Source organism: Sarcophilus harrisii, chromosome 2, assembly GCF_902635505.1.
Source record: "Sarcophilus harrisii chromosome 2, mSarHar1.11, whole genome shotgun sequence".
NCBI classification, from domain to species: Eukaryota; Metazoa; Chordata; class Mammalia; order Dasyuromorphia; family Dasyuridae; genus Sarcophilus; species Sarcophilus harrisii.
The window spans coordinates 221250935-221371039 of NC_045427.1; the positions used below are offsets into that span (position 1 = coordinate 221250935).

Sequence of the window (120105 nt, forward strand, 5' to 3'; positions counted from 1 at the left end):
TCTGAAGGAATTGCAAATCAGCCTTCACTGACTCAGATGTTGCTTGTGGATGGGGAATGAAATAAATTGAAGGCAAGGGGGAAGAGGAGAGAGAGGTCAGAGAATGCAACTGCCTCTCAGTCTCCTTGTATCGTTATCATCTTCTCACACAAAGGGATCTATTCTGCTGGTCAGAATTAGATCTCCAGCAGCCACTAGCAGGTGGCTCCCGTAACATGCCAAGAAAGAAATAAGGTTTATTGGACAGTGACTTAATCAAAGTAAGAAACTAAGTCAGGATTTGAATCCAAGCTCTCTGACTCTAGGGACACCATATTGATTCATTTCAAAACATGTTTCACAGAAAAATCTAGGAGAAAGAGAAAAGGAAACTAGCCTTTGTATCCTATGGTCTATAGCTTATAAGCAGAAGTCTACTGAAACTCCCACAGCAGCATTGTTCACTCGGTGGAATTCAAATCTCCACTCTGATCTCTTCCAGACTCCAGATAGTGGAGAGGTGGGGCTGAAGTGGAGGGAAGGGAAGAATGAAATCTCAAACAGGAAAATTTCATTTTTCTGGGTTTTAAAGCATAGAAATGTGCTGGACACTCTCTCCATTACTTTATTTTTCACTGTTTGACCATCTAGTCAGGCTCTTAGCTGATCAGCAATTCCACCTTTGTAAATACCAGCCCATTTTCCAGAATCAATTCAAGAGCCAACAGCATGAGAAGACTTGTATGAGATGATACAGAGTAAATTAAGCAGAACCAGGAAAAACAGTATCCATCATGACTGCCACAATGTAAAAAGATAACACAAAAGAGATGAAATCCTGAGTAATCATAGTCACCAAATTTGGCCCTGGAGAAAATAAGGAAAATGTATCTTTCTCTCTTTTTTGAAGAAATGGAATGATCTACAATTAGAATTTTGTATGCTATCAGATCCATGTGGTTGATGTATTGGTTGATGTAACTAAGCTTATTTCCCCACCTCTTTCTTTTTCTTTTCTTATTTTTTGGGACAAGAAATGGATTATTGGTTAGAAGAGCATATAAATTGGGGACATATATAACCAAGGGACACAAGTGGCTAGAGTAATACTCATGTATAATGCTGAAGGAATGTTAAGGTCCCCTTATGCTGTTATTATTTTGATTCTTGATGGGTTTTAACATCTCAGAGCATGTAGAGCCATGGGCATCCCTAAACTACTCCATGCTATCATGTATTAGGTTTCATCTCTTAAGTATCATCTACTAGCAATCTGTTCTCGTATCCTAACTGTAGAAACCAGAAATCCTCTCCATTATAAGGGCAAGCTAAACGCTCTAAGAATATAAACATCACACCTATGAACCAACATACGTAGTCAGGAAGCTAAGAAAAATAGTTTGAGTATCCCATGCTAATATTTTTAAAAGGCTAGCATTTAGAAAGTAAAGTTAACTGGCATTTTACAATCATTATCACATTTGATCTTCACAATAACCCTGGTAGGTATGAGCTATTATTACACCCATTTTATAGTTGAAGAAACTGAGGCCCATATAGGATAAGAAGTTAATTAATGGCAAGCAGAGCCTCAAACTGAATTCTTGGGTTCTGTGACCAGACCACTATTACTACTACCATGTTATTTGCTACAAACTCCCTAACTTGATATGTATATATAATTCCAACTCGCCTGATTTCCTATAGTTCCTTGATGTGTATTTAATGGTACAGCAAAACTAAAATTGTTTTTTACTCATTTCAGTTGTGTCCAATTTTTCATGACCCTTTTTGGGGTTTTCTTGGCAAAAGATACTGAAGTAGCTTGCCATTTTATTCTCCAGTTCATTTTGTAGATGAGTAAACTGAGGCAAAAGGGGTTAAATGACTTGTCTAAGGTTACAAGCTGCTAAGTGTCTGAAGATGGATTTGAACTTAGGAAGATGTCTTCCTGACTCTATACCTGGTAGTCATTCACTGTCTCAACCAAAATACTTGCCTGAGGAATGTAGCAGTTCTTTTTGTAGTGGCAAGGAATTGAAAATTGAATGGATGCCCATCAACTGGGGAATAGCTGAATAAGTTGTGGCATGGAAATGTAATGGAATTTGGTTGTTCTATAGGAAATGATAAGCAGATTTCAGATTTCAGAAAAGTCTGGAAAGACTTCATGAACTGATATTGAGTGAAGGGAGTAGAACCAGGAGAACATTGTACTCAATGACAGCAAGATTATGTGATGATCAACTATGATGCACTTACCTTTTCTCATTAATGCAATGATCCAAGCTCTTCTCAGCAATTCCAATAGACTTGGGATGGAAAAATGCTATCCACAGTCAGAGAGAGGACTATGGAGACTGAATATGGATTGAAGCATACTATTACCTTTTGAGGAAATGTTGTTTTTTCTTTCTCATGGGTTTTTCCCTTTGGCCTGATTTTTCTTGAATAACATGACAAAGATGGAAATATGTTTCAAAGTATTGTGCATGTATAACTTAGATTACTTTCTGTCTTGGGGAGGGGGGAAGTAAGGGAGGGAGAAATAATTTGAAACTCAAAATTTTATAAAAATTAATGTTGAAAACTATCTTCACATTTATCTGGAAAAATAAATTACTATTGAGAAAAAAATAAAATACTTATTTGGAAGCCATACCCTTCTGCTTGAACTGCTTTATATGACTTTTCTCTTTCTATTTCCTCCCCAATATCTCAAGATTTAGCTCAAAACTCACCTTTTCCATAAAGTCTTTGCTCATTTCCCCAGCAAGAAGTGCTCTTTCTTGCCTCTGAAAAGTGCTTTGAATCTCTTTGATATAGTTATCATCCTTTCTATCTTCTACACTGGTACCTGTGGGCTAATCTTATCCTTTCTGCCTTTCAAATCTATGAGCTAACTGATTGATATCAGCTATTATTGACTCCTTTTATTCCTTTTCCTTCTACCTCTGAGCATTCTTTTCTTCCCCCTCAGCCTCAATGGAATAGACTCCCCTGGATTGTAGGAAGGGAGAAAAATGCCTTATAGTTTGTGGATGATTTTCAAAATGTCTATTTGTTATGGCTCAGATAGTGATGGCCCAAATATAAATTCTACACAAGTGCCAATGGTTGTATATGCTTGTATGTTCTAAAGAGCAAGGATCATAGATGCAAATATATTCTGTGTTAAAGTCAGTGACTGAATGATATGTTCCATGTAAATGACAATGCTTATGTAACTGATATCTTTCATGTAAATGGAAGAGATTTCTTGTGCTCTTAATGAATAGCAGTAATTGTATATATTTTTTCATGTAACTGTGACTGGCTATACTGGGTTCTCATATGTCAGTGCTAGCACATGCCCAAGTGTTTCATGTAAGTGGCAACAACTGTATTACTATGTTCCATGTTATAATAGTGATAATGTACCAACATTCAGTGTGTATACATGTATCAGAGATTTGTATGATTTTTTTCTGTGTAAATGACATTCTTGTTCATATATTTCCTATGAAAAAAATGTTTAAAATAATTTGTATTCTAGATAAACAGAAATGTTTGTATGTAAGGAAGTGTCTACTATGTAAATGGAAGTGTTGGTATATGCTAATATGTTACATATCTTTGGAATTATAAATGCTTATGTCTGCTAATGATTGCTTTATGTAAATCAAAGTATTTGTATAAGGTAATGCTTAGCCTATACAAATGGAGGAGAATCTTGGATTGTCTCCTTTTTCTTAGTGTTATTTTCCTTCAACAGTATCATCTGAGGATCTGACCCTATTCTGGAAAGATATAAACCCACCAGCATCCCTAAGCCCTCTAAGTTGCCCCTAAGAACAGGCCGTGAGACAGATTCTAGTTCAGCATAAACATGCAATATTTGTATCTGTCTCTAGGAATTTAAGATAGCAATAGTAATATATACAGAATAGCCTTTATTTCACCAGAGAATGTATGAAACCCAAAGGGATCATAGGAGCTCATAAACAAATGCAAAAAATACATAAAGGGATACATAATAGCTTGTAAACAATCAACATATTTTTCTTCCCTTTTCTGTGATTCTTGCCTCCCAATCATGATCCCAGAGTCTTTCGACTCAATGCCAAACAGTATGTTAGGTTCCTCTTGAAAGGGAAATGACTTTTAGTTTTCAGTAGAGGAAATATCTGACATTCTTGTGAATCCCTTTTTCCTCACAAGAAAAACTCAATCCATTTCCACCTCCAATAGAGGCCTCACCTTGGAATGGAAGCATACTCAGGAATGGAAGTGGAATAGAAGCCACTGAACAGGCAACTACCTTCCTATCAACCTGAATTGTGTGAATAACTCATGTGAATGAACTTAGCAAAGTACAAATCTTCTGCTTCCTCACACTCTAGCTTAGTCTCTTATAGTTTTTAGGTGGTTACAAAGCTCTGAGTTTGTAATAAGGAAGATCTGAGTTCAAATTTGGACTCAGATGCTAGCTGTGTGACCCTGGGCAAGTCACTTAATCTCTGATTGCATCAGTTTTCTCAATAGTAAATTGGGGGTAATAATAGTACCTACCTCTCAGGTTGTTGTGAGGTGAAATATTCAAATTTCTCTCTCTCTCTAAAAAGCCATATCTCCGAATTGGATTTGTGGTGCTGTTACAGAAACTGCCAAGTTTGGTGCTACTCAGAAATCACCTGTGTCTAACTAGAAGGCTATATGCTGTGATGGTACTGCCAAGAAAACCCCAAATGGAGTTACAGAGTTGGACACAACTCAAAAGAACTTAAAAACAACAAGAAGAGCTTGGAAGGGTAAGGATAGAATGATACTAAGGTAGCTTATCCCCTTCTTCCTCCCTTCCCCCGCAGTGGAGCAACAGAAAATAATACCTTTAAAATGGAAGTGGAAAGGGTGGAGTTGGAGAAATAGCTGTGTATGTATGGTGGTCTTCTAGCCTTGGCAAGAGGAGGAAGCCCATGAAGATGGTTTGAGAGACCAATTCCAGGATTTAGCCTATCATTACACTAAGCTCATTGTCATCTAGTGCATCAGAGCAGCCCAGGCTTCCACTGGGGAAGATATCTCACTTGATTTATCCCTTCTGATATTATAGGCAAGGAGACACCAGGGACATACCATAGAACATGGATTCTTCTAGCAGGAAAATTTCTAGTCTTAATAATTTAGTCCTAGCATCATAAGATCTTAGCTTTGGAGCTGTAAGGGACCTTAAAAGCCATCTTGCTTAATCTGTTCAGTTTAAATATGAGGAAACTGAGGCTAAGAGTTTTAGGTGACTCCACATTCAGAGAGAGAATAACTGCAAATGTTTACTATGTTTACTTTTTTCTTTTTCTTCTGTTTTCTTTTACTCTTGTGGTTTTCCCCTTTTGTTCTGATTTTTCTCTCCTCACATAATTCATAAGGAAATATGCCAAAAATGTATATGTATAACCAGAGAGTGAGAAAAAGAAAGAGAAAATCTGAATGAAAAAAGAAAGATAGGGAGAGAGAGAGAGACAGAGAGAGAGAAAGAGAGAGAGAGAGAAGAGAGAGGAAGAGAGAGAGAGAAAACCTGAATGAAAACCAAAAAAAAAATTTTTAAGAGTTTAAATGACTTCCCTAGAGTTGTATAGCTAATGTTTATGGCAAGATTTGAACCCAGATTTTCTCAAGTATAAGTCCAGTGCCCTATCAAAGTCAGGCAAGGAAAAAAAAATCAGTCACATCTGAGATAGCTGGATGCTAGAATAATTAGATACTCAAACCTTCTGGGGGTCACTATACCAACTCAACCTTCTCCAATGATAATGTTCTACTCCATTTACATGAAATTCTTATGCATCTATTTGGAGTTCACAGAAAAAGCAAACTATGTCCTCAGATCAAATGAGAATGATATTTGTAAACCATTTATCACACTTTCTGACAGATTCTTAATAAATATTTTTTTGCTTTTCCTTTTCCCTTCTCCCTTTTCCTCTTAGTTACTCAAGCTCTGACTTAACTACTATTAACAGAGGGGAAATAAGGTTGGGTGAGAGGAAAGAGTGCTTGTTTCCAGTCAAAAGAACTGAGTTCAAATCTCCTATCTGCCACATAAACATTTCATCAATCTGACAAGTCATTTCACTTATCTGAGTCTCTGTTTCCTCATCTATAAAATGAGAAGACTGGACTAGGTAATCTTTAAAATCTCTCCACCTATACATCTATGATACCATTAACAAAGAACTGAGGATTTTATACATGCTATAAACTCATGTTCACTATATGCTACTTCCCCAGACTTTTTAGAATGTGGTTTTGCAATAGTTCTCTCTTCCAACATGATTTTGAGGGATCATAAGATTGAAAACTGGAAGGGACCTTAGAGATCTTTAGTCCTATGTCCTTATTTTTAGGGTGAGGAAAACAAGGTCCAGAAAGTTTTAGTGATTTGCTTAAGGAAGTAAATAGCAGAACCACTGTTCCAAAACAGGTTGCATGATTCTGGCTGCAAAAGCCTGCCCAGGGATTCTATCTTAGTCATAGAATTTCAGAATCGGAAAACTTGGAATTGTGCCTAAGTCACCATCATCCTTAAAAACCCTTACTTGACTTTTCCATTCTTTCAGGTTATCATTTGGACTGAACCTAACCTGTGGATAGTTGGAGCCGAATAGAATGGGTTAGAAACAGAAGAGTCAGGAATCAAACAGAAGTTTAATTTCAAGGTGAGGGAAATGGCTTGCAAGCAGGGAAGCATATTAGAGACATGTGCCCAGGCCCTACCCCTAGTGTGAGAGATAGTGTGAGGAGATATCAATACTTGTACCAATGGTTGCACCATGAGCTGTAGTCCTTATAATGAGAGGTAACAAAAATAATGTAACTAGTTTGATTCATAGCACAGCTTCATGATCAAAATTTGTCTAAGCTTGTCTGGTGCTTATCCAAGATCATAGAACACCCAGCACTGGTCAAAGCAATGCAATAATTATATGATTTAGCCAGAGAGATCATCCCAGAGGGATGCTGTTATGGAAGGGAGTGCAAAGGACTGCTGTTATGTCAAGTTCAGAGCATAGCTTTCTTGCTGGACCTTAACTCTGGAAAACAGGCAAATATATATCTCTCTTCCAGGCAAACTCCTAGCAAAAAAGCTATCTACACTCATGGCCTTTGTTTCCTATTCTCAAATTCATTTCTCAATCCTTTGCAATCTGTCTTCCAGCATCATTATTCAACCAAAATGCCTATCACCAAGGTTACCAGTTATTTAACTGCCAAGTTCAATAATTTTTCTTAATCCTCAGTTTTCTTGACTTCTCTGAAACATTTTACACTATTGACTACCCTCTCTTCTCTGAAGCATTTTACATGAATTGACTACCCTCTCTTCTATGATAATCTCTCTTCTCTGACATTGCTCTCATGATTCTTCTTTTGTTTTTCTGGCCACTTCTCATATTCCTAGTTCAAAATGAACTTATTACCTTCTCCACCAAATCTACCCTTCTCTTGGTTTTTCCTAATTCTATTAAAGACCCCTCAATTCTTTTTACAATCACTCAGGTTGAAATCTAGAAGTCTCTCTCAACTCATACAATCAATTGCCAAATCCTACTGATTTTCCCTCCCTAGAATCCCTTACTACTATGCCCTGATGTTCACTCACACATCTATCACTTAGTTTAGGCACTCATCATTTTTGGCATGGATTATTACAATATCCTCATAGTTGGTCTCCCTGACCCCAGTCTCTCCTATCTCTATTTCTTCCTCCACACAGCTGTCAAAGTGATATGCTAAAAAGAGAGTTCTGACCATGTTCTTCCCCTGCTCAAGAAGTTCCATTGGCTCCCAATTGCCTCTGGGTTAAAAAGACAAACTCCTATTTGGCATTTGAAGACAGTCACCATCTGGCTTCAGTTCAGCTTTCTAGACATTATACATTACTCCCTTTCATGCATCTGTAGTTCAGCCAAGCTGAGCTACTTGCTGAACTTCCTATGCAACATTCTATTCCTCATATCTGAGCTTTGACATGAGTTGTGCTCTGGTTTCTGGAAGGCACTTCTCCCCACCTATGCATCTTTGAACTCTTATATTCCTTAAATTAAAATATTTGCTCAAGGACTATCCCCATCATAAAGTTTTTTTTTCTGACACTATTAGCTGTTATTGCCTCTTCCTTGCCCCTGACTTAAATTTTTCTTTATATATTTTTATTTACTTATACAGCCATGTCTCATTTTTTATACTTTGCTTTATTGCACTTTAAATATTTTGAATTATTTTAACAAATTAATGGTTTGTGGCAACCTTGTGTTGAACAAACCTATTGGTGACTTTTTTTCAACAACACTTGTGTCACTTGCTGTGTCACTTGCAATATTTAAAAATTTTAAATTGCTGTTAGATTTTTTTATGGTAACTTGTGATCAATAATTATTGTTTTGGGAACTACAAACCACAGCTATGTAAGATCTCAAATTTAATTGATTAATGTTGTATGTTCTGACTACTACAGCAATTAGTTATCCCCCCACATCTCTGTCTCTCCTCATGCCTCCCTATGCACTGAGATACAATAGCATTAAAATTAGACCAATTAATAATTCCATAATGGATCCTAAACATGCATGTGAAAAGAAGTCAACTGATGAGACATACTTCATTGTTATTTTATGAAATTGTTATTGTTACCACAACCTAAAACAACGACCACCATCCTGATCAGTCAACAGCTATCACCATCTAGGCAAGACTTCCTACAGACAAAAAGATTATGACTTGCTGAAGACTTAGATGATAGTATTTATTTTAGCAATAAAGTATTTTTGAGTAAGGCTTGTACATTTTTAGACATACTACTATTGCATACTTAATAAACTTAAAATAAGTGTAATATAAACATATATATGTATATATCTATATCTAGCTACATAGATATTGAGAAACCAAAAACTTCATGTGACTTGGGTTTTTTTTGCCATATTCACTAAATTGCAAGTGATCTGAAATTGAACATTGAATATGTGAGGTATTCTTGTATGTGTTTGTATTATTTTCTCTGATAGAATGTAAAAACCCAGAGGACAAGAACTGTTTTGCATCTTTGAATTCTTAGCATCTAGCATATGAGTTCAAGAATGGCATTGTCCATGTAATCCCCTCTTGGGACATTCAGGCAAATCACTACAGATAATTTTTATGTGCCTGTCTAGTAATCATATCATGAGTGTTTAGTAGTAGTGAGTGAGTGAGTGAGTGAGTGTTTAATAATGCTTATCTATTTGATTGACTGATCTAGTCCAATCAATCTAGAACAGGAATTCTCTATACAACATCCAAATAAGTGGCAGTCTACTTCTCTTAAAAACTTTTAGTGTTGGAGAATTTACCTTTTAAGGCAGCCCATTTGATCAGGACAATTCTGATTATGAATAATTTCTTCTTCATAACAATATAAAACTTGTTTTTCTATAATTCACTCCCATTGCTAGTTTTGCCTTGGGAAAGGGAAAGCAATTTGAATCTTTCAATATTATTACCAATATTACCAATATTATTGGTATTACCAATAGCTTCAAACTATGGATCTGATTTTGTGGATTCCAGGGACACCCAAGAGAATGACTTATAAATGCTCTATATACCTTGGACAGTTCTGAGACACTCCTCCCCCCAGAGCCCTAAGAAAGAGTTGAATATTTGAAGGCTACCTCCACCCTAAGAAAACCCGTTGAATAGTTTGGGTAATTCCTTCCAATCATTGTATATTTGAGAAATTCCCTTATTTCACTAAGAATGAAAAGTCAGAGCCATAGAGAGTCAGGGGCTAAGAAATGAACCACCTCAATTCTCAAACCTCCATTTTGATTAATGGGATTCTGCCCTACTCTTAACTGGAGGGTTCCATGCTCATAATAATCAAATCCACGGTTCCCTTTCTCCCCACCTCCCATTCCTACAGGACTTGGAAATTTTCAAAGGCTATTCTATTGACAAACATATTTTATCTTTATGACAGTCATGGGAGGAAGACAAACTTTCAATACCACAGCATAGAAATGGAAAGAACCTTAGGACCTAGAATGTCAGTTATGGAAGAGACATAGGAGATAGCATTTTTCAGAGGGAAAAATTTGAGATCAAGAGTGTAATACATACATACATAACTTGTAATAATAATAATACTGGAATTTATATAGCACATTAAGGTTTGCAACATGCTTTATAAAGATACTTCATGTGAATCTTACAATTTTGTGAGGTGAGCATTAATATTAGTCCCATCGTATAGATAAAGAAATTGAGACTCAGAGGGCTTAAGTGATTTGCCTACAATCACATGATTAGTAAGAGTCTGAGGCAAGATTTGGATCCCAGGTGTTGATTCCAAGCCTAGCATTTTGACCATTGCACCACTTTAAATCTTAAATGAGGTCACACAGAGAATTAGAGGATGTGTTGAACTGTAACCCAGGCATCCTGATTGATTCTTCCAGGGCAAACACTAATCAACCTAATTCTTCCTAGGGAAGCCATGCTTGTGTGATGCTCTTTGGCAATCTCCAACCTACCTGCTCTGGCCACAGGCAAACCTTATTTATTTCCTTGGAATGTTGTAAAAAGATAATTGTGTAAAACTTCATACACAGTGAACTAGACTCCCAATATTTGAGGCTGAATCCAGCCTTCCCTGTCTCTGCTCCAAGGGAGTCAGAGTGATCTCTTTCATTCACACTCCCTGATTCTCTCTCTGCATAAGGTTGCTCTTGTGGGAAGAATGTGAAATCTATCCAGGATTCTCCTCCACCAAAAGGAATAACTTTTAAAAAGTGGATTTAAAATGCAAAAGAGAAGATTAAGGAAAACAGGGATCATGTGATTCAATTTGGATTTCCTTCCCTATATATAACCAGGGAATGAGGAAGGGTAGGCACATTGGGACATTGGGAGATATTGGGAATAGGAGAAAGGAAAGGGATATCATAGAACTTTGGGAAGTATGGTGTATGGGAGAAAGACAGCTGCATTTGGAATCAGAAATCCTGAGCTCAAACCCAGCTTTGCTGTTTAATTACCTGTATGACCTTGAGCAGATTCCAATACCTACCTGGGCCTCAATTCCCATCCCCACCCCACCCCCAGTAAAATGCGAAGGTTGAATTTAAATGGCAAGATCCTCTGATTCTAAATATTCTGTTCCTATTATTAGACCATGTTGAAGGCCCTTCCAGCTCTAAGACCTTTGCTTTTCTAACCAGTACCGCCCCACTTGTCGCTCTCCATTCTCACCGCTGTCAGTGACACCTGCTCCTTGGTTTTGCGCTTCTGTTTGACTCTAAAGCTGGTCGAGCGCTGTCCAGCGTCCCTGGAGAATGATGCGCCCAGTTTAGGGCCCCGCCCGCCTTAAGACCACTTCTCCTTTAACGTCTAGCCCCCCAATTCCCCGACTCCCTGGGAGCCCCCTCCCTCCTCGGGCCACGCCGATTGGCTGAGCCGATGACTTCACTCTAGAGCCCGCCCTGGGCTGGGGGAATGAAGCGCCAGTCAGGTCTGCGCTGCAGACTGGAAAGCAAGCTCTCTCTCGGTTCCGTGCGTCTCACCTTGGAGCGGCCCGGCTCGGCCCGGCCCTGCCCCACTCCATCCCAGCCTATCTCATCCGCTCCCAGCGCTGCAGGCGCAGCAGCCCAAGCCCAGAGCGCAGCGCAGCGCCCTGGGTGTGGGCCCCCGCAGCCTAGAAGCCGGAGCCCGAGCCCCAGCGGCTCCCTCTCTTCTTCCTTCGGAGCCCCAGCCTAGCCGCCAAGACGCCGCGCGCAGTGCTTCGGGTCAAAAATGGGGCGGCTAAACTGGCCAAGCCGCCGGCGGCCGAGGCGCCCGGGGCCGGTCCTCCTGGGCTCTATATGGAGCGCTCTCAGAGCCGCCTTAGTCTGTCCGCCTCCTTCGAGGCGCTCGCCATCTACTTCCCCTGCATGAACTCCTTTGACGAAGAGGACGCTGGTGAGAGCCGGGAAGCCGAGGGGGGATGGTGGAGAAGGGAGGCCAGCGGGCTGGCAGAAAAGGGATGGGGGGCTCGGGAGGCAGAAATGGAAGGGAGGGCACGAAGGGAGGCGAGAGCTGGAATTTTGGAGAGGCCTCGGTGGAGGTGAGCGGACAAAGTGATAAAAGGATGATCGTCCCAGGATTGGGGTTCGGAGGGCTGGGCAGATATGGACTGGAGAAGAGATTAGGGGCAACAGAAACAGTCGTGCCACCCGAAGTGGCCCTTGACTGAAGGCTCTGGGATAGGATACATGCCCTTCCCCACGAGATGGCTCCTGGGGCGTAGTCTGGTTTTTTAGGCAGTCTCTGGGGACTGGGGAGCTCTAGGAGCAGAATGCTGGTTTGAGACCTCCAGCTTGTACTCAACACGTATCTTCGGCTCCCTGCGCCATCCCCCCGCCCCCAACACACACACACACACACACACACACACACACTCCAATTTCCAGAGAAGGAGCTTGCTCAAAGCCCTATGGCACCCCCCTCCCCTCAGCCCCGGCCCAGGTTCCTCATCAGAGCTCTGGCCCACTTGAGCAGAATGGGAAAGGGAAGGTAGATAAGCTCCTTCCTTCCATCTCTTTATTCGTTCCAACTGGAGAAGATGTGTGACTTAAGAGTCCTGACTTTGGGTTTTTGATTAAGAGTAGTTTTCCCTGGGGGAGTGTCCCTAGAGACAATTCTCTTTAGGGCTGCTTGGGGAATGGGTTGGACTTGGCATCATCTAGCAGACCAAAAGGACACGGGGTGCTGAAGTCACATATTTGTTAACTCTTACCCAGAGAATGAGTGAGAATGGAGAGTAAAGAAGAGAAGAAACTCTGAGGCTTCCAATTTGGGACTAATTCTGATGGGGTTTTGTGTGAGAAAGGGACTTTCTTTTGGGACTTTGTTTTGTTTGAGTAAAAGATGGCTTCTAGGGAACTATCCTGGGTTGAGTGATTTGTGTGTCTCTCTTTCTGTATGTGTATGTGTGTGAAATCTATCTAGAAATAATGGTTTTGGCTTCATTGCAACTATAGTGGCTGACTGAGTCAGAAAGAGGACCAAATGCAAGGATCGAAGGATCATAGATTTGGAGCTGGAAGGGACTTAAACACCGCTGAGTTCTCTTCCCCCTCTTCCATTTTCAGATGAGGCACCTAAAGCACAGAGAGGTTAAGTAACTCACTCAGAGTTACACAGCTAATGTCTGTGAGTGGACAAATCCAACGATCTATTTGTTACACCACAATGCCTTTCAAGTCTAGGATGGGAGACTAGAACCACTTAGCTGTCTGTGCTAAGACCAAAACCTGGTTAGCAGTAGGTGCTTGTGGAGAGGATAACGGAATAATAGGTTGATCCTTTTATGCTTTGGAATAGGAAAGGGCTTATTTTCTCTGATCTCCTGTCCTAACAGAATAACCAGGGAGTAGTCAGAGCAGTAGAGGCACATGGATTTTAATCTTTAATTAAAGTAAATTTAAATCTTTAATTTAAATTAAAGTGTGCTACATACTATCTTTGTGATATTGGATAAACCATCTATTTTTCCTGGACCCTTAAGTTTCTTTATCTGTGAAATGAGGAGTTAGACTAGATGGCCTCTGAAGTCCCTTCCTGCTCTGATTCTAGGATCCTATTTAAGTCTGGAAGAATTTCAAGGATTCTGTGTGGAACTAGACTGCCCAGGCTCAGTGAGAAGAAAAGCTGATTTTTGAGGCAGAGAGGGGGGAACAGTTCCCTGATGCCAGGCTTAGGGGCAGTCACCCCAGTTTTTTCTCACTCTTCTCCATGTACTTGCCTGCTCAGGTATCAACAATTGCCATTTTGAATGATGTCTCTCCCTTCCTCCTCCCATCTCACATACACCAGACAGGGAAGAAGGAAAGAATACCTCCTAAGAAGATATAACAAAAGTTCAGGACTAGAAGGAAACATTTACATCCATTGATCTAAGAAGGAAAATAACTGAATGTAAGAATTGGGCTTCATCCTAGGGATTGATTGTTGAGGACAAGAGAGATGAAACAAATCCTTTTTTTCTCTCCACTCTTTACATCCACTCCAATCCTTTCTCAATCTATAAATTTGTCTCTACATTCACCCTCTTAAAACAAAGAGATCAACTCTTAGAGGACAATACAAGACAGTCTGGGGAAAGGACTTTGTGCCTCTTCTCAGAGTAAGAATAGGAAACCCCATAATTTGGTATCATCAGGTGGAGGCAGGAACAACCACATGTTTTTCTAACTTGTTCCTTTTCAGGTCAGGAATATGACAGCAAGAAATCTGACTGTGAAAAATGACCTGGAATCTAGAAAAGTTTGAGATTAAAGCAGCAGGTCACAAAAGCCTTTGCTTAGGATCTCCTTGCTTAGTTCCTAGTACACCAGAAAATCAGAAAAAGAATGCTGTCTATATAATTCATTTCTATTCTGGGGAAAAAATTTTTTAAAACCATTTTTTATTTTTCCCTCTCAACAATTTCCCTGCCAACAATATAACCAGTTGCATTTTGCTCTGCTAGTTTCTAAAGGACAATGTCTTATCTCGGGATAAGGGCAAGATTCTACTCTCAGAATATACCATTGGATCCATGGTTTTATGAGTCTTCGACCCCTCCACCTCTGCAGATCACAACCCTTCTCCAACTATTCAGCCTTCTTATCTTGTCATTTTCGTCCATGTCTTCCTACTTGTCCATAAAATCAGTGAGCTGGAAGCCTTTCTCTCGTTCTTTTAAATATTTCCAGGGCACAAATGTAACACCCGGGCCGTCCATCTGTTTTCAGTTTAAGACCTCACCCATGAATAGTCCTTGTTTTTAATCTCTCTACCTCACATTCTCACTAGTGGCGGAAGCAAAGCAGGGGTGATTATTCCCATTCAATTCTAGGAAACTGAGGTCCAGAGAAGGGATTGCCATAGTGAATGGAGAAACCAGGGTCAAGCCCAAGCCTCCTGGCTCTCTTTCTCATGCTGCTTCGAAAGCTTTCAGAAATGGCTTAACGCTTTATCGCCTCTCCCTCCTCCCCTCTGAAATCCGCTACATCTTCTTCCTTTCCCCCAGCCGCGTTCCCCCTTCCTGAGAAAAAAAAGACTGTGTCCCTGACCGCGCTTCCGGTGAGACGAGCCCCCTCCTCTGTCCTATGAGCGCCGCTTCTGAGTCATGGCGCAAGAAGCGGTTCCACGAAATGGATCAAACTGCAAATCGTCTCCAGGGTGAAAAAAGCTTTCCTTCAGCCTGGCGGGCCTGGGCAGAGAGACGGGCTGGCGACAGCGCTCTCTCTGTCTCTCTCTCTCTCTCTCTGTCTCTCTCTCTCTGTCTCTCTCTCTCTGTCTCTCTCTCTCTGTCTCTCTCTCTCTGTCTCTCTCTCTCTCTCTCTCTCTCTCTCTCTCTCTCTCTCCCTCTCTCTCTCTCTCTCTCTCTCTCTCTCTCTCTCTCTCTCTCTCTCTCTCTCTCTCTCTCTCTCTCTGTAATCGGTTGCAGGAGTGCATATGTGACTGTGGCCGTGGCTGCGCAGTGGATCTCTTTCAATAGCTACTAGCCTTAGTTACAACAAATGCCTGGAGTACTTTATTATCACTGTCATTGCCGAGTACAAACTTCATCTACTAGAACCCTAAATAGGTGAAGGGAACTCGGAAATGTCCTTGAGTTCTAGATCTTGCTCCAATTTCTCTTCGGCCTGGCTTCCCATTTTGGTCATTCATGGAGGTCTTTTAAAAGCTCTTCAGTAACCTTTCATAAGGACAGTAGGCCCCTTCTTGAGAAGCTAAGATCCCGCCGAAAATACTGGGAGTCCAATCTAATGAAAATGTTTCCCAGGAGACATTTCAGATATCCAAGGCTCAAAATCGATGAAATTATATATTGTTTTTATCTTGTTTTAAAAACTTGCAGAACTGTAACTTGAATATATTTTTGTTAGAAGGTGGGTACTGGAGAGGTTATTGAAACATGTGTAAGGTGTAAAAAAATGCATATATATATATATGGACCTAGCAAAGAGGGCTCTAGGAGAAAGAAGATCCATCCAGTTTAATGACTTGGCCAAAGTCACAAATGACAACCAGGACTCGAACTCAAGATTCCCGACTCTCAATTCCATGACTTTTCTATTGTGCCCAGACTCCTGTTAACAGTTTATAATCTGGACTGAGGGATAGTGGTAGACCTAACCTTTGAACCACGACTTTCCCTCTGTTAAAAGCTGTAGGCTGCTTCCTGTGTTGAATTCAGATATTCAGGCTTATTTCACTTGGTTATTCATTTTCCATATCGGAAGACAGTAGCGTAAGGTTCCAAATCCTACTTCTGATCATTACAACTTTGTTGTGACCTCTGGACAAATGGTTTCACTTTGCCGGGTCTCATTCCCCTCACCCATAAAATGAGAAGGGGAATCTAGATTGTTTCTGAAGTCCCTTCCATCTATTAATCTGATCGTTTGCTAGGGTTCCATCCGGGCAGCCCAGGGCACCCCTAAAGCTTCCAGAGGAGCAGTGGATTTGGGGGCGGGGCGGGGCGGGGCTGGAATGTTCTCCTGGTGATTGTCCCAGCTTAAACCCTCTCCTCCTATTTCCTCCTCAGTTTTCTCCGCATTTAGGGAGGTGGATCTAGGAACCCAGTTCTAGGTTGTACAGCCTTTAAAGCTTGGGTAGCAGATTGTCACCCATGGGAATTCTGGAATAGGATTGGAGGAAGAGAAGGATGGGAGGGGGACTCGAGGAGGTAGCTTTCAGCAGGTAATTTTTCAACTTAGTTCTCTAGAGGCTACAGCTTTACCCTAGGTGGTGACTGAGGAGGTAGCGGGGAAATAGAGCCTAGCCTAGCCGCCGTCTCTCTCGTTTCGGCTCTGGCCCCCGCAGCTGCAGGAGCGGCGCCAGGATACTGTGAGCGCTGAGAGGGAAGGCAAGAGGTTTCCATGGCAACAGCCCGTCTGCAGCGGTCCTCTCCCGGCGGAGCCCGGGCAGTGTCTTCAGGATAGAAGTTTCCTCAGGCGCCCACAGACCAGACCAAATCCCTTCTCCTCCTTCCCACCCCTCCTCTTTCTTTCCCACTAAAGCATGAGTTTGCTCTGGATCCATGACTTAGGTTACAGTTTCTGTAAAACACCTGAGACACTTCCTTCAGGCCTCATCCGGGTCCCAGAGCCTAGAAAAACACTATCCAGGTCAAGAACTTCCTCAGACCTGGGGAATTAGCTTTTCAAAAACCTGTGGGCAGATTTATTCTTAACACAATACTTCACATTTCTGTAACACTTCAAGGCCACACACAATTTGCAGTATGTGTAAAATGTACATGGTGCTCTAGTTCCTCTTCCATCTGTATCTATGTATCCTTGTACTATTTTTCTCACAGCGTTGTATATATAATTCTTATGCTAAAAACATATATGGGGAGAAAAGAGAGAGATAGAAATAAAGACAGAGAGATAAACACAGAGACAAAGAGAGATAGAGACAAAGACAGTGAAAGACACAGAGAAAAAAGACAATTTGAGACAGAGACCAATAAGCTGCATGACTTCTGAGCCAAAAAAAAAAACAAAAAACAAAACCCAGATTCGAATATAGGTCTGATACTTACTAATTATCTGACTCCAGGCCAACCATTTCACTTTTCAGTGTCTTAGAGACAACTCTCTAAGACTATAAATTGCAGAAAAGGTGTTGATCTATGTTGATAAAGTTCCTAGATGCCAAATAAGCACCTTTGTACCAATGACATCATAGATTCAGTCTCTTTAAAAACCTCATTCCTGAAGTGATAGTACAGGAATTATTATCTCTATTTTTACAGAGAATAGAACACTGCCTCAGAAAGGTTAAAGCTCTTTCCTGATATCTCACTGAGCAGGTATCATAGTCAAGGATCCATTGCAGATCTTCTGAATAGAAGGCTAGTGTTGCAGTTCTAGTCTGCTATTTTGTGTGTAGGTTTGTGTGTGATGAAGAGAAACCTAGTTATTACTAATAATCACATTTATATTTTAAAAAGTATTTTAGATGTATTGTCTCCTTGGATCCTTACAACAATGAAGAGAGCTAGGCAGGGATTTTCTCCATTTTACCAAAAAAAAAGAGAATCCAAAAGCCAGAGAAATTGTCGTTTACACAAGGTCATATAACTGGGAAGTAACAGAGAAAGGATTCAAATTCAGATCTTCTACCTCCTCATTCAGTGATCTTTCCACTGTACCACATTCCCAGTGGAATTTCCGAAGACCCATAGGTCCATTTCCTATGGGTCCTCGGAAGTTCCATTGGGAATAAGGATAGGGATCAGAGTCAGGAATCCACACTCTGGATCCTCTTCTTTTTCACTATCATGGTTCCAGAAGCCCCTGGGAATGTCTTCTGTATCTCTCTGTTCCCCACCCTTGCTCCTTCTTCTTTGACCTTTTCATCCTGTCTTGGCAGAGTTTCTTTCCCAGGACTAATGTTCCCTTCTGTCCTTGAAATATGACCTGAAACTTTTGATGGGAAACAAACTATCTACAGTCTCCCTGGAGGTGAAAAAGTGCATTCCCTCTCCTTGAAAAAACAATGGTCTTAAGTGTATAAATAGTCCTGATCCCTTTTAATCTGGAGGAGGGGATCTCTCCCTAAGGTTGATGGAGCTATTCTTGACTCTACTAAAGCTCTGTTTTCATGATAGTATAATATATTGAAGACATTGGATTTAGTGTCAGGAAGTCTTTTTCTCAGTCCTAAGTCGAATAAGTCCATTTATTAACTGTGTGACTCCAAGTGACACTTTCCCTTTGTATCCTAATTTCCTCATCTGTAAAATGGGGATAACAATGGTGTAATGGAAAAAGGATCTTGAGTCAGAAGATTTGGCTTCCATTTTTTGCTTTTCTACTTACCAAACCTGAGAAAGTCACAATTTGTCTAGTCCTTTCTTTCCTTATCTGTAAAATGGGATACATCACATTAATACTTCACAAGGCTGGTGTAAGAGAAATTTATGAAGGATTACTGAAGGATTCTACAGTATAACTCCCCCTTTGGCTATTGCCTGGGAAAAACTGAGAACCCCTTCGGGACTTCTACAGCCAAAGTGAACCAAGGAATTGGACCAATTACCCAGTTAATTCAATAAAGAATAAAAATGTTTCACTAAAGTTATCCTGAAGGAATTCCAAGACTGATTATGTTACTGGGATAATATAGACTAAAGTGCCCTTCCTCCACTCCTCTCCACCTCAATCAAAAAAAAAAATCCAGAAATATTATCTAGCTCAACTACCTTGATGCTGAAAAGACTCACTGAATGTTACTTCTTTTTCAACTTTTTGATCTGAGACCTCTGGCATTGCCTTGATCTCTGGTCCCTTTGGTAGCAATTATTAACATCCCTGCTCCTCACCCTAGACTTAGAGGCAGGTAGAGTCATGCCCCACAAATTTTAAGTTCCTGAGGGCAGGACCCACACTTCCAAGGGCTAGCATGGAGCTCTGTGAACACCTGGTAATTAATGAAAGTTAGTCAAATAAATGTGGTTGAATAGCATGTGTAGTGGTAAATTTTGGGGGGAAGGGGAAAGATTCAAGTCCTTGTCTAATTCAGGAAAGGCACCAAAAAAGGGTATTACAAGATTTTCTTACTAGGGTACCTAGCTAGAACCTTGTAATAAAATCTGAAAGGAATCTTAGAGACCATCTAGTCTAACCTGTCTCATTTTATTGAGGCCAAGAAAGGGGAGATGAATTACCTAAAATCATACAATAAATTAGTGGCAGAGCCAGGGCCTGAAATTTTGGCTTCCACAGAGCTCTTTCTAGGACTCCATGGCTTTTCCAACATGTCACTGTATTTGACCTCCCTCTTACAGGCAGCTGCACTCCACTGGCTATCTGTCTAGGCAACTTTCTTTCCCCTTCCTCTCCTTTGGGTGTCTTAGACCCATCTAGCCACTGATTAAGCTTCTACTGTCCCCTCTCTAGTTTCCTCTCTTTTGGCTCTCCAGGGAATGTACCTCTATCTATCCACTTCCCTGAATGCATGCAAACCCGGTTTGGATTATATTTAAGACTTTGCTTTTGATTTGACAGCTAGGGAACATTTTTTTTCTCCAGTCCCCCCTCCCTACCACCTCCCTCTTCCCCCCAAGCTGGGCTCTGATTCATTCGGAAACTGACAAGGCTGATGTCAGCTATATTCTTAGCCCCCAGGATTGTAACTGCATTTAGCAGCGCACTTCATTAACAGTTTTGGAAACAGCACAGGAGTGAGATGTCCCTAAAGAGTCCTTGTGCTGGGTCCCTCATAGGGAAGGAAAGAGGTGAAGAAAGGGATGGAGGGGGTAGGGTAAGGACAGGTCTAAATCTCTTATTTTGCCAATAAGGAAACAAACTGAAAGATGGAAGTGTCCAAAGTCAAACACTGATTAATGGAAGGGTTAGAACCTAGATCCTTAAGTTCTGCTGCCTTCCTGGAAGGGGCTGTTCGGGAGGAAGAGATTTTTGTGTCTGGGATGTGTTAGCGGCATTAAGTTATCCATACTCTGAAAACCATCCTGGCTATCAGAAGCCTGAGTTTGAAAAGTCATTGAGCCTTGCCTAAATGATCCTGGAATCTCTAAATAATAATGATCATTACCACTTTTTTTTAAAGAAATAATCATGTTTTCCATTTCTGTAACACTTTTAAGTAAGTGCTTTTTTTGGTCCATAATCCAGAAAAGTGAGTAGTGGAATTATTACCTCACTTTACAGCCAAGGAAACTGAAGTGCAGTGATGTCTGTGGTCACACTGCTAACAAGTGTCAAAGCTGGTTCTTGGACTCCCACTCTTAGTCTAATCAAATGATAGAATCACCTACCAGAGCTGAAAAAGACTTCAGAGGCCATGTAGTCCAACGTCATCATTTTATGCACAAGAACTGTGAGGGTCATGTCCAGGGTCATACAGGCAGTAAGCATCAAAGGTGGGATTTGAATCCAGGTCTTGGGACTCCAGATTCATTGTTCTTCCCACTAAACTTTGGAATGGAATATCTAGAGAATATCTAATCAAATGCTCTTGTAATACCGATCAGAGAACTGAGGTCCGAAATGGTAAAGGAACTTGTGTGATGTCATTATAGCTAATGAAGAGCTGAAGCTGAATCTTTCTATTCCAGAATCCTCTCAAGGAAAAAGAACTCAATAACATCTCTCAGTGTGGAAAGAACCCTAAATTAATAATCTGAAGACCAACATTCTGGTTCCAGTTCTGCCACAAATTCCTTATGTGATTTTCAATTTGTCCCTTCCTTTCTTGGTGCCTCAGAGTCATCATTTGTAACATGAGAAGATTTGATAACCTTACTCTAACAACAGAGGAACCCATGATTCACATCCTAGCATTTCACACCTTAGCATAAACAACTCCCACAATTCTTTGCTTATCATTTGAGACCTGCCCTCAAACATAATTCTTTGTAACTATCCCCATAGAGACCATACTTTTCTTTCTCTGAGAGAAATTCAAATACTACAGAATTACATGAGTCAGCTCCAAGATAAATCCCCAATAAAGTGTTTTAAAGGTAACAAAATGGCTCCCATTTATATAGGACTCTGAGGTAAAACGACAACATTTTTATATCCGTTATCTCATTTATTCCTCACAACAATTCTATCAGTGCTAATATTATTGTCCCCATTTTGTAGGTGGGGAAACTGGGGCATCTAAAGAAATGATCTGTAAAAGAGAGACTTGAACCCACTTTTTTTTGCACCAAGTGCAGTGCTCTTTGCACTGGGCCACATTACCTCAATAGGACATTCCCAAATTACTTGTTCATTGCTGACTTAATAAATGAAGCACCAAGAGAATGCACAATTATGTAGGTCCCTTCTCACTTTAGCATTCTGGGAGTCATAGCCTCTTTTTCACGTATATTCCAGTGTCTTCTGTCTGAGAAGCACATTTTGGAGCCCTCCTTTCTCCATTATGTCTAGAGTATTATGAGGAGATTCCATTTCTACTTTTTCCCTTTCCCAGTTATTAGCAATTAGAGAGTTTGGTTTGGAGTTGATGTCTTAGCAAATCATAGGACATCACTATATCTCTTCTACCTTCAATTCAGTTCATCCAGCAAAAATGTAATCCTCATAATATCCTCTGTGACTAGAGGGGGAAAAGAGAGGATTTATAAATAAAATTCCTAAGGAAAGGATGCTATCCATGATAGAAGTGAGATGTTTGGACCAAACTTGCTAAAGGACATTTAAGTTGTCAGAGCTGAGAAAGCCCATAGAAAACAGAATGACAGGACTGGATGGGACACAGAATCAATCAACATTTATTAAGCACTTACTCTTTGCCAAGCACTGGGGATACAAAGACAAAAAAGGAACAGATCCTGCCTATGAGGAACTTGTGTTTTATTAAGGGAGCTAGCATAAACATTTATAGAGATATACAAAAATGGCAGAACTGAAAGTACCTTTAGGAAAATGTCATAATTAGCAGGAAATCTAAATCCTTAAAAATCACCAATTCCCTCATTTTACTATGGGGAAACTGAGGCCCAGTAATTAAGACTCTTTCCATACTATCAGAGACTCCAAACAATTACCAATCATTTGAGGAATACCTACTGTGTGCTTCAGCCCCACGAGAAACAAAAAACAAATACAAGACCCCGTCCTCAGCTGAATCTTTGAACATTGTCTTCAGTCTCCACCCCTGGAGCTCTTGCTCTCTATGGTGTCTCCCAGAGATTTCTAGTTTTCGCCTGGCATTACCCTGGGAGCATGTGGGAGGATGTGTCACTAATTGGGGACCGTAATGGGAAATTAATTAGTTTGAAAAGCAAATGTCTCTGATGAAGCCTAAAGCACAGCTTGGGCTGGTTGCCTCCCAGTTCACCCTCCCCCAAACCATCTGGTCCTGGGAAGGGGAGTCACTATTTGGGGCAAGGGCCCCTTCTAGACAGTCCCTAGAAAAAGTCAGAAGGCTCTTGAAAGTGTAGAACTTCAAGGTATGTGTGTGGGGGGGATTAGAAATTGTGGAGAATTTATGATTTTTCCCCTCTTAACCTGTTGAATCCTGCTAATCCGATGCCACCTTCTTTGGGAAGCCTTCCCTAATGCCCTGATTCCATGCCCCTGCCCCAAATGGTAATAATCTGTTCCTTATATAGTACATTTTTTTATACCCTGCGGATGCACTGTTCTGAAGAACCTGTACAATTTTCGGGGGCTGGGTCTTGTCCTCCTACATGATAAGGGTAAGGATATCTTAGTTAAACTTTTTAATCCCCCAGTGCCTAATGTAGTGATTTGCATACAGTAGACACTTAACAAATGCTTATGAGATGAGCAGATGAGTGTTAAAATAATTGATCAATTGCTAGGAATTTCTTTTTTTTCATAATTATAACTTTTTATTGACAGAACCCATGCTTGGGTAATTTTTTACATTATCCCTTGCACTCACTTCTGTTCCGACTTTTCCCCTCCCTCCCTTTACCCCTTCCCCCAGATGGCAAGAAGTCCTATACATGTTAAATATGTCACAATATATCCTTGATACAATATATGTGTGCAGAACCGAACAGGTCTGTTGTTGCATGGGAAGAATTGGATTCTGAAGGTAGAAATAACCCGGAAGAAAAACAAAAATAATTGCTAGGAATTTCTAAAAACACAAAATATTCTCTAAGCTGTTCAAAGTCCTTGGAATGAAATGACCCAAGACTTGGCAAAAAATTATCAATCAGCAAATATTTATCAACTACCTACTATGTGCCAAGCACGAGGTGAAGGGATGCAAGTACCAATAATGAAGTAATCTTTCCCCTCGCGGAACATATGTTCTTTTTTTTTTTTTGCTGAGGCAATTGGGGTTAATTGACTTGTCCAGGGTCACACAGCCAGGAAGTATTAAGTGTCTGAGACCTCCTGACTTCAGGGCTGGTGCTCTCTCCACTGCACCACCCAGCTGCCCCGAACATATGTTTTAATGAGGGAGATAAGTACATTCCAGAAATACTACATTCCGCTATATTGTTTCTCCATCATTATCATTCTTCATGACCCCATTTGGGGTTTTCTTGGCAGAGACACTAGAGTGTTCGCTATTTCTTTCTCCAGTTCATTTTACAGATGAGGAAACTGAGGCAAATAGGTTCATAACCAGTAAGTGTCTGAGACCAGATTTGAACTCAGATCTTCTAGTTAGCATTAGGTAGTTTAGGAGAGAAGGCAAGAGCAGCTGAGTGTGTGTGTGTGTGTGGGGGGGGGAATTTCCTCTTCTTTGGCTGGGTACCTGAGACTAATAGTGGCAGGCTCATGAGCCGACTACTCCTAGTCCCAGGTACCCAGAATTTTAACAGAGCTCCTGGCTGTTCAGGTTCTTATGGAAGCCTCCTCCTCTAAACCTTGTATCTTCTGTCCCCTCCTAAAGTCACCTGCCCCGTGGCCCATCATTTTAACAACTTGCGGTCTGTTCTCCAAAGCGGTGACAATGATTCATGTGTCTGATTGTTTGCTAAATTGTTTATCTCTGATGATAGATTGAACTTGTCTTAAAGATGAAAGGGATCTTGGAAATCAAAGGCTCTCATAATCCTTTGATCATGGGTTAATGGTTAATTGAAAAAGCAATGGATTTGGAATCAGAGGACATGAGTTCCATTCTCAGCTCTGCTATTTTCTGCCTGAGAGATGGGGGTGGGGGCAATTATAAATCTTTCAATTTCAGTTTCCTCCTACATTAGATAAAGGGTTCAGAGGCAGCATCATGCAACTGAAAGGACTCTGAATTTTGAGTCACAAGTCTTGAGTTCAAATTCAGTCTCTTTAATTTACTTGTATTACTTTGGACAAGACATTTAATCCCGGCAGACCTCTCTCCTCACCTATAAAAAGAAGGAATTGAACTAGATGATCTCTAGAGAACCTTCTAGCACAAATCTTATATCTAGATGATCTCTAAGGTCCCTGCCTATGATTTTATAATCTCTCTGAGTTTCAGTGCCTTCTTTTGCAAAATGGGCATACCATATTCTAGTGATTGCACAGAATTTGTGTAAGATCAAGAGGCATAAATGTAAGGTTTATGAAACCAATAATAGTAAACTGTGGAAAAACAAAGGGTCAGAGGAGGTAAGGAAATGTCCTAATGTAGTAAAGAAAAGGGAGATTTGTCTGGTTAGGCTGTAGGGGGCAAAAGCAGCTTAATTCATATCTAGGGGACAAAAATAGGCTAGGGTCTGGATGGCTGTGACTGGAGGGGGTAGTGGGATGTTAGTGTCAAGAAAGGAAAGGATTGGCCATGCAACGATATTCATTGACAGGCCAGATGTTATATCCTTTATCCTTACTGTGAGGAACATTTTCCCCATTCTAGGAGCAAAACATTTTTCTCATTAGCACTCAACTCTCTCCTTTTGCCTAGTCCTTTAGTTCAAGAGAGCCCTAAATAAAGGATCTGTGGACTCCCAAGGGGTTTATAGATAAATTTTAGTCTGTGAACTTAGACAGAAAAAGATTACACCTTTATTTCAATATCATTCCTTTGTTACCTTGTGCATTTTATTTTATGCATTTAAAAAAACCTTTTGTATTTTACTTTATACATTAAAATAATCTTCTAAGGAGGGGTATCCACAGGTCTCACTAGATTGTCAACAGTTATGTTGCAGAAGAGGTGAAGAACTCTTGTCCTAGACTTTCTTTGCTATTAGAATAAAAAATGACTTGAGGAAATAGAACAAAGAAGGTCAGGCTAACTGAGGCTTTAGAACAGAGACTGCAAAAGCTGAAAAGGATTTTTGAACAGTGACTATCAGAGGTGAAAAGAATTTTAGAGCACAGACCTTAAAAGGTCTGAGAGGAAAGGCCTTAAAGATCATCTAGTCCCAACCCCTTATTTTAAAAAGAGGGAATCTGAGTCTCAAGTAACTTCCCTATTATGCTGCAGTGATAAGTTAGTTATTAGAACCCAGGCTCCTGATTCCTAGAATGGTGCATTTGAATAAATGAATGGATAAATGAATAAAGCACCTATTAAGGGCTTCCTTCCTGCAATACATTCTGTAGGATACATGCCCTGCTGCCACTTTGTCCTGAGTGTTTCCATTCAGGTCCATTTTAGCATCAAGAATGTATGTTTGGGTCTGAGCTGCTCCAGGCAGAGAAAGCAAAGAATTTGTCACTAGAATTGACCGGTAGCTATGGGACTGGAGAAAACTGGTTTGGAGGCAGAAACAAATTACTCTCCTAGAGTCAGAGCTGGGCCAATTCCAGCTGTGTTACATTATTAAATTTGTAATCTTCTTTCTAATGCTTTCCAGCACTGAATAAGAAGCAAATTTAAAATGGGAACTTTACATTTACGGAATGAAGCTCTTTGTCAAGTTCCCTTGAAACCCTTAATTTCTCTCTAGAGGTGAATTTCTAAATCTCTCTTTTAAAAATAAAATAAAAAAGAGAAAACTTTCTTGGGTTAAAGTTGACTTTGAAAGGATAGAATCTATACCTGAATAAATTGGGTTTTCTCTCCTGATCTTGACCTCATCTGGAATTAAGATGTTCTATTGCTTCCCTAACCCCAGAGCAGATCCTAAAGGGGAGTTGAGGAATAGGAGGACGTCCCTGTAAATTGCCACAGAAACCAAAAACCCCAAATCTGGGATCTTTTGGGAAAGAGATCATGTTGACATCCTCTTCTCTATGACAATGAGCCATAAGCCATCTACCCTTCAGCAATTTATAAGTGGACATGTGCCTTGGTCTCAGAACAACTAGCTACTGAGTAGCCCAGAAAGAAGGCTTCAGGCTTAATTGAAAGCTATTCAAGTCAGCCTCTGTCCATTTGGGGAAAATACATTCATAAATTATTATATTTTGCTTTGGACACATAATGGTGATAAGAATGATGCTAATAACACTAATAGCAATAATGACTACTCATATTTTGTAGATGCTACAAACATTTAGCATTTAAAAAATGCTTTCACAACCATTATCTCATTTAATCCTCACAGAAACCCTGGGAAGAAAGTAGAGCAAATGTTGTTACTCCTATTTTACAGATGAGAAAAATGAGGTTCAGGGAGGGAAACTGACATGAAGAGCAATTCAGTTCTCTGCAGCATCTGGATGAGATAATATTAGGAGAATGCAAGGATTATGTGGATGCTAAGAGGATAGTGATAGTGATAATAAGTTGACATATTCTTCCACACACATTGATTTGAAAAGATGCCTCTTATTGTTATTTTAGAGAAGAGAAAACTGAGTCACATAGATGGGATAATCTTGCCTCACTCATGGCTTGTAGCTAAGTTAGGACTAGAACATGGCTCTTGGGATAGATATGCTTCCAGATCCTTCCCCTACCAGACCAATCCGGGTTCCCAGTGGGGTTATCTACCTACCAAGGGGGTTAAGGCTTGCCTTTGAACCACCCTAAGGGGCTGCAAGGATATGTCTCTTCCTTTGGCCTTGGTGGGTCCTGAACCTCGAGATTGTCTCATGAAGAACTTGTGGCCCCAGATCCTAAACTGGAATCTCCCATTATTTCGTATGATTCTGAATGGGAGGGACCTTTGAGATGAGCTAGTCCATGGACCTTCCAGAGGAGGAGATTGTGGTATAGAAAGGGCAGGCAAGACTATCCAGCCAGCAGTCACCAAAAATCTGGATTTGGACCCAGGTCCAAATCCAGTGCTCTTTTTCCTTGCAGCAGTCCTCTCTGCCTCAAATGGCTCTGCTGGATGCAGGTGTAAATCCAGAGACCATTATCTTATTCCAAGTTTGCCCAGCAACCTGACACTGGGAGAATTAGTGCTATTAGAGTGCAATTCACGTTTTTTCCTGCTAGCCACAGCCTTCAAAGATTCAAAGCTCCCCAGGATTCATTCCCAGCCTGGCCCTTAATTTAAATACGAGAAGCAGAAGGCCTCCCATCACAAGGAGGGTGTCTATGAGAGCTATTTATATCCCAAGCAGCTTCTAAGGCAGCATCAGTGTGAATTTGCAAGTTGTCTCTCTTCCCAACCTGGTGACCTGGATTAATCCCTGCATCTGATGCCTTCTTTTCTGTGGAACTCAACCCTCCCCACCTTAAAGGCACAGCCTAGGTCCTTCCTTCTCCGAGAAGGCTTCCTTAACCATCCCCCATCCCAGAGGGATCCGTCCTCCAACCCCCACTTTCCTGAGCTCCTACAACCTGCTTGCACCAATCATAGGACACTGAATGTAATAAGCTGCTTGGTGGAGGTATATGACCTTCAAATAAAATCCATCATGTCTCCCCGACTATAATGAGAGGAACAGTCATGTCCCAAGTCCTAATAATAAGGCTGGACACATCTCAATACAGACAGACTGACTGAAAGAATGAATGAAGTGTGATAGAGGAAGTATGTGAAATTATATGCCTCTGCAAACACCTCTGGAGTCCATGGAGGAGATGGGTCTAATTTCCTCTGTGCTCACCTCTTTGAGAACAGAAACTAGGTCTTCATTTCTGAAGCCATCATCATCTAGGTCAGGTCTTGTACATAGAATTTATTTACTAGAGATTTACCTCCAAATACTTAATAAAGATTAACATCCAAGGTTCTCAGGACTTGGGGACTACACAAAGAGCTTTCTCTAAGGGATGAGGTGGGGAAGGGATGGAGCAAATCATACTCTCAATCCCCTCTTTCCCATCTTCACTCCCCAAATCTACAGGTTCTTCAATTCAGTAAATATTTTCTACACATAATCTATTTAGGAATTTGGAGTCAGAAAACCTGAATTCGAATTCTGACTCATATTTAGAATCTTATACTTAACCTTTTCTAGCAGTGTTAGGCCAATTACAAAATGAGTATTGGGCTGAATGACGTGTAAGATTTCTTCTAGCTCTAAATCTTACGATCCAATGTTCAGGGTAGTGGAAAAAGAAACTAAGATAAGATTCCTGACCTCAGGAAACTAATAGTCTAATAGAGGTATATGATACATAGTAAGTGCCAGTAATATTAAATTGCAGAGAAGCACAAACTAAGTGTTACATGAAGAATCATAGAGTCACAGATTTTGAGTTGGAAGGAATCTCAGAAGTCATGTAGTGCAACTCCTTCATTTGGCACATGGAGGTGATCACACAAGATCACACAAGTAGCAAATGTCTGAGGTAAGATTTGAATACAGGTCCACTGATTCTGGAAGCAGTTCTTTCTTGACTATCACTAACTAGTAGAGTCAAGAGAAGGATTCCTGGAGGAAGGGACATGTGAAATAAGTCTCAGAGAATATAAATGACTTCAGGTGATTGGGGTGGATGGGAAGGCATTCCAGTCACAGGGGATGTCAGAAGCACACTGCAAAAAGAGAAAGAGGGATCCATTGGATTTAGAACTGAAAGAGACCTTGGAGATGATTCAGTGCCTTTTCCTCATTTAAGATTCCTTCAGGGATACTGAATCATTCCTCTTGGATAGATCTTAGGGTGGGTGTTGCTGAGCAGTGCTGTAGAATTTTTTAGATTTTCAAGATTATTTAGTTCAAACTTTGTATTTTATTTTGTTTAGAAGGGAACTGAGTTAGAGAACATTTTTGTTTAGGTAATTAAGGAGAAAAGTAACAGGAAAAAAAAACATAGAATAGGTCATTACTATTTCCATGGTCTGAAGTCTATTTATCCCCATCTTCAACCTCACCTCCTACGTCTACAATTTGTCCCTCTCCGTTTTCCTTTATCTCCCCATCCTTTCATCTTCATTGGGAGGGTTTGGGGGGAGAAGTAATATGGATTATGAGCAGGTCAATATGCCCCTTCTTTGAGGCATGGAAAATAGTAGGTTGATTAGAATATGCATAGCAGCAGACTTTTTTCTAAATGGTACCAGTAAAATGAGACACACAATTTTATACATGGCCTATGTGGAAATTTATTTTGCTTGGTTATGTTTATTTATTGTAAGGATTTTGTTTATTTTGTTTTCAGTGAAGAGTTGTGGGTAGAAGATAAAAAGAACAAAAAAGATGCTTATTAATTAGAAGAAATTATTTTTTAAACCTAATAGATGGTACCAATGTAAGAAAGAACTTACTTATAACAAACTAGAGATTCAGACCAGGAGGAGAAGCAAAAGTCTTTTTTTTGTTTTGTTTTGTTTTATATACATATTTTAACTTTCTGTAGAGAGAGTGAGTTCTGTAGTTTGGTGAGTAGTGTCAAGATCAGTTCACTCCTCCAACCAAAGCCACCCCATCATTTTATAGTGAGGAAACTAAGGTCTGGAGAAGTCAGTGAGTTTCTCAACATCAGACAGCTAACAAGAGCCAAAAGTGTGATCCAGATTTCCCAGATCCAGATCACCCTAACTACACTGCTTGGTATGGTCAGGATAGAAAGATGAATTCAAGTTTACCTGAAGCACCAAGGGTAGAAAGGAATTTAAGGCTCAGAACAGCAGCATAAAAGCAATTCCGTGGGTAGACTGTGAAGAAGGGAGGAAGGGAATGAAAGGATGAGGACACAACCTCACTAATATGATTCAGTGTTTGAGTGATTTGGTGATTTTACAAAGGGAGATTTGGAATTGATTAGGGAAACAAACTTTTAACTTCCTAAAATCATGGAGTAACCTTCCAGACCACTAAATGCAACCCTTACATTTTATAAGACAGGAAATTCATGTCCAGAGAGCCTAAAGAGCTTTTTCCACCAAATCACATAATCTTTAAGGCCTTCTTCAAGCAATGATCCTTCTTGAACTAGCCTTCTCCCATATTAATCTTCCCCTTCCCACACTAACTATACCTAGGACAGACTGAGGTGAGATAAAAGAAAGAATTTCTTGAAAATAAGGTTTGGAAAATGCTGGACTATGATTGATGGGAAAGGGAGAAGTGCTACTTGATATTCCTTTCCAGGATCCTTGGAGGAGACAAGTAAGCTTTAGCGATCCTTTGTCATATAACTTTGCCTAAAGACATCCTTTTACCTCTGAATTTGGATCGCCGGAAGAGCAACTATTTTCATTCCAATCTTCTTTGTCTCCATTAGAACCATACCAGATTCCCTCACCCAAAAGTCAATTCTGATGCCCTTGCATTCCTCTTCTGTACTCAGTAACAATATAACAAGTGCAGGCTCTCCCAAATGGCTTTGAGTAAATACCCCCTTACCTTTCAGACTAGGCTGACTCTGGAGAAAATAGTACAGAAAGGCCTCAGACTCTAAATAAGTCCTCACTTGCCTTAATTTCATCCCAGATCCTAAAATTGGGTAAGTTCTCTTACTCCTGGTTCCCTGGTAGCTTGGTCTATTCACTGATTCTGTCATCAAACGCTTGTTAAACACTAACAATGTCCAAAGCTCTCTTCTTTGCACTTGGTATACAAAGAAAAAACCCAACTTCTCCTCTCCTGGAAGCTACAGTCCAATGTGGGGAAGGACAAGCATACAATGAAGTGAGATACAAGGCAGAGGGAAGAGGTCTAGATTTATGAGAGGTCCTTTTTACCTAGAAGATTAGGACGACATGAGGAAAGCCTTTATGGAGGATATGGCTCCGAAATTATCCCTTGAAGGAGGGGAGACATTTCAACAGATGCAGATAGAGGAACAAAAGCCCATTTCAAGTCTGAAAGGGTTATGAACAAATCCTAGGGCCAAAATGAGAAGAGGGGACTGAGGAAAGAGACTAGTTAGTTTTAGCTTCATCATGTTTCTCAAGATTGATTTTTTTCCCTCTTCCCTTTCTTCCGAAGATAGCTGTCCCTGCTACAGTCCCTCCCTTCATATTTGATTCATGTCCTTGGAGTTAAAAATAACCCAGGAGAAAAGGACAAGGGCACATTGCCCTGCCCCTCTGTCATTGAGCTAGGGCTTCTCAGTGAGAGGGTAGGATGCTGGGGAGGGGGTGGGGGAAGAGGAAAGGAAGACTGAGATTTCTTTGAGATGGCTCAACTCCAGGAATACACCTCTTCCTGAACCCAATTCAGTTCATTTCCAAACACATCCCTTTCTCCAGAGCTAGTTCATCTGATTCACTAAGAAGAAACTAGTAAAAGGATTGGGTTGAGCATCTGTGAAGGATGCAGCATGGTGGATAGGATATTAATAGCTGACTGGATTCAAATACCACATTTATCACGTATACCATTTATGTGGCTTTTGCCAAGTCATTTAAGCTATCCAGCCTCAGTTTCCCCACTCACAAAATGAAGCACCTACTTCATGGGATTGTTGTGTCACATGAGATAAAATATACAATTTTTAAAAAATGACAGCCTTTGTTGTTGTTAGTGGACAAGAAGGTAGCATTTCTTATTAGGGTTTCTAAAGTACGATAGAATAGACCCAAAAGAAAGTTTAGAATACAGAGTGTTTGAGAAGAAATTGCTCTAAAATGTTATCTATTCTAACATCCTTCATAATGTTATAAAATATAGGGACTGCTAAATGGCACAGTGGATGGAGCACGGGCCCTGAATTCAAATCTGCCCTCAGACACTTAACATGTAATACCTGTGTGACCTTGGACAAGTCCCTTAACCCTATTGCCTCAAAAAAATTTAGCATTGGCAGAATCTGAAATTAAGAGGTCCAAGGTCCTTAGGGTAAATTTGGGGCAGATTTGGAAGTAGCACCTGTGTTTCTCCTGACTTTTCTATCCTCAAAGCACTTTCTACTCAATCATCTTGCCAAGAGATGAGGTACTGAGGACAGTGACCCGCCTGCTGTTTCCCCTCTCTGCTAAAGTCAGAACAGAAGGAAGTGTAAGTTTATATTTCATGAAGACAGAATCAGGTTAAATCTTCTAGTCTATGGGAATAAGACTCTGGAAGGAGTCAGGGGAGAAAGCTGTTGTGCGATTGTCTTTCCTAAAAAATGTTTGTGAATTAGTTGGAGGAGAAGAGGAAGGTTACTGCCCTTTTGTCCAGTGGATGGAAGAGAAACATGATTTTGTCCCATGCACTCTCATAACAATGTCAACAATTAATAATAATAACTCATTTTCTTGGGCATTTTAAGGTTTAGAAAGAGCAAGTTCTTGCCAATAGGACAGTGAAATCAGTGGTACAAGTATTGTTTTCCTTTATTTTTCATAGAGGTAAAATGACTAACCCACAGTCATACAGCTCAGAAAAAAAACCCAGAATATGAAACCTGGAGTTCTTGTCAGTGACTCTGTCTACTATCAATCAACAAGTATTTATTAAGTGCCTTCTAGATGCTAGGGTTGTGCTGGGCACTAACAACATGTCAACTCTTATGTAAAAGTATCAGGAGACATAGACAACATGGTGAGCAAGCCCCCATGGAAGCTCTCAGCAAATAAAATATCTGAAGAGCATGGGTGTGGACCTATTCAGAGAGCCCAGTGGAAGGGGCGGGAATCTGCCATTCCCAGGCAGCTTGTCTCCCAGCCTCCCCATCCAAGGGCAGCTCATCTGAGGCAATGTTGGCTCCTGACGAGCCCTGGAACTAGGAGGCCAGATGAATCCAGCTGGTTCCTTTTGGCTCCAGGCTGTCCTGGGAGGGAGCCGACAAGAGGCTTCTTCTGTTCAAGCCAAGATGGTCCCCAAGAACAAAGCAGAGAATTGGAATCTTTTGGATTGGGGAGGACCCGAGGCTGTGATACCTCGGAACCTGTGGACACACAACGTACACATGTGTAGCTCGTTGGGTTTCTCAAAAGCTTCCAGTTTTATGGAGCACTATTCTCAAAACAGTCTTATGAGGGAAGCAATCTAAGCTTTTGTTTCCCCTCATTTATAGAAAAAGAAACTGAGCTTAGAGAGGCATAGGAAGGGGTAGAGCTCGTTTTCAGACCTAGATCTCTTTGATTTCAAGACCAGCACTTTTCCCATGAAGTTATTTTATACGTGTTTATAATAGCTAACTTTTGCATCATACTTTAAGGTTTGCAAAGCATTTAGCATATTACCTTATTTGATTCTTCCCTAAACCCTGCAAGATAGGTGCTATTATTATCCCCAATTTGCAGATAAGAAAACAGAGTGAGAGACTTAAGTGACTTGCCGAGGATCATGTGGCTAGTAAGTAATTGAAGCAATATTTGAATCTGGATCTTCTGGAATCTGGACTCCAAGCCCAACATTCTGTCCACTGTGCCACGTAGCTATATCACTTTATACACACATGTGTATTCATAAACATACAATGCCCTCATAATCAGAAAATTACAGCACTAGAAGAGATACATTAAAGATTTATTTTCTGAATTTTACAAATGAGAAAGCTAAAGCCCATATTGTTCAAGACCTTGGTTTCCTTATCTGTAGAATGGGAGGATTTTGGCTTTATGATTTCTAAATCCTCTTCCATTTCTATATCTAGAAGCCTTTGATCTGGGGAATAGAGTTCAAGTGTCCTGATATTTAGCTCAGGGATCCTTCTTTTACTTGTGTTCTTGTGACCCTTGACAGTTTGGATCTTGAGAACTTAACCAGTCTGGGACTGAATTCGCATGGTTTCTTTAGCCCAAACAGATGATTCTTTTACAACATTTACTTCCAGTCTTTTTCCTTCTGGGTTCAGGAAGATGTTTTGGCTGGCAGGAGTCTAGTCCTGTGCCAAAGCAGCCCCCTGCCAAACTCATTTCTATAGCACTTTACAATTTTTTCCACTCACAACAATCCTGTGAATAGAATTGTGTATATGTATACATAATTATTATTCAAGGATTATTATTCCCATTTTACAGATAAACAAACTGAGACTCAGAAAAATGAAATTATTTTCTAAAGGCTCCAAAGTCAATGAAAGCCATCATCCAGAAGGCATTATGGTCTAATTGTCCCTTTGGCCAAACTCACCTGACTCATCAGTTTCTGCCTCCAGTGCTAGACGTTACACTGGGTTATTTCTCTTAGTTCTCTGAAACCACATTCCTGCCAACCAAAAAACATATCTTATCCTGGTCCTATGGTATGTCCCTATTCACCATCCACATCCTCACAACAAGGTAAGATGAGCTTCCCTTATGGTTCTATTCAGCACTGAGGATAGGGGTAAGCACCTTCCAATTGCTTGCAATAAACAGATGCTGAACTCTTTAAAGGTATTGAATGTGATGGGCCACTGGAATATAAAATATCTGAACTTCAAAGCAACTTAGACATTATCTAGTCTACCCCTATTCCCCACACCTACCATTTCACAAATAAGGAAACTGAAGCCCAGAGAAGGGAAATGTCTAAAGTCACATATTAGTAAGTAATAGAGTCAAGGTTCAAATGTAGATCCTCTTACTGCAAATCCTTTCCTCTTTCCATTATACCAAGTTACTTTGGTAACACAAGGGTAGAGACAAAAATCTCCTGTCCCAGCCATAGGATACACAGGACGCCCTTAAGATTCTGTACCCAGTGAGTGCTCATAAACAAGTAACGACTGCCTAGACTAATCCTTCCCTCGTCTATTCTCAAAACATTTTGTATTATGCACCATCCAATCCAATGTCTTAATTTTAGAAATAGGGAAACTCAGGGTCAGAGCAGCAAGGTCTACTTGCTTGACTTGCTCGAGGTGACATAAGCGATAAGTAGAAGCTGCATAATGAAGTGGAAAGAATCTTATCCTTAGAGGAAATAGATTTCAGTCTCAATTTTGACATGTGCTTGCTGTATGATGCTCCAAAAAAAAAGGGATGTAGATGGATTCTGAAACTAGAAGCCAGGGAGCTTCATTTTGGCAGAATGTTAGAATATATTATTAAAGGCTGGCTAATGAATATCTAGAAACGTGATGATCACCAAGAGCCAATGTGACTGTCAAAAATTGGTCATTCCAGGTTAATCTTATTCACTTTTTTTAGACACTCATTAGATTGAAAGATCAGGAGAATACTATGGACATAGTTCATCTCAAAGCATTTGAGGAAGTATCTCTTACTTTTCTTGTGGGCAAGACAGAAATAACTGGGCTAGATGCTCTTCTACTCAGATAGACTTAGAACTTGTTAAATTGCTGGCCACAAAGGGAAGCCATTTATGGTTTGATATCAACTTGGAAGAAAGTCTCTAGAGAAGTGCCCCCGGCATCATTTGTGGCTGGCCTTGCGCTAGCTAATATTCTGTCAGTGTGGCAAAGGAATATGTGGCATTTAAAAAAATCATATTTTCAGGTAGCAGGGATAGATAATGCACTGGATTGTGGAGGAGGATCTAAAAGGATCTTGACAGGCTAGAATACTGGTCTAAATTGAGTAATATGGAACTTAACAGTAAAAGTTAAATGCAAAGTTAAGCTGCTGGGGCAATTAGATGGCACAGTGGATAGAGTACCAATCCTTAAGCCACAAAACTCCTCTTCCTGAGTTCAAATCTGGCCTCAAATTCTTAGTAGCTGTGTTACTGTTTGCCTCAGTTTCTTCCTCCATAAAATGAGCTGAAGAAGGAAAAGGCAACCACTCCAGTTTTTGCTACAAAAATCCCAAGTAGGTTCATAAAGAATCAGACACAAATGAAAAATTTCAACAACAAAGTTAAGTTAAATATGAAGTTCTACACTTGGGCTCAAAAGTCAAAACCACAGAACAAGTCAAATCCCTATTTTATAGGAAGGTGTGGCAACAAAGGAATTTGAAAAAATCTGAAGCATTTTATGGACTACAAATTCAAGATGAGGTAAAAATCTGATGTGACAACCAACAAAAGTTGATGTGATCTTAGGGCACATTTAAATAAGACTGGAAAGATATTGCCTTGTTTCCTCCTCTGGCATACTAATCTCAAATATTATGATCTATTCTAGAGGCAAAAATCCTTCAGTAGATAGAGGACTGGCTTGGAAGTCAGGAGTCTTAGGTTGGAGGTCCATCTTAAGTCCAAGCTGTGAGACAATGGATAAACCCCCCTCAGTACTGTTGGCAGCTCTCTAAGACTCTATAAACAGATGTTTCAAAAAAGGGAGGAAAATGCATTCTGCAAGCTAGAAGCCAAGAAGATTCATTTTAATTTATGACAAAATGGTAAAATATATTATTTTAATGATTGCCCAGTGAATGTCTGGAAAAGTGATGATCAAAAAGAGACAATATAATTCCATCAATGATTGGTCATACCAAATTAATCCTGTTTATCTTGTGTATGTGTGTCTGTCTATTGGGGCTCTAGGCAACCCTCTAAATTGCAAAGAAGGTGCTAGTCAACATTGATAGGTGTTTCCTCACCCTGGAATTCCTTGGACCAATGAAATCACAGATCTAGTCTGTCTCTATCTAGATATTGTATTTTAGGAAAGAAATTGGTACATTGGACAATATCCAGAGGAGACTAAGTAGGATGAGATGAGGAGCCCAGGCTTGGGCTTTTTGACGAAAGAACTGGGGAAAAGACTTCATCCGAAGAGACAACTGGGAGGTAGTGATGACTGTCTTATCTTAAGGAAGGTTGTCACTTGGAAGAGGAATTGCATTCATTTTGCTTGCCCCTAGAGGACTGAACTAGAATCAATGTGTTTAAATTGCAGAGATTTCTTTTTCTTGTAAAAAAAATATTCTGAACAATTAGAGCAATGGAAAAATGGGATGGGCACCCTCAGGAAGTAATGGACTCCCTGCCACTGAAGGTCTTCAAGCAAAGGCTGCAAGCTTATCTGTAAGACATGATATAGATTGGAGAGAGTGTTCTGTTTCAAGTTTGGATTGGTGGTCTGAAGTGTCTTCCAGGTCTAAGTTATTGACCCTTAAGCCACTTCCTCTCCAAGTATCAGTTTCCTTCTCTGAAAAATGGGGTAATAGCATTTGTACCAGCTACCTCGTGGAGTTATTGTGAAAACTGCTTTTTTAACTATAAATTACTATGCAAATGAAAGTTGTTCATAGTTTGTGCATGGATAGAGTGGTAGACCTGAAGTCGGGGCTTGACAATTCAAATCTGTACTCAAATTTAGTCAAAGTGACTTTAACTTGTTTATGTCTCCATTTCCCCATGTGTAAAATGAGGATCATAATAGCACCTACTTTCAATGGTTGTTGTGAGGGTCAATGAAATATAGGTAAACTACTTTGCAATTGTTTAAGTACGAGCTACCACATATTTAACATACCAAATTGCTTGTTGTCTTGGGGAAGGGGAAGGTACAGGAGGGAGGGAGAAAAATTTAGAACACAAAGTCCTACAAAAATGAATGTTGAAAAAAAATTTAAATGAATGTTGATATCTTAACATGTATTTGGAAAAACAAAATACAATAAAATAAAAAAGAATAAAAATAAATACATTAATAAATACTAGCTACCAACGTATCTAACAGAGAAGGATACTGAGGTTAAGTGGGGTGGTTTGGCAATGATTTGTCCAAGAGCACACAGGTAGAAATGATGGTTAAGTCTAAGTCCTCTGACTACAAAGCCAGGATGCTTTTCACCATGTTCTCTCCTTATAAAAATCCGCTTCAAAGAAAAATCTTCTTCGGGGTGGGCTGGATTCACAACTGGTGCTTCATGCCCCTGATGGTTTATAGCTCATTCAGCAAAGAGGAATCTATATTGGAATAACCCAAAGCAATTTTGCTCCCTCGGGGATGCAGGCCTCTATCTACATCGTTCTTTCAAGGCAGTCTGGAAGTAGGAAAGGTGTGAGAGCAAAGGAGGCCGTGTGCCTCAGCCAGGCAGATTGAATTGATCTGGACCCAGCAAGGCCCCAGGAGTAGATTGTACTCCCTCCACCCCATTAAGTTGACTTCGATGCTTGGCCGTCTGCTCGGCCCCTCAGTTAATCACCAGCCCCAATTTTGTCAATATTAATTAATTTCAGTGGAGGCAACAGCTGTGGCCAGACCCAGATTCAATTCTTGCCATTCCCAAGGGGAAGGACCCAAAACAACAAGGCTGAGAGGACCAGGAAGCAGGCTACATCTCACTTGGGATGCTCAGAGGCAGGTATGGTGTAGAGCATCACAGTGGGGCTCAGGAGGTCTGGGTTCTAGTTTTGACTCCATTCACTGGTGGGGGGGGAGAGAAGGTGGATAGTTAATCTCTTTAGATCTCACTTTCCTCCTCTGGCAAGGAAGGAATTATACCAGTTAGGACCCTTCCCTCGCTAACATTCTGTGACGACCCACGGACATGAGAAGTTTTTTTGATCTTTAGACTGAGGAATCTAAAACTGGGGAGTCAGGCCGTGACTCTCACGAGGGGGAGGCCTTTGGGATGGGGGGGGCCACTTCCACCCAGGCCAAAGCATCCAGGGCTGGGTCAGAGCCAGTGCTGGCAGGAGCCTGGGGGAGGCGTGTGAGGGCGGGAGCAGCTGGAAATAGCAAAGGCTGGGAGTGATGAGCTGGTGGGGAGGAGAAGAGAGGCAGCAGAGCCTCTGAAAGGTTTTGTCTCTGAGGTCCTGAGAGGATCATGGACCGGAGGAAAGAGGCAGCAGGGGGTTGGTCATTTCCCTTCCTCTTCGGGCCTGGACCCAACCCTAGTGACAGCCAAACAAAAATCCTTAGCTTGATATGGACAACAGCCACAGCTGTTGCCTCCACTGAAATTAACTGGCAGCATGATGTACTAGAAAGAATTCTGGGCTTGGAATTAGAAGGTGTTTATTGGAGGCCCAAATCTTCCCTTTCCTAAGTGGAATTAGGAAAGTCACTTTTTTTTCCTTTGAGACTCAGTTTACACAGCTATAAAATGGGGATAAAAAATGCTTAGCACTGCCTATCTCATATAGTACTGCATAAATGATAGCTATTATTATCTCATTCTCTGGGATCTGGACTGAGGAGTAGGGGGATGGGACATCTGTATATCCAGATAACAATACTGTATCTAAGGATCCTGGATCTTGAAGTTCAGAGAAGTGTAAGATATGATGAGAGGCCCTTTTTGGACCTCAGTTTCCTTCTCGGTAAAATGAGAGGTTTCAATTAGTTCGTCTCTAAAGTTCTGTGATTCTGATTTGAGCCTTTGTGGCCCTAGTTTCCTTCTCTGTTAGGCAAAATTGTGAAATCTGTACTCTCCAAAACTACCCTCCACCCCAAATCCAGCTCTTGCAGTTCCCTGTCTTATCAAAACCTTCTCTCCGAAAACCCAGATAAACTTACACTCAAGCGTACATGACTGATAACCCTCTTTTAGAGGTCTTTGTATCATAACAGAGAATCAAATCTTGGCTAGAAGAATGTAGAATTAAAAGGGGAATTTCAAACATAAGTTAGAGAGGAGGGGCACCTTCCTTTTACTCCCCAAATGGCCATTCATTCCACTTCTACTTTCTTTAATGCATAAGGTCTGATTTGGCTGCCCTCATAAGCCACTTCTCCATCCCCTAGGGGTCTTTACCTGTGCCTGGGTTCTTCATCCCTGTCCCTTTTGTTTGCCTTAGCATCATACAGACATTGCAAGAGGAGAAGAAAGAACTTTAGCTTACTCTAAGTTTCTCTTGTGTTTGGTGGCAAGACAATGAGGGGCAGTGAACTAAAAGCTGGATTTGGGGTTAGAAGCGGTTCTGCCACTCAATGCCTGTTTACCTCAGTTTCCTCTTCTGCAGAATAATGAGGTAGTACTAGATGATTGAATATTGAAGTTCCTTTCCATTCTAGCCATCTCTGAGGCTCCTCCTGCATCTTGGCTTCTTGGGGATCCAATTCCCTCGCTCACACCATCAAGTACAAGAGCCCCCCCTCCCACCACAATCAAAGACAGCCACAGAAGTGCTCTCTCAGCTCCAGCTTCAAGCAGTTATTTGTCATTATTCCACTTTTTCTCTTCCTGGAAAAATGTGTCAGGTCCTGGTGGGAAGAAAGAGAGAAAGAAAGAAATCTTGCTTAGCTCTGCAAAATGGCAGGGTGCGAGGGAGTGGGGATGGTGAGAGGGTAAATTTTCAAAGCAGGGATTTGCCCCCTAATGAAGGACGAGAGAGAGACAGACCGAGAGAGAGAGAGAGAGAGAGAGAGAGAGAGAGAGAGAGAGGAGAGAGACAGAGAGACAGAGAGAAGAGACAGAGAGAGAGAGACAGAGAGAGAGAGAGAGAGAGAGAGACAGAGAGAGAGAGAGAGAGAGAGAGAGAGAGAGAGAAGAGAGAGAGAGAGAGAGAGAGAGAGAGAGAGAGAGAGGGAGAGAGAGACAGAGAGAGACAGAGAGAGACAGAGAGAGACAGAGAAGAGACAGAGAGAGAGACAGAGAGAGAGCAGAGAGAAGAGAGAGAGAGAGAGAGAGAGAGAGAGAGAGAGAGAGAGAGAGAGAGAGAGAGAGAGAGAGACAAAAATAGAGACAGGGACAGAGAGAAATAGAGACAGAGAAAGAGACACAGAGACAGAGAGAGGGACACAGAGACAGAGATAGAGACAGAGAGAAATAGAGACAGGGACAGAGAGAAATAGAGACAGAGAGAGAGACACAGAGACAGAGAGAGAGACATAGAGACAAAGAGAGAGACACAGAGACAGAGAGAGACACAGAGACAGAGATAGAAACAGACAGAGACCGGGAGACAGAGAAACAGATTCATGGATGAGATGAGAAACAGAAAGACAGAAAAAAAGAAACAGAAAAAGAAATACAGAGAAAAAAGAGATATACAGAGAGAGAAAGGGACAGAGACAGAGGGACAGATAGGGACACAGAGAGACAAAGAAATACACACAGACCTAGACAGAGAAATAGGGAGACACAGAGAAAGAGACAGATAGACAGAGAGACACACACAGAAACAGAGAAGCAGAGACAGAGACAGACAGAAATAAAGAGACAGAGACAGAGAAACAGAAATAGATCGACAGAGACATAGACAGTTTTTTAGGACTGTGAATGAGATGCTCATTGTATCTGTCTCCATTTGTGTCTGTGTTTGTTTCTGGTTGATCTATAAGAGACAACTTGGTGATACAGTGAATGAGTAGTGGGACAGCAATCAGGAAGTAAGTTCAAATCCAACCTTAGACACTGACTAGCTGGGTGACCTAGAACAAGCCACTTAACCTATTTGCCTTAGTTCTCTTATTGGCAAAATGAGTATAATAGTAGCACTTCCCCTTCCCCTCTACTGCGAGGGTTGTTGTGAGGATCAAATGAGATAATAATTGTAAAGTGCAGGGCCTGGCATATATGGTAGGCTCTATGTAAATGTGATTTATTTTGTTGCTGCTGTTATTTTTATCTTTCTCTCTCTCTCTCTCTCTCTCTCTCTGTGTGTGTGTGTGTGTGTGTGTGTATGTGTGTCTTCCATGTCTACAAGGAGATAACTTTTGTGTTGCTGCATCCCTGTGATGGGGCCGTATATAGGTCTCTGGTTCTATTTCTGTATCTTTTTCTGTGTCATATCTATGTGTGCTTATGTGGGTCTCTCTTTCTCAGTGTAGACTTTCTGGTCTGTGTGATTCAATTCCAGTGGGCATCTGTGTCTGAGTCTGTGCACGGGTTTCTGTGTTTGCCTGGCAGAAGGCAGGAGAAAATCTCCCTATCTGTTTGTCTGTCTGTGCAGGGGCTTTTGTCTGTCTTCCTTTGTTCAGGTCAGTAGTTGTGTGTAGCTCTGTGTGCTTTTCGCTCTGGGCAGTTGCCCACTGGCATATATATGTATCTGTGGACATGACTGTCCCTGTATCATCCTATCTGTATGTTTTGTTTCTGTTATTCAGTCATTTTTCAGTTGTATCTAACTCTTCTGGCAGTATCTGGCAAAGATACTGAACTGGTTTGCCATTTCCTTCTCCAGCTTATTTTACAGATGAGGAAACTGAGGCAAATATGGTTAAGTGACTTGCCTAGAATCATACAGCTGGTGTCTGAAGCCATATTTGAACTCAGGTTTTTCTGTCTCCAGCCTGTATGTGTTTCTGCCTTCATGTATGTCTGTCTATGTGTGGGGGTCTGTTTTCTGTCTGCTGTGTGTAGCTTTCTGTTTGCCTGCATATGGGTACATCTAATTCTTAGTATATGTCCATATGTGTGTGTGTGTTTCTATCTGTGTGTACCTTTATGTACATACCTCTCAGTATGTATCTATCTCTGCATATTTGTGTATCTTTGAAATGATTGTTTTTGTGTCTGTGTGTTTATCTGCACATCTTCATATACCTGGGCTTGTCTTTTTGCCTCCTATTTCTGAGTGTATGTATCTTCATATCTGTATGTGTGTGTGTGTGTGAGAGAGAGAGAGAGAGAGAGAGAGAGAGAAAGAGAGAGAGAGAGAGACAGATACAGAGAAAGACAGAGACAGAGAGAGACAGAGAGACAGAGAGAGAGAGAATCTGTGAATGTGCCTTTCTTTGTTGAACTCCTCCTGGAAACCAGGAGTTCATTCACTGTTTGCCCAGAATTCCCTTACATTGTTGCACCTCTCCCATTGTTAGAAAGTTCTCCTTTATAGTGGGCTAAACCCCACATTTTTGTTCCTTTGTCCCTAATTCTACTTGTGGGGGCCAGACAGAATAAGTCTGTCCCTTCATGAGAGCTCTTCCATTATCTGAAGATAAAGATATGTCTCCTGGACCAGCATCAGAGACTAGTTTCTTCAATAAATTAGATAGTGTCTTTAAGAGACAAAACAATTAACTTTTTTATTTGAAGGGGAGCTATCTGAAGCTTGGGTACTTGGGACCTGGGAGAAGGAAAAATCAATAAGGCATAGAGAAACACCAGAAAAAATTCTAAGTGTCTTTCTCCAGGATGTCAATGCAGGGTCTACTTCAGATAGGGGCAATAAACTGCTTACATTTATGTACATTTTTTTTTTAGTTTCAGTCAACAAATATTTATTAAGTACCTGTTATTGCTGGGAACTGACTGTTATTAAGCATGGGGACACAAAGGTTAAAAAAAACTAACCAATCCTTGCTCTCAAAGAGCTTACAGTCAAATGAACAAGACAATATACAAACAACTATGTTCAAACAAGATGCTTAGGAGATAATTTGGAGACAATCAACAAAGAGAAGGCACTAGAATTAAGGGATCAGGACAGACTTCCTGTAGAAGATGGGATTATAGTTAGGACTTGAAGGAAGCCAGAGAATCCAAGCATTGGAGACAAGCTGAGAAAGACATAAGAGACAGTCAGTGAAAGTGTAGAGTCAAGAAATGGAGTGTTCTCCAAGGACCAGCCAGAAAGTCATTGTCCTTAGACTGGACACAATATGTGGGGAATGGGATGAAGTGTAAGGAGTAAGAAGACTGTAAAGATAGGAGGAGTCAAAAAAATTTAACATTCATTTAAATTTTTTTTTTTTAGTTCTAAATTTTCTCCCTCTTTTCTTCCCCATCTCTTCCATTGAAGAAGCAAGCAATTTGATAAAGAGTATACATATACAGTCAAGCAAAATGTATTTTCATGTTAATCATTTTATAAAATAAAATACATTTATAAAACAAAAACTCAAGAACTACGTAGAAAATAAAGAAAAAACATGCTTCTATCTGCATTCAGCTCCATCAGTTCCTTCTTTGAAGATGGACAGCATTTTCCATTATGAGTCTTTCAAAATTTTCTTAGATTTTGCTGAGAAGAGCTAAGTCATTCACAGCTGCTCATTGTACAATATTGCTGTTACTATGTACAGTGTTATCTTGTCCTGATTCTGCTCATTTTACATTGTATCAGTTCATGTTAATCTTTTATGGAAGCCTTTAAAAGTCACACAGATGAGCCAGTGATTGAGGGAGGGGGTGTCACATCCATGAGGATTACATGTCTCACTTTCCTCACACCTATGAGTTGAATAATGCAAGTATTATCATTTACTTTACACAGGAGGAAACTGAGGTTCAAGGTGATTTAGTCAATATCCCATGACTAGTAAGTGATGAGTAGAAGTCTCAATCCAATTGGATTCTTAAGGGCAGTAGAGTCTAGTAGAATGAATATGGGATCTAAGTCACATGACTTGGATTCAAATTCCACTTCTGCTTCTCATTACTACTATAACCTTGATCAAGTTTAACCTCTTTGAACCTTAGATTTTTCCTCCATAAAATAAAAGTAGCCAACATTTATATAACACTTTTAGGTTTGCAAGATACCATACAATATTTGTAAATTATATGCATATATATCTCATATATTCCTCACAACACTGTGAGATAGGTACTATTTTCATCCCCTTTTTACTTAGGAGGAAACTGATACTGAGAAAGAAGTGATACAGCTAGTAAGTGCCTGAGGTAGAGCTTGAATTTATGTCTTCCTAACTTCAAGTCTGGCACTTTATTCTCTGAGCCAGCTCGCTAATCCCATGAAGGAGTCAGACTAGCTGATCTCTAAAACCCCTTTTTACTTGATATTACATGAAACTGCAGGCTTAGGCTGTTTTTTAATACAATGTATGGGTAAGAGACTAATGAGAATGTACCATAGTTTTCTTTTCCCCATGTGTATTTATGCCTTCCTGTCTTTCATTTGCTTTCACAGATGGAGATGGCCGGAGACTAAAAGGAGCCATCCAACGAAGCACAGAGACTGGCCTGGCCGTGGAGATGCCCAGCCGGACTTTGCGTCAAGCCAGCCATGAATCCATTGAGGACAGCATGAACAGCTATGGCTCTGAGGGCAAGTGAGTGGAAGGCTCAAAGACCAAAGAACTGGTCTTCAAAGCGTCAATCACCTAAGAAAATTCTGTCCTAAACTCTCTTTTCTTTCTATAGATTCTCTCCCCTCTCCTTTTATTTTATCTCCTTTCATTTCTCACTCTCCCCTCTTCTCTTTTTCAATCTCTCTTTATCTCCCCTCTCCTTTTTTCTCTTCCCTCTCTCCTCTTTTTCTCTTCCCCCTCGTTCCTAGTTATTTTCACCATTTCACCAAGTCCTTTGGGTTAATTGTCATCTCCATGTAAATGGCCCACAAATCTACATATATGGGTCACATCTTTATCCTAAACTCTAATCTTATATCACTAATTACCCGTTGGACCTCTCTCTTGTAATTTCCATTTCAGTTAGTCCATTCCAGAATTCATTATCTTTCCCCAAAACTTACCTTTCTTCCAGACTTACTTATTTTTCTTCAGCATCTTTCACATTCATCCACTTCTTGCTCGTTGTTCAACTACCGACCCAATTCAGATTCTCATCATCTTTCATCTAGCCTTTCTGTCTCCAATCTTTTTCCTCTCCAACCCATTTTCTACATACCTATCAATTTGATATTCCTAAAACCCAGGTCTGATTGTGGTGATATCATGTCTTCTTCCTTCTAGAGGATAAAATGCAAACTCTTCTATTTTCAATTAAAGCCCTTCACACTTCCTGCTGCTCATCTTTCCACACTGTTTTCACATCATACCCTCTCATATATTGTACTTTTCAACCAACTGACCTTATACACATCTCCCATCTTTGTGTCTCTGCACAGACTGTCCCCTACTCCAGGAATGTATCTTCTCCTTCCTCTTTCTCTTGAAATCCCAACCTACCTTTCAGGTTCAATTCAAACCAAGAAGAGGCTTTTCCTGAATCCATACTTGTCTGAGTGTCCCCACTTAAAATTGTTTTTCATCTTTTTTTGCATTTTCTTATCTATAGACATATTGTTTCATCTCAGTGAAAGTTTACTGAGGGCAAGAATGGTTTGATTTTTGTCTTTTTTCTTCCTAGCACCTCACCTCGGTGCCTATAGAAAATGCTTAATAACATTTGTTCAATCAAACCCTACTAGCTGCCCCTGTAAAAACTGGCCTCGTGGTGCCCAGAAGGATTTTGAAGTGAGAGAACATTGTATTGGTAATTAGAGAACCTGGGTTCAATCCCAGCTGTACCCTTTACTTAAGACATGTTCCTGACTCTGCTATATCCTACCTCTGTATCCTTGAATAAGTCACTTAACTTCTCTGAAAACTCAGTTTCTTTACCCACAAAGGGAAAGCCTTACATTTGATGATCTCTAATACTCTTAAGATTTAAACCAAACACACAATCTCCAAATTCAACATTTTTTCTACTTTACCAGTCTCCAAGCAATATTTAAAATGAATGTACCTTCTTCCCAAGGATTTCTGGCATGGTTTTTTGTCCCTCCGGAGACATTTTTTCTACTTTCTATTAACAAGCATTTATTTTTCTCTTTTCCTCCTACCCAACCCAAATTTAAAAGGAAAATAGGAAAAAAAACCAAACTCTCAAGCAAAGACAAATTCCCACATTGTCAACATCCCCAAATGTAGGTATCCTTTTGCTTCCTGAATCTGTTGCTTCTCTGCCAGGAAGTGGGCAACATACTTCCTCCAGCATCCTGTCTGACTGTCCTGACTAGCATTCTTGAGTTTTTTCAAAGTTATTTGTCTTTACAGTGTTGCTGTTGTTGGATAAATTGTTCTCCTCACTCTGCTGGCTTTACTTTGCATTAATTCCTTTTGTCATTTCTTATAGCACAAAGTATTTTATAATATCTATTGTTGTTGTTTGATCATGTCTTGAATCTTCATGACCTCATTTGGGATTTCCTTGGCAAAGGATACAGAGTGGTTTGCCATTTTCTTCTCCAGTTCATTTACAAATAAAAAACTGAGGCAAACATGCCCAGGGTCACACAGCTAGTGTCTGAGGCTGGATTTGAATTTGGGAAGATGACTCCAAGCCTGGCACTGTATCCGCTATGCCATCTACCTATCCCTTGTGATATCCATTATACAACCATAATTCACTCAGCCATTCTTCAGTGTTTGAGGGCATTCTTAAGAGCTTTTTTTTTTTTTAACTTAGATGCCATCTTCACAGTAGGGGAAAGTCCTGCTGAATCTTCTTCCATCCAGTGGGGCAGAAGGGCTTAAAGTTGTTGGTATGGCAATCTGATAAAGTCTTTAGTCCCTTTCTCAGAATAATATTTTTTAAGTAATTGAAGGAAAAGCTAAATTTAGATAGGAGGTTAGGGGAAATAAAGACGTGAGACTCCCCCCATCCAAGTTTATGAACTCTCTGAGATCTATCCCTGAATCCTTTGGGGGTTGGTGAGCACCAATTTAAGAACCTTTCGAGATACTAAGCAGAGTAGTGTATCACAGGGGAAGAATACTGAGTCTGGAATTAGCAAACCCAGCTTTCAATACTCCTCCCTGCATGGCCTCGAAGAAGTCTTGGTTTCAACTTCCTCATCTGTAAAGTGGAAGGTTAGAAATCCACATTTCCTCAGGTCATAGATTCTGAGTTGAAAGGAAATCTCAAGGTCACAAAGTGGACTAGAAAATAACCACGTCCCCTTCCAGCTCTATATCAGGAGCCTATTATCAGTGTGGATCAAAGGGAAAATCTTAATCCCGTGACTGGGAGAGGTAGATGCAGGTGGAGTGTGAGGACGTGTTAATAGGTTGCTGCTTTGAGTGGCCATCTCCCCCTAGTTATTAGCAGGTATTCTGGTTGGGGGCTGACCTCCTGCAGATCTCACACTGATGTCAGAGCTCCTGGAGAGGAAGGAGCCGCTCTGCCCTTCTCTCCCACCTCCTCTCCAAGCTCTAGGAGCGATGGCACTAGGCTGAAAATTGCTCAGCTTTGGCTTAAAAATAGACCCACAGCGGCCCATGTGGTTCTGTGGGATGGGAAGGACGGAAATGAACCATTCAGGCCCCTCCCCTGGGCTGAGGGCCAGGACTTCCCAGGGTAGCCAACAGCCCCAGAAAACAGCTGTGTCTGCTCTGCCCATTAGACGGCCCAGCCATCTGGGTACCTTCTGCCCACGTAGCCGAGGGACACCTGGCCGAATTATTTCTGGTCAGTGCAGGTGTGTACCTTCATTTACATGTATGTATGAGCAGTTGTGGTACCTGGGGAGTGTCCGTGTTTGCAAATATGTGTGTTTGTGTGTGTGAGTGCACTCCTAGTGTATGTATGTCTTCTTGGATAAGCATGTGTGTCTGTATAGACTAAGTGCGGGATTAAGTGTTTGCATATGTACACATAGATATACCTATGTATATACACATACACTATCAATATACATATTTATATATATATATATATATAATACACATACACATGCACTCATACACTTATGCCTGTGTACATAATACAAGTACACATCTATGTGCATATACATGCATGTGGGCTATGTGTGTATACATGCATATATATGTAGATGGATAGATAGACAGACAGATAGATCCATGTATAAATGTACCCAAAGCCCATTGATATGGAAATCTCTTTTCTTCCTTAAGGATCCATGGTCTGAGCCTCCAGGAGGGACAGGGAAGAGTTGGAGAGAACAGATAAGAGAGCCTTTTCAGGGTTTTCAGGTCTCTTGTGGTTCTTCCCCCTCTAGCATGGGGGTGTCACTGTATGGCTCAAAGGGAGGCAGAATCGTCATTTCTAGCCTCTGTTCCCCCTACCCCTCTCTTCTCCAAGGGAGATGATTTCCCGGTAGGAGGAAAGCAGATTAGGGCCAGAATCTTGGCTACTCTGCTTGTCTTAGAGAGAAACAGCCCTGGGCCAGAATTATATCATTCATCTTCTTTAATTATTCTTAGTCCACAGGATGTAGTTTTTAGGTACAAGCTAACCTTCTGATTGCTTTTCATCAATAGGGAAAGGGATACCCCAAATTTTCAAAGTTTACCAAATACCAGTTCTACAACAAACACATATAGCCCTTAGCCAAGAAACCTATTTATCCAAATTGATAAAATAAAATTGAAAAAATCAGAGAAAGTTTACATTGGAAAATATGTAGCAGATTGTACAGAGTGAAGGAAAAGAGCTCTCCCAGTGGGAGCAGCTAACTTAGCTCAACTAAGAGAGAGTCGGAGATCTCAGCCAAAGGGAAATGTCCCAAAAGTCTCTAGAGAATCAAGGGACATGACGAAGCCTGTCAATTCCTCTCATTCTGGCTTCTTCCTAGAGTCTTGTTCTCTTTTCAGCAACTTCAAGTGGGATCGGGATCATCCATCTTGCACATATCTATGTCCCCATATAGATGTCTCCTTATATATGTGTGTATATTTTGTCTATGTACACACACACACATACCCATGTGGATAGATATATATGTATATATGGGTGTAGCTCAGTATGGATCTCTCTGTATGTGGATCTCTATGGTATAAATGTGCATTATTTACCTGCAATAGGGGCAGGAGGCCCATTTTCTTAAAAGGTCAATTCCTTAAAAATAGGGATGGTTTCTTCATTCATTGCCTTGATATTGCCAGCACCTTGCATTGGGCCTGGCACACGTAACTGTGTGGGAATTAATTGTGTGCTAATGAATAAGTGCTTATATTTGAGCATATGCTTGTATATGTTTATGCTTGACCCGGAGAATTGGATACATATCTGACAATACAAGAATTAGTATTTATATATAACTCTAAAATATGTGAAGCACTTTATACATATTGCCCCTTATTTATCTTCCCAACAACCCTAGGAAGTAGATATAATTTTATTATTCCAGTTTTACAGATGAGAAAACTGAGGCAAGCAGAATTAAGTAACTTGCCCAGGGTCACACAGCCCGCAAGTATCTGAGGCTAGGTTGGAATTCCCATTTTCCTGACTCCAGTTCTAGCATTTTATTCACTCGCACCATCAAGCTGCATTTGTGTGTGGGATACATGTATACAGAATGGGGTATTGCACCCCCCCTTTCATTGGGTGAATGTCTGGCACATGGTTTTGATACAGAGGATGTACAGATCACAGATGTATCTATCCCTTGGAGAAAGAGGCTTCCTTCTCTGTAGGGGCCTGTGGTTCATGGGACACCCAATGCTGTCAGTCTGCATTCAGTCAGAGTGCTCAAGCATCCTTTCACTCCTCTCTCCCCAAATTCTCTTGCATGACTCAGAAGTCCAGGGCCAACCAAGCCATCCCTCTAAAGGCGAATGAGCCAAGTTCTGCTCCCTTTCTCCCTTTCTTACTATGTTCCACTTCCTTCTCAGCTTTGGGTGTCAGAATTCTTGGGCTCTCTGCCTTGGAAAGGGGCAGGGTCTGAGCTGGCAGCAAGTGGCATCTTGGCCCTGGACTGGCCAGAGCCAGGCTTTCTTGGCACAGCCCGCTGCCTGGTTACCAAGCTCTTGAGGACTGCGGGTGTCAGGCTGGCCCCCTCTCCTCCAAGACCATCTGTTGTCTGGGGAAACAGACACACTGGACAGGCAGGAATCAGTCTGGGTGAACAAGTGTTGCAAGGAGCCCTTGGGCAAGCTCAGGAGGCAATGAAGCAGAAAGAAAACACAGGGGTAAGCCGGGCTCAGTCACTGACTTTCTGTGCATCTTTAGGTGAGTCAATTCCCCTTTCTTCTCCTCCTCCTCCGCCGTTTCCTCATCTCTGAGACCAACAAAATTTGCTAAGACCCCTTTCTGACTATCTATGTTCTAGGCTCACTTCTAGCTTTTTCTTTCCACTTCTCACATTCTGTGTTCCAGGCTCCTTTCAGCTCTCATATTCTCTATTCTAGGCTTCCTTTCACTTCTCACATTCTATGTTCCAGGCTCCTTTCAGCTCTCATATTCTCTATTCTAGGCTTCCTTCCAGCTTCTCACATTTTATGTTCTAAGATTCCTTCCAGCTTTTACCTTCTAAATTCCAGCCTCCCTTCCAGCTCTTTCTATATTCTAAGGTCCCTTCCTGCTCTGATTTCCTATGTTCTAAGGCCTCTTCCAGCCCTCATATACTGTGTTCAAGGCTCCCTTCCAGCTCTGACATTCTGTGTTCTATTACTTCACGTGAGTGTGTGCAGGTAGATGGACTATTTCTTTTCCCAATTTCACATGTGCTGCTTCTGCATGTGTATGTGTATGTGTGCATGCATGCATGGTGTATATGTATATGTGTGCCTGTATGGACATCCAGGGATCAAGGCTGCTTGGCCTTTTTATTTACAGTACATTTTTGCACATAATAAATGTTTGCTGATTGAGTGATGTTCAAATCAAAGTCTGTCAGAACTAGAATCAGTCACTGATAAGACAAGGTCTCCCTTAAGCATTTTAGAATTATAGGATCTTACTGGGATTAACTTGTAGGATCAAGTTGCCCAGGCCCTTTCAGTCTGGAGAAGAGAAAACCAGAAGGTAGCCAGGAGAGAGAAAAGTGACTTGCTTGAGGTCATTAGGCAGTGGCAAAGTTAGGATTAGTTTCTAGTTCTGATTCACAAGCCAACATTCTTCGCCCTACACTACATTGTTTTCCAGATTTTGGATGAAAACTGAGAAAATAAATATATTTTGAAAATAGAATGGAGCCTTGGTTGTTTTGATGATTGAGAACACTCTGTATCCAAGAGCTAACCCCGTCCCAAAGCTAATCAATAAAACATTGGGGAGTTTCAGATAAACGAACATAACTCATAAGATTTGTAGGAAATTTCATTTTATGATTTTTTTTAAAGAAAGTAAGGACTTTTATTCCAAGCCTAGACTTTCACCTCCACCTCACATTCCTATTTGGTACAAAAAGGAACGAGATGCCCATGTTCTATTTCTTTATTAGGAGGGACAAATAAAGCAGTGTCATTAATTCTCTGTATGACTGTCAGAAGGAAGATACTTCGTTTCTTTGGGCCTCATTTTCTCTACTTATATTATAAGAAAGTTAAATGAAATGGCTTCTAAGATCATTTCTAAATCTTAAATTCTATGCTTTAAGGTACTTTTCAGGCCTGGAACGTTTTGTGTTTAACATTCTTTCCAGGTTTCCTTCCTGTTTTCTAAGGTACTTTCCAGGACTGACTATTCTTTGACATATGTCTTAAGACTCCCTGTAGCTCTGAGATTCTGTGTTCTATGTTCTAAGCTTCCTCCCAACCCTGATGTTATTTGTTGTGTTTTAAATTCGCTTCCAGAATTAATCTGTGCTATCTAATCTATTACCTTGAAAAGACTTTCTCTCTGCCTACCTCTTAATATCTCTTGACTTATTTCATGCCTCAGCTCAAATCCCACCCTCTGCAAAAGATATTTCTACGTCCTTCTACCTGCAAGTGCCTTCCCCTTTCAAATTACCGTGATATATTCTGCACATATTTTAAATGTCTCTAGTTATTTCCATGTCTCCCCCATTAGAACGTATACTCTTTCAAGGCAGAGACTTTTTTTACCTCTTTTTTTCCTCTTTCATACATTAGCATAATGCTGGCTCATAGTAAGCACTTAATGAATGCTTATTGACTGACTAATAGACTACCACATATCTGACAAATGGTTGTCCAGCATCCTGTTTGAAGACTCTTAATGAAAGGGAATTATGACCTCTGGAGGCAGGTTTCTTCAAGACCTAAATTTTCTGTTCTCGGCCCTAAGATCCTTAGGGTGCATCACTTTTGGGACCTGCAGCCCAGGGGACCTTCACAGCAGGAAAGGCCCTGGGAACCAGCTGTAGGATAGAAAATAAGGCAGCAGTCTAGGCATCACAAACAATTACAGATAATTACCTCAGTGTCAGTCTCGCCATTGTCTCCTCAGGATCCTGCTGGGAGCTGGCACAGAGACAATGGGGATGCTAGAGGAAACTTTTAATTTCAGGATGCTGAAAGCCTCTCTTGGGTCTCTCGAAGGATGGGCATGGGGTTGGATTCCTAAGAGGTGTTATGGCACACACAGATTCATAGAAGGTTAATACAAAAAGGGTCCTTTGAGATCAACCTTTTCCAACCTTTTCATTTTTCTGATGGAGAAAGTGAGCCCCAAACATTAGGAACTTGCCTCAAGTCGCTCCCCATGAACACTTAGCATAGGGGTGTACAAAAAGATAAGTGCTTGATCGGCACTAATTTAATGGAAATGAATTAGGAATTTTAATTACATAACAGAAAATATTTGGCTTAGAGTGAAAGACTTCTAGACCCCAACAAACCAAACTTGCCTTCTTTGGAAACTGTTAAATCTAATTCAATCTAACAGATGATTTCTAGGCATCTACCCATATTCCTTGGCACTAGAAATGTAAAGATATTTTTAAAGGCCCTGATCCAGGACATATGATATGAAAATGGAATTATATGGCTCTTAAGAGAGGTACCAAGTGCCGAGTGAGGTCTGAGGAAAAATAAATTATTTTTAGTGGATGAAGTCTTCCTGGAAGAAGGAGCATTTGAACTAATTCTTGAAGGATGAGTTGTTGTTCCAAGGACTGGTGCTTCTAGCCACTGTTCCATTTACCTGTCCTAACATGTCCTTTTCTAATACCAGACCATGTAATTTTTTAAAGTCTGCTGTACCTTGATGGAGAGAAATTCTATGTTATAAAAGGGTGGAAGAAACAGAATAACCATGTTTCTTGTACATTCTGATCTCAGATATAAAAACTGGAGCTCTGAAGGGAATTTTTTATGGTTCCTAGATTTGAAATGTGGGGAAAAGTAATCAAACATTGAACTGAGCCAACTAAAGACTTCATTCAATGAGTGTTTGTTAATAAAAATTGTTGAATAAATGAATGGATGGATGCAGGAGTTTGTTGGTAAGTTTAACAACTAATTCTTCAAAAAAAATCTCATCCATAGATTTTTTTATTTTAAAGTTTTGTCTAAATTATTAACATTTTTTCCTATCATTCGCTAAACATCTAGACACTCAACAAAACAATAAATCAAGCCCTGGTCTTTAAAGTTTTTCAGTTTCTTAAATGTAAATGCTCACTATGAAAACTTAACACTTGTCTTTCATGAGCACATTTGAACTGGCCACAGTACATCTCTGGATGGATGGACAGATGGATGGATGAAATAATAGAAACTCTGCTCATAAGGCAGTAAAGTGTCTTAACCTCAGTTTCCACATTGTTAAGATGGGGATTTTACAAACTACCTCTCAGGGCTGTTTTGGGGACCAAATGAGCTTAATAATATAAGTAAAGTGTTTTGCAAACCTTAAGGAGCTATATGAATGTTAATTGTTATGATGATAATGATAATCTGTGTAGCCTGGGATCTCAAGTAATGGACATCTCTGGAACTCCCTGAGTCATCAGGTGGCTACTACATAGCAATGGGCAATCTCCAGACAGGGAGAGTAGGGAACAGATGGAATTCCATGTGGAGCCACTGGACAGTGTATCTAGGACTGAAAGAGATCTTAGAAAGTATCTAACTCAACCTTCTAGGTTTTATAAGTGAGAAAACAGCTCCTGGAGGGTAAGGGACTTGCCAGATATCACAGAAGAAATACATAGAGAACTGAGATTTATATCCAGAATCTCTAACTTTGAATCTAGTGGTCTTCCCATTATACCATACTCCTTTGAGAAATCCCCCTTCTTCTAGAAGACTGCCAGGAGGCTGGAATTCATATCTAGCCTTTGAGCATACTAATTGTAAAATGGAGATCATAATAGCACTTAGGGGCAGCTAGATGGCACAGTGGTGAGGGCACCAGTCCTGAAGTCAGAAGGACCCAAATTTAAATCTGATCTCAGACACTTAACACTTCCTAACTGTGTGACTCTGGACAAGTCACTTAACCCCAATTGCCTCAGCAAAATAATAATGATAAGAAGAAGAAGAATAACAACTAGCTTCCAGTATTGTGGGGAGGATTAAATGATATAAGATTTATAAAATGCTCAGCACAGTGCTTAACCAGAACAATCCCTAAGGATCTCTGTCTCCTCTCACCTCTTATATCACCACATGATTGTTATTTTTATGATTTTTGTTCCCTAATCACAGAATTATAAGTTTTAGATTTGAAAATTACTCTAAAGTTTGTCTAGTCCTAATTATTCATTTTACAGATGAGAAAACTCTGGCTCAGAGAAGGAAAATGATTTGTCATGAAGGTAATAATTAACAGAGTCAGGATTTGATCTTGAGTCTTTTGACTCCTAATCTAGATTTTTTTCTTTCCTTTAAAAAACTATATCACTCTTTTGCTGTCTTTTAAGGAATGAGTAGTTAGCTGTGAGTCAAGAGACATGGATTCTAGTTTGGTTTCTGCTGCCAAATCATATGAGATCTTGATCATATGAAGAGCTCATTCATAGTCTCTTATCAATAAAGACCCTTCCAAGTCTGTTGTTCTAGGACTCAGAAACGATGAGCTTGAAGAGTCATTCTCAGCCCTAGAACTGGATTCTGTCTTGCTTCTTTCCCTTTGAAGACCTGGGAAGAGTTGCAATAATGTAGTAGTAAGGAGACTGAGACCCTGTCATTAGAATAGCCCCTCTTGGGTGACATAAGGACTCCTTGTTTGGGACTCTCCCTAATGGAGCTCCTGGTGACGACGATGGGATGGGGATAAGGATACACAAAGGAGAGAATGCCAAGATTTTAGGATTGTCCAGAGTCTTAGAAGAAGCCAAATGAGAGATCTTAATGGTTCTTATTGAGATAGGAATAGAGGTTGGTGGAGAGAATGACAAATGGGGTAGAGAAAGGGCTAGTGGAGAGATGGCTGAGACATGGACTTGATTCAATTATCAGCTATATATAGATACACAAATCTATATATACAACCCTAATCACTTTCCTGAACTCCAGGCTAGCATTGCCAAGTGCCTGATGGACATTTCTGTCTGGACATCCCATCCCATCAGAATTTCAAATGCAGTGTGTCCAAAACCAGAACTCATTATCTTCTTCTCTAAACCAACCCTTCCTCCAGACATTCCTATTTCTGGAGAGGGCACTACCATCCTTCCAATCACCCAGGTTAGAAAGCTCTGAGTCATTCCTAACTGTTCTTGTCCCTTTCCCCAAAATAGCCAATTAATTGCTGAGACTTGTTGATTCTGTCTTCACCACATTAATTAAATCTGTCTTCTTGCCACTCAAATGGTCACTACCTTAGTTCAGGTACCTATCTATCAATCCCTAACTATTAGAATATCTTTCTAATGGTCTCCTTTGCTTCCAAATTCTTCATTCCAATCTGTTCTCTAATGATACAGTCAATAAGCATTTTCCAATCATCTAAGTGCCAGGCACTATGCCAAGTGGTAGATATTAAAAAAGGCAAAAGATAATATGGTCTCTGCCCTCAAGGAGTTTACAATCTAATGGACTAGCTCCATACAACTGTGAAAATAAATTTCTTAAGACACATTGGACCTTTGCACTCTCCTCTCTTTGCACTCTGCCATTGACAATGGCTCCCCATTGCATAGAAGCTAGAATATAAAGTGCTCAGCTTGTCACTAAAAGCCCTCCATGAACTGGCTGCCATTTACATTTCCAGCTATATTTCACTTTTTAAAATATCTATTTTTCAAAATACATGCAAAGACAGTTTTCAACATTCCCTCTTGCAAAACCTTGTGTTCCAAGATTTTCTCCTCTCTCCTAGACAGCAAGTAATCCAATTTATGTTAAACACGTACAATTCTCCTAAACATATTTACACAATTATCATGATCAAAAAGGAAAAAATGAGAAAGAAAAAAAAACCCAACAACTACTACAAAAGGTGAAAATATGTTGTGATCCACATTGAATCCCCTCTGGTTGCAAATTATTCTCTCCATCACAAGTCTATTGGAATATCCATATTTCATTTTATTTTCCTTTATCAAACCTATTAGATTGGATGCTAGTTATTTTCCAAACTTGTCTTTTTAATGCCCGTTTCCATTCTTCCTAATGGACTCTTTCTCATGCCTCTCTTAGAATCCCTCACTTTCTTCAAGACTTAGCTCATGAGTCACCTCTTAGAAATCTTACTTGATTCTTTCTTTCCATCTGTCAGTTTATCTTACATTTATTTATATGTACATCATACATATCCACCCCTAGTAGAATTGATGGTTGGAGGCAGGTCCTGTGCTTCATTTTTGTCCCTGTATCCCAGAATCTAGCAGAGTATCTCAATACTTCATGCAGAGCGGAAAATTGTTAAGTATTTGCAGAATGGAATTGAAGCTGATGGACAGAGGAAGATGGCAGAGAGGCTGAGGGCTGGTGGAGAAAATGGCTGAGTCAGAGACAGAGACAATGATAGACAGGCAGACAGATAAAAAGTGAAATAGAAAGACAGAAACAAAGATTGATAGGGAAACAAAAAATCTAATTAGAAAGATGTAAGAACTAATAAAAACGCAGATAGAAACAGATTCAGAAACAGAGCTGGAGGTAGTTCGTAGGGATAGCCAGGTTCTTTGGCTGTCTAAGGGAGCCTTCTCAACCTTATTTCCTCTTCCAGTCTTACCTATGGAGGTGTGTGCCTGGCATCTGATGCTCAGTTCAGTGACTTCCTGGGCAGTATGGGACCTGCGCAGTTTGTGGGACGTCAGACCTTAGCTACCACATCTATGGGTGAGTGACTTACAGACCTCAGGAGACCCACAAGAGCCACCCCAGGAAAGAGGAGAATCCCCTAATAATTTACAAGGCCAGCCAGCCAGTCCCCTGAGCTCCCTTCTCCATTTCTGAATTGAGATGTAGCAGCTCCTGTGGCCTGAAAGTGGACTCCTTGCCCCACCTCAACCTTCATTTAACACTAACAAATTTACCTCTTTTAACTTCTCTTGTCTTTCCTGAAGTATCCCACTAGAACCAAGGTAGAACCTGTCTCACTCTCCACAGGTCTTAGGTCTAGGTCCTAGACCTGGGGTCGTCCTCAGGGACGCCTACCTGAGCAGCAAGACGTGCCCTTGACCAGGGAGCTTCTAAATCTATCTGTTTTCTCTTCTCTGGGGGCCTTGCAGGAGATGTGGAAATTGGCTTGCAGGAAAGGAATGGGCAGCTTGAAGTGGACATCATCCAAGCACGAGGTCTAACAGCCAAGCCAGGCTCCAAGACCTTGCCAGGTAACCAGAAGTATTGAGTCTCTTACTTGGTATAGGTCATAACCATCCCAAACTTACCTTCTTGGGTCCTAAATACCACCCGGTCAAGGCCCTAGGTCCTTGTCTCCTGCCATGTTAGTGTCATGTCCCCAGCCCTGACCCAAGTGTTTACTAACTCAGCCTATAGCCCAGACCATACCATCCGTTCTCGACCTTTTCCACAAGCCCCATCATTTCCTATCCCCAGTCATGGGGAAACTCATACCGCAGCCCCAGGCCTGCCTGTAACACCTGACCCTGACACCTCAGTAGCCATGTCATCAGCCTGATCATGAATTTAGTCATTACTAATTCCATCACTCTAGTTAATAACCCTAGTCACCGTGATCGCACACCTGAAGAACAGTCGTATTCTGTACCATAATTAGGTCCTTAAACTTGAACAGTCTCCAACCTCATGGATTAATCCAGACCAGCATCCCCCAGGACACCTCTCAATACTGACCACACTCTTAACCTTGAACTGGCCAAGACCTTAACCTCGGCCATACCCAGCCCAGATCATGAGAGAGCTGCTAGAAAATAGAAAAAATAGTTAGAAAACCTGAGTGTGACTTTCAACTCTGTCACTACTAATTAACTTCTCTGGGCCTTAGTTTTCTCATGAGAGTATTGGATTGTATGATCCTCAAGTCCTTTCCAATTCTAAAATCTGAAATTCGACCTCAGTTCCAATAATGGACATGTTTCTACTCTGATCATGCCCTTCTGTAGGTGATCAGATCCTCACCTGACCATCTTATTCTCTTTTTAAAAAAGATATTTTCATTTAACAAGTTTTTTCTTCCTGTCCTCTATCATTGAATAAAAAAGAAAAGTAAAACAAAATAAAAACAAAACTCTTGTAACAACTATAATCAAGAAAAAAATTCCCCTATTGGTCTTCTCCAAAAAAAATCTTGAATGTCTTCCACATTCACAGTCCCTAACTCTCTACCACTCTAAACTCTGAAGATCAAATGGGAGGAGGGTGGAGCCTAGAAAAGTCCTGAGGAGGAGAGGAGATCATCAAGGTATATAATGAGGTCTTGTCAGCCTTCCCCAAGCCAATGAGAGTCAGGGAGCAAGGAGTGGAGCAGGAAACAGTCCAATAAGATCCTCCTGCCCTTCTTCTTTTCTAGCGGCCTACATCAAGGCTTACCTACTGGAAAATGGGGTGTGCATTGCCAAGAAGAAGACCAAAGTAGCTCGAAAGTCTCTGGATCCCCTGTACAACCAGGTGCTCCTGTTCCCTGAGAGTCCTCAGGGCAAAGTATTGCAGGTGAGAATGGCTCAAGGCTGGGGACTTGGCTTTTGTAGGATAAGGACCTGGTCTTGAGTGGGAGCCAGTGGAGAATCTGGGTTTGGGAGGCATCGAGTCGTGGCTTTTGGGGAAGGAGCATCTAGCCTGTGGAAGAACTGGGGACCTGGATTTTGGGGAGAGATGAGAATCTGGAACTTGATCTTTGGGGTAAGATGGGAATCTGGATAATAAGAGAAATGGGAATCCAGTCTTTCAATGAATGGGAATTGAGACCTGGTCTTTGGAAGATGAGGGCCTGTCCTTTGGTGGGATGGAGATCTGATCTTTGATGGCATGGGTGGGGAGGGAGGATCTGGGTTTTGGGGAAGGATTGCACTTGGTTTGGGGAGGAATCAGAAGATGACTCATCTGAAAGAACCAAACCCTTAGTCTTTGAAGTATCAGGGCCTAAAGCACTTTAACAAAATGCTCAAGTTCAGAGACAATCTAGAGGAACTGAAATCTCTGAATCTGGATGAGAATAATGGAGGAAAACTTCACAGAGGAAGTGGAATCCAGATCTTATAAAGGAGTACAAGGCTCTAGTCTCCTTGGCCCCCATTATGAAATATTTCTGTAGGTAAGGCGATCATTTTCCTTCCACTCTGACATCATCCCGAGCCTGAGGCCTTTGTTTATACTTAAAAAAAAAAAAGATGACATTTCTGGGACGCTTTTGAGGTTACAGAGTGCTTTACATGAATGACCTTTGATCATCACCATATCCCCAAGGAGTAGGTACCAGAGACACTATTGGCCCCGCTTTAAGGACAAGGAATTAAATAAGACCAGCCTGTGGTCACATGTTAACACAGGGCAGAGATCTGACTCCAGCTTCCATCCTAACTCCAGGTCTTTCCACAGTGCCGCGGCTTATGATTGTTAGCAAGGATGAATCGCAGTGGCCAGCCACAACAAACATGCATTAAATAACTACTGTGTGCTGCATCCTTTGTTTAGCACTAGAAGAAGTATATAATTTGACATGGTAGACAGTCCCTGCCCTCAAGTTTATCATGGGGGGGAATTCAGAATTGTGGATTTGTGGTGGATTTTCCATGTCCTTGAAATGTCAGTGTCATTTCAAATCCTGAGCTAACATTGGCAGGAACCTAGAGTGACATGGAAGAGAACAATTGAGGTGTAATAGAATAATCCCAAGAGGGCTCAAATCCCAGGCTGAAGAGTCTAAATATGACCTAGTGCAGTTGGCTGAGAAAGCTGGAATGCTCAGAATGGGCACTTAGGCTCAAAGAGAGTCCATCACAGACTGCCCAGGAGCCTGGAAGGGCTCACTCCGCCAATGCCTAGGCCAAGCGCTGGCAAACTACAATCTGAGGACCAAATCTCAGCACACAAAATCCCCTCTACAAAAATGGGAAGTGAGCTGGATTTGGCCCATCTCTGGAACCACAGAACTTCAGAGTGGAAAATCTCAGCTGGTCAGAGGCCCTCTAGTCTTGCTCACACACAACCAAGAATCCCCAGATTGACACACTTGATAAGTGGGGTTAGCTTGAAAGCTTCTACCTCCTCAACTGGCTTGGACTACTTTTAGATGGAAGTTCTCTGTATCACACACAAGTCCTCCTCTTTGCTCTTTCCCATTTCTCCTTATTCTCTTCCTTGAAACCCAATAAAACAGTCTCATCCCTTTCTGCACAATAGTCCTCCAAATAACTTTGCCCCAAAGTCTCTTTTCCAGACTAAGCATTTCCAATTCCTTCAATCCATCCTCAATGTCATTAACTTAGGCTGTCTACCATTTTGTTCACCACTCTCTGGATGCTCTTCAACTGATCAACGTTCATCCTAAAATGGAGTTCCCAGAAGGAATAAATAATACTCTGGTGGGATCTGACCAGGGCAGAATACAGCAAGCACTCCCTTGTCCTAGACACTATACTTTTCTTAAGGTGACTGAAGGTAAATTAGACTTCTGGGTCACCATCAAATCTTTTATAAACTGGTTGTACCTCTTCAGGCTTGTACTTATGACAGTGATTTTTAATAACAATAATAATAGCTAACATGTATATAGCACTTTAAGGTTTGACAAACACTTTATAAATACTAATCTTATCCTCAAAAAACTGTGGGAGTAGAATGGCATTATTATTCCCATTTTGCAAATGAATAAACCGAGGCCGACAGATTAAACAACCTTCAAGGTTGTTTAATAAGATAATAAATGTCTGAAGTGGAATTTGAACTTGAGTTTTCCTAGCTTCAAGTTCAGTATTTTATCCATTGTACCACTCAACTATCTCACATAAACTCAAATTTAATTCATTCCTGTTATATTTCATCTTAACTTTCATTGATTGTTCAGTTTATAGAGATTTTTTTGGCAGGGAAACTATGTCACTGAATTCATTAGTTCTTTCTCTTAGCTATGTCATCTACAAAATGTTGTAGCCAACTCTTGAAAGCTGATTGTTAAATTTTCATTTTAAATGTTTATGCCTCTGAAATTGGCAAACACTATAAATCAGGGTTTGATTAATTGTTTTGCTGACTGTTTAGATGATGTAGATTAAACTTAAAAGTATGTCATACATCTCCAGAAAGTCAGTTGTTAAACATTAATCAGCACACCCTTATTTCTGTAACTTTTTTTACTAAGAAAAATATTAAGCAGTACAGTACTAAGCATAAGTTCTTATAACACTTATGTAGAAACCACCTTCCAAATTATCATTGAACCATTAATGACTACTATTTGATTCCTATCATCCAGTCAGTTCTGAATCTACTAAACTAGACCAAATCTTGTCTGCACGAATAGCATGAGTCTTTGCCAAATGCTTTGCTAAAATCTAGGTCAACTATGTCTATAGCATTCCCCCACTCCAACAGTCTAGTAACCTGTTTTTTAAAATGAGGCTAATTTGACATGACCTATCCTTGAAGCTAGTTTTTTGTGATCATGACTTCCTTTTCTAGATATTTGCCAGCTATACCTTTAATAACACATTCTAAAGTTTTGTCAGGAATCAAAGTTACTAATCTTTAGTTTACAGGGTTTTTTTTATTTTGCCATTTTGGGAGGGGTAAATTTTGGGACATTTGCCCTTTTCCAATTAGGAAGTATCTCCCCAATTCTCCATAAACTTTCCAAGTTCACTAAGTGATTCAGCAGTTAACTCTAATTGGTCTTTTCAATAGCCAGCTAGGTCTGGTGACTTGAGCTTGTCAGGAGAAGCAAGGCGCTCTCCTTGCTGTCTCCTGACTTTTTTTTTTAACCTTCTCATTAATCATAAATTTTTTCTGTCCTTTCCTATTTAAAGATCATTGTCTTTAAGAGAGAAATCAGAAGCAAATGAAAAGAAACTAGCTCTTCATTCTCTCAATCATCCATAATCATCATTTCATCTTTTCTGTTCAGTGATTCTATCATTTTTTCCATAGAACCTATCAAAAAATCTTCTGTCCCCAGAATTAAACACACACACACACACATACACACACACACACACACACACGTTCTTTGGATGGCCCTTTTTTTAACCTCCTTCTATTTTTCTTTGCTTCAGATTAGATGTTATTTTTCAGGACTTCTTCAGACTTGTATTTGCCCTCTACTGATCTATCCTTGTTTCCATTTTCTTTTAATGTTCTTTAAAATCTAAGTCAGTTGCTAATCTATACATTTAAATAGGTCTCTTTAGGTAACTCCCCTTTTTTATTCTCATCAGAACTGCTTTTCTTTGTATGTGTCTTTTACAATCCATTTAAAAAATAATAGCTTTTTATTTTCCCAAATACATGCAAAGATAGTTTTCAACATTCACTCTTGCAAAACCTTGTGTTCCATATTTTTCTCCCTTCCTCTCCTACTTCCTCCTCCCTTAGACAGCAAGTAATCCAATATTGGTTAAACATGTATATTTCTTCTAAGCATATTTCCATATTTATCAAGCTGCACAAGAAAAATCAGATCAAAAGGGAAAAATGAGGGAAAAAACCAAACAAGCAAATAATACCAACCAAAAAAAAAAAAAAAATACTATGCTTTGATCTATATTCAGTCTCCATATGTTCTCTCTGGCAACAGATGACTCTCCATCACAAGTGTATTGGAATTGGCCTGAATCACAATTGTTGGAAAGAGCCACGTCCATCAGAGTTCATCATCACATAATTTTGTTGTTGCTGGGTACAATGTTCTCTTAGTTCTACTCATTTCACACAGCATCAGTTCCTGTAAGTCTCTCCAGACCTCTCTGAAATCATCCTGCTGGTCATTTCTTACAGAACATTAATATTCCATAACATTCACATACCATACCTTATTCAACCATTCCCCAACTGATGGGCATCCACTCAGTTTCCAGTTTCTTCCCACCACAAAAAGGGCTGCCACAAACAGTTTTGCATATGTGGGGCCTTTTCCCTTCTTTAGGATACAAGGGCCTTCCCCTCTTTGGGATACAAGCCCAGTAGAAACACTGCTGCATCAAAGGGTATGCGCAGTTTGATAACTTTTTAAGCATAGTTCCAAATCGCTCTCCAGAATGGTTGGATTTATTTACAATTCCACCAACAATGTACCAGTGTCCCTGTTTTCCCACATCCCCTCCAATATTTATCATTATCTTTTCCCATAGATGATTAACTTCCCTTTGCCTCTTAAATTTTTTTCTATACTCACAAAATCTGGCAAAATTGCATGTGATCATCCCCATTTTATGGATTAAGAAACTAAAAACTTCCCCCCAAAGACTGAATAATTTACATAATGTCTCACAGCCAAGTTGAGGTTTTCTTATGTTGGAAAGAGAACTGAACTGAGAGAACAGAGTTCTAATCTTAACTGCAAACTAATTTAGTGGGTTGCCAAAGTAAATATAAAACATGCATATATATATGTGTGTATGTATATATATATATGTATATCCCTCTAGCATATAAGTATATAGACATATATTATATATATTTATGCCTGTATAATAGGCATCCCCAATCTATAGATTGATTCCATATTCTCATTTATAAAATGAAAGGATTAGATTTGATGATCTCTAATGTTGCTTGCTCTTCTAAGCTGTTTTCTAGCTTTGACGCTTCCTTCTATCCATCTCTGACAATTAATACTATGATCTCTGATCCTAAAGCTGGGGCTCCCGGATACCCTATTCCCTCTGCTCCATCCATTGGACTACATGAACTCTGCGCCCCCTTGTGGCAGGATGACACCAGTGCTGAAACTTGGAGCTTTCTGTTAATGAATGTGTTACCTCCCAAGAAAAAAAAATTCCCCAGCCCATAGAGGGAGGGTCATTGGTGACTAGTGGCAGAGAGAATTCCTCTCTGTGCCCAGAAGGCACGGAGAAAAGAATTTAATTATGAAATATGAAAGGAAGGAGCTTTATTAGAAAAAAAAACACAAGAGGAATTAGGAGTGGAGCAGTCTTGGATGGAGTAAAGGACAAATCTGGATTCCATTCTTATTGGCTCTTGAGCTCTCTTCACTTCTCTGAATCTCAGTTTTCTCATTTGTAAAAAAAAAACATGCATCATTTAAGGAACCAATGCTTTAGGCAGTTCTCTGAGACTAAAAGTCACAGAATAGTTATAGATCCATATTGGTATAGGGAATTGTGCTATTGAAAATCATTGATCCAATTCCTTTCCCCACAAAAAAAAAAAAAGAGGATCATAAATTTAGAAATGGGTATCTTACAGGTCATTTCATAAGCCCTCTCATTTTACAGATGAGGAAACTGAGGCTCAGAGAAAGTAGCTGGCTTGTTTATGGTAACACAAATAGTAGGGCAGGTCATAGGTTTAAACCCCACACCCTTAAGTGGACCACTCTTCCTCACTTCTCTTCCATGATAATATTTGAGCTACAGACTACCTCAGAAAGCTGTTTTGAATGAAACATTTTGAAGACTTAAAAGTGCTATGGAAACATAGCTATTCTTGTCTGAGCTTTACAAGAGCCCTTTAAGCTCAACAGAATAAGAATTTTATCCAAAATTTAAATATAAGGAAACCAAGGCTTTGAGTCATTAATTAACTAGAAAATATTATTCCTTTTTTACAGTTAAAAAAAAGTTAAGCTTGATGGAGGGGAAATGACTTATCTACTGTCATGTACTCGTATGTGACTGAGCCAGGACTCAGTCTTCTAACTCCCAGACCAATAATGAAGTAGCTCACCTCTCTATACCCAGATCTAGAATTGCAGAATATATAATGTCAGGACTACAGGGCATCTTAGAGTTTATAAAGCACTTCCCTCTTTTAAAAAAAAAAACTTGAGAGAAAGGGATAATTCAAATATTATACCCATTTTACAGACAAGGAAAGTGAAGGTCAGATTGATTAACTAGATCCAGATTCTAGCTCTGTTCTACTGGTCCCCTGTTTGATCTTGGTCAGTCTCATGTCAGTGCTTGGCCTCCAGACCTCAGGTTAATCCTGGCTGGACTCAGAGACAGGAGAAATGAGTTGTAGCTCTCCCACTTACATGTATGTTCTTTCACAAGTCACTTCACTTCTTTGTCGTTCTATGAAAGGAAGGAATTGGATGCCCTTTTGAGCCCTTTCTAGCTCTTGACAGTCTGGCTCATGGGGTGGACTTCTGGTGGGGTAGCCAGGAATGTATGGAAAGGTTCTACCTGGGACTCATGGTTACGGGGTGAAGAGTGGTCACTCTCTGGCGATGGAGGGGGGAACCCATGCTCAACCCTTCCCTATCCATCCTGTTCCACAGGTGATCGTGTGGGGCAACTATGGCCGGATGGAACGCAAGCACTTCATGGGAGTGGCAAGGGTGCTTCTGGAGGAGCTGGACTTGACCACCCTGGCCGTGGGTTGGTACAAGCTCTTCCCCACATCATCCATGGTGGACCCTGCCACCGGCCCACTCCTGCGCCAGTCCTCTCAGCTGTCCCTGGAGAGCACGGTGGGGCCCTGCGGGGAGCGCTCGTAGTGGCTGAGCTCGGGGAGGGGCTGCCCAGGGACTATGCCTGGATCTGGAACTCCTGGCCCTTCGGATGGAAGCAGACAGGGCTCCCTCCCAAGGAGGAGAGACCTACCCTGTGGGCTCCTCCCCATCTCCTGTTTCGCCCCCTTCCCCACCCTGAGGCCTTCCCTCTCCTAGAGCAATCGGCTTTACCTTTGACTGGGTCGCTTCCAGGCTCCCCCCCCCCCAGATTCGGGAGCCGGCCTATGGTTCAGCTTCTCCCTTTTTGTGTCCTCCTGGGAGCTAGTTGCCTGGAGCTGTCCCCACTACCCTAGGCCAAGGGGCCGCCTTCCCTACAGTGCCGATCTACCAGCAAGTGTCTTTCTTGTGGCACTAGGCTCCGGTGGCTGTACACTCTGCCAGTCTGAGAGGAGCCCAGGGAGTTGCCAAGAAGGATGGTGGAGTCAGCCATTAGTCAGGACCACCTGGATCCCGGGGAGGCCCCCGAGCCCGAGGCAGCCTGGAGATGCTGCTCCTCAGTCGCCCAGGGCTTCTCTCCTCTCCACCAAGTACCTCCTGGGAGGCGGGTGTCCTCCTTGGCCGCCACACGCTGTTTGCACAGCTCTGGATGTCAGGCCCGACCCACGGTGACTCAGGATGCAGACGGTGCCTCCTTCCTACATGGAAAAGATCTCTCCCCAGGAGCAGGAGGCAAGGGTCTAAATCCTGACTCAGCGCTCCTTTGTCCTGTGCAAGTCCTGACCCATCACCTCCCTCCTCTGGACCTGTTTCCTCCTTGAAAAACGAGGTGTTTAACCTGGATGATCTCAAAGACATTCCGCCACAGGAAGTGAGAATGCCTTTAGTTAGTGCCCAAGAGCGGCTGCTGCCGCCCCCATCTCCTCATCCCAGGAAAGCCGCTGAGACTCCAGGGGACTGGCGGAGCTGGGCCGAACTGGCCTCGTCTCCTAAGTCTGAGTGCCACAAACAGAACCCGGTGGGCCCAAGGGGGTCAAGCCAGGAAGGCAGCAAGGGGGAGGAGTGAGGCCGGAGCGTGCCAGGGCATTGCGTGCCAGCCCGGGATCTGGGGCAGCCCTGTAGGAGGAGACTCCCGCAGTTTGGACTCTACGGGCCATCTGGTCCAGCTGTTGCCTCTGGGAAGATGGGAATCTACCCTCTTTTTAGGGGTCTCTAGGGCCGGAGAACCTCAGTCTTACTTTTTAAAAACATACACACAAAGCAACAACTTGAAACAGGTGAACTGAAAGCAAGAGTCATTTTACAGGACTCTAGGAAAGCAAATGGAATGGATGGGAGAAAAGAAAGGGCCCTTTCCCTCTTCCCTTCTTTCCCCTACCTCCAGCTGGCATGTGGTGTCTTGGGGCTCCCAACACCAGGTCTGGCTCACTAGCCTGATGCCCGACCCCAGTCGTGGGGTAACTTCAGGCAAACTGTTGCATGCTGGGAAGGAACCCTTTTTAATGAAGCACATCGAGGGAGGGCCCCTCTTCCCTTCTGTCCTCAGTGCTGAGGCTACTCCCTCTTCACCTCCCCCAGCCCCAGCATGGAGGGAGTAGTCTAGACTAGGGGAAACATAGAATCCGTCCCCAGTGTGTGTATGCAGGGAGGGGGGGAATGTGGGACAAATGGGCCTGGCAGGGAAGTCAGACCCAAGTCTCTGTCTCACCCCCTTCTCCTCCCGATGGTCCCAGAGGCAGCCGGCCTGTCTTTTCCTCCAGAACTTTGAGGAGCGAAAGGAGTCAGGAGGTGTTAAGAAAATAGTTTCATGGTCCTTGGGTGTGGCTGCTGGGGCTGGTCCCTTACAGGTTTTTTGTCCTTCTGGCTTCTTCCTTCTCTCCCACCCAGCTCAAAGAGGCTTTAGCTGGGGGCACAGAATTACATAGTGTTAGTTATTCTTGTTAATACTCTTCTTATGATTACACATTTACAAAGCCCTCCTGGATCACTGGCTGTGTTCTGACGCTGTTACCTGGCTAAGAACAGACCCAGGCACTTAGGAGTTGGTTTCCAAACCAAGGATTTTTTGGGAGGGAAATAGAGTGAAAAGTTCAAGGAATGGTTTTATATTGGACTGGGAGGAAACAATGGAAACAATTCAACTTATTGAGCTTCAATTTTCCTCTTCTGTAAAATTCACAAATTGTACTGGATCTCTAAGTTCTCTCCCACCAAATCTTAAATCCTATGGTTTTTCTGGTCAGTCATTTTTGAGGATACTCCTGCAGTTGGAGTAGGAAGAGAAAGCCAGGCCCAGTTGTGAGGTATTGGCCCCAAATGTGGGTCTCAAGCCTCCTTCTCAACACCAAAGCCAGTGGATCTGGGCTTCCCAAAGCCTGTGCTCTGAGGGTTTCTGGCTTCTGGTTTATCTCTGCAGACAGATTGGGGTAGGAGAGAGAGGGAAGAGAATTTTCTAATCCTGGGCTTATGGGACAGAGGTGGAGTGGGGCTGCTTGGCCTTGCAGAAGAAGCCTTCAGCACTTCCCCAGGGTAGCTTCTGAAATGAAGGGTATCATTGCATCATAGTATGGGGGAAGGTCAGGAGAGGTTGGGTATAGTAAGAATCTTGAGGTTCTTTCTCGTTTTGTTGGTTATTCTCTGTTAATAACTGATGCCATCTCATCCTGGGCTGGAGGTGGCTGGGGTTCTGGAACGCTTTGATGACCAACTGGTCCCAGCACGTAAGGCTTCAAGGCCAGACCAAAGACCTGGGAACAGAATGTGCCTGTGATCTCAGGACCGGTCTAGCCATGGGGAGATGTTCCAGACAGCAGCAATTCTCAAAAACACAGCTGTAAAGGGATGCTGTGTGCTGTGATTCCTGGCGGGAGCAGAATAATCATTGATCCCCGATGCATCGAAATAGCAACGATTGGAACCAGGAGATTTCTCCTGGAAGCATGTGCTCTTTGTACAGATTGTGGCCCTTTTTTCCAAGGAAGAGAAGAGCCTCCTAAAGTTGCCAGCAAGAGAGTCCTGAGGCTGCAGAGGAGCCAAGCCTTTCCCTGGAGCACCAGATATTCTCCTCCTCTGGGGCTGAGGCAGGGGAAACACAGGAAAGGGATTCCTGGTGGGTAGTGAAAGGGTCTCATTGCTCTCCCCTCTAGACTTGATGTTGGTGAAGAGAACTTGGCCAGTTTTTCCTCCCTTCTGTCTCCTACAAAGACATGTTTTGTGAAAGAGACTGGGTATGAAGCAATAATCCATCCAGAGGTGGGGTGGGGGCCATGGCCTCAGGACCCCCTCCTCCCGCTGCTTTTCTTGTTCCTTCTGTGAAATAAGTGACCTCCTGATGGGGTCTTGAGTTGTATCCTTATTCCCTGTCCCCGACCCCACCCCCATTCCCACTATTAATGGTCCATTCCTGTCAGTGTGTCCTGAGTGTGTTCTGTGCTGGGGTGTATGTAGGGGTGGGGTGGGGTAGTAAACTTTTTGTTAAACTGTAGCTTTGGGAGAGACTCTGTATGAACTTGGCTCCTACTTGGGACTTAAGCAGGTTCTGGCTGCCACCCACCTGTCATGTCCTGTCTGTCTATCCTTCTGACACTTGGCAGTAGGAAGAGACTGGTCCCCTAGGGTGGATGAACTCTGTCCCCACAGAGCTGGGCAGACTTCTCCCAGTCGTCTGGACCAGACCCCAAGTGGGGAATAAATAGAATGTGGCTTCTCTACATTAAAGAGAATAATACTAGTAATAATAGTAATTAATAATAATAGTTGACATTTCTATAGCACTTTCTAATTTACAAAGCGCTTTTACATCCATTATCTCATCTGATCTACATAACTTTGTGAGGTAGATAGTGCAAGGAATCTGATCTTAGTTTTACAGATGAAGAAACTGAGGCTCAGAGAGACATGACAAATCAAGTCTCCCAGTACTAAATGGTAGACACTTAGGTCTTCTGAGCTTAGCAAGGGTGCCAGAGTCAGAGTCCCTGGGTGGACTGATGCCCCCAGGTCTTTCCCTCTGCTTTACTTTGCAGACTTGCTGGGGCCCCTAGGAAGCCAGAGCAGGAGTTTCTTGTGCTCTATCTTGTCTCCTAGAAAGGCTGATGGGTTCTTCTTAGGTGGAGGCTGGGATCTCTGACCAGAAGGAATCAGGTATGAGAATCTTCTCAGGCTATAGAGAGAACATCTTTTGCAGCCACTCATTAGCTTTGGAGTGAGCTCTCTTGCTTAGAAGTTACCTCCCACTGAGGCTGCAGGGGACAAGAGAAGGTACCTTCAGTTGGGTCTGGAAATATGAATCTTTCCTCACATTTGTACAGCACTTTAAACTTTTCAAAGTATATTCTCATGTGATCCTTAACCATAGATTAGGAATTATTTCCTTTTTTTACAAAGAGGGAAACTGAGTCCCAGAAAGATTAAAGCAAATCAATGTTGTATAGTGAGTACAGTGAGCCAGGTGATGACTCGGATCTTATGCATCATAAACATTGAGCAGATGCTCTGCTGAGTGGAGGCCTGGGGGAAGTACCCAAGCACAGACAATAAGGATTTCTGAACACTTAAGGCCAGGCCAAAGCAGCTATCCCCAGGCCATAATGTTACAATTCATGGAACTTGAATTTAGTCAGAAAATTTACCATCAAGGACCCTTCTAACTTTAAGACCTTGTGTGATCTGGTTTTGAAAATCAGTTGTGCTACTTATTACTTTTATGACTTTCTGCAATCACTTTAACCTCTTTGGATCTCAGTTTCCCCATCTGTAAAATTTACAAAGAGATCCCTCCCAGCTCCAAATCCCATGATTCCCCAAGTCAAGGGCTTGGTGGAATCACATCCAGGTCCCTTGGATGCCCCCCCATACCACCCAGGGTGCCAGCACTTGGGCATGTTGATCATTTTCATTTTGTCCAGACTGGAAGACCGCTGGGTCGTTACTTGGCTGGTTCCTTTTGCACCCCTCCCTCCCAGGCCCGATGGTAACAGAAATCTTTTAGTTAATAGGTGTAGACTGGACCAACTCACGCTAAGTGGAGCCCACACATGCAGGCAAATTGCCAGATAATAAGCCTGGTGTCCTCCCCGGAGCATCTCACAAGGAAGCTCCATCATCACCTTGCTGGACCGGGTTCAACAGGCTCACATGAAACTGTTCACCCCACTTGAGGGATCAGATGCAGTTTAGTCACCATGTAGGCCTGGGGCCCTTCCTGGGCCAGATCACCCTTCCTGCCCTGAGGAGTTGACCCCACAAGTACAATGGGGCTCTCTAAGTCTGGCAGGTTAAGGTCAGCAGGATGTCTCCAAGTGAGCTGGAAGAGGTAAGTTTCTGAATGAATGAACCCTGAATCAACAAGGTCATCAAGAGTGCTTTGTTGGGAGCTGGAGCACCCAGTTTTAATTTCAGCTCTGCCACTTATTACCTGGGTGCAAGTAAATTTACAACTTTGGACTTCACTTTCCCCATCTGTAAAATGGGTTGGTCTAGATGACTTTAAAGGGTCCATTCAGCTCAATTTGATTCTATAGACTCCCATCACAACATGATTCCGATTTAATAGCTTCAGGGGTTCCTCACTTTAAACAAATATCTAGGCTTCTGAATAATACCTTACCTCTTGGCTTCAATTTTTTAATCAAAACATTTTTCTTCCAGTGAACAAATTCACCTTATAGTTGAAGAAACCTTGGAAAAGGGCTGACTTGCCCATAGCCCTACATGTTAGTGGCAGAGCTGGGCTTCAAACCCAGGTCCCCTGACAAATGAAGAAATGATTTGGCCCCTTATGTGAAGAAGTCTGCACTTTACAAAAGTTTGGCTCACTGCTGAGCTTCTTGAAATAGAGATCTTCTGGGCCTGATTCCATTTGCAAAGCTCTTTTGCACAGCTCTCTACAGAAGCACAGTTGTTGCATAAAGCAAGGCTTGCCTGCATTTATTTATTGAGTTTGACACTGTGCCACTTTTTCTCATGTCCTCACCCCATACACTTCCTGGCAGTCCACTGGCTCCTGATACATTTCCCTGGAACCATGAGGAAGCTTTGTTGCTAATCATCTTGTAGACAACGGGGTCTCCAAGTTGGAAAGGGTAATCTACCCCTCAGCATATCTCCACTTCACTCTCTGGGAACAGGGATGCCCTCAGCCATGGGGTGGTAAGGACCTGCTGGGAGGTTTCTCTGTCAGGGAAAGTTGGGCTAAATGGCAAAGGTTTTGAAATGGGGCCCAGGCCCCTGGGTTGGAGTGTCTTATGTTGAACTCATGTAAATCATGTTGAAAATTAAAAACATGTTTTTGTTTTTTTCTAAATGAATCTGCTTATTGATTTACACCTTTTCCCCTCAATCCTATGATCATAGCAATGTCCACCTCCCATGTGTTTCCTGGGGAGTATATTTGACTAAATTTGGGCCTGGGGTGACATCTCCTGCTTAAGAAGCCTCAGGCAGAGTAGACTTCATAGAGAATCCCTTGGGTCATAATCCCCAGGTAAATTCAGAAGTCTTAGGGGGGAGCCCTGGAGGATGATTAATGGAAGAAAAAAACAACTGGACAGGATATCTAAAAACCTGGGTTCAAGAATCAGTCTTGCTACTCACAAGCTCTCTGATCCCAGGCAAATGACATCACTTCTCTGATCTTCATTGTCCCTTCTTCTGTAAAATAAGGTGATTGGCTGATCCTCTAAGTTCCCATCCACACAACTATGCTGTTTGATGACATCACCATTGGACTGATTTGGGAGTGTAGCTAAGCAACCAATGACCACCATATCAGTATCCTCAATGTCACCTAGCAACAGGAGCTCAAGCCAGTCATCAGAAGTAGTCACAGGAAAAAAAGCATAGAAGGTCTCCTTGCCCTTCCAGCTTGATTCACTAAAATAAACCTCAGCGACTTCTTTCTGTGGTCATTATTTCCAGAAACTATTCCAGCAAAAGACCTATAGAAAGTTAAAATTGAAAGGGACTTTTGAGTTTACTTAATCCAACCACCCTTTTTTCCAGAGAAAGAAATTGAGGAACAGAGAAGTGAATCCTCCTGATCCTCAGTGCAATCCACCAAAGGGGCTAAAGAGCCAAAGTCCTGTCCCTCATCTTCTATGCTATGACCATGAGTTTGTTTATCATAGAACTATATCATGAGTATTGATATACATGCAACACCCTGTGGAAGATACCAGGCTTCAGAGCTGGGGATTTTTCAAACAAAGAATCCTCATTGCTCTTAAGAGCCCCAAAATCTTTGCCACCCACAATATATTCTATTCTCAGGTCACTCCCATGGGATATTGGATAACTGTTATCACACTCATTTTACATAGGGGAAATGGAGATGCATATGGAGGTCCCACAGAACCTCAGAGACAGAAGTAGGCCTAGAACTTAAGTATTCTTGACTCCCAGGACAGAGTGCTTGCCAACAAATCATGGCAGGAGACACGAGTGTGCTGTGATCTCGAATGTGTATCCAGGGATTTGACTTAGCTCCCCCCAATCCAAGATAGATGCATGTGTATGGAACTTGGAAAACAGTAATTGCTCACCCATTTGTATAATACTTTATAGTTTACAAAATACATAACACATTCTCATTTAAGTCTCAAAATATCCCCGTAAGGCCAGAATAATTCATTTTGAAGCTAAGGAAATTGCAGATCAGCAAAATTAAGTCACTTGTCTATGGTTACTAAGTAGTACAGTCCAAACCTGAAACCAACCGGCTTCATTCCAGGATCCTATCCACGAGGACCCCACTGAGATTAAAGAATTCAGCTCCAGTCATTCCCAGACCACACCATTACGATCACCTTGGACCCTAAAAGTGACTCAGTTTCTCTGAAATTCAGCAATACACTGGTCCAGTCCAGTGTAACATATATGAGCACTCCTAAGGCAGGCCTGTCAATATACCTGAGGATTTCCTCCATCCTTCTCCAACTTCCCTGGAGCCAAGCTTCCCCCAGCTAACCCCCTCAAGTATTTACTGAGGTTTCATTTAAGTCAGTACCATAGAAGTCATCTAGTCCAAACTTCTCATTGTACTAGGATCTGACAAAGCAGAGCCAAACTCAAGCCTTCTGTTTCATATCAGAGGCCATTTAGTCCAAAGCATACATGGACGAGAATGAACCCTCCAGATACCGGATGAATGGCCATACCACCTCTGCTGGAAACTTCCCATACAAGAAAATCCCCTCCTTATCCAAGCAGAGCCCTTATCTTCTAGATAGAGCTACTTGTTGGGAACCATTTCCTGACAGCATGTTTAAATCTGCCTCTTTGCAACATCTTTTGTTCCTGGTTCTGCCTTCTGAGGTCAAAGCACAAAACCAGCCCACACAACTTTTCAAGGTTGTCTTCTCTTCTCTAGACCAACCATCCCCACTTCCTTCTCTTCATATAGAATGTGATAGATTAACCTCAGAAATCACTGGTGAGAATTGTAGGACCTGCTATTATTCTAAATGCCAGAATCATCGAACTTAAGGTATGAGAGGGACCTCAATAACCATAGTTCACCCTCATACATGAAAGGAATCTTCATGAAATACAGCCAAGGAGTGGCCATCTACTCTCTGCTTGAGGGCCTCCAGAAACTGCTTTTGGACAATTCTAATGGTTAGTGTTTTCTGATATTAGGCCTAATTTTGTATTTTTGCCACTTTCCACCCTTGGCTTTTTCCCCCACATTTTGAAATTTTAATGCTTTAACATATTATGGCCTGAGAAGTCACAACAATGGTGAGTGGAACAATAAGGAAATCTACTTATTTTGGGCCCAGAGTTCTACATGGCTGGTTCCTTATCATCCCCTAGATCAAATAGTAAACCCTGTTTGGCTTTTAATGCCCTTCATAATCTGGCTCCTCCTATCTTTCCCATCTTCTTATACCTTATTCACCTTATTCACTTAGGTCATAGTAGTCTTTTTGCTGTTCCTTGCCTATAACATTTTATCTCCACTTCATTTTCACTGCCCATCCCCTCTGCTTGGAATTCTTGCCCTCCCTAAGTCCATCTCCTGCTTCCTTCAAGGCTCAGCTAAAATCTCACCTTCTGCAAGCTTTTCTTGGCTCTCCTTGTAGTGTCTTCTCTCTGACATTCCCTCAAAGTTATACTGTACGTGTTTTCTTTGTACACTGTGGTTTGCATGTTCTCTTCTCCATTACACAATGAGCTCCATGAGGGAGGGCAGAGATTCTTATTGTCTTTCTTTGTATCCATAATGCTTAGCACAGTGCTGAATACATAGGAAGCTATTAATAAATGCTTGTTGCCTGACAAGCCTTAGGGAGACCTTGAGGGAGGCTAGGTAAACCTTCCTAGTGACTCCTTCACAAGTTATGAATAAGCCCCAAATACCCTGGTCTCTCCTCTATACGTCTGACCAGTGTGGTCGCTCTCAATGGTATTAGGAACTGGATTATACTTTCAAGTTAAGAGGGACTTCTACTTGGTGAAGCAGTATAAAATAACTTTAGAGCTGGACTCAATCTTAGGGACCATCTACTCTCATTGACAGAGGTAGAAACAGAAATCCAGAGAGGAAAAATGCTTATCCAACATCATGCAAATTAGTGATAGAGCCAGTCCAAAAACCCAGGTTCTAGTTCAGGGCTTTTCCCATGACATAGAGCATTGATATTTAGGGTCCCTCTCTCCATGTCTAGCCATTGGCATAATCCACATACTTTCTGAAGGATCCTATCCAAAGACCATGCTTTCAACCAAAACCAATCTGATTCTCATTGGTCACCAATAGGTCCCAGGTCAAGCCCTATTTGGTCATTGGTTAGGTCCCAGTTGATTCAGATTGTAAATAACAATTCATGTCCTACTTCTCTAAGGCATGATCCATCCTATGGCACACAAGGCCAACCTTGAACTGCTGTTTATGCCAGCAGGGTTCCTTTGTGGCAACAGTGGGAGCTGAGCCTTAGATGTAGCTGAGAGGGAGAAAATATATCCCTGGAAATTTTCAAGAAGGAATTAAAACAGTTTCTTGGAAAAGCAGAGCCCAGGACTAAACAAAGAACTAGATATCAGAAGCCTAATCTGCACCCTCATTCTCTGTCACCCCTCCCAAGGGGCATGTAGCAGTGACATCATCACCAGATGGCAGGCTCCCTGCCTGAGATATATCCATCCCTTTCCCTGCCAGCTAACCAGCCACCCACCATCAATCCAAATACTTTGGCTCCCCCTTCTCTCTGCCCCCAAATCCTCCCCCAAACCTCCCCACTGGATCCTCAAGGTTCCAGATGAATGTATAATAATGAGCCTACTCTCTCCCATCTGTACAAAGCTCTTGAGTTTACAGAACTTCTACATCCATGATCTCATAGCTGGATACTCATAGGTCTATAGAGAAGGCTTTACTCTTCATTTTAGTAAAGGTGAGGAAATGGAAATAGAGAGGGGAGATGTAGCTTATAGGTGTTATTTACATTTTTGTAGATGTTTTAAAAAACTGACGTTCAATGACAGTGTTTTACCCAAACTAACAAAGCCCTTGGGATGTCTGATTCCTTAGTAATCATCCAGTCTGTGTTAAAATTGCTCTTGGATGTTAATAGTCCTAAAAGCTTATTTTACTAAAGGGGAAACTGACGCCAAAAAAAGTGAAGAAATTTATCCAAGACAACAGGTGCATGGGGTCAGGAGCCAGGACTCGAATCTGTCTTCTTTTCTATATTATTATTATTATTATTTCTATATGATTTCCACCAACTTTAGTATAATTGGTTGTTGTCTTAAATAAAGATCTAGGGAAAAGGACTCACATGTGCAAAAATGTTTGTGGCAGCCCTTTTTATAGGGCAAGAAACTGGAAACTGAGTGGATGCCCATCAGCTGGAGAATGGCTGAATAAATTATGGTATGTGAATGTTATTGTTCTATAAGAAATGATTAGGAGGATGATTTCAGAGAAGCCTGGAGAGACTTACATGAACTGATGCTAAATTAAATGAGTAGAACCAGGAGATCATTGTACACAGCAACAACAATACTGTATGAAGATCAATTTTGATGAACGTGACTCTTTCCAACAATGAGATGACTAAGGCCAATTCCAATGATCTTATGATGAAGATAGCCATCTACATCCAGAGAAAGGACCGTGGAAACTGAATGTGTACCACAAGATAGCATTTTCACTCTTTCTGTTGTTGTTTGCTTGATTTTGTTTTCTTTCTCAGGATTTTTTAATCCTTCTTGATCCAATTTTTCTTGTGCAGCAAGATAACTGTATAAATATGTATAATATATTGGATTTAACATCTATTTTAACATATTTAACATGTATTGTACTATATACTATCTAAGGGAGGGGGTGGGGGAAGAAGGGGAAATTTTGTAACAGAAAGTTTTGCAAGAAATTATCCATGCATATGTTTTGAAAATAAAAAGCTTTAATAAATTAAAAAAAAAAGATCTCCTAGATGGTAAGCCTATATCACTCCTCAAATTGTATTTACTTATCTGTTTACCTTTTGTAAGCCTAAGTAAAATATAAGCTCCCTGAGGGAAGAACAGTATTTAATTCTTTTACTTTACACTCAGCACATTGCATCACACAAAGACAAAGCTTAATAAATATTCCTTGAATTGATTTGGGACTTGATATGCTACTAGAAGCATCCCCAAATACATTCTCACAAGGATGACAGAGCAAGGCTCAGATAGTCTAGCACGACAGTCACCAGCCAGACTGGCAAGAAGCAGGTTCAACTGAGGATGAACTGGTTAAAAAAAAAGAAAAAGAAAAAGAAAGTGGGTAATGACTTCTGAAAGATCACCGAATGAATTATTATGAATAGTACATACAGTATTAGAACTGGACCGCACCTTAGTCAGCATGACATTGTAGAAAAATAGTGAATTTAAAGTGAGATCAATTTAAAAAATTAATGAATGTTAAAATAAATATTTAAAAATATGTTTGCATAACTTCACATATATAATTGATATTATGTTGTTTCCCTTTGTTTTCTTTCTCAATGGGTGGGAACTTGAAACTCAAAATAAAAAAAAAAACACAAATATTAAAATAAATGAATAAAATAAATGTTAGAGTGAAAAGACCCAGATTTGAATCCTTGTTAGACTACTGAATATTTGTGTGTATCCAGGGACAAGTCCCTTCATCTCTATAAGCCTCAGGTTCTTCACCTGTAAAATACGAGCTTTGTACATGATCATGTTTAAGGTCTTTTCTAATTCTAAATACATTTTATGATCTTAGTATAACTTCCTCATTTTTATAGATGAGGGAACTAGTTTAGAGACCCAAGGAGACACACACACACACACACAGAAAAAGACATAGAGAGAGAAAGAGAGAGAGAGAGGAAGGGAGGAAGGGAGAAAGAGAGAAAGAGAGGGAGGGAGACAGGGAGAGAAGGAGAAAGGATGGAGGGAGGGAGAGAGACAGAGAGAGAGAGACAGAGAGAGACAGAGACAGAGAGACAGACAGACAGACAAAGCCGAAGAGATGGAAAGAGGGAGAGACAGAGAGAGGAAGAGACAGACAGACAGAAAGAGAGACAGAGAGACAGACAAACAGACAGAGACAGAGAGACTGACAAAGAGACGAAGAGACAGAGAGAGGGAGAGACAGAGACAGAGAAACAGAGAGACGAAGAGACAGACAGAGACAGAGAGACAGAGATAGACAGACAGAGAGAGAGACAGAGACAGACAGACAGAGGGAGAGACAGACAGAAACAGACAGACAGACAGACAGACAGAGACGAAGAGACGGAAAGGGAGAGACAGACAGAGAGAGACAGAGAGAGAGGCAGGCTCCACCACACTTCTCTCAGCTCTCTCCCAGCTCCAAATACAACGTTATTTTCAACTCCTTTAGCTCAGACTGACTTCCGACGGGTCGGAATCCGGCCAAAAGTACTGCCCGAGGACGTGGTGCTCCCAGGAGGTGAGAAGCCGAGGTTATCCCTGGCTCCCAGCGATAACTGGTCGATCCGGTAGGAGACAGAACTGCAATAAACCGGGTTGGAATGACAGCTCGGCGGAGGAGTCTCGGGATGGCTCTGGGACGCAGGCTGATCGGGAGGAGAAGCCGCTGCAGTGAGAGGTCGGATAAGCTTCAGCCGGCTGCAGCTCCGATCCCCGAGGCCAGCGAAAGGGCTGGGATCGGAGGGAGGCAGGGCTCGGCAGCGGGCCACCTCCTTCGAAGGTCTCAAGGGGTCCCCAGGCCGGACCCGACGCAGTGAGGCCCGTCCCTCGGCGTCTCGTCTCTCGTCCTCGGCGTTGAGAGTGAGGAAGCGCAGCACCACGAGGTTGAGAAAGGCGCCTATGACCGTCAGGCCCAGCAAGATGTAGAGGAAGCTGAAGGCTACGTAGGGAGGCCGCTTGTGCAGCGCCTCGTCCCGCTGCAGCGCCACGAAGTCGCCAAAGCCGATGGTAGTGAGCGTGATGAAGCAATAGTAGTAGGCGTGGAAGAAGGTCCAGCCTTCGAAGTGGGAGAAGGCGGCGGCCCCCATAGCCAGCGTGCCCACGCACGAGAGCAGCCCCACGACCACCATGTTCTCCGTAGACACCTGAGTGCGCCGCAGTCCCACGCAGCGCTTCAGACGCTGCAGCAGCTGGCGGACCAGAACGTTCATGCGCTCTCCCAAGCTCTGGAACGTGACCAACGTCAGGGGGATGCCCAGGATGGCATAGAACATACAGAAAATTTTGCCTGCGTCGGTGCCTGGAGCGGCGTGGCCGTACCCTGTCCAAAAAAAGAGGAAACCGGAGGGTGACTGAGGTTTGGGGAGAGGGGACTGAGAAAAGGGGAGAGACCTAGACAAGAGGGAATCGATGGAGGAAGCTGAAGGGAGGAACAGATATGAGAAAGGGAAAGGAAGACATGGGGATGAAGGTACCCAGGGGCCACTCTATGAAGTCTTAAGTAGGGAGGTAGTACTGAAAAACAAACTGGTTTTGGAATCACACTGGCCAGATGAAATCAGAACCTTCCACTTGATTAAAAGTGTGCCTCCGGGCATGTCATCTCATTTTTCTCTTTCGTAAAATAAAAGGGTGGGACTATAAGATGAAGTCTCTTCTACCTCAAAAATCCTCTATTTTCCCATCATCTTCTCCAAGTAAAACTCCAAATTATCCTATAATACTTGTCTTATCTCTTTCTGTTTTTTTTTTTTAATTTGTGTGCTATTTATTGTATCAAAAGCTCCTTAAGGGTCTGCCATTTTTCCATCTTATATCTTCAACATGTAACCCAGGGTCCTGAGCAAAGTAAGAAGTTAATACAGTTTAATTGAATTAAATTGGGAAGGCATAAGACCTGACTGGGAGACATGATGGATTGAACCCAGAAAAGTGTAAAATGGAAGATGTAAGAATACAGAGAGACAAGTTCCTGGTGCTTCCTCATAAATATAAATAAGTCGACCTCACACAATTCTGGTCTCCATAGATGTCCTTTCAACACCATTTCACCTCCTCCTCATTCTATAGAGAATAAAACAAGATCTGTGAATACTCATTCCTTGAAGGATCTTTTGGCCTGGAAGTTGATTTTCAATGAGGCAGAGTCCTAGGAAGGGCCAGATGCCAACAGGAATGTTAGCAAATGTTCAGTATCCACTCCGAGCTAAGAGAACATTCCTCTTATTTCACCTGGGCCATTTTCCATCTATCTCTTTTCGATGATCCTAGTTAGGCACTATTATTTGACAGGCATACAGAAGGGGAAGGGAGGGAGGGAGAGGGAGAGAGAAGGGGAGAGAGAGGAGGAGGGAGGGAGAGAAGGAGGAGGGAGAGAGAGAGAGAGACAGAGAGAGAGAGAGAGACAGAGAGAGAGAGAGAGAGAGAGAGAGAGAGGAGAGAGACAGAGAGAGAGAGAGAGAGAGAGAGAGAGAGAGAGAGAATTTAGATGTAGATAAGCCAGTGAGGAGGAAACCAATGACCCTAACTAGGTCCTCAGAGTTTGGAATGGACAAAGTTAACTTGCAGCTAAGTCTTAGGTGGAAAAAGCTCTGAAGTTAAAATCAGAAGACCTTGCTTGATTCACAATCCAGTTGTTGCCATTTTTGATAAAATAAGTTATTTCTCCTCTTTGTGTTCAATTTCCTTATTTGTAAAAATAGGAGTTTGGAATAGATTGTATTCCCAGTTCTAGTATCCTATTATTCTGTTCTGGGTTTCAGGAACAGCTTTCCAGAGTCCAAATCCTCAGAAACATTTTTGATCTCAGAGAGAAGAAAGGGAAAATAGAATAACATAGTGCATTTGAGGGCTGGAGGAGGGAAAGGGCTCAGAAAGGAGGAAATATAGTAATTGTCCTCTCTTTACTGCTGGGGTCCAAAGCAAAACCCGAGGCTCCATCGAGGACTGCCTTTAAAAGGAGACTTTCTCCAAGATATAGATTGGAGAGGGAGGCAAGAGTAGACATGGCTTCCAGGACTGAAGGTATTTGGAAGGAAAGTACCCAGCTCCCTTGTTGAGTTCTAATGAAAGTCTTCCATCTCCCACTACCCCCACTTCTTCCAAGTCAACTTCCCCAAGTGACTGTGTCTTCATCTTGGGCTAAATTGGGCTTCCCTGTTTTCCATAACAATAAAGTTACAAAGATGCCCAGTCTTGATCCAGTAAAAGGAAAGAAGCTAAGGGAAAAGGGAGAAAGCATATTGAAAAAGTGTAAGAGTTCTGAAAACCCCCCTCAAACACACATACACACACACACACACACCACACCACACCACCAACCTACTCATACAGAAACCATAGTATTTGGTCCCTATAGGAAACTTGGTGTTCATTTAGTGTAATCCTTTCATTTTAAGGAGATTTTAGATTTAGACTGGAAATGACTATTTCTCTATCACTTCTGCCAAGTGATAGAGGTGGCATTCGAACCCCGTTTTCAGACTCTGCGTTAAACCAATGTGAGTTGGGGCAGAGGTTTGCAAACAGTTTGACACTCGGTCAACGCCCCCCTCCTCCCGCACTCCTGCTCCAGCGGTTTGCACCGGGCTCCTGAGGGTGGGGAGAGAGAGACCCGGCCTCCCCGCAGGGACTGCGGGGCTGCGCTCACCGATGGTGGTAATGACTGTGATGGCGAAGTAGAAGGACCCGGCGAACTTCCACTGGCGGCCAGCACGGTGCGGCTCCGCCTGCAGCACCAGGCGCTCCAGCTCGCGGTAGTCCTCGGCTGAAAAGCGATATTTCCTGCGAAACTCACTTCGCTTCTGCTCCAGGAGCCGCTTTCGGGCGCTCTCCGTCTCCGACTCCAGCGCGTCGAACACCGCGGCGCCCACCAGCAGATAAGAGAAGGTGCAGAGAATGAGCGACGCGGTGCGCACGTTCTGCCTCTTCATGGCGAGCTAAGTCTAGGACCCAGATCAGAAGTAAGGACCGTCTCACTGGGACAGTCTCATGGCCTGGGGGCGGGGTCTCTGCGCCCCCTCACAATCACACTGCCATCCCTAGCCACCCCTCCACTTTGTTCGAATAATCAGACTACGGGGAAGGGTCCCCCCTTCTAGCCTGCCGCCCAGTGAGCGGTCCGTAGCTCTCCGCTCTAGCCGGCCAAGCCTCTGCTCGGCGGCCATCCACAGTCCGAACCCCGACGGCAGCGCTGAAGCGCAGAAGCTAGCCCAGCGCCAGGTCCCTCCCGGAGCCGAATCAGCTGGAGTGTCTCCCCGAGACCGCCGCAGCTCTCTCCGAGGCGGGGCTGCTCCTGGGTCTGCGTTCTACTGGCTATTCCACCAGCTGCTCGCTCCTCCCCTCTCCAGCTGCTCCCAGACCCAGTTAGCTGGAGATCGTATGAAGTAGAAAAACTGGAAGGGACTTTAGAGCCCAATCCCCCTATTTTTATAGAGAAGGAGAGAGCCCTAAAAGAGGAGCGGGTGGGAAGGGACTTGTCCAATATCACGTAAAAGGTTAGATCTGGACTAGAACTCGGGTCTCTTGACTCCCTTGCAGGCATGAGGCCGGGGCAGTTAAACTTTGAGAGTTGGAGATGGGAACGAAGTCAGGCGACTCAGCACCTTTCACGGCTCACCAGACTGACCTGTAGGGGAGGGGCAGCTCCTAGGTAGACTGCTTAACTAAGGAAAGGCTGAGTTGATACCTTCCTGGCTGGCGAAATGGGGGAGAGAGGTAGTTTCATTTGATTCAATCATCATTCTCCTCTCCACAAATCAGACTTGGTTTTCAGCTCCTTAAGGTCATCACCTCGGAACTAATTCTTCCTCAAACTGAGACATCTGGCAAGTACGTATTCATTCTCCCACCTGCTAAGTCCTTCCAACTTTCTCCTGGGCTGGACCATATGGTCCCTCTGCTAGCTTCAGCGTGTGGGGAAGGAAAAAGAGCAATTCAAGGCAACCGTTCTACTTTTTCGATTTATCTCATTCTCTCCTTCCTCTAGTAACTTACCCCGATACTCCTCGCCGCCCCCCCCCCCATCCCATTCCTTCTAATTTTCAATCTCTCCTTAGCTACTGGTTCCTTCTGCTGCCTACAAACATGTCCAAATCGCCAACATCCTTAAAAAAAAAAAACTTCATTTGATCCCACTATTCCTTTAAGTTATTGCCTAATATTCCATTATCTGGCACAACCAAAATTATTGAAAAAAGGCTAACTACACACCTTGCTTCCTTTTTCTCTCCTTTTTTATATCAGAACCCTTTGCAATCTAGCACCGTATTTCATCAGTCATCTGAAGTTTTTCTCTCCAAAGTTACCGGTGATCTCTTGGTTGCCAGATTCAAATAGCAGCCTTCTCAGTCTTTAGCCTTCTTAACTTCTCTGCACAATATGACACTGTTGACCACCCCCTACAGGATTACCTTTTCTCTGGGTCTTCCTGACACTGCTCTCTCTTGTTTCTCCAACTTCCTGGCCACTCTAGTCTTTTTTGTTGAATTATCACCCATATTCCACTCTCCTGTAGATAGATATACTTCAGGACTTTGTCCTAGGTTTTATTTTGGCTATAGAGCCTTTCTCTCACAGGGAGACATTCCTTTTAAGCCCTCTTTCCTGCTATTCTATATGTGTTGTCTTCTTTATTAGAATGTAAGTTCCTTGAAGTTTTTGTTTTGCATTTGCATCCTCAATACTTAGTACAATGCCTGGAACATAATCAATGCTTGATCTTTTTATCTATATGTCTATTTATCTATCTCTTGGTGATAACAAAAGCTTCCAAAAACCCAACTATCATCTCTAAGCATGATAATTCTCAGAAAAAAAAAATAAGATAATGAATGGAAAATAACTTGCAAGCCTTGAAAAACTACATACATACTAGCAATTGTTTTTATGTAGTTACATATGTAAATAAATTCATATTTGTATATATGTATACATATATGTATCGATGGATAGATATCCAGCCCTAGTTTCCCTCCTAACCTCTAATTCAAATCACCAACTACCTATTAGACCAGTGTGTTGATCAGAATTCCTAAGTTGTCAATAATATTTTAGTTGTATAAGTAGTCCTTCTAGGTCTGCTCACTTTACTCTGCGTCTCTTCATATTAGTTTTCCTATGTTTCTCTGAAACCATTATCTTCACTTTTCTTACAGTACAATAATGTTCCATTGCATTCTAATATACTTTGTTCAGTCATTTCCCCATCAGTTGGGAAATGGCTAAACAAATTCTAGTTTCCAATTCTTTTCTACCAGAAAAAGAACTGCTATTAAATATGTAATACATATTTGATCTCTTCTGGGGGCAGCAGTGATATTGCCAGGTCAAAGGGCATGCCCACTTTAATTGATTTTTTGGATACAATTCCAAGTTGCCTTCCAAGCTGGCTGGACCAATTCACAGCTCTAGAAATTATGCATCAATATACTTGGATCTGTCTTGCATCCATCTCTTCTCCGTTTTCATACCACAATGACCCTGGTTTATGTTCTTATTTCTTCTTATTTAACTGACTGGTCTCCCTGCTTTAAGTTTCTCCTGTCTCCAAACTATCAAACTGCTGAAATGATATTCCCATAGCAGAGGTCTAAAAATGTCAGTCCCCTGCTCAAGAAGTTCCAGTGACTCCCAATTATCCCTTTTAAAAATGTTTTTCATTTTTTCCAGTTATATATCAAAACAATTTTTAACATTTAAAAAAATTTTGAGTTCCAAATTCCCTCCTTCTCTTCTCTCTCCCCTCCCTGAAACTGAATGCACCAATTATCTTTTAAATAAAATAGAAATCCCTTTATCTGACATTCAAAACTCTTATGATCTGACTTCGACCTACTTTGTGTTTTTCTAGATTCCAGTCAAGTTGGCCTACCTGCCCTTCCTCAGATGGGCCACTCTATCTCTCATTCCTGTGCTTTTGCATTGGCCCTCTCCTGATCTCTATAATGCACTTCCTTAAATTGCTTACCTTCTCAAGAAGGGGGAGGGGAAAGAGGGAAGAAGAGAATTTAGAACTCAAAATTTGAAAACAAAAAAGTTAAAATATTTGGTTTATCATAATAGAGAAAAAATTAAATGTAAAAAAAGGAAGAAAGGAAAAAAGATACTTCCTTGACACCTCTGCTTAGTGAAATGCTTAAGCCCTTTCAAAGTTTAGTTCAAGTGCCAGAAGAGGCCTATTGTGATCCTTACATTTGTTGTTGGTTCCTCCTTCCTTTCTTCCTTTCTTTTTTCTTTCCTTCCCTCCTTCTTTCCTTATTCTTTCCTTCCTTCCTTTCCTCCCTCCATCCCTTCTTTTTTCTTTCTTTTTTCCTTTCTTTCAGGCAAAGTTTAATGACTTGCCCAATCACACAGCTAATAAAGTATCTGAGGCTGAATTTGAACTCACATCCTCTCTGTGCACTGTGCCACCTAGCTCTCTCTCCCTCCCCTATTTCTATGAATTTACTTTCTATATATTTTATATTTATGTATCTGTGTTTATACTACTTCCCCTTTCCCAATAACATGTAAGCTCCTTAAGAGCAGACACTGTCTCTTTCTTATCTGTATCCCTAGTGCCTAGCACAGTGGCTAAGACAAAGTACATTTAATAAATATTTGCTGAATGAATGATGCCAAAATCAGTGGATTTCTTTTGATTTAAGTCTGGAAAGTGTCTTAGAAATCAAGTCATTCCATCTTCTCCTTTACAAATGAGCAACTGAGTCTCAAAGAGGGCAAATGACTTGTCCAAAAAGCCATGATTAGACCCCAGAACTTCGGACTAACTCCAGAGTTAGAAGGGACATGGCAGGATACCTAGTCCTCTCTGATCCTGAACATAAACTCCATTTACGTCTTAATAAGTGGCCATCTGCCTTTCTTTGAAGGCCTCTAGGAGCTTCCTGCCTCCCTTAGAGCTTCCTTGGGGGAACTGTAATTGTTCTGTAGCTGTTCGTTGTATCCTCCCTTCAGAGAAGCCCAGCCAGGTTCCCAGTGCATCCTTTGCCAGGCTGGAAAAGTGGCTGAGCCCTGGCCCAGGTCCTGGGCCCTGGTTAGGAAACATTCAGAGTTTAAGAAAAACAGGAGGGTCCCTAGTAATAGAGCCAAAGAGTTTAGTGTGACTACAAATTAAATTCAACTGTGAGAGCAAGTTATGTGTTCAGGGATTCTGCTGTTCAGTCATTTTCAGTCATATACAACTTTTTGTGAACCCTGTTTGGCATTTTCTCGGCAAAGATACTGGAGCAGTTTGCCATTTCCTTCTCTAGCCCATTTTACAGATCAGAAAACTGAGGCAAATAGGGTTAAGTGATTTGCCCAAGATCACACAGCTAGTCTGACTCTAGGTCCAGAGTTCTGCTCACTATGGTACCAACTAGCCGCCCTCTGGGATTATAATCAGGCCTAAATAGATGTACCCATGATTTAGAAGGGGGATGTGGGGGAACAGGAATTAAATGAAGGAACATGGCCTCCCTGGCTACCAAAAAAACCAAGATTAGACTTTTAAGTCAAAGAACTGGGTCTGTATCACTTTCTGTCACATACTTTTAGTTGTCACATGAATGCTTTGGGCCTCAGTTTCCCTATCTGTAAAATGAAGAAATCAGACTTAAATAGCTTCTAAGGTCCCTGCTAACTATAAAACTCAAGATTTTTAACTTTCCCAATGTCTTCTGCAAAAACTCCTTCCTTCCTTCCCTCCAATTCTTCTCTCTTCTCTGTGCCTCTACCAACAGCCACTTATGGGGATGAATTATTGGACCCCATCTCCTGGCCCTGTGCACAGCCTGGAGCTAAGAGGGATTTAGCATGGAGGCAGTCAGGTCGGGTCAGGCTGCTTGCTGACTTTGCTTTACATTTGGCATTTTCTGCTCAGCAACTCTATTTTAAGCCTGAGAAGTGTGGGGTGTTTTTTTTTCTTTCTCAGCTTGGAAAAATTTCAGCTGAGCAGCCGCCAGGCCCCAAGCTCCTAGCAGTACTCAGAGTCCCCCCTCCTCTTCCCTCCTCCAACTTCCTCAATCTTCTCCCACCACTTCTTCCCTCCCACAGGGACCCTGAGACAAAACCAGAGAGACAGGGAGAATGGAAAGCTCCACCATGCCTCGGACCCTGGATCCCCAGTCCTGTAAGGTAGGATGGGAACTCAAATCTACCTTTTCCTGAGCCACAAATCTATATAGCTCATGTATATAACCATCCCTCACCCACATGCAGTAAGTGCCTTCTCCTTTCCAAAGCTGCTTCAAATCCATTATCTCATCTGAGAGGCAGCTTGGGATAGTGGATAAAGCACTGGACTAGAATGAGGAGGTCCTAAGTTTGGATCTCACCTAAGACACTTAAAAACTGTGTGACTCTGAAAAAAGTTACTTAACTTCTCTGAACCTGTTACCTCATCCTTAAAACGAACATCCTATAAGATCCTTTCCAGAGGAATATCTATTATCCAATGATCATGTGATTCTCATGGCAGCCTTAGAAGGGAAAGAGTAGGGCAAGGTGTGTAATCTCCATTTTACAGATGGGGAAAATAAAGTCCAGAGAAGTAGTGATGTGTTTAAAGTCATTTAGTATTGTAAGGACCTCATTTCAATTAGATGTTGATGATGATGATGATGATGATTTCTCATAGGTCCTGACTTCTTGCTCCTTGGGCATTAAGAGAGCTAGGTGGTATAGTGACTAGATCTAATGTAGTGATATCAGGAGGACAAATTTTAAACTTGCCTCAGACATTTACTAGCTATATAATTTTGGGCAACTTTTAACATCTGAACCTCAGTGTCTTTATCTGTAAAATGGGGATAATAACAGGACTTACCAGGCCAGATTGTGAGGATAGAATGAGATGACATATGTAAATTGTTTAAAAACAAACAAAATATAATGTAAATATTAATTACAGGCTATTATTATCTCATTTACCTAGAGACCTCTAAACAGGAGAGCTATGAGACTTGAACTCAAGTCTGAGCTTTAAGTTCTTTTTTTTAAGTTGGCATCCTTTCTTTTCTTCTTTTTCTTTTTTTTCTTTTTGCTGAGGCAATTGAGGTTAAGTGACTTACCCAGGGTCACACAACTAGGAAGTGTTAAGTGTTTGAGGTCAAATTTGAACTCGGGTCCTCCTAACTTCAGGGCTGGTGCTCTATCTACTGAGCCACCTATTTTTTCTTTTTTAAAAAATATAACTTTTTATTTTTCAAAGTACATGCAAAGATAGTTTTCAATACTCACATCTGCAAAATCTTGTGTTCCAAAATTTTTTCCTTCTCTTTCATCTACTGCCTCCCCTAGACAGCAAATAATCCAATAAAGGTTACATGTGTGCAATTCTTCTAAACATATTTCCACATTTGTTATTGAACTTCAAGTTGTACTAACCTATGTGGCCTTGGATATATCATTTCACTTCTCCACCTAAATCTTCATTTTAACAATGTCAGTGGTGGTATAAGAAGAGCTTACATTAAGAAATCTGAGCCTCTATTATCTTCAAGACTTCAAAAATCAGAGTGTGTATCAATGACTATAGCAGATTGCAGCTCTTCCCTGACTTAACAGATGATTCTGTGAGTTTCTGTGACCCGTTCATCAGTTCTGGGCCTTCATAGCTTGTTATGGTAAGACTTGTGCTTAGGTGATTGTCCCCTAAGATTTTATTGTCTCTATAGCAGGACATTTAAAATATGTTCTTGATGTGGAGAAAGGGAACAGACAGATACTGGCGGGCTCCTGGAAAGATTAGAAGCTAGTTGAGGGGAAGGAGTTAGCCTCTGCTTACTCTGGCATACCTTGGTAAGAGGTCTGACTAGAAGCTTCAACAGCTCAGCTTAGTTCCCATCAGCCCTCTAGTTTATTCAAAATAACTCAAACTGAACTCTCCAGAGAGCTGCCTATCCCAAGTGGATAAGGAGTGATAAGGCGCTAATGAGACACAGAACTAGGGCCACTGTAGGGTTATTTCTTCTTAGTTATGCATATATTTTGGCTTCAGACTGAAATGTCCCAGTTCAGTTTTCCTCCCCAGGCAAATCCTTTGGAGAGAGGGCATGTGACTGGTGCTAAGGAAGACAATTGGGACTGAGGTGACTAGGGTGACTCCTAACGGATCAATCCTAAGAACAGCACTTTAAAACTGGAAGGACCTCAAAGGTCTAGTCCAAATCTTTCACTTTAGAGGAAATTGAGATTGAAGAAAACTAGTTAAGTGACTTGGCCAAGGTCATAAAGATAGCAAAACTGAATTCAAGCTGTTCTTTATAAAGAAGAAAAGTAGTTCCCTTAAACTTTTTTCCAATTATTTTGACTCTTCACAATGAGGTGATTCAAGGCAATTCCAGAAGAGTTGTGATGAAAAGAGCCATCTCCATGTAGAGAGAGGACTGTGGAGACTGAATATGGATCAAAGCATAGTATTTTCATCTTTTTTTTTTGTTTTTGTTGTTTGCTTATATTTTCTTTTCCTGAGTTTTTTCTCTTTTGATCTTACTTTTCTTGTACAACCTGAAAGATATGGAAATATGTTTAGAATTGTACATGTTTAATCTATATTGGATTGCTTGCTATCTTTGGGAAGGGAAAGGAGGGAGGAAGAAAAATTTAGAACACAAGGTTTTACAAAGGGCAGTGTTAAAAACTATCTTTGCATGTAGTTGGAAAAATAAAATACTATAAAAAAATCTTTAAAAAGAAATGAGATAAAAGCAAAAATAAATAAAGCACATTGATAGCATTAAATATTTTTCCTTTTAATATTGCATATTCTGATAGAAAGTATTGCTGTTGTTGTTTGTCCTTCATTCTTGAAGAGGATCATGCCATCAGGGAGGTAATTCTATGACATACATGTGAATTGGATAGAGATAGAAAATGAAAACTTGACAATCAGAAGGAACCTCTGAACACAGAATGTCAGAGTTGGAAAAGACTAGAAAGGCTGCCCCATTTTAAAGCTGAGGATCCGGAGGGCAGAGAAGAAAAGTGACTTACTTGTTCAAGATCATGCAATGAGTCAGCAGTAGAGCTGGGAAAGGACTTAGATTTTCAGACTCTCAAACTAGTGCTTATTTGTAAAATGGAGATGATACACACTTTCATGCTCTACCTTCTAGGATCTATTCTCTCCCTTTTGAAATTACTTTATATCAACTTATGGGTCACAACCCTATATGGGATTGAGTAATTGAATATAAAGGAGATGGAGAAAAATTTGGTAAATTTTGGTAAAAGGCTTCTGAATGCTCTGTGTACTGCAGTATCAAATATTCCACCAAGATTTAATTCTTTATATAAAAATTCATCTCATTACTATGCAAATTTGTTTTTATCTTTAATAAATGGTAAAATTATGTGTATGTCAAAGAATTGTTTTAAAATAAATTTCTTTGTGATTTATTATCAGTAATTGTTGGGTTTGTATGTCTATTTTATATACCTATATATCTAGGGTTGTCTAAAAATTTCTCAGGCCAAAGAGGATTTTAAGTCCTCTTTTATATAACTTTATATTTATCTATATATAAATTGTAGCTTTTCAATAGAATGTAAGCTTTTTAAGGGACCATTTCATTTTTGTCTTTGTATCTTGAATTAAGCACAATGGCTAAGCTCAATATCTTAACACATAGTAGGTGCTTAATAAATGTTGAATTGTACTGAGTTGAAAGTAATGAAAGAAGGAAAGAATATTTCATTTTTGACTCTGTATCTTGAACTCAGCACAATAGCTTGGCTCAATGATAGTAGGTGCTTAATAAATGTTGAATTGAAATGAATTGAAAGTAGTGAAGGAAGGAAGGAAACATTTCATTTTTCTCTGGGTCTTGAGTTCAGCACAATAGCTCAGTTCAATTTCATGGCACTCAATAAGTGTTGAATTGAACTGAATTGAATTGAAAGTAGGGAAAGAAGGAAAGAAACATTTATTGAGAAAGAAAAATTTATTAAGCACTTAACTATGGTGCTAACAAATAACTAACTTAATAAATAACTAATTTGGTCCTTGGTGCTAGAAGTTCCATTTTATAGTTGAAGAAACAGAGGCAGGAAAAGAATAAATGCTTTGCCCAGGGTCACACAGCTAGCAAGAGTCTCTGTCTGGATTTAAATCTAAGTCTTCCTGACTCCAGGTCACAACTCCATCCATTATGTCACCTAAATGTTATAAAAAAACCCTAGGGAAATGTCAGCTGCTGTAATGTAACATGAATGTTGCAGTTTTCATTAAAACAACAATGATAATGAAGAAAAAAGACTCAAAGCATGTTGGAAAAAGCCTGAGAGCATGTGGAGCAGAGGGAGTCTCACTCTGACTTGGTTGGGTCTTTCTGACTCTGAGTGTGTCAGATGATCACCCTAGCCAGCAGTTGGTTAGCATGGATCCAGGATTTTTTTCTCTTCTAGGTTCTGTCCCTATTCAACATCTTTTCTCTTGGCCGCCTTGTATTGAGGCATCAGTATGGGTTTATGCATTCTGTTTATCCTAGAGAATCAATAATGTATTGAAAGGCTTTGTGATGGTGTGGAAAGCTCTCAGGCCCTGGAGTTGAGAAATCTAGGTTTGAGTAGCATTTCTACCGCCCACCTGAACCTTCATTCTGAGGTTCTAGACTCTATGAACTTGTGTTATATTGGGTCTGCAAAGAGCTTAAACAACTCCAGTTCCTGCTCAGTCTCATTGTTCTTATGAAACCATGCCTATGAAAAAAGAGTGACTGAAGATATGTGAAAGAAAACATGGAAATCTTCTTCCAATTAAGAAAAGGGGAATGAAGACTACCAAGAGACCTCCTTTTATGTATATAAGCTGTGAGCCCACCATCATTAGAGATCTTTGATCTGACAGAGATGGCCAAATGACCATCCTTTTATTAATAACCTGCTGGCCTTAATAAAATAACCTCCCAAGAGGCATGTGCCTAGACAAAAAATAAATGTCTTCCATGATAGCCTCCAATGCTAATTCTGATATGGCTACCATTTTTTTTTTACAATGCTTTAATGTTTTTAGAGACATTTCAAATCTGAAAGAGATAGTTTTCAGAACAAAAGTCAGTTTTATTTCATGTATCATAGAATAGACCCATGAACCGATCTCTGTGTACTTCCCCCATAAAAAAGGCAAAGATTTGAAATATATAGTTAATGGTTTCAAGAAGAATTGGATAAACTGTGTAACCTTATAGAAAACATTTCTGTTCTTTGACCCTCACTTCATTTTCATATTCAAAGCAATGGTAGAAAGAGAAAATATTTTACACGTACTATATCTTATCCTCACCACAACCTCAGGAGATAGGTGGCATTATTAACCTCATTTTTACAGTTAAGGAAATTGAGGTAGAGAAAGTTTAAGTGTCTTGCCCAGCTGGAAAGTGTCTGAAACTGTATTTGAACTCAGGTCTTTTTAAGTCTAGATTTAGTGATCTATCCACTACAATAATTAGATTGCTTTAATGTATCTCTCTTGCTTTTGTGAACATCCCATCTCTGAGTTTATAGGAAAGAGGAGAAAAAGAAAGAGAAGAAGGAGGAGGAGAAAGAAGAAGAGGAGGAGGAAAAAGAGGAGGAAGAAAAATGAGGAGGAGAGAGGAAGGAAGGAAGGAAGGAAGGAAGGAAGGAAGGAAGGAAGGAAGGAAGGAAGGAAGGAAGGAAGGAAGGAAGGAAGGGAAAGGAAGGAAGGAAGGGAAAGGAAGGAAGGAAGGAAGGAAGGAAGGAAGGAAGGAAGGAAGGAAGGAAGGAAGGAAGGAAGGAAGGAAGGAAGGAACAACTGACATTTATGTAAAGCATTGTAGTTACAAATTATCTTATAGGTAGTTAGAGAGTATGATGGATAGAGCACCAGCCCTGAAGGCAGGAGGACCTGAGTTCAAATTTGGCCTCAGACACTTCTGAGATGTATAGTTCCAGGCAAGTCATTTAACCCCAATTGTACCCAAACCCACATTAATTATCTCATTTGATCCTAAAACACCCTAAAAGAAAATTTAGTTCAAGTATCTTATGCTGCTATCCCCATTTTACAAATGGACATATCTCTATAGATAGAGGTCTGGAAAGTACCACAGAAGTCATCTTGGCCAGCCTCCCTCATTTTGCAGGCAAAGAAACTGAGGCCGAAAGAGATAAAGTGACTTATAAGTAAGAGGTAGGATTTGAACTCCAGGTTCCTTTCTACCATTACTTTGAATACAGAAATGAGGTGAGGATCAAAGAATAAAAATGTTTTCTATAAGTTTACACAGTTTATCCAATTCTTCTTGAAACCATTAACTATATATTTCAAGTCTTTGCCCTTTTTTGTGGGGGAATGACACAGAGATCAGTTCATGGGTCTACTCTATGATACATGAAATAGAACTGACTTTTTTTTTGAAAACTCTCTCTCTCAGACTTGAAATGTCTCTGACAGTAGCCTCTAGGTGAACAAACCAACTCTCATAGCCCAGTGAATCCAGGATCTCAAAACTAGATTTCTTGATTTCAAATGCAATATTTTCTGCCTCATCCGCTAACCCAAGTAAAATGAAAAAACCCACAGGATTGTTTCTCCTCTCTCCTCTTTTTGATTACATATCCTTTTATCTTATTTCCTCTTGGCCTCTGTGTTTCTAGACTACAGAGGCCTAATTCATCTTCAATGCTTAATTGACTTTTACAAAGTAGACAATAATTCATCTGACTGCCCCTGGTTGGGGCCTGTTCTGAGTGTATTTGTCATTACGTTATCTTAGAGAGGCTTATGAGTTTCCCAGGTACCCATCTCTAGCTTTATGTTTACCATCCGTTAAACAGACACAGGACGACACCCCCATATTCCATCCTGGTCTCAGTCTGAGACAGACACAGCATAGAGAGGTTCATGAAGGAACCACAAGGCTGCATTATACTTGCATGGACTTGCAGTCTTACTAGGAGGCCAATCTAGATCACAACTTCTCCATGTTTTCTCATCCTACATGACTCTCCTCCATATTTTCTCATATATCCACATAAGGGGAACTACCCAATGTGCTAGTGGCCTCAAACTATTCCTACATCTCCATGTTGTTTTATGATGTTACTTTTTTGAGTCATCTCTGGGACTCATTATATAATGTCCTATGAAAATAGTGTCAGACACCTCTGAGGTACCAGTTTACACTTCTCAGATTGAGGGAGATGACAGGAAAAAAATGATGATGAATGTTGAAGAGGATGTTGGAAAACTGGGACACTCATGCATTATTGATGGAGTTGTGAACTGATCTAATCACCCTGGAGAGAATTTGGAATTATGCCCCAAAAACTATCAAATTGTCCATACCCTTTGATCCAGTAGTGTCATTACTGGACTTATACTCCAAAGAGATACTAAAGAAGGGAAAGGGACCTGTATGTCCAAAAATGTTTGTGGCAGCCCTGTTTGGAGTGGCAAGAAACTTGAAATTGAATGGATGCCCATCAGTTGGGAATGACTGAATAAGTTATGGATATTAATGTAATGGAATATTATTGTTCTGTAAGAAATGATGAACAGGCTGATTTCAGAAAGACTTGGAAAGGCTTACATGAATAATACTGAGTGAAATGAGCAAAACCAAGAAAACATTGTTCACAGCAACTACAAGATTATGTGATAATCAACTTTGATGTACTTGGCTCTTTTCAATAATGTGGTGATTAAAGGCAATTCTGATAGACTTAGGATGGAAATTGCTATCTGTATCAAGAGAGAGAACTATGGAGACTGACTTTGAATCAAAGCATAATATTTTTACTTTGATATTGTTGTTTGTTTGCTTGTGTTTTTTCTGTCTTGTTTTTTTTCCCTTTTGATCTAATTTTTCTTACCTGTGATGACTATGGAAATATGTTTAAAAGAACTACCCATGTTGAACTTACATTGTATTGCTTGCTGTCTTGAGAATGGGAGGGAAGGAGGGAGAAAAATTTGGAACACAAGGTTTTACAAAGGTGAATGCTGAAAACTATCTTTGCATGTATTTAAAGAAAGAGAGAGAGAAAATGGTGTCAGAACTGGAGGAGGCCTTGGAATATAGAGCATACCATGTCAAAAGTAGGAGAAACCTTTGGATAGAGACTGCTCAAGAGTTTCAGGACAGTGAATCTGGAGCCAGAGAATCTGGGTACATATCCTAGTTCTGGTTACTATCTATGGAGCATTAATCAAGTAATTTAGCTACCCAGGATCCTAATTTCCTCATCTCTAAAAATGAGGGGGGGGGTGGACTAGGTTCTAAAATACCTTCCAGTTCCAAATCTATGACCTTCTATGATTCTGTGACCTTCAAGTTCCTCTAGCTCATCTAGTTTCCTTTTTAGAAGAAGATACTAAGGCTAAGAAAGGGAAAGTGATAGCACATGATTCTTGGCAAGTCTGTGACTTAAATCCAAGACTCCTGATTCCCGAGGGCTCTTCCCACAAATAGTGTACCTGCTTCTCTTATGAAATTCTCCTCAACTTTAGTCAAACCATGGCTGGTGCATGCAATATAATTCATTATGCACACTTTCATGTGTGTATAATGGATTCTGATGGATTTGTAATTTTAAGTGTGGGATGAGTTGCTGAAATCCGATCCTTCCATTGCTAAAGATCAGAGTGCTGCTAAACCTGCTCATCCTGTCTAACCCTGCTACAATTTCCTGTAAATGTGGCAGATAGTCTGAGTTTAATGTATGGTGAGCAAGCTTTCAAACCAGGATAATCTGTGTTCAAGTTCTTCCTCTGAAATAGTATTGACTTGATGGCCCTGAATACCTAACCATTCAGCGATTTAGGCAACTTTCCTCAGCTATCAGTGGCCAAGCAGATGTTCTCTCTGTGCCCTCTTCTATATCATCTCCTTGTTGTTTAGTCATGTCCAGATGCCCTTTACAGATGAGGAAACTGAGGCAAATAGGATGGAGTGACTTGTCCAGGGTTACACAGCTTAATAAGTGTCTGAAGCCAATTCCAACACTTTATCCACAAGAACTCTTCACTGTGTGCAATAGATATACATCTTAATAAGGTCAGTATTTTAGGAGACAGAAGGAAAAGTCTCAAAATCTACTTGAGAATTCAAAATCTGACATAACTATTCCCAAATATAATGAAATTGCCTACTATAAATATTAGGATGTAATAAGGATGAAGGTAGGTCGGAGAATGTTACAAGCATTCATTAAGTACCTACTATGTGCCCAGACACTGTGCTAAGCAAGAAAGATAAAAAGAAATAGTTGTTGATCTCAAGTAGTTTAAAGTGAGGAAACAACATGCAAATAACTATGTATAAACAAAATGTGTACAGGATAAATTGGAGGTGATCTCCAATTGTCATTTATTATGTTCAAAGGAAAACAAGCACCATAATATGGGCCTTGAGCCTCTGTTATATGAGGACTAGCTGAAAGAAGCTTGACCAAAAAAAGAAAGATCATGGGAAATAAGTTCTTGGAGAGAGCTGTTACATTTTCTTTATTTTGCTTTACCCCACAAGGCAGAACTTGAAGAACCGGATAACTGGAAGTTGTTGCAAAGAGACAAATATGGGTTTGATGTAAGGAAAAACATTCCAACAATTAGAGCTGTTCAAAAATGGTCTGGGTTGTTTTGGGAGGTTAATGAGGCCTTTAAGCAGAGGCTAGCGGATAACTTGTTTATAGGAGTTAGCTGGGGCAGAGTTAGGAGTTACGAGTAGAAAAACACTAAGATTCCCTCAGGCTCTAAGATGATTCTGTGCTTCCATCAGATGAGCAGGTCTAGAACCTTTGAATCCCAAACCTGGCAGGAGCTTTGAGATTCATCATTCGATCCCCTTCCCAACACCTGAAGTAGGAAGCTCCTTTCCAGCATATGAGACAAATGGTCATCCAGTCTGCTTTTGCTCATACTCCCTCCCTCCCACTATCTATCCAGGCTTCTTATACCTTATACTATTTAATGTAATAGGCAGTTCAGCAAACTAGCCTCCTCTCTATTTCTCACATAAGACTCCATCTCTGAACTCTTAGTCTTTTCCCTGGCTGTTGCCAGGAATTCTCTCTCTCCTCATCTCCCCCTCCTGACTTCCTTGGCTTCCTTCTAGTCCCACCTACTATTCTGCCTTCTATAGGAAACATTTCCTGACCTTCTCAATGCTACTCTACCTTCCTTCTGTTGATTATTTTCCATTTATTCTGCATCTAGCTTGTTTGTATGTAACTATTTAAATGTTGTCTCCCCAGTTAGTCCTGATCTCCTTGTCAAGAAGAATTGTCTTTTAGCTTTCTTTGTACTAGAACATAGTAGGAGCTTAATAAATGTTAAATGACTGACTGACTGATGGGAAAATCATACCTATCAAATAATCCCATTCTATTGTTGGACAGCTCTGAAGAATAGGAAGTTTCCCTTTCATTGTGCCCTAATGTATTGAGCCTCAATCTAGAAATTAGAGTAATGGCAATACCGAGTATAGAAGCATCTTTCTTGGGGCCATGTGATGAGTCTGTGACCAGCACCCAGATGAGCCTCCTGCTTAGCTACGACCTCTGGAAGGACAACATGCATGAGCTGCTATAGCAAATCTAGAATCTCCAGTGCTCCAAGAGTTCCCTTCATGCCCTGGTCATGGGTTGTTAGTTTTAATGGATATTTTATTGACTTGCTCCTCAATCACCTAGCAGCTGAGGGAGGAGAAGTAATCACAAGTTCACATAGCTATACCATTTTCTGCACAACAACCCTGAGATGTGTTAGCAGTATGTTAATCTTAAAAGGGAAGAAACTGAGGCCCTGAGAAGTAATTAAATAGCAGGTTTCAAGAAACGGAGGTCTCTTAACTCTAAACCTGATGCTCTTTTCATTTCAGAATTCTATCTCTTTAGTAGCATAATAGATACACAATCACACAGATGGGAGACATCAGTTTTAGTCTAGGTTATTGATATATGTTGGTTGTATCACTTTGGGTAAAATATTTAACCAAATCGGGTTCTTAGTTCCTTCAGTTTTAAAATGGGGCATGAAAGCCTTACTTGCAATCCCAGGTAGGACAGAGAAAGACGTATATGGATGAGAGGTAGGGATATACAGTGAATACTGATTCCTAAGTCAGATGATTTGAGTTCCAGTTCTTTCTTTGGTATTTACTGGCTGTGTGACCTAAAGTCCTTTCCAGCTCTGACATTCTGGGATTCAGCGAAGTCACTTTAGCTTCTGAGTCTCACATTTCCTCATTTGTCAAGTAGAGATAATAATATCTTATTCTATCTATCTCACAAGGTTGTCACGAGGAACAAATAAAATAAAGCAGGTAATATACTTTGCTTATCCTGAAGGATTATACAAAGTGTTCCAAAAGTCTTGGTGCAATTTTAAGCTTTAATAGATTAAAACTGCACTAAGAGTTTTTAAATGCCCTGTATAAATGTTTGTTTTTATTATTTATATCCTTACATTCCCTTAGCCCTTGAGTGACATACTAGCTAGGTTCAGGACTGGAAACAAAAAGGGCCAAGTAAATAGGAAGCCCTGAGTGAGAACTATTTAAAAATTGAAGCTTCAAGATCAGGGGTAGGATTGATCAGTTGGGACAAATCAAAGAAGGTACCTGGAGGGATACTCCCTATTCCCCAGGATGTTTGCCTTTCTGGTCCATGTCTCTCCATCCAGGGGGATGTATGGGACTATGGACTATACTACCCTATAAAGTCACCAAAGGCAGAGTTCCCTACCTAGTCAGAATTTTAGGTCTTGGACCCTTAGGTGGGGAATATTGGCATCCCAGGACTTTTCCCTCCTAGAGAGTAGCAGCAATCAAATTTTCTTAGCCACTCTTCATGTACTGGACAACATCCCTGGACCTCAGATGTAGACAGGCCAATTCCTGGCTAAGGGCTCATGCTAGAAAAGGGACCTCCTCTATATCTAATGGCATCTTGACCCTTCCTGGCTCCTCTCTCTCTGTCCTGTTGCCTGTCAGGAGAGTGGGACAATGCCAGTGACCACAACTACAAACCATCTCTCTAGGAGGGCTGGATAGCAGGAGGAAGTGGCCAAAGCCTCCTGGGCTGGGGCTTACAGAAGCAGTCATCCCGGGCTCAGACTGAAGGGTCAACTACCCCCACCTGGAACCCTCCCCCCTCCTCCTTGGGAGGGCACTGCCAGGGCCTTAGATTCACTGACAGAGAAGAGATGGGAAGTTGTACTTTATTCTGGTGTCCATGGGGAGGCAGCAGGATGTAGCAGGAACAGCCCCAGATTGAGGAGCTCTAGGCTCAAATCCCAGCTCAGTCACTACAAACTCCCTGTGTGACTTTGGGCAGATTATGATTCCAATCTGGACCTCCATTTCTTCATCTACAAAAGAAGGAGGCTGAATTAGATAATCTTTGAAATTTTTTACAGCTCCAAATCCTAAGATCTTTTAGTGCTAATGTTATCTATGTACCATATTCTGTGATTTTGGCTGTCATTACTGCTAGTTTGGCTTTTCACTGCAAATGCAAGCAAGACCATTAAGGGAAGGCCTCATTTCATATTTGGTTTTTGATTAAGATGAATTAAATAAGATTATTTTCTTCTGGACATCCCCTTTGTAATACCCATCAGCTAAGCAAAACAGCAAAAATGGAGGGAGAGGAAAATCCTTTGTTCATTTGTTTCCATAAAGAAAAAAAATGCCAGTGGTTGAATAAAGTTCCTCAGTTGTCCTTCATTTGGGGAATGATTAAACCAGCTTTGGTCCATGAAGGTAATGAAATATTATTGCACCCAAAGAAACAGTGACTATGAAGAATTAAGAGGGGCATGGAAAGAATTATGTGAGTGATAAACTGAAATAAATAGAACAAGGAAAACAATATACTCAATGATGATAAGCAGTTAGGTGGCACAATGGCTAGAATGTGGGACTTGAAATCAGGAAGTCTCATTTTACTAAGTTCAAATCTGGCCTCAGATACTTGGTTACTGCTGTGTGACTCTGGCAAATCACTTAACCTTGCTTGCCCCAGTTTCCTCATCTGTAAAATGATCTGAAAAAGGAAATAATAGCCACTCCAGTATCTTTACCAAGAAAACCACAAATGGGGTCACAAAGAGTAGAACACGACTGAAAACCTATTATACAAGCAATAATATAAATGAACAATAAAACAATCAAAACTCAGTACTGTGAAATTATGCAGACTATATTTGATTTCCAAAGAAGAAATATTAGAAGACACAATTAGATTTTTAAATGTTGGTTACTTTTGCTTTTTCCTCATCTTTTTTTATTCTTTGTTATTATTAAGAATAATTCTGAGAGGAAAAAGGACTATGTTGGGGAATATTAACGGTGTCAAGACAAAGACAATAAAAATAAAAATTCATCAGATTAGCTGAGAATGAGGCAGTAAATTTTGTAGATTGGAAGCAAGGATATGCTTGAACCTGAGCTGATTGTTAAATTTCCAGTATGAGCATTTACACTTCAAGGTTTGATTTGTCTTGTTGTTAATAAAGTGATGGAGAAAATGTTAATTACACAGATTTCATTTTAAGTGTGTTGGGAATATTCCCCCTTCCCCTTCCCCTACCCCAAGTGGTTTGTTAAATATTTTCCAGCATGCCAGTGGTGAAAGGGTTCATAATTTAGCAGATTCTATGTAGGAAGAGCAAGTCCAGGGATATAAAAATTGGGAGGGGAGAGTCCCTGAATATCTGTGGACAGCACTGCACTAAAGATTGGGGTTACAAAGACAATCCAAGGATGCCTACAATTCCAAAAATACATGAAGAAAGAGATGCATTGCAATACTGTTTAAAACTATTTCCTGGACTATTTTGTCACTTACTCTCTATAATATTATAGTATTTATGAAGAGGAGTGAAAACTACCTGTAATTTGAATTTTTTATATTTAGTTATGTCTTATTTCCCTCCTTGAGGGAAAGTTCCAGAGGCTACCAACACTTTATGTAATTCCATGGTCCAGGGTTCCATATCTTCTAGACTTGTTATGTTCCCATGCATAGTTTTCTCTGAAAGAAAAGAAGGAAACAAGCATTTAAGTTCTTCCTAAGTGTCAGGCACCTTGATAAGTGTTGGGATACAAATACAAGCAAAAAGAACAGTCCCTGCCCTCAGAGAGCTTATGTTCAAATGAAGGAAACAACACTTGAAAAGAAGCTGGGGTAGAAATGCAGGTAACTAGCAAGGGGGTATGATTTTGAAATCTAGAAAATCAGAAATAGGATAGAGGGGGAAAATTGAAAGCAGGGAAATCTGGCCCCTCCATAAAATATAAGTACTCAGAGAAATTCACCAATGGGTGAAAAAAGAAGATTTTTGCCAAGAAATATTCTGGGATGAGCAGGCCACTGGAATGATAAGATACTTCAGAGGGAGGATATCCCAAGTCCTAAGGCAATTTTGAGGATGAGATAATAATAGAAGGATGATTTTAAAGTCCAGGTAGTCAGGAAAGGAACTAGGAGGAGAATGAATGTAGGTCAGCCAGGATTCTTCACAAATGGAGCCTCCAGGAGGAATTTACCAATGGGAGAAGAGGAGAGGAGATGAAGACCTTTCCTTGGGAAAATGTCAGAGTAAGAGTTCATGTTTACTTCTCCATCAGTTTGAGTAAAAAGGTGTGATAAAAACATTTCAGGTAGTAATCTTAATAAAGGAGACAGCTATTCCCCTCTTGACCAGCCATCATTTGCCTCCCAGCCCTATTCCTAGTTTTCTGGGTTTCAAAATCATGCTCCCTTCCCCCAACTAGTACCTTCATCCTCCCTCTGACATTTTTTCAGCCCCCTTTTATTTTTGTTGTTATTCAATCATTTCTGATTATTCATGAACCCATTTGAGATTTTCTTGGCAAACATAATGGAATGGTATACCATTTCTTTTTCTACTCATTTTACAGATGGGGAAACTGTAGCCAACAGGGTTAAGTGATTTGCCCAGAGTCACACACATAGCATTGTCTGAGGCCAGATTTAAATTTAGGAAGACTCATTTTCCTGACTCCAGACCCAGGTCTCTATTCACTGAAGCACCTGGCTGCTGCCATTTTGTATCTTCCCTATTTGAATGTAAACTTCTTGAGGACAAGGACTGCCTTTCTTTTTGCTTGATTTTATATTGTCAAGGCTTAGCACAAGTACTGGCACATCAAAGGAACTTTCCCTTCTTCCTTTATTCAACTTTGCTGAAAAAATGCAGAAAGCACATAAAAGTTTTGAAAGGAGAAGGAGATCTGCTCAGCGAGATTTCTCTATTATAGCCCATCCCCTGCTGCTCGTTGCTGTATGGTTAGTGCTATTATCAATATGCAATATATACATATAGACCAGAATTCTATACTCTACAGCACACATAGGGACAACCTGTGCCACTAAAACCAGAAATGGCCTATAGCCTACATAAACTTAAGGCCAAATGGAAGATATGGGTGTGTGGGAAGAGGCGAAGAACTTACAAATTCTAAAGTAGATCAGGCCTTATAGGCCTCAGTTTCGGCTTCTCCGGAGTCACATGATTTTAGATAAGGCCTGGACTATGTGGCCAAAGAAGCTGTACATCACCTTGTCTACTACATTCCACTGACCAACTAGGGGAATAGTAGATTTATGTGGCCAGCCACACCATAGAGAGGGTGGGATTTTGGGGGTTCTTTGAAATGTATAAAAGCTGTAAGCATTTTCAAGGCTCTGGCCCTATCCTGCTGTGAAATTTTGTTCACAGGCCAGGACGTAGTCCGCTTCTCGAGATTCTAATAAATAATTCTATTTTCTAAAAAAAAAAAAAAAAAAAAAAGGAGAAGGAGATGTTTGCCCATAAACAATCAACAGAATTCCTTTCTCTTTCTTCATGAGTTCTACTCTTCCCCAGGGTCCTAAAGTTCTTTATGCTCATTGTAGACTCTTCTTATAAGAGAAGCAAATTTGAAGTTGTTATCAAAGTAAACCTTCCCTTACCCCCATTCTGATGATTGCTACTTTTATCCAAAGACTCATCTTATTAATGAGATTGATGTAGACATTCCAAAAGATGAGCTTCAGTAGCAATTTACATGTGAAGAATTCACAAGGGCTTTTTTCTTGAGAAAAAGTACATTTATTTATAAGAAGAGGTTATAGACAAAATTAAGAGGTAAAATAGGCACCAGGAGTGGTAGATATGAAATAGATTCGTAAGAGCATTTAGTTAGCAAGGAGAGAGATTTTTAACAATTAACAATGGATAAGACAAGTTCCACAACAGAAAAGACAAATTCCCTAATGTAAATCACAGTTAACCAGGAGAAAGGGAATATGACACAAAGTAGGACTATGCCATTAACTGGGAGGCTAACTCCACAAACAAGTTTAGTACCCGAAAAGAGTTAGTTAGCAATAACAAGGAGAAAGACACCATGAGGTGTGGGGAAGGGATGAAATAAAGAGAAAGACACCCCTAGGTAGAACACCAAGACTGGATAACCCTAAAGGAATTCAGCAAAAATGGCTTAGGCCATGGGCAGATTTGTAGGGAAAATTTAATCTCAGGCGTTTGACATCATAACTTGATTTTCTATTGAATATAGTAAGGTGGGGTTATCCAAGACTTCCACAGGAATAGAACTGTAAGGTTGAGTTGATCCTCACAGTGCTTTTTCCTGCTTGCTTCAGGGAGTGATCTTAGCAGTATTTCAGGTTTTCTCTGACAACCCACCTAATTAACCAGGACTTTATCATTATTAATCTGGAATTGTGTACTCTAGAAAAGAAACAAATTTTAGGTTGTTACAGATAAAACTTCCTTCTAATTGGGGCCATACTAGTCACAAAGCCCAGGTTCAGTAGTCCCTCTCATTACATTGTAGTAACCCCCTTGGAACTCATAACTTCTGATGAGAATGATCTTTCCTGGTCCTGTCTAGGACCTATTCTCTGATAGTCTGGACTCTAGAATTTTTGCATTTGAAACATCTAACAAGGCAACTCCTTGAGTTGTTACTGATCCAGGGAATGTCCCTTTCCCTGTCTAGAAGGCTTGATTCTGGAATTACATTTCATAAGAAATTACCCTTTCTTTAAGTAACATATCGAGGTTCAATCTATTGTCGCATAAAAAAATTTTCTAAATCACCATTGACTAGAGAAATGCAAATTAAAACATCTCTGAAGTACCACCTCACACCTCTCAGATTGACTAAAATGACTGAAAAGATAATGATAAATATCTACGGGGATGTGGGAATATTGGAACACTAGTAAATTGTTGGTGGGGTTGTGAAATGATCCAACCGTTCTGGAAAGCAATTTGGAATTATGCCCAAAGGACTAAAAACTGTGCATATCCTTTAACCCAGTAGTGCCTCTACTGGGTCTGTACAGACCCACATGTGTAAAATTTTCCCTTCTAGGGAAGATGTAGCCATAACCCCAGGGTGCCCTGATCTTGGGAGTGCTGCAGTTCCACAAGCATTGCTGACTGTCAGATAACAATCTGTTGGCCCATCAGTAATAACAAAGTTTCTGAGACAATAATGAGATGCATATTAGACCATTCCTCAACTCCACCTTTAAGCCATAAAATTAGCATATTAGTGACATGAAGCCCTTGTTCTCTCTAATGTTTTCTTATAAATTTATATTCTTGCTCCTGGTTCTTCGATAAATTCTTTTGCAACTTAGCCCACTTTAGTTGGCATTGCAATTATAATAAACTTCCCCAAATGAAAAATGTTCAGAGGATATGAGCACACAATTTTCAGATCATGAAATTAAAGTTAGCTATAGTTGTACAAAAAAATACTCTAAATCAGTACTGATTAGAGAAATACAAATTAAAACAATTCTGAGGTTTCACCTCACACCTCTCAGATTGGCTAAGATAACAAAAAAAAGATAATGACAAATATTGGAGGGGATGTGGAGGAACTGGGACACTAATGCATTGTTAGCGAAGCTGTGAAATGATCTATATCCCAAGGAAATCATAAAGGAGGGAAAAGGATCCCCATGTGCAAATGTTTGTAACAGCTCTTTTTGTGGAAGCACTTTTGTGGTATTTTGTGAAAAAAATGAGTAGATGTCCATCAATTGAAGAATGGCTGAATAAGTTGTGGTATATGTAGGTAATGAAATATTATTATTCTTTTAAAAATGCTGAACAAGCTGATTTCAGAAAGGCCTGGAAATATTTACATGGACTGATGCTGAGTGCAACAAATCGAACTAAGAATACATAGTATACAGTAACAACAAGATTGTGTGATGATCAACAGTGAAAGACTTGGTTCTTCTCAGTGGTTCAATGATTCAAGGCAATCCCAATAAACTTTAGATAGAAAATACCATCTGCATCCAGAAAGAGAATTATGGAGATTGAATATAAATTAATACATGTTATATTCACCCTTTCCCCTGTTTTTCTTTTCTTTTCAATTGTTTTTCCTTTTTGTTCTGATTTTTCTTTCCCAACATGATTCATAAAGAAATGTGTATTTAGGGGCAGCTAGGTGGTGCAGTGAATAGAGCACCAGCTCCGAAGTCAGGAGGACTGGGTTCAAATCTGACTTCAGGAACTTAACACTTCCTAGCTGTGTGATCCTAGGCAAGTCATTTAACCCCAATTGCCTCAGGGGAAAAAAGAAATGTGTATTTAAAAAGTTAATATAAATGTATAACCAGAAAAATAAAACAATTAATAAAGGAATTAAAAAAACAACTATAATAAACCTTGCCCCTTGATTTGGAGATGAGTCCGAACCTACAAAGTCTTTAGAGATCTCTCATAATACCAGTCTGAAATCCCAACATTTTTGAGGTCTTCTTTGAACTCCAACATTTAGTGGTCCATATGGGAAGAGCTTGGTCTCCTCTGACTTCACTCCCTCCTTATCAAGGTAAGCCTTTTATCCTTTTCTTCCTTTATCCTATATCATCCCAAGCATCTAGGAAGGCTTATCTGGTTGTCAAGAGCTCAGCAAACTTTCCTTGACTGGAATGCTTGGTTTTGGGAATTCTTGCTATTTTTTGGCATAATTGCCTTCTAACTAGGAAATCTTTGCCACCTTTTCACTCTCCTAGGATCCCAGAGGAAATGTGGTACACTAGGAATAGAAATGTTATGGCTTTTGGTAAAAATGGAACATTCCTCTTCCATATCATTTTTGTTTGTAGCTGTTTCTCCATGAAGAATGTCTGTGTCATGTTTGTTCTGTGAGCTCGATTTTGTTACCTGGAAAGATTTAAAATGCAGCCAACAAGAAAAAAACTCCTACACCATAGTTTGAATACCGGGAAAGATTTCTTAACGTCCTTGACTTCCACCTTAAAAAGGGAAAAACATGATTTTTTTTCTTGTGGACCCAGTTCCGGCCAAGCTGGGGGGGCTGCAAAAATAAAGTTGGCTAATTAAAAGTATAGAACTGATAAAATGATGAACATCTTAGCAGATTTTCAAGGCTTTGAGAATAATGATCAAGGAGTTTGGTAATTAGTCATTTTAAGATTGCAAGAAAAGAATTCCTGAGACATAGGGGATAATTCAAGGAATTTACCCCATTCTGAAAGAAGAGAATGAAAAAAAAAAAAAAACTAGGTAAATAGTAACTTTTTGTTAACCCTTCTTTGACTACTATTTTGTCTGGAGTTTCTTTCTGCTCCATTGGGAAAGAAAAATATGGTTCACGTTACATAAAGGCTAAGGAAGATGCTGAAAAGTGAAAGCACCCCAGAAGGTATTAAGGGATTCTCTCCACAACCCTAGTCACTCAGCATACTCCACTCCCTGTAGTCCTGAGTGTATCTCAGTTGTGAGGATTGCTAACAAGATCAATATAGCTCATGTCCCTCTGTCAGACCCTCTCATCTCAGATTAGAATAAGAAGAGAATGCTGAAGAACTGTAGGGAAACTCAAATTCTGCCTCACCTGTAGAAATGGGGGAAGCAGCAAAAATTCAACATCTTCCCAACCCAGCTAAGTGGGAAGGTAGAATGGGGGATCAGGTCCCATGACCTGAACCTGGCACCTCAAATTACAACCAAAGGGAGATTCTGGCACCAGCCACCCTAGCTTTTAGCAGGTTATGTCCAGCAACTGCCTGGGAAGAATCCAGGTGCTCCTGGCAGCACCAAGCATAGCAGTGTGAGATAGGAAAGCCTCTACATTTGATAAGCCCACCATTCTTTGTTTCAGTTGCAGATATATATTAGCTGTGTAATTTATGGCAAATTATTTTATCTCTGCCCAGTTTTCTGATTTGTAAAGAGAAATAATAGTGGTTATTGGGAAGATCAGATAATTGCAAAAGTGCTTAGCATAAAGCAAATGCTCTATGAATGTTAACTTTTATTGGATATAATTGCTTCATATTTGCTAACTTTATATGGGTTTTTAGATGTGACCAACATATAATACCATTGTTGGGATAAATGATGTGTGTGTGTGTGTGTGTGTGTGTGTGTGTGTGTAAAGTAATTTGGAAGCAAATTCCACTAAATTAAGGTTACCACACCTGGGTTCCCCAGGACTAGGAAGATAATGAAGGATGTATAGTTTCCAAACAAGGAATGTCTTCACTAAAAAACTATATTATATATATATATATATATATATATATATATATATATAGAGAGAGAGAGAGAGAGAGAGAGAGAGAGAGAGAGAGAGAGAAATTATATAGAAATGATTTCTAATGATTCATCCTTGCTTCAAGGTGAGTTTAAACCAAAGTAGAAAAGGAAAACATGTTAAAGATATTAAACAAAAACTCCTACAAATGTGTCTTGGTAAACTTTTATTTCTTATTGCAACTTCATGAAGTAAAAATAATGTATCTAGCCTTAAACTATGGTTAATAGATTTTCTATTAGAGATAAAATCTCTTGGGACTATAACTGATATTCTTTTGAGTTCTGAATTGGGAATGGTTGGATGGATCAAGTCAGTAATCCACCATTTGAGAGAAATGCTCTAAGTTATTCAGACGGATGTCATCCTGATGTCTATCTGGGAAAGATCTGGGAAGACAACTATGGCTTCCGCTCAAGATCAGATCCTTCTGACTCAGTTTCCCAGTTCCATTTCTTTGTTTTCCACCTGATTATTCCTGAGTTTGGTTATGAGGTATAATTTTTACTTCGTGATTGGTTGTCAACTGGACCATTATCTAAAATCAAACAGAACTAAGGATGCTTTATCTTGTCATGTATGTAATCTCAGGCTGAAGCTTCAAGGACCCCTTCTGATACTAATATAATCATATCCCTGCTTTTTCCTATAGGAAATTTCTATAATCAGCAAATCGTTAGTAGACACCATATATACAAGTATATAAGATCTTGCTATTTTCAGTCTAAAAATACGTAGTCATTATATTCTAGGTAAATAGTATTTGTCCTAGTCATCTGCCTTGTTACTAGATATATGCCTGGAGGAAATTAGGTCCCTAAATTGATACACTGTCTATGGGCTCTGTTGTTTCACTGATTATTGAAACAAAATCTGAAACATCTTCAGTATGCTTTAGAGAAAAGAATTTTAGTGCAGTTTTCTTAGAGGGATATAACTTAATAGGCTATTTTGTATTACATCAATGAAAAAGTTGATTTTATTCAAGTTTGTTATTAGTGTGAGAAAACATCTGTTTGTACAATGTGTCCTATGGTACAAACTTTTTTTTTAAATAAATGACTCTCCCAAGTTTTTTACTCTAGGAATAAAAAGTCTCTATTTGCAAGAATGTTGTTATTCATGTTTGTATGCCAACTGTTATTCAGCCTTTTCATGAGCTTTGACTCTTCTAGACTCCAGGTCATGAACTTCCAACTACTTGTTCAATCTGAATATTGCCTGCTACCTGATTCTGAGATTCAGCACCCCATGAATGCCACTGTCACCATTTTCAAGTCATGTAAACAGCCCCCTCCTCAGTCTGGACCCCGCTAGGCAAGGTCAACTCTATACCCCTTATCAGTCTGATATCAATCTGATTCATCGCTTTGTCCTAAATGAATTTGAATCCCAGTTGCTTAGAAGGGAATGATAGGGTGCAGCTTCTAGGGGAGATGTAGCAGTAACCCCAAGGCCATTTGACCTTAGGAGTGATGTATTTAAAATGATATGTTTCTTCCCTTAGCTTCTAATGGAGATGTCGTAATAACCCTAAGGTCTCCTGGCCTTGAGAGTGCTATAGTTCCCAAATATTGCTAGCTATCAAATAATAAAATTTCTGAGACATTAATGAGCTGCATATCAGACTATTCCTCAAATCCACCTCTAAGTCATAAGATTAACATATCAGTGACACAAAGCACTTAGTCTCTCTTTTTTCCTATAAATTGATCTTTTTGTTTCTGGTTTTTTTTTCGTTTTTTTTTTTTTGCTAAATTCCCACTTTAATTGGTCTTACAATTATAATAATCTTTGTCTTTGCCGTTTGACTTGGAGATGTGTCTGAGCTTGCAAATTTTTTTGAGATACTTTGTGACACTAATCAAGAATCCCAACTTTTGGGAGGTCTCCTTTAAACCCCAACAGTGAGAATGCACATACAAGCAGAAAGACTGTCTATGACTTCAAGGAGCTTATTCTAATAGAAAAAGATAATATATAAAGAAGGGCTGGAAGGGGAACGGGGATGGCATGACATTTTGTCTTTTAGTCCTTTTCAATCATGTTCAACTCATCATGACCTCATTTGGAGTTTTCTTGATAAAGGTTCTGGAGCAGTTTTGCCACTTCCTTCTTCAGTTCATTGTACAGATGATAAAACTGAGGCAAACAGGGTAAAGTGATTTGCCCAGCGTCACACAACTAGTAGATAGCTGAAATCAAATTTAAATTTAGGAAGAGGAGAATTCCTGACTTCAGGTCCAGCACTTAATATACTTTGACACTTAATTGTCTCAGGGAATGATGTGGATTAGGCCAAATAATGGAATAGAGGCCTGATAAAGAGAAGGCAAGAGTTCACCTTAGGGGAGGAGTTCAAATTACCCATATGGAGGACATGAGTACATTGGAATAGAGAAAGCATGGTGTGGATTAGCTAAAATCAAGAACTCTCAACACTTCCAGAAATCTAGAGTTCAGAGACACCCCAAACTCAAACTAAATAATTTCCCTTTTTATGCATTCCCCTTCCCAGACTTTCCAAGGCTGGGGCCAGGAATTGTTCTAGAAGAGCCAAATGCATCCATTTTCCATGTGCCTTTCCCCAAGACAGACATTAAGAATGCTTGAACTGGTTCTTAAGTGTTATTGCTTCTCACCTCATCCTTGAATCCAAATCTTAATTTACTTTACTCTCAAGCAAATTGAAGTAGAGACAGAGCAAAAGGGTCTGCAGGTAGATGCCCTCATATCCCAGCCCTGAAGGACTGACTCCTAACATAATCTGTTCCTCCAACAGTAGAAACCTATCAGTTCCTCCTGAAATTACCTGCCATATGTTCTAAATCACTATTGATCAAAGAAATTTATTCTAATTATAATTGAATCAGAGAAATTTAAGATAACTCTGAGATACCACTACACACCTGTCAGATTGGCTAAGATGACAAGAAAAGATATTGACAAATATTGGAAGGGATGTGGGAAAACTGGGACACTGATACATTGTTGGTGGAACTGTGAACAGATCCAACCATTCTGGAGAGTGATTTGGAACTATGCCCCAAGAGTTATCAAACTGTGCATATCCTTCGACCCAGCAGTATTACTATTAGGCTTATATCCCAAAGAGATATTAAAGAAGGGAAAGGGACCTGTTTGTGCCAAAATATTTGTGGCAGCCCTTTTTATAGTGGCAAAAAATTGGAACCTGAATGGATGCTCATCAACTGGAGAATGGCTGAATAAGTTGTGGTGTATGAATGTTATGAAATATTATTGTCCTATAAGAAATGATCAGCAGGATGATTTCAGAGAGGCCTGGAAAGACTTACATGAACTCATGCAAAATGAAATGAGCAGAACCAGGAGATCATTATACATAGCAACAGCAAGATTATGAGATGATCAATTCTGATGGATGTGGATCTTTTCAACGAGATGATTCAGACCAGTTCCACTAGTCTTGTGATGAAGAGAGTGATCAGCACCTAAAAAGAACTGAGTATGGACCAAAACATAGTATTTTCATTCTTTTTGTTCTTTGCTTGCATTTTGTTTTCTTTCTCAGTTTTTTTCCTTTTTGATCTGATTTTTCCTGTGAAGCATGATTATTGTGGAAATATGTATAGAAGAGTTACACATGTTTAACATATATTGGGTTACTTGCCATTTAGGGGAGGGGGTGAAGGAAAGGAAGGAAAAAAAATTGAACATAAGGCTTTTCAATGGTGAATGTTAAAAATTATCTATACATGACCAGTTCTGATGGACCCATCCTCAGCAACGAGATCAACCAAATCATTTCCAATGGAGCAGTAATGAACTGAACCAACTATGCCCAGAGAAAGAACTTTGGGAGATAACTAAAACCATTACATTAATTTAATCCCCTAAATTTGCCCACCTGCATTTTTGATTTCCTTTCAAAGCTTAATTGACAATATTTGAGTCTGATTCTTTTATACAGCAAAAAATGTTTTTATGTATATTTATTGTTACAATTTATATTTTAATGTATTTAATATCTACTGGTCATCCTGCCATCTAGGGAGGGGGGGGGTAAGAGGTGAAAATGGAACAAGAGGTTTGGCAATTGTTAACGCTATAAAGTTATCCATGCATATAACCTGTAAATAAAAGGCTATTAAATAAAAAAAAAATAATAAAAATAAAAAATAAAAATTATCTATACATATATATTTTGAAAATAAAAAGCTTTAATAATAAAAAATAATTAAAAATAAGAAATTATCTGCCATAGTAATTACCATACTTGGGAGGAAGTATGGGACACATTTACATTCTACATAAAAGGATCCTCTTAGAAATCCCTAACAAAGATTCAACCAAACTCTTACACTTGTATCTCTAATGCAAGAAAGAATGTCTTGATTTTTCTCTTACTTTCTGTAGCCTACTACCCACCAGATGACTAGGAACCGCCATCTCCACTGGTTTGATGGTTGGAAGCCCATGGTCTTTTCCCAGCCTAATCTGCCAATGAGCAACATGAAGAAAGGCCATTAGCACAAAAAGGTACCCAGGAACTTCTTTCTTTTCCAACCAATTCATTGCTCTACTGCTTAATTTCTATCAGACACAGGACAATTCCTACCAGCTAGATGCCCATTCCTATTATTATGCCTCAGTTCTCTGCATTAGTTTCCCTGAATTGTTCTGCCTCATTCTCCCTAGTGGCAAACCTCCCTTCCTGGCCATTAGGACTGAGATAATTAGGGCTGGGAGCCCTGACCACTAACATTCCAAAGAATCATAAACTGCAAATATGGATTATTTCAGATACCTAGATAGGATGCTCTGACCCAGACTTAGTGGCTCTTAACCTCTTCCCAACTTATCAGAATGTATGATCCTTCTTCATCCCCAACCTGTTAGAACTGAATTTATGGCCCATTCCTGAAAGTTCCCACTCATCAGTGCTCTACCCCCTCTATCTTTGTTTCCCTGATAGCTGGAGCCCTATAAGAATCCCTGGAATCCCTCGCTCCTTGCTGGATACCTTGAGACAAGAGTCCAATCCAGCTGACTAGTCCAAACTCTCCATTAATAAAATATTAAAAAAGGCTACCTAGATTTCTATCTTTTCCACAATCATTGTCTACTGGCTTAATTTATCAGACACAGGAATTTCAGCTAGATCATTCCTTTATAGCTAGTGCTTGCATTGTTTCCTGAATGTTCTCATCTCTAGTGGCAAACCTACTTCCGACATTAGACTGAGATAATTAGGCTGGAGCCTGACCACTATTCCAGAATCATAAACTGCAAATATGGATATTCGATACCTTAGATAGGAGCTGACCAGACTTAAGTGTCATCTTAACACTTTCCTCCAGAGCTTATCTAGCCAATGTTGATCCTCTTCATCCCAGACTGATTAGAACTGAATTTGATGGCTAGCCCTGAATAGTTCAATCGGAGTGCCACCTTGTATCTTTAAGTTCTTGCATAGGTCTGAGCTTGATTAAGATCTCAGTGAATCTCGGCCCTAGGCTGATACCTTGAAGACAAGAGTCAATTCCACTTCACTTTAGTCCAAACAAATCTATTAATAAAAAATCTAGAGGAAGGCCCTCAAGGTTTCTATCTTGCTCAAAGTCATGATAACCATTTCTAGTTTTATTCAGATTTGTTGTCCATCATGAATCTCAAGAGGACTATGACATCAGAAAGGATGCCATGATATGCAGTGAATTGGACTCTAAGTGAGTGACGGCCATCAATGATCAATCTAGCTCGATTTTTTCAGAGCTATCTGATCCTAATGGACAAGATAGAGGATTAGAATGATGAGATAGCCTGAGCAATGGAGGAACTGATTTAAGTCAAAGGTCTCAGCTTGATGTATACAAGGATTAAGGAGGGATGGAAGCAAGGAACTCTCACTTTGTCAAAGAGAAATGCTAAGGAGGAAAGAAGATTAGGAGGAAAGGTCAAGGTTCTAAGAAGCAAGAGGAGAATGGATGAATTTAGATTCAATTTGAGTCACAGAACCAGGAACAATGAGAGGTAGCTGGACCATGGTGCCAAATAGATAGACAGGAGTGATTTGGTTTAAGGGATGGAGTAAGAAGGAAGGGAGGGAAGAAAGAAAATGGAGGAAAGAGAAGAGGAAGGAAGGAAAAGGAGGAGAGAGGAAGGGAGGGAGGGAAGAAGGGAGGAAAGGAGGGAAGGAGGAAGGGAAAAGGGAGGAAGGAAGGAAAGGAGTGAGGGAGGGAGGGAGGAAAGGAGTAAGGGAGGGAGGGAGGAAGAGAGGAAAGGGGAAGAAAGAAGGGAAGGAGGGAGGAAAGGAAGAAGGGAAGAAGGGAGGAAAGGAGGAAAGGAGGGAGAGAGGAAGGGAAGAAGGGAAGAAAGGAGGAGAGGAGGAAAAGGAGGAAGAAGAAAGGAGGAGAGGAGGGAGGAAGGAAAGGAGAGGAGGAAGGGAAGGAAATGAAGGAAGAGGGAAGGAAAGGAAGACGAAGGAAGGAGGGAGGAAGGAGGAAGAAGGAAGAAGGGAAGGAAGGGGGAGGAAAAGAGAGAAGAAGGAAAGGAGGGAGGAAGGAAAGGAAGGAGGAAGGGAGGAAATGGAGGGAAGGAGGAAGGAGGGAAAGGAAAGAGAAGGAAAGGAAAGATAGAGGACAAGGAAAAGGAGAGGAGAGAGGAAGAAAGGAGGAAGATGGAGGGAAGGAAAAGGAAGGAGAGGACAAGGGAGGAATAAGGAGGGAAGGAGGGAGAAAGGAGAGGAAGGAAAGAGGAGGGAAGAAAGAGATGAGAAGAAGGATGGAGAGAGAAGGAAAGGAGGAAGGAAGGAATTTCTTGCATAACATGACAAATATGGAAATATACTTAAAAGAATTGCACATATTTAGTCTATATCAGTTTGCTTTCTATGTTGAGGAAGGGAAGGCAAAAGAGAAAGAAAAAATTTGGAACACAACATCTCACAAAAATGAATGTTGTATTTAACATGTATTTGACTACCTGCCATCTAGGGGAGGGGATGGGGAGAAGGAGGAGAAAAGTTGGAACAGAAGATTTTGCAAGGGTCAGTGCTGAAAAATTACCCATGCATATGTTTTGTAAATAAAAAGCTATAATAATAATTTTTAAAATGAATGTTGAAAATTGTCTTTACATGTATTTGGAAAAATAAAATACTATTGGGGGATAAAACAAGTGGTTCTATTTTATAGTGTAATGCCAGAGAAACTGAGGCAAGATAGAGATTCGAGAGTTTTTAATATTTTATTAATTGGAGAGTATAATTGACTGGATAGGACACTCGTCTCAAAGTATCCAGTGATGACTGTGAGTTCTCAATGATATATATACGCACATGGCTCAGCTACAGGGGTAGACCAAGGCAGGGGCAGAGTCAGAACACTGAGGGTGGGAAGTTTCAAGACCATAAATTTGGTTCTAGCAGGATGGGGGGAAACTGGAAGCCAGAGTCAGGATGTCTAAATAAACAGAAGTAAAGATGTCAATGAGGTATCCAGGATAGTGTTATCTTTTGGAATATTTAGAGGGGGATCTTGCCATAAATTCTTGAGGACAGAAGGAGTTAGGAGCCAGGAAGTCTGAACTTCCCCTTATCTTGAGTCTCACATTGACAATTTATAACCTTAGAGCAAATGGTTATCAGTCTTAATGAACCAGAACAGGGTTTTACAACTAAGGGGATTGAGGCAGAACAGTTAAGGAAACTGAGGCAGAACAATTCAGGGAAATTGAGGCAGAACCAATTAGGGAAGCTGAGTTAGGACACTAAAAGAGAACTGTGGCACAACAATAGAAAAGACTAAAGTTCTAACAGGTTGAGTGACTTGTTCAATGGACTTGGAATCAGAGAACAGAGTCCAAATCCAATTTCGCCTCAAAGGGCAGAGCTGGGAAGGACATTACAAGAAAAGCAGACTTAAAGTTGATGTTACATTTTTTAAAATTCCCAGCAATTAGAGCTATCCCAAGGTGGAATGAGCTCCCTTTGATGATAATGGACTCCTTTCTGCTTGAGGTCTTAGAGCCAAGGTTGGGTAACCACTTGTCTGGTGTATTGTAGATGGTATTTCTTTTCAGGTACCACTTGGATCACATATCCTCCAAGTTCCCTTCTAACTTTGAAATTCCACCTACCATCTATGTGATTTTGGGCAAATATCCTCACTGGCCTTAAACTTAAATCCTTCTCTAGAAAATTATTGTTTCTGAGCTGATTTGAGCTCTGTAGTCTCTTCCCACTTGAGACCCTCTAATCCTCTGGCTGAGCTAAGGTCATTGGGCAAGCTGTAACTGTTCCATGCCTTAAATCCAAGTTTCCTGATTTGCAAACCAGCAGTCTTACTAATTACACAGGACTGCCTCTTAGTAAGGATTACCATCCTTGATTTTGTAATTCTTAACTCTTATTTCAACTGGATGCTCTCCTTCTGAAGCCATATGGACACTGGGATAACTAGTCCACTTCAAGAGTAATGATTGGCTTTTTTCACTGGGATGTAATCTAGTAATAAGAAGCCAGCCCAGAAATACTTTTTCTTTCTTCAACACCACCCTCCAAAAAACTCTCCAACCTTCATCACACCAAAAGAGGATACTATTCAACTAGTCTTTTACTGAATTCCCATTTGATTCAATGACCCTTTCTTTGTATATCTCTAAGGCATATGTTATATTCTCATTTCTGTTTAAATGTGTGTGTAATAAAGAAGCCTGGCAGAGTGGCTAGAGAGTTGATCTTGAAGCCAAGAATATGTGGGTTCAAGTCCTACCTCTAAAATATACTGTGTGTGTAGTCTATGCCATTACCTCATAGTGCTCTAGTCTTCATCTATGATTATAAATTTTAGAGAAAGTATTGACCTGTCTTGGTAGAGGGAGTTTCCTCTTCTGGGATGTACCAGCAAAATCACAGATCCAGTCTCTTTACCTATGTGTATTTATATCTTTGTGTTCCTGTTAGATTGCAAGCTTGTTGAGGGCAGGGACTGGACCTTATTTATCTTTGAATTTCCTTTAATGCTTTAACAAAAACCATTGATGAGGCTCTATGATATAGTGAGTGCAATCACAGAATCTGGAATCTAGAGACTTGAATTGATAAATCAGATACAGAGCTAAGAGAACATCTTAAAAGTCACTGACTCTAACCACTTCATTTTTTTTCAGTTCAGTCATTTTCCAATTTTATCTGACTTTTTATAACACCAGATAGGGTTTTCTTGACAAAGATATTCGAATGGTTTGCCATTTCCTTCTCCAGCCCATTTTACAGATGAGGAAACTGAGGCAAACAGGGAAAAATGACTTGCCCGAGATTATACAGCTAGTAAGTGTCTCCAGGGCAGATTTGAATTCAGGAAGATGAATCTTTCTGACTCCAGGGCTGGAACTCTATCTACTATCCAGCCTCCTTATTTTACAGATGAGGAAACTGAAGTTCAAAGAATTTAAGTGACTTGGCTAGGATAATAAGTGGCAGAGCCAGATTCAAACCCAGGTTGCCTGCCTCCAAAACTTGCATTCTTCCTACCATGCCATAATATCTCTACATTCAATCCTGGCTCTATTACTGACTGTGGAACCTTCTCTCAAAAATCTATTTCTTATTCCATAAAATAGAGATAATAATCCCCATATAATCTTTCTCCAATGTTATTACAAAAAAAGTGCTTTGAAAATCTTGAAACATCAGAGCAGCAATTCTCAAAGTGAACTATGGGACCCCTGGAGATCCCCAAAACTTTTTCAGGGAATCCTCAAGATCAAAATAATTTTCATCATAAAATAAAGATATTTTAATTTCTACTATGATAAATATTGATAAATATAAACCACATAAACAAGAGCTCTTTGAAGGGTGCTCAACAATTTTTAAGTTTGTAAAAGAGCCTTGAGAGCAAAAAGTTTGAGAAATAAAAGCTATCCAAATCCAATAAACTTGGGATGGAAAATGCCATCCACATTCAGAGAGAGAACTATAGAGAATGAATATGGATTGAAGCATAATGTTTTCACCTTTTGTTTGTCTCTTTCTTTCTCGTGGCTTTTTCCCTTTTGGTCTGATTTTTTTTTTTTTTTTTTTTTTTTTTTTTTTTTTTTTGCACAACATGACAAATATGGAAATACATTTAAAAGGATTGCACATGTTTAACCCAAATCCAGATTGCTTGCTGTCTTGAGGAAGGAGAAATAAGGGAAAGAGGGAGAAAATTTTGGAACACATTGTCTTACAAAAAATGAATGTTGAAAACTATCCTTGCATGTATTTGGAAAAATAAAATGCTCCTGAAAATTTTTTTAAAAAGAGGAGAGAAACAGAAACAATCATTATGTGAGTTCTTTTAGCTCAAGGCAGGTGATCAAATAGCTTGGAAGAGGACATCTTGAAATCATGGGCCTTTAAACTTTTAAACTTTAAACTTGTTAGACAAAGAATGGCATGGTGATGGATTTGGTATAAGAAAAACCTGAGATTTTCAGTATTTCCCCCTAAAAAAAACTTCACAGTTTTCACTAAAATTTAATCAGAAATATCTTTATTCAAATTCTCTAAGGCCTGGTATGTGACTTTATTCACACATAGTCCAATTTCTGAGACTGTGAATTCTGCTATATCTGCTTTAAGCATATCCCCACCCTTGTGTCCTCTTCCTTTTGGGGATTCAAAGGCAAGGGTTGCCATAAGACATCAGGAGTTTCCACAAAAATGCTTTAATAGACTCAGAAGTACATTGAACAAGCATATCTTTAGGGGATAAAAAGCCAGGAACACTACTGGCACTGCTTTCCACATGCATTGTACTTGACTCCCAGTGGAGCTATGGATCCCAGAGGTCACTTCCATGGCAGTCTTGGGAGCTCAGCATAATGTGTGGGTTTTTCAAACTGAACCCTGGGCCTCTGAAGGGCCTTCTCTTGGGGCTGTCAACCATGTCTCCACTTACGTTAAAAATAGATTACTAGAGATAGAAAGGGACTTAGAGATTATTGATCTTTTTCCTCATTTTACATAGGGAAACTGAGGCCCCAAAAGACAAAGAGGCTATTCCAAAGACATAAAGAGCCAGAAATCCTTAGAAATGAATACTTGGTTCAATTCCACAGTGTTCTTGTCCTATTTAAAGTGCTAGCCCTCTCAGAGAACCTTGAGATTCATTCTTGTTCTGCATTGTTTTCTAGAGAATGCTTAATAGAGAATATATGAAGATTCTTCTATCGTGGAGATTCTGTGACTTTGTTCACATGTTCAGTCTTGGGCAAATAGGAAAATTAAGTTCTTGTGGTTTTTTTTTTTTTCCTTAAGAACAGTCTGTTCAGTTCCAAAAGACTCATGATGAAAAATGCTGAAAGAATTGA

The 120105-nt window shown here is 40.7% G+C and overlaps 2 protein-coding genes across 2 annotated transcripts; one reads left to right on the forward strand and one right to left on the reverse strand.

The window, feature by feature from the left end:
- The first annotated feature begins 11479 nt into the window (after nt 1-11479).
- Nucleotides 11480-70256, forward strand: RIMS4 (regulating synaptic membrane exocytosis 4). Its single transcript, XM_003757724.2, has 6 exons — nt 11480-11952; nt 45303-45444; nt 57950-58062; nt 58455-58556; nt 59717-59856; nt 66602-70256. The coding sequence occupies exons 1-6, from the start codon at nt 11856-11858 to the stop codon at nt 66818-66820; spliced, it is 813 nt and encodes a 270-aa protein (XP_003757772.1). The 5' UTR covers nt 11480-11855; the 3' UTR covers nt 66821-70256.
- Nucleotides 70257-79470: 9214 nt separating this feature from the next.
- KCNK15 (potassium two pore domain channel subfamily K member 15) lies at nt 79471-83714 on the reverse strand. The gene is made up of 2 exons (XM_003757755.2): nt 82839-83714; nt 79471-80510 (listed from the first exon to the last, which is right to left on the reverse strand). The coding sequence occupies exons 1-2, from the start codon at nt 83119-83121 to the stop codon at nt 79642-79644; spliced, it is 1152 nt and encodes a 383-aa protein (XP_003757803.1). The 5' UTR covers nt 83122-83714; the 3' UTR covers nt 79471-79641.
- Nucleotides 83715-120105: the final 36391 nt, after the last annotated feature.

What these genes read in the sequence shown, in the direction of transcription:
- RIMS4 (XM_003757724.2), top strand. Translation starts at nt 11,856, where the DNA reads ATGGAGCGCTCTCAGAGCCGCCTTAGTCTGTCCGCCTCCTTCGAGGCG. An exon ending in AGGCTCCAAGACCTTGCCAG is followed by an intron (nt 58,557 to 59,716) that starts GTAACCAGAAGT and finishes CTTCTTTTCTAG; the next exon opens with CGGCCTACATCAAGGCTTAC. An exon ending in CTCAGGGCAAAGTATTGCAG is followed by an intron (nt 59,857 to 66,601) that starts GTGAGAATGGCT and finishes CCTGTTCCACAG; the next exon opens with GTGATCGTGTGGGGCAACTA.
- KCNK15 (XM_003757755.2), bottom strand. Translation starts at nt 83,121, where the DNA reads ATGAAGAGGCAGAACGTGCGCACCGCGTCGCTCATTCTCTGCACCTTC. An exon ending in CACAGTCATTACCACCATCG is followed by an intron (nt 80,511 to 82,838) that starts GTGAGCGCAGCC and finishes TTTTTTGGACAG; the next exon opens with GGTACGGCCACGCCGCTCCA.